Here is a 140,303-nt window from a genome sequence, read left to right on the forward strand (position 1 = left end):
TCCTTACGTCTTACTAAATACGGATTTCATCACAATCACAACTTTTTCTGTAACTCTTCATTTCTTCATCTATTTTTGTCTTTACCGCTTCATCTTCTCTGTCTTTTTCTTTCTCTTTATCGCTTCATCTTCTCCGTCTACTGAATATCAAAATCGAACGAGAACCGAATGATATAATCGAATTTAAACTGGATATAGTAATTGGATGTAGTAACTAGATAAGAACAAAATTGTAACCACATTCAAACCGAACCAACTAGGATTGGTTAGAGTATTCAATTCTAGAAACAATCTCAGACTTGGTTCGGATCTGGATCCCACTGTCATTGCTTGGAACCGTATGGGATCTGAACCCCGAATACTCGGTTCCGTACCCAATTGACACCCTTACTACCAGGGTCTCAAAACACGGAATCTGATCGAATCAATCTCAAGAACCCTAAAATCGGTGCTCAAATTGAAAACTCAGCAATTCTAAAGTTGCTTGACATGAATGGGCCATGTCGAATTGGCTGGAATTGCGATTGCGATCGATCATGATTAATTCCAATCTGAATCGGCTGATTCAAATCCCAAAATTTGAAATTGTGGTAACTACACTAATACCTCAAGTTTAGTATATTATGTTTGGGTGACTTGCTTTTCATAATTATTGTGTTGCGTTTTGGGTACTATACCTTCATATTATATTATGTTTGACAACACTCTATTTCCTCGAATAATTATCACCTCCAATTTGCGGGCACCTCCAATTCCTCCAATTCCTCTAATAGGGGGGAGTGAACCCTACCTTGGGCAGTGTTTTTGGGCAGGGGTAGAGTGATCATTCCCGCCCCATGTGAGGAATTGGAGGAATTGGAGGGGATAACGATTCCTATTTCCTCTACTATCTATGGGCAAAGTTGAAATTATGAAAAGAAAGGTACCCTAAACATAACATTTATCACCAAAAAAAACCTATAACATTTATGAAGCGTGAGGTATCTCAAACATAAGGTCGCTCAGGCTGTGTTTGTTGTGCATTATTAGAATGCATTCTATGATGATAAAAAACGTTGCGACTGTTTCTATCGCCTAAGAATGCAACTTGGAAGCATACCAAACACTGCCATAGTTTCTCTAAGAGATAGATACCCCATGTGTAATTTACCCATTAATTTTATGTCCTGGAAGCTGTTACAACCGTGTTTGATATGGAAACAGTAACTAGGGCAGCAGTTTAAAAGAAAAGTTGGCCCAAGAAGGTGCTTTGGTTGTGTCCACTAATGCACAGCCATATCTCAAAAACCAAGAGCAATGACAATGGCAGGAGTTCTGTGAAATAGCAATTGTGAGTAGGAAGAGAATTGTTTCCCTGATCTCCCATACTAGGTGAAGCCATGGCAGCATGCGAGTCTACAGTCTACAGTTCCATCAGAGATTTAAACAGATAATCGAAAATCCGAATTTGATTCGCATCCGTATCTATTTAGGAATATTCGTAATTGGACAGGGAATATCTGAGTCCGATCCGTATCTGATCCGTTTACATCCCTAATCAGAATGTCTCATTAGAGGATAAAAAAATTGATCATCTTGTCCATTAAAACACTTCTCCTGCCCCCTTCCTCTCTTTTTCCCTTCACTCCCTTTTCTGATTGTTTGAGTTTCTTTTCTTCTCTATGTGATGGTTAAGATTGAGTTCTAAGTGGGTTGGGCTGGGAATACCTTTCTATAGGATCAACCATGACCTGCCTGATTTTTGTTTGGGTTTAAGAATGCTGACCAGCCAGACAAAAGGAAAATACTAGGTGTTAGTTGGATTATTTAGTGAAACATTTGGTTGGGTTGATCCATGAGGGTTGAAGAAAACCAACTTGAACCCCGGAATTTAAAAATCGAATTCCCTCGTATCTTTTTTTTTGGTAACTAATTCCCTCGTATCTGACTCGGGTCAATTTAATACAGAAAACCCTAGATGCCTGAAATATAACAATTTCAGCGTCGATCCGAACAAGTCTAGGATCAGAATCGAATCGACAGGGATCTATCCAGATTCTGATTTTGGGTTTTTAAACCCTCTACTTGGAGAACCGTTTATTACCAAGGACAAATGAACAAAAATTAAGAGAAAAAGCATTAACAAAAGAGAAATATGTAGGGGATGATTAATGTTGATGGCCTGGTTTTAGGTATTAGTTTGGTATCAAACTAAAAAAAAATATGGCCAAATGATCTCTATGCTCCAGACACATGGGGTGGGAGAAATGGCCACCCTGTGCCTTTGAGTGACGGGCCCATGTGTTTGGGTGCAGGCTGCGTTACGGCACAAAGAACATCAACCCAAAATATATATATATATAAGTTCTCTGTGCGGGAGTGTGGTCTACGCCAGCACTCCCATGAATTTATCTCTCTTCTTCATATGAAAAGACACATTTGCCCCTTGTTTTGAGAAGAAAAGAGATAGACACAAGATCGAGAGTGCTGCTGTAGCCTACACTCCCGTACAGAAAACTATTTCATCTCATATCTTTGAGAATAAAACCACCCGACACGATAAATATCGACCTAATACCAATACATAAAACCATAATTGATGGGAATGGTGAAGAATGCATAGATGCCATGTGGTAGCAGCAGCAAGAGTGTGGAAGGAGAAGGTCAACTAGGTGGCATAGCTAGCCTTTTAGAAAGAAAGAAGAGGAGATATGATGCTATGAGAAGAAAGGGCTAATTATTATTTTGGGTCAGTGAGTCTTAGTTTGGTGTAGAACCATTACCTTTCTTTTTACTATCATTGCTGCTGAGGAGGTTTGCTTTTCATTCAACTACGAAAATCATTTTTGATTCCCACTACCCTAGTCTACTATATATACCTTCCCTAGCTCCACTTAGAGCTTCCTCTTTTGTTACAAAAACCTAGTGAATGAATAGGTAACTGTTGTTATGATTGTGATTTGAAATTGCACACCCAAATGCTAAGGGGCTTTGCTTAGCATGTGCACACACATGCAACTGTGTACAACACATGTGCATGACCGTCTAAGTACTACGTATACATGCCCTAATATGCATGGCTGTGATCATGGTTTTAGGGATTGATGTGGTATAACGGCACATTAATGGTTGTTGTGAAAAAGATATCATCTATTTAATTAGATCTACTTAATTAAAATAATAATTAAATTATATAAAAAGAAAATTGCACATTGATATCATAGAGAAGATTTTTCTATTCTTTTAATTACAACATAATTTGATTTTAGTTACAAGCATTATTAATCATTTAATCATTGTCGTCACCTATAAGTGAGTATTCAAGATGGTTGTATGATTCTTGTTCCATCATTCCATTCTTTCAAGAGTCATATCTTATGTTAGAAGTACGCAAGTTCAAATCTTCGCTTGCACTTTCAAGCTTCTGTCCCTTTCATTTATTTATTTTTTCTCTCCCTTGTGAACCTTCTATTTGTACCAAGTCACTCTTCACTGCTATTATCATTTAGTCTCTTTAATCTAAATGATCAAACCATCTTTATTATGTTACCCTTAGTTACCCAAAAATAAAAAAAGCTACCCTTACTTCATTAGTTAATTTTCATACCAACAAGACTATCCTGATTGCAGTCTTATGTTTGTGGTTTTATCTTTCTTAAGAGCAATGGTAAGGTTGCTCTATTGTGACCTAGTGGTCGCAGTTCAACTTAGGAAATAGCCTCTCTAGGAAGTAGGGGTATGGATGTACACATAGTACACTCCCAACTCAACGAGAAAACTATAAGCCCTTCCCTAGCGTTCCCTATTTTTAGAGCTTTCAACCACCACCAACACACTTTACCAACCCACCCTTGTTTTTGCTGTCATTTTGCAAGGTTGGACCCTCCAGCTCCCGCCACGGCTAGAGGAGAGCCAGATCCGATCACAATGCTCCCATCTTGCTGCGGCCCAAGACCTGGCCAATACCTCTGAGGCCCATCATATCTTCACTGATGCAACTCTTTCTTCTAACCCTAAGGCTATGAGGTTAGGGTGCTTTATTCTTAATGAGTAGGATCGGCTTCTACTGATAGATGGGACCCACCTGTGAAATGACTAATCCATCCTTGTTTTTATTGTTGTTTTGCGGGGCTGGACCCCCAACTCCCTCCACGGCTGGAGGAAATCCAAGTCAGAAGGGGGAATAATTTTAGTCATGTGATTCAACTTTATGTATGAAGTATTGGGGAGGGAGTATAATTAAAATGACGATCGTGATGTGAACATGATTCTTTGAGTGGAATCTAAGAGAAGGCATCAGTTGGTGAAAGAGATGAAACTAAGATGGCATGTCAAGATATAAAATCTTAGGAGATGCCTTTTGGTGGTGTGTGTGTGTGTGGGGGGGGGGGGGGGAGGGAGATTAATCTAATATATCAAGACTTAATTTATCTAAATCTTAGGTACCCTATGTGTGTAATTAACTCAAAAAAGTAACCTGATATATCAAAAGTGAGGTACCCTAGACATAATTTCTCTAACATTGGTTACCTTATGTATTATTAACTTAAAAAATATTAAAAAATATTAGGAGATCCAACATTAGGGCTACAACAGGGTCGGGTTGGGCTGGGCTTTATAGAACCCTAACACAACCTTGAATCCCTTTAGCTGGGCCAGGCCCGATCCGATCCTGACTCAGGGTCTAAAAAATCCAACCCTCACCTGCCCTCAGGGTCAGGCCAGGCTGACCCTAATTGGCCCTGATCATGGGGAGGATGAAGAAAATGCATGAGCTGAAATGGGCCGAGGAGAAAATTATCAATTTTACGAAAAATGACGCAATAATAAAATGTATTATATTAGTTATTATCTTCATATATAATATATTATATAATAAAATGTGGATGACGTTTAAAGTTTATTATATATATATATATATTATATCAATATATATTTTATAGTATAACTTAAAACAAGGTCGGGTTGGGCCAGGCTAGGCTTAGCCCGAGGTCTCAACCCTGGTCCTACCTGACCCTAACTCAGGGCCAGAAATTTTCAGCCCTGAACCGTCCTCAGGGCCAAATATCTCAATCCAAAACCTCTTCGGGCTCAGGGAGGGCCAAGACAGGTTCAGACCGACAGGACCAAACTTGCACCCCTAATATATGTATTATTGGGGAGGAATTATAATTAAAATGATGATCAATATGTGCACATGATTCTTTGAGTGGAATCTATGAATAGGGATCACTAGGTGAAAGAGATGCAACTAAGAAGAAGCCATGTCAAGAGATACATCTGAAGAGATGCTGTTTTTTAAAAAGAGAAAGGGGGAAGGGGGCGGGGGTGTTTAAGGATTCCTAGTGTTTCTCTCCTTTGTTATACTTTTCGTTACTTGACCTCAACTTAGGTAGGATGTATAAGCTGGTCCAAAAAATAACAGTTTCGGAAACATGGAGAGAAGATCCACCTGCCCATTTCAACTGGAAGATCTCTGGCTTTTCGCGACTCCTGTTAGATCTTGATATAGAGGAGCATTACTCTGGTTTCTTTATGGTTGGTGGCTACAAATGGTGTGTACATAGTGATTTGATTTCTTCGCAGCTCTCACACCTTAATTACAATAGATCGATGATCTAAATAACTCTTTGTGAATTAATCCCTTATCATCATCAGGAGACTGTGCTTGTATCCAAAGGGTGTTGAGAATCAAAATGGGGAAGGTCACATCTCTCTCTACTTGGAGATGAAGAAACCAACATCTTCAACCGGTTGGGAAGTTTATGCAAACTTCAAGTTATTCATTTTCGACCAGAACAACGGCTATTATCGTGCCCTCGAAGGTACTATTTATGCATTCTTTCTTTTTTTTGGTTGGAAATGAATTTATTCAGCAAGCCGGGAAACACTCCTGCCACCTGAGGCGACACACTCAGAAAAACAGGGATCGGAATTGGGTCAAACCATTCTTCCCGAAACGGATAGGGCCCTCCTGGCAAAGCTATCTGCTATTGAATTAGCAAACCTTGGAATAAAAGAAAAGATACAATCATCCAAATAAGGGTGTCAAAGTTAAGCTCGAAGTACTGGTGGCCTGACCAAAACTGATTAGTTTAGCATCGAATCAAACTGAACCTTTATCGGTTTGGTTTCAGGTTAGGGTTTTATAAATCAATATAAACCGAAATTAAATTGGATTGATCGAAGGCATCGATTGAAATAAAAATGCAAATCGATATAAAAAAACTGAGACCGAACTAATAGTAACACAATAAGAAACTGAAAACCTAAAGAACCAGAATTTTCTCATTGAGTTCCTTATGTATACATGTAAAACCGAAACTAGACTAGACTGAGCCGGTCTGAATCTGATAATAACTCAATTACAAGCCGATAACAAAAAATCGGATCAAACTGAAACTTCCTCAATGGTTTGGTTTTGGGTTGGCTTAGTACCAGACTGAAACTGATTCAGCCTGACCAAACTAGACTGAATCGATCGATTGACACCCTTAAATATAACCTTGTATTAATTTATTGAACCGGTTGTTGTACACTTTTATATACAGTTAGATGATAATATGTATCTTTTTGCTTTTATAAATATCCCTCCATACACTCTTAGTAGAAACAGTAAAAAAATTATTTATAGAGGCAAAATGATACATGTCATCTTCTAACCTAGGAGAAAGGTACACATACAACCCGTTTTTATTGAATTGACACGCTGTGTCTTGTCAGAACCTAACCGGCAGAGACTATTTCATGCAATGAAGCACAAATGGGGTTTCGGCCAATTCATGTCCTTGGCTAGTCTGAAAGAACCTTCAAATGGTTTCCTTGTCAAGGGGACGTGTGTATTTGGAGCGGAGGTAGTAATCCACAAAGAAAGAATAGCTCCCTTCACAGAATGTCTACAAGTACTGCACCAGAAAGAATATGGAGAATCGACAATACTAATTAGAGTTGCTTCAGATGCGAGTGGAAACTCTATTTCTGGCTCAACATTTTTTGTGGGTGGTTATCAATGGTAATCTTTCATCCTTCTCCCCTTGTAAATTTCATGGTTTATGGTTCAATTTGTCTGATGAAAAATGGGCAGCAATTGAAGTGCAAATTTTTTAGAATCCCGCCCCCCATTTTTTCCCCTTAGGGGAGGGGATCTATATACTACTTGCATGTATTGGATTCTTGTTAGGTACTTGACTGATATGACAAAAGCTCTAGAACTGATGGAATGTGTTAAATCAAACTCTAAACCTATCCCATACTAGGCTGGCCCATACATTAGAGTGGGTCCCATTAGGCACCTAATGGGTGCATGCGACAGAAAGTACCTCTCAATTGGTACACAGACGAGGCCCACATGGTGATCAAGGAAGGAGAGAGAGAGAGTAAGAAAGCAATATACATGCCTTCCCTTTCGCTTATTTATAAAATTTGTTTCCATGGAGAGTTATAAAGTTTTACCATGGGCATATAAAAAAAGGATTAAGTTTTCTTTCATCCATGGAGAAGGAAGAATTCTTTCGTCGCACAAGTGATATAACCTTATGATTGGACTCCTATGTCATCAACTCCCACCCTTACCATATAATTAAGGTCCAATACAATACCCCCTTCTTAATCTAATCATCGGCATTGATGAATGGATTTCTCCTTCACAATGGGTGAAAAATAAAACGGAGTTCAAACAAAACAAAACAAAAACAAATGCCTAAAAATTTATATTTGACACAGTTGTCATTTCAGCCATCAGATCTTAAGTGTGGAATGACAAAAATGCTGGCATTTTATGTACAAAGTAGAATGATTCTATTCTTTTTGGGAAAAAGAACGCTAACTGGGTCAGTAATCTTTGTGCCTAGATTCATGACCGTGCGAAATGATTGCCCCACCCCATAGAAATGGGAAAGCCTGCCCCCCATGATGCTTCCATGCATGCTCTCATTGGACATCATGCATGTGCAGGCCCTAGAGGCCCGGGTAGCATTCTCTTTCACATTCTTTTTGTTGGAGAGTGTTTGCTACAACGCCAAGATACAATATTGAACCAATGAGAGGGAAAAGTTACGAATCCTCCAATAGAATGCACATTTAATGAAGAGAGAGGATGTAGGATCCACGGATGGAGCGTGAGAGGGCATGTACAAGAATCTGTGCACGGGCATCGTGCTATTTCTTTTCCCTTTTATATAATAACGCTTTTTTGGGCTGGTTTAGGCGAATGATGGTCCAAGCTAAAGGAATTACCGCTGGCAAAGGTGGTTACCTCTCTGTATTTCTAGAATTGTGTGATGCTTCCTCTTTACCGTTAGATCGGAAGGTGTATACAAGCTACATACTACGGGTGGTGGATCAGAAGGCATCAGGGAATAGTGGCATACCACATAGAGGTAAGCTTTTCTGTGATCAAGTAGATTTTCTTGCCTCTTTTACGGATGTAGTCCATTCAATTAATACATCCTTTGAGAACTTAAAAAATTTTACTTTTGCAGGCGTGGAACAATTCTCTACTGAGTCTGGTAAATGGGGTAATGATGCTTTTGTCCCACTCTCCAATCTCAGGGACCCAACAAAAGGTTTCTTAGTCAATGAAATCTGCAAACTCAAAGCTGAAGTTACTGTCCTTGGCTTAGTGATAGAGTAATGGAGGTTTTGTGATTTTTATTGTTGGTTATTGGTTATGGCTTAATTGTAAATCCAGATTGTTCTGCCAGGGGATTCACAGTTTATCAAAATTAATAAAGAATGTAATATACAATCCACACATAAGAACTGTTGTATTTAAAAGTTTTAGAATCAAATTATACCGTTTATAGAATGCTTTTTGAATCACTAATAAATTGTATTGAGGAGGTTGGGGTTCTTGGGCTGTCTTGGGTTTTTGGGGGTCCCATGGCCGCTAGATGGGTCTATCCATCAAGGACTCTTAGGGTCTCCTCTTTGTTGGTAGAAAAAAAAAAAAAACAATAGAATTAATATTTCTTCACACCATATATAGCTTGGGACTCAGTGTGTAAACCCAAGTCAGAAGGGGGCCGGGCATGGAATCAGGCGTGTTAAGGATGTGTACAAAGTGGGCGTCATCAAATTCAGCTGGAAAATTGTCTCAAGGCATCAAGGTATTGTCCCAAGTCTGCATGGGAGTTAGCTCGCTCTAAACGCCCTATCAAGAAGAACATTCTGAGACACAATTTCATCACTTGGCAAGCCCTCTCACAAGTCCTGCTTCAGCTTCAGTCTAGATAGGTTTCAACCTCCTCATCTTGTATCCTTTGTTGCACCGGGGTAGAGACAGTGGAGCATCTATTCTTCTTCGAATGCCTCTTTCTCTCATTCCATTTGGAAAGGAGTAGTCCGTAGTTGTTGGCCTTTCTTGAGGTCAATTCGCAGCTTTGAGAAAGAGTTGCATAATGAGAGAAGATTCGATTGGCAAGCTAGATAGATTTATGTGCCTCTCTATCTACCATATTTGGTATAAGAAGAATCTAAGGAGGTGGTCCTCAAAGGTCCTCAAAAGTCCAGAACGAACCAGGTCATTTGGGATGTGATTGGTTTTGAGATCAGAAGCCCCTCGGTGCTATTAACCCTGCTGCCCCTGATTTTTCCAGGAATCAACATGTAGCATCTTGTTGGGGAAACTTGATTTCCATTTTGTAATTTCAGAGATATTTTAGTTTCCCCCTATTTTGTGGCAGCCTCTTTGTTGGACCCAGCCACTCTTCTTAATTTTGTCATATTTATAATAATCTCAACTATCGTGTGCTCATCTTAATGAAGTGACATTTTTTTAATGTATTTTTCATACTTGTATTCCTGTTCTAGCTTGGTTTGTACTATGTATCTTAATTTTAACTTGCTACATAGAATGTATACTCTTGTTTTCACCAACAAAAAATATATATCTATACACTCTCGTGACTGAAATTGATGTCAATTGTCCTTGGTATGGAATAAGATCTTCTTTAGCAACTCAATTATTGGTGTTAAACGTTGTATTCATATTCTAGCTAGGTTTCGTTTATAATGCCAAAGGTAGAAATTAAAACTGAAACATTTATTAAACGATTCCATATAATGAAACCAAAATCAAACCGCTTATTAAACAGTTATACAATTCCTAAACGTTTTCATAGAAAACGATGCACCTAAAAATCTACTCTCATAGGAAAATGGCATAAGTATTTACTTAATATAAACCTACTCTCATAGAAAAATACATAAGTATCAATTTATTATAAACATGTTTTTATAGAAAAAAGGCATAAACAATTATTAATATAAACCTAGTTCATCTTTTTGCATTTTAAATGAGTACTTTAGAAAATGCATAAGCAATTTCATCAATGTGGGAATGAAGCCATGAGAATGTCGAAGATTTGGAAAGGTGATATTTATTTATGGAAGAAATATTTTTGAGGGGGAGTATCCGCCCTATGCCCAGACCCGTGTTTGGGAGGGGAGGGGAGGGGAGGGGAGGAGAGGGGGGGAGGGCGGCGAAGTGACCGCCTGCCCCATGAATGGAGGTAATGACCGCCTTGTTATGCCGTTGCGCTAGGGGTGTCAACTGGTTTGGTTCTGGGCTATCGGTCTAGTTCTCTAACGGTTTCGGCTCTAAGGTGTCAAGACCAAATCTGGACCAATACGCTCAACGGTCCCAAATCTGAGATCCAGGACCATTAACTAATGGGTGTTCCGGTTCCGGTTCCTAATCGGGTCCAAACATGCCCTTGTTGAGTAGCCAAATGTAAAACATTTTTCCCTTTGGAAGTAAAAATCTCAAGCAAGCTAGAATCTTTCAAAAGCAATTCATTAACAACTGGTGTGTGTCCTCTATGTGCAACAGATATGAGAGGGGTACGTAGAATACTAGAATTTGAGGGGTCAAGTGTCTTGCTTAGTCTTGGGTCATGTTCTAATAGCAATTAGACAACAACCGTATAATAAAAGTCACTTTAACAGTATGTTAAAATAGCAAAGATCACCTTTTAACATTTTAAAACAGAAAAAATGGTGCAAGACAAGTTCAAGTGTATGCATTTCTTCCGGTTCCAATAGTTACTTAACAGTTCCGGGGACCAAACCAGATCCGGACCAATAAGCTATTGGGTGGGTCGATCCAGTTACTAGCGGGACAGTTTCGGTCCGGTTACCGGTTCCGGTCCAAAATTGACACCCTTATGTTTCGAGCTCTCCCATTGGTCCCCTCACGTACGCAGGAGCCACACTCCCCCACAAAGAACTCTTCCCCTTTATTTAATATTTAAATCAAAATATAATTGATTTTAATCGTTTAAATATAGTTCATTTTTAAAACTAAGACAGAACCATTTTTTATGCCTTAATCAGAGGTTTTCATTTCGTCAATGAAATGAGATTATCAGATATATGGATCGAATGTGACTCGGCCTCAGTTGTGCTGCTTATTCAAGCTAACAAACTCCCATGGTTTCTTTGGCAAGAATGGTTAAGTCTCCAACCCCGTCTTTCATCTATCAGAATGAGGATTACTCATTGTCTCAGAGAATACAATCCAGTAGCTGATTTTCCATTAAGGGAGGCTGCAACTTTAGGTGAATTAAGATTAGTCAATAGTTTTCCTGTTCATATTCAAGAAGAGATAGAAATTAAGGATATTTAGGGAATACCCTGATATCGATTTTGTTCATAGTTTCCTTTTGAGGTTGGCCAGCCCTGTTGATGGCATTGTCAAAGGTAGGGCTGTCATTTTTTTCTTCACTTGTAATCCTTGGGTATGCCCAAGTTCATTCTTTGTAACTTCCTCTTTTTAAAACATATTCTTTAACCTAAATAATTTATTAAATGGTTTCGTAGTTCTGGTGTAAACTGTTCAGTTTGATTTCGATAAACAATTTCATTGTGTTTTTTTTGGGAGAATGTTCTCTGTGCTGGGGCGTAAGCTGCGCCCAGACACATGGGGGTGAGCACAATGACCACCCTGCCCTTCTGAGTGGCAGACCCATGTGTTTGGGCGCAGCTTGCGCTGCGGCACAGAGAACATGAGCCCTTTTTTTTTTTTTTTTTTTATAGAAACTTTAACTTATATATAGGGGTGTCAAAATGGAGGCCGAACCAATTAAATTTGTGCTCAAAAAAGAAATCGATCATATAGAACTCCTTGTTGTATTGGTATTAATTTAATTAAAAAAATTTATTGATGTAGGCTATTCACAAATTTACATTTTCAGAATCAAAATCTTGATTACCAATTTCCTGACACCAAAGGCTTATGCGGTTTTGGGTGTTTACAAGAAGCGAAAAGAGGGGTGCCTTTCTTTATCTCAATCCTCAAGCCTCCGGGTACCATTAATAGAGAGCAAAAGATGATTCTAAACTTGTGGATTAAAAAAATAATAAAAAGATTATCGTGAACTTCATTAGTGATGAGAATCTTAGGAGGTGCTTTTCTTTCCGGGTGCTTCACTTGTGACAGAAAAATGCCTTTCTTCATTCTTGTCACTAACGAGGTAATTAATGGAATTGGACTAAATAAATATATAGTGATCTTAAATTCTACTTCTTTGAGAAAGTAAGGTTACAATTAATTTCTTTTCTTTTTTATCACCAATAACTTTGGTTTACACCAAGGCGATTTTCCCTATAGATATATAATGGTCATGACAGCTAGCCTAATAGGAGGTGGTGTAGATCGACTCCATCTTATCTCACTCAGAAACAACAACCAAACACATCAAAATCTGCACAAGATTGAGTTTTCTAAACGAATAATACCATGTATGGGAGGGTGCAAAGAACATCATTTTCGGAAACAAGCAGGGGAGAACCACCTGCCCATTTCAGCTGGAAGATCTCTGGCTTTTCACGACTTTCAGATCTTGATGTTGGGGAGCATTACTCTGGTTTCTTTACGGTCGGTGGCTACAAATGGTATGTATACGTACGAGTAGAAAAAATTATGGGAGAATGTTCTTTGTGCTACAACGCAGGCTGCACCCAGGCACATGGGCAGTCTTTGCAGGGGGGCAAGATGGTCATTGCATCCACCCCCATGTGCCTGGATGCAGACTGTGCTGTGCTGCGACACAGAGAACAGCGTCCAAAAAATTATATATATAGTGGTCGATCGATCTCTTGGCCGGCGGCTCTCATATATATATAGCTTAATTACTAATACAGAGATCGATAATCTTCTAATTAACTTGTGAATTAATATTACTATTATTATCAGGAGATTGTGCTTGTATCCAAAGGGTAACGAGGATGATAATGGCGGAGGTCACATCTCTCTCTACTTGGAGATGAAGAAACTAAAATCATCAACCGGTTGGGAAATTTATGCTGACTTCAAGTTATTCATATTTGACCAGAAGAACGGTTATTACCGCGTCCTTGAAGGTAGTATTTATGCATTTCAGCTAGCTTCATCCCTTAAAACATAATTAATTAACCATCTAATTGATGATCGAGGTGGTTTAATTTGACGACTCATTTAATTAGGCAGTGTTTCGTATGCATTTTTATAATGCATTTCAAGTCGATTTCGCATTCTTGGGTGATAAAAACAGCTGATTTTTAACGATAAAAAATGTGTAATCGACCTAGAATACATTCCAAGAATACATACCAAACACAGCCTTAGTTTCCACAATAACAAATATATACTTCCGAGTTCCGACGTACCTAGAATGCTCCTTTTTACAGTATCTTTGTCCCCTCCAGTTCTCTGTCTGGCCTAGTTCCCCCAGTGCCTATAATAAGGGAGGCCAGGGGCGGAGGCAGGGGTGGGGGCATTAACCACCCTACCCCTGCTTGAACACTCTGCCTGGGTGGGGTCACCCCTCCTTATTACAGGCATTGAGGGAACTTGGCCAGACAGGGAACTGGAGGAGATAATTTTCCCCTTTTTACATGTAAGTGGGTCGGAGAATGTTGTTGCCCATGTCATTTCTAAGTGGGCTTGCAGTCTCCTACCCTTATCAAGGATTTTGAATTTCCGCTTTTCATGAGGAATTTTAAAGCTTGTAAGCGTGTTTTTGCCCTCTGAGGCCTAATATGTTTTCCTTTGTGAGAAGGTGTTGTAGGTTCAATGAACCGGCCCTTTCCCATATATATAACTAAGGGGATCAATGTTTAACCCGATCGATATGGCTGGACCGATCAAAACAAACCAGTTCAACATCAAACCGAACTGAATTCTTTTCAGTTTGGTTTCGGGTTGGGATTTTATGAAATCAATAGAAATCGAAACCAAATCTGACTGACCGATTACATTCACTGTAATCGAAAAATAGACCAAACCTAATAAAAAACGGAGACCGAACTAATAGTAACCATAAAAGAAACCGAAAACCTAAAAAAACCCACATTGTCTCATTGATTTCATTATGTATACATGTAAAATCAAACCAAACCCAATAGTAGCCTTATTACAAGCATATAACAAAAAACCGATAAAACCTTACCAATTCGAACTGAAACTGAAACTTCCTAAACGATTTGTTTTCGGGTTTTGATTCAACCAAATCGAGCAACTGGATCAAACCGACCAATTGGCACCCTTAAATATAATCCTATTTTTATTGAACCCTTATCACTTACTCATACGTGTATGTTTTACATACAGTAGGTTAGTGGCAACATGAAAGGATATTTATAGATACATGTCATCATGAACCCGGATCCTCTCCAATGACATTTACCCACAAGAGTAGATCTCACACCATCCATGGGTAAGGGGACCCCACACCCCATGAATGGTGGGATTGGTGGTTAAATGTCATTGGAGAGGATCTAGATTCTGTCATCAACTTAACGTATGTACAATCAAGTAGGTGACCCTGACTGATTATATTCAATTGGCATGCTTTCTCTTGTTAGACTCCAGCAATTATAGACTATTTCATGCAATGAAGCACAAATGGGGTTTCGGCGAATTCATCTCCTTGTCTAGTCTCAAAGATCCTTCGTATGGATACATTGTCAACGGGACGTGTGTATTTGGAGCGGAGGTAGTAATCCGTAAAGAAAAAGTAGCTCCCCTCACACAGTGTCTACAAGTACTGCACCAGCCAGAATATGGAGAATCGACATGGCGAATTAGAAATTTTTCAGATTTGAGTGGAAACTCTTATACTTCCCCAACATTTTTTGTTGGAGGTTATCAATGGTAATGTTTCATCCTTCTCCCTTACTAATTTTAAATGTTACGCTTCAATTTCTTTGCTGAAAAATGCGCAGCAATTAAAGTGGATCTGTGGGATTGTAGAATTATACTCCCCATTTCCACTTATTAGTGGAGCGGATCTACACAAAGTTTGCATATACTAGAATCTCCCACACCAACTCAATGGGCCCACGGCCTGGCTTGCCCCAAACCCTAACCCAACCCTAGGAACTTCAATCTAAACCTCAATCCAGTTCGGCCCTACTAGGACCAAGCATTCCCTCAATCCAGCTCGACTCTATCAGGATTTTCTCAAGCCCGGTCCAGTCCTGATTGGCCCTGAATATCTTGACCCATTGAATCATAGAATTAACAAAGTCCAATCATAACCCACTTAACAAAACCTAGGTTTTATTGACCAGGTTTTTTTTTTGACATCCCTACGGGCACTTGCTTATAGAACTCTAGCTCCCCACCTATTTTTTTATAATAACAATTTGTTTGGATGGTTTAGGCGAATAATGCTTCAACCTAGAGGAGTTTACACTGTCAAAGGTTGCCTCTCTGTATTTCTAGAATTGTGTGATGCTTCCTCTCTTCCGTTAGATCAGAAGGTGTATGCCAACTACATACTACGGTTGGTCGATCAGAAGGCAGACAATGACATAGATCATAGAGGTAAACTTTTCATTTCTCTCTTTACTAATGTAGCTAGTCCATTAAAAAACATGATTTTTTTTTTTTGAGAAATTTTAATGAGTTTTACTGTTGCAGCCATAGAACAATTCTCTGCAGAATCTGGTAAATGGGGTAATGATACTTTTATACCACTCTCCAAACTCAAGGACCCAACAAAAGGTTTCTTAGTCGATGATATGTGCAAACTCAAAGCTGAAGTTGCTGTCCTTGGCTTAGTTGAAGAGTAATGGATCGAGGTTGTGTGATTTATATGATTTGTAAATAGTTTAATTGTAAATCCAAAGTGTTATGCCAAGGAGATTCACAATTAATCACCATAAATACAGTAAAATTTAAAAATACAATCCAGTCATACATATTGTTGAAGCCAGACGAAATTTCCCCAGAGTCTGCATTTTTTACTGTAAATTATGGAAGATTGAGTGAAATTCTCGGTTATTTGCATTAAGATTCACTGGTATATATACAAAGATACAAGTAGAAGAAATAGGGAAGGATTAGAGAAGGAAAGGATCCATCTCCATATCGTATATGATATATAGTTTCCATATAGAGAGGAATTCTATTATCACATGTGATATGAATGAGAATTACAAAGATGTCCAAAGACCAGAAATCATACCAAACACTGATACCGTGAACTAAATCCATGGTGACATGTTTCATATACACAATGACAAACATGGATGAGTCCATATGATAGAAGATCATAAGCATCTCATTGGTCATCTTTCAAGTCAAAACATGTCAAAGAACTTTTTTAAAATTAAAGTTCAAAATGGCAGTAAAATCATAAAAATACCACTAACTTTATAGCCAAATGGCCTCTGGGCGTAGGGGGCCATGCGACCTGGCAGCGATCCCCCACACAACTTTTTAACCCCTTTCTCATGCCCATTTTAGGCTGAAATGTGATGGATGATATGATTTGTTTTAGTTACTACTGTTGTAAAACTAATCTTCTTTTGTTTGGAGAGTTTGATTGTTTTTCTTTGTTAGATTCTATCTTATCCTCCTCTGATAAAGGTCAACCTCAAAATTCGAAGTCTTGCATTGTAATGGTTCCATACTTGGATCTACTCTGTGCTTTTAGATCTGGGAGTTGATTAGCTGAAATAAGAAATACAGAAATTTTATAACATGGCATCAAAGCTAGAAGCAGAAAACAAAAATATACATTATTCAAATTTCAAAAATTTTGAGTTAAAACCATAGCTGAATCTATAAAGGCTGACAAAATAGTTCTAGGAGGCTTCCCAGAACTGAAAACCTTAACCATCCAAATAAATTAGGTTTTGTATAATTGTTTGGTCAGCCTGTAGTGTGGCAGCATTGGGACTATGGTTCATATCACCCTTTCACCAAAAAAATAAAAATGGTTCATATCATCCATCCCCACTTCACCTGATTGAAATTGCTTGATCAGGTGGTGCTCTGTTTGAAGTTTAACTCTGAAATGGCCCATAAATAATTGGACTCCCTACTCCTTCCTGGAAACAACAAAACCTTCAAGGATGGATGGCCTTATATCCAAATTACTACCCTGTGACATTTATATCACTAACAACAAACACACAAAAAACAGAGACAGAGAGAGAGAGAAGCATTCCATTGTGCAATCAAATCTAAAGAGGATCAATTCTATGTCATGAAACACAATTAATTAAATTGACTCCTACAGAGTAGAAGAATAACTAGAGAGAATTTTGCCCCAACCCAAATACCCAATACCCACTAACACCACTGGTAGATAAATGATGATTCATGGGGAGAACCCAAATACTGTTACAAGTGAAAACTTCAAAAACACAGTTTAACCTTTTATGCATCAATCGATACTGATCAATTGGATGCACGGCACGCATTGATCCCATCTTTGCAGTCTTTTGTCAGGTCGTTGAAGGTTTCAATCTGCGTTTTGCCCCTCAAGAATACCTCAGTATCAATTGATACCCTCATGTAACCATCAAAGTCAACTGGAACTCCATTGTTAAGTTTTGTGGTCTCTGCATACCACTCGCTGTTCTCATCCCAAAGATCCTTATAGTCGTTGAGGAAATGAATCGAGTACTTGTCCTTCAAAGGGTCGAAAAAAGAAGTATTGGGCTCATTGGTGGCAATAAAAACATTTCTTCCATCTTGAATCTTGTCTTTTAGAGATGAAATAAGGGCTTCAGGTGAAGTATCGGCCTCTAGATTTGGCCAAAGTTCCTTATTCTTTGCCTTTTCACCTCTCACAACATGAATAGAGTCAAAATCCCAATCCAATTTTGAGGCGATCTCAGATGCTATGGCCATTAACCTTCTAGATTTCCAGACGAGGTCCCATGGACGTTGGATAACAGACTCTGTCTCTCCTTCGCAAACTCTGTACCAGTAATTATCTGGCTCTACATTTCCAAACTTCCTCATAATCACAGTATCCTTCATCTTGGCAAGCTTCATCGGTGTGACCCTAAAATCCTCCACAAGTAGAAGACGCAAACCATCTTTAAGCTGCCATTTCCCCCAATCTAACCAGAATTGATTCTTGTCCAGTACAGAAGTGGACTCCTTCAAATGCTCAAAATCAAAGTAAAACCTAAAATCCTTCCCCTCCTCGTCCTGATGAGATGAAGTGTGCATTGAATTTAAACAGATTGTTGAGTCCATAACCATTGTACGATTCAAATACCGAGCTTCACCCAAAGCACACAAAAAGCCCCAGAGGTAATGGCTCATGCTCTTGCACCTGTCTCCACCACCACTGTAAATCAAGTACTTGCCATGACTAAAGGAATTCTCGGATTCAACAATTGGAAGACTGTCATTAATTTCTTCTCCAACGACGGGCAAAGAAGTATGAATCTCTGCAACATTCTTTGGACTCTTCTCGAACACTTCTATCTGATTATTCTTCCTTCTCCTCGCATTCACACCAGAATGGTAATCTCCAATCCCAATCACAGTGTAATTGCAGTTTCGAGACCTTGAAATCACATACCTACGGTAGTCTTTGTAAAATGCAACAGTTTTTCCATGATTGGGTCTAAATCTCCATGCCATATCACACGAACTCTCATTCGATCCACGGACAGGTTTTCCAAAACGATAAAAATGGATATCCTTGAAATGTTGTATGGATGCTTTCATCAGAAGATTAAAGATATCTCTGTCTGTACAATCAATTGGTTTATCACTGTCAATACCCTCACAATCAGAATCAGAATCGTGTGGATTTTCAATGGCTACAGGAACATCGGTGATGTTGATGAAAGTTCCAAATGCAGTTTGGTCAGAAGCCATGAAATCTTCACCAGTCTTGACAACAGTTTCATCGGATTTGAAAGTGGCATTGGAAACTGATTCAAGGAAGTTGTTGATTTTGGTTGATGGATGGAACAGAGGATCCTCAGGTTGGTAAGTAGCAGCAATGATAGTGAATATTATGACCCCAAATACAAAGACACTAAAACAGAAGTTTCCAACCAGAGCAAGAGCATTTTGTCCCCAGTTCTCTGGTCTGAAATTCCAGGGTCTGGATAATAACGAGCTACCCAACATCATTTATTTTTAGACAAGAAAACCTCAGAGAAAGAACCTTAATTATACTCCACTGAAATGAAAGCTAAAAAATAATTGGACACGATGCAACAAACAAACAAACAATAAGCATGGAATTCAAATTACAATATGATTGTTGAGGATCAAAATCCAGACTTGCAGAAAGCTCAAGGAATTGTAGTTAACAAAAAGGTCAACGGATTAGGAGATGATGAAACAAGGGGAAAAAAATAAAATCTGAATAGAAAATCTAGTCATTCATGAAGAGAAGAAACAGATTTACATAGAAGGAAAATTGACTAAAAATTGGAATAAAATCTTGGAATAACCCACCCACAGCTGTTTCACTGAAGCTAGAAGTAAAGCAGGCAAGTATGTAATTGTAAGGTAGACAGAGATAAAGGAACAGAGATTCTGCCGAACCCCAGCAGAACTATGGATGCAGGTAAGATCTCGAAGGAAAACTGTATTCGATTTTCAAATATCTGAAGCTTTAATCAAAGAGAGATAAAAGGATATACTAACAGAGCAAAAGTCCGAACCTTTAATTCATAGATAGATCAAAAGCAAGCAAAGCAGCTGAAGGAGGTCAGGATCTTCTTCGTATTTCGAAAACTCAGTCACTCTGAGTCTCGTTTAGCATTGACCATCTCCATGGCTGCGTGAGCTTTGCTTTGCTTTGCCCGCCTTGTAAATTGGAACTCTATTTCAATTTTTCAACAAAAGAAGGGATTTTTTTCACAGGATTCCGTGAGTGACAGAAGATTAAATCTAAGCTGCTTTCTAATGAACGAAACGTGTGTGCGTACCTTGGGAGAAAGAGGGACCCCATAGTCAACGGAGGAATTGCGACACAAATTACAATGTCAACGATTTTTTTAGGTAAATTACAAATCACCTCCTGATTTTCAATCGAAATTCAGATCACCTCCTGATTTTTGAAAAAACTCAAATCACCCCTTGATTTAGACCTCAAAATATCAAATTAGTCCTTGTTAGTTTTATGCTGTTAAATGATGATATCACCCAGTTAAATAAATTTAAATCCTTAAACTACCCTTGACCAGTGTTGATTTATGTTTTTACCCTTGTAAATAAAAAACCCCAAATTCTATCTTCTTCCTCACATCATTCTATTCTTCCCCTGCAACTCAGTCTCAAACTGAACTTCACCGGAGAAAAGAAAGAGAGTAAATTTCGGAAGCGATCCCAGCAACTTCGAGTAAATTTCTGCCCTCGTCGGCATTGTTTCTAGGGCTTTGAAATCGGATGGTCCATAGAACTTTCCCTCAAACACCGCCCCAGTGAAGTCATTAGCATCCAATTTCGTCTCTTTCGAAATCTCTGTACGGCTTGAGAGCTCCAGGGATCACTGCAAAACCCAGAAAATTTTGAATAAATCCTAGTCCTTCAAGAAAAATCAACAGAGTAGAGGAGTGGTTACAGCACAAAACCGAAATTGAAATATAGAAAATGAATATTACGTTTTAATTTCTGTGGGTTTGGAAGTTCTGCGAGGCGAGGCTTTGGGGAGAAATTTTGCATGCATATAGACGAACGGACAACAGATTGAGGAATGCAATTCAAATAAAAAATAGATCTTTCCTTCCCCCAAAGGCGTCTCTTTGAAAAAGTAGGATTTGGGGGAAGAAAATCTGAAAGGGTGAAAAGAAAAAGGATTTAAAAATTGGAATAAAAGAAAAATAAACAAAGCCAGAAAATTTTGGCAGTTAGAGCATGTAAAAGAAGAGCCATGACAGGAAATTAGTTGGTCCGAGGTGGAATTTTCATGGAGATATTCTTGTTCGGAGTGAAGGTCTTGAACTCAGGCACTGTTTGGAACATGAGTTGCAGAAGTGGGGTTTGAATCAGGGTAGTTCAAATCACTGCAGAAGGGTTGACATCTAGGATGCTCGACCGTCGTGACCCCTCCATTAATGACCTCCGCCTTGAGCTCCTTCACATGTCCCTCTATCTTTTGTCGGACAATATGCTCGGGAAGCAGAGGTGGTGGCGGCGGCGGCGGTGGGGGCGGTGCTGCCATCGAAGTTGCAGGGAAGGGGTGGGGTATTTTAAGTTGAAGATGAAAGAAGGGTAGTATTGTAAATTAAATTCTAATGTTTTAATACAAGGGTAAAATAGTTTTTTCACATCAATAACTAACAGGAGACTAACATCATTACTGATTTAAGTTAAAAAAAAAAAACAGAGGGTGATCTATAATTTACCCCTTTTTTTGTCTCCCTTTAAGTAATTCACTGCTCAACCTTTGAGTAGACCGGGAAAACCCCCCATATAAGACCTGCAATCTCTTTGGGTAGTAGACCAGGAAAATCAGGCCCCGAGGATATGAGAACAGTTTGCAAATTTCCATACTTTATGTGCAAATGAGTGGGAGCTAGCTAGGGGTGTAAATGAATAGACGAAATCCGTTTCCGTATCCTTGTTCGTATTCGTTTAGCACTATCCGAATCCATCCGAAAGCTAAACGGATGCGGATACGGATAGGTTATAGCTATCCGAAAAGCTATATTTACATGTAAACGGATAAAATATTCAATCCGAATCCGTGTCCGTATCCGTTTAGCACTATCCGAATCCGTCCGATAGCTAATCGGATGTCGATGCGGATATAGCACTATTTGAGCAGAATCCGATCCGTTTACAGCCCTAGAGCTAGCCTCACACATCCCTTAGTTTTTTTTTTTATTATTTTTCTTGAGTGAGCGAGTGGCATATTGTCCTCGTCAATTTGTTTTAGGACTGAGTCCCTTTTTTAGCTTTACCTTTTTTTGCCTTTAGTCTGTTTTTAGGCTTGTTTGCCTCCTTTTTAATCTTTAATAAAAAATTTTAATAAAAAAAAAAAAAAAAAAGTGGAAGCCAGCCTGGAGTAAAATTACTTTGAGGCAACCTGCCAACGACAAAGATCTTACAATTGCATAAGACACGATGGGGTAATCAATTGATTTTGATTTTAATTTTGATTTTTCAATGGGATATATAATAAAAACAGATGGTTCGGTTTGGTGCAAATTTTTTTAAAGTAAAATTAAAATCGAACTGTTTAATAAATAGTTTCACATGTGGAAACCGAAATCATTTATAAAGTTTAATCGATTTTTTAACTTTTTTTATTCAACCCGCTACTTTTCATTACATGTCTTTTAAATTTTTTTCATTGAAATGGAAGTATAAATTGAATTCTTATATGTTTTTTTGTTTCAATTATTTGATTGCACTATACTATTTATATATTGTTAATATTAATGTCTAATTATTGTCATTACATATTATCAAAATCGAACTGTATAATAATTAGGTGGGAAGTAGCTTGAGGAATGGAGAGAGAAAGGGTAGCGGCCACTCCCATGCCATTTTTTGAATTTGTCCGATTTCTTTTGATAATGGTATTAGAGGCTAGAGCAATATGCTCATACTCCTGTGTGAGGAAGAGTATTGGGAATAATCTCACATCGGTTAATCTAGAACTTTGGGTTTATAAGGATGTGATTTGCAAACTAAAATTGATTATTGAAATTGAATTGAAACATTTAAATCGAACTGATCAATGTTAAATAATCGGTTTGGTTTTGATTTTAAAAAAATAAAATCGTTTATTAAATGCTGCAATTTCGATTGTTTAGAACAGGTACACTGTTGGAGAAATAATAAACACTAACCGATTTAAAAATTTGATTATTTTTTGCATTCCATATAAACAATCTCTAGTGTTTTGTAATGGATTTACACTATGTACATTAATTTAAACATTTTTATTTCCTCAGTCATAATTTAAGACTAGTTGTCGTGCTTCAAGCCCATCAACATTTGATTTTACTCATATGCCCTTTCACGTACGCGTAGGGTCTAGTTTGGCAGCTTATTGACGTATACGGTGCCTGAACGGGATGATGTTCAGCTCTACAAGTGGATACAAGGGTGGCCTGCCTTTACATCATATGGAAAGAAGGCTGCGAAAGAGACTATCATGCACGTTGGTTTCATTTCTGTTATGGTATTTATGGTCTACAAGGAATGATCTGTTGTTCGCAAGGAAGAAATGGCTACCGGAAGAGGTGATTGCAGTGGCTAACAAAGCTTGTTCGGAGTTTCTTGAGACTGCTAGAAGATCGCACTCCCCATCACCAGTTGCAAACTCAGGTATTCCTGTACGGTGGATACCTCCACCAGAAGGCGTCTTTGCTCTAAGCTGCGATGCTTCATATACAAAGAAACGAGATCATAGTGGAGTGGGATTTCTCATACGGGACCATACTGGACATTGTCGGGTGGTAGTTTCAGATCCACAGAGGTTCGAGGAGGTGTTGGTAGGTGAAGCGCTAACGGTGCATCAAGGCTTGTTAGAAGCCATCTCAAAGGGGTTTTTGAAGTTTAGAGTGGAGAATGATAGCCAAGAACTCATCTCAGCTCTTCAAAACCCGATTACTATCTCACACTTGGTTACTAAACCAGTGCTAGAAGATTCTTTTCCTTGTTCCATATTTTGAGGTTTGTAATTTCCAATACATCCCAAGGGCTACAAATGTTGTGACAGATTCCCTTACATGCTAGGAGGGCACAATTTATAACGGATAGGATTGTTTGGCCCAATATCAATTTCTGATTTGTTAACCCACAGATGATAGATAGTAGGAATGTAATCCGTTTTAATGAATAATTACTATCTATTCCTATCAAAACAAAAAAATTTTTATTTTTTTATTAGGATTCAAAAATAGACTATCTATTCCTACGAAAACAAAAATTTTTGATTTTTTTTATTAGGATTCAAAAATAGGTTAGTTCCTAATCTTGTTTAGATTCGGTAACACAAAAAAATAAAAAAAGAACTTTTCACGCTCCTAGCAAAAAAAAAATTGATTTTCTTATTGGGATTCAAAAATAGGTTCGTTCCTAATCGAGTTTAGATTCATTAATTCAAATTGGTAACTCAAATTCGGTAACACAAAAAAAAACCAATAAAAAAAAAATGAAAAACAGAAATTTTCACGCCCGGTGGGACTCGAACCCACAATCGCCTGATTAGAAGTCAGACGCCTTATCCATTAGGCCACGGGCGCTGGATATTACTAAATATAATAAAATATTTATATCTACAATATTACTAGATTGAGGGAAAGGCTAAACGACTAAATGTTGATCTTTTGAAATGTTGTAGATCTTCAACTTTGTTCTTCTCCTAGTTATGGTAGCTACAGGCCAATTCAAGACTCACCACACAGTACACTCGGTTGGAGTTTCTTTTAACTCTATAAAACACTGCGCTTGTGACTTGGATTACCTTGGAGCGAATCTGTTCATTTTTTATTCTAAGGCGAGTCTTTATGACTTTTGATCACCTAATTTTCTAACTAGAAACCGAATTAAAAAAAATTAGTAAACAAAGTGACCCAACATGTCTGACAAAGATGTTTTAATTGCACTTAAATGGTAGGTGAAGAATCATCAAGTGGAAGAGTTGAGTTTTCAATATTGTTAGAATTTTCAAGTAACTGAAAATGGTTTGTTGTTAAGATATTATGCAAGTTGAGTCTTAAGAATCTCTCTCAAAGAAGTATGAATGAATTTCTCAAGGAGAGAGAAAGTCATATCTTCTCCAACAAAATAGAATAGAAGATAGAGTCAATGAGTTTTCTCTAAAGAGAGAGCAAGTAAAGAAGAGAGTGCAGAAGAAAGAAAGTGAGAAGAAAAAGGTGTAGAGACACCAAGGGAGAAAGCGAGAAAGAGGAGAGTGAGTGATCAAGTGAAAAAAAAGGAAGAGAGAAAGGATGTACAAGGGACTTGGGTTTGGATATCAATTGCGAGGATTGTACATCTTGCACATACCGTTTTTGTGTATGACTCACATTGGGAAAAAAAAAAAAAAAGATTGTTTCTCAATCCCAACAGTTCGGGGTGGGATGTCGCCACGATAAGCGCGACATCCAACAATCTGAGCTCAATTCGGTTCGGGGAGGTCTCCTTGTCAATTAGAAACAATATTACCAAGTAGAATCCATTTTATAACAGAAGCTGTCATGATGAACTATAGCAATAAATTTTCAACTTTATTAGTACACGAGAAAAAAATAAAAAATTCAATAGAATTTACCAGGCAAGAGACTTTATAGATAAATTAACTCAATCGACTAACTGTACATGAGCCCAGATCTGTTGTCTATTGATAGTTACAAAACAAACGCCTTCAAATTTCAAAAGAAAAATGAATGAGGTAATTTACAGTCAATGCTTCACCTAAACTAGAAGACAGGCCTAACAGGCATACAACACAAACTCCAGTAAGGTCCTCACATTAAAATTGACCTAAAATGTAACAATATCCATCAGCTTCAAGTTTCCGGCCTCATAATTAGGGTTTCACTAAATTTACTCACTTACACTGTAGCTAGAGGCTCTAAGTTCTATTGATATTTAAAGACCAAGATATTAATATGCCCTCTGGGTGTTGCGCTTTCTAGTTTGGGGAGTTTCAGATGAAAGTATTCAGAAGCAAACTGTTGAGAAGAATATGGGCTGTCTCACATGAAGATCTTCTGAACTAATTTCTTCAGCTCTTCCCTCCTCTGGATGATCCCCAGAGTCAACGGCTCTCTAGCTTCCCTGATAAGAGTACCTTCTCTGATTAAATGGAATGCATCCAATACTGTTCTAATCCAGGAATACATATATCTCCTCTGGTTTTCTACAGCCGTTTGGGGGGGGGGGGAGGGAAAATTATACCATATCAGATATGATAACAAACAGGGAAACAGAATAATGGTAATGCATCAAATCTAATGACATACATCCATATACTGTGTCGATGGTCTATTGTGGGTACCCTAGTGCACATGCAGGGGACTAAGAAAACACCACCACCCCTTATTTCCACAGAACCTAAATAGGTCTTAAAAGTAAAAAAATAACAATAAGAAAAGATACCCTGCATATGCATTGGGCAACACGTATATGGTTTGACCTCATTTTCTGTCCAGTACTCGAAACCTGCATCAATTTCAAGTACTAAAATAAGATAAGATGGGGGGCGGGTGGAAGAAATTCATCGATATGGTACAACAGAATTTCCTCTCCCTCGCCCCCCCCCCCCCAAAAAAAAAACCAAAAAGAAAAAAAAAAGAACTTACAAGTCGGTATTTTGGTCTATAGTGAACAGAATAAATACATTACTGAGGATAATAGGAAGTGCCTACAAAATAATCAAAACATCCAGAAAACTCCAAATTAGTTTCTGTTTCATGCAATAGCCTTCATTGGCAACCTATAACAGGGGCAGTCAGATACATTTAAGGAACTATCATGGATTGTAATAGAGTTGTATTAATAAAGATAAATAGTTAGGAGCTACCCACGTACCCCAATGTACAATACCTGTTCATGCCACCCTCTCTTTGACCAAAGATCTGTGCATTTCAGCGGCAATGGAATGCAAATTAGATTCTCCCATGAAGTGCATGAAATCACCTCCAACCATCAGCTACACCTAACCCAAACAACACCTTTTAGGTTATTCAGGTTGCTAAGACAGCCATTCTCTTGGTTACATTACCAGGCATCAAACAACTAAATGGAAGGGAACCTTCTAAAGATTTTTGTTCCCTTGAGGAGCGGTCGCTTTTGAATTTCACACTTCGATATTGACCACCCTGAACACCTACAATGTGATGCTTCGGTATAAATAATTTGTAAAAACAAAAATATTGGCAGCCCACATACAATCCTTGTGCACATTGCCAGTTGATACCATAAGGTATAAGAAATGAGAAGGAAACTGTCTGAACCAACCTGCTATGCTGTCTTCAAAACCACTTCCAAGTGTATCACACTTATACTCAGTATAAGGGTCTGATAAATATTCACTATTAGTAGTCTACCGAGATGTTTCACTGTTGCTTATTGTTCTTCTATGTCAATTTCCTTGTCCATCAAAATAACTTCAGCATAGTTAGCTGCTCTCATTTCATTTACAGTGTTAGAACTACACTTATCTTCAAATTAGGACTAAAATCAATTTGACTGCAAGCAACACTGAGATAGGGCTTCTCTATTCCAATCAACATCTCCACATGCACTAAGAACTATTGCTATGACATAATCATCCACCAAAAGGCCTTCTGCTTGCATCTGATACATAAGCTTTAAAGCTTCCACACTGAGACCATTCCTTACGTACCCGAGAATCATTGCCTTCCAGGAAACCAAATTTCGATCAGGCATGTTATTAAAAACTTTGGTAGCCTCTGAAATAGACCTGCATTTCGAATACATGTCAATTAGAGCACTACCCACAAAAACATTGGACAAAGCATGGGTCTTGTTCACAGAGGAATGAATCCATTTCCCATGCAGAATAGCTTCTAGTCTGGAACATGCTTTCAAAGCTGATGAATAGGTAAAAGGGTTCGGCTCCACACCTTCCCATAACATATTTTTCAAGAACTCCAGAGCCTCTAAGCCATGTCCAAGACGAGCACATCCAGAGATGATTGCAGTCCATGAGACAACATCTCTTACAGTCATGGATTGAAGAACTTTCGAAGCATAAAAGTACTCCCCATATCTGCAGTAAAACCATACAAGGGTGCTCCCTATATAGATATTTGTATGGATGGAATTCCTCAAGACCTGTGCATGAACTTCTTTTCCAGTGGTTAAGGAACTAATTGAGCCACATGCTCTGATAATGCTGACAACAGTCAAGTTGTTCGCAATTATATGACGCCGTTTCATCAAGCGGAATAGGCTTATGGCTTCCTTGCCATACCCATTAAGTGCATAGCCGGAAATCATTGAAGTCCAAGTGACTGTATTTCTCTTTCTCATTCTATCAAACACGCTTCTGGAATCTAGAACTTCCCCACATTTTGCATACATAACCACTAGTGAAGTACCTATATAAACATCATCCTTAAACATCTTCTTTACTATAGTTCCATGCAATTGTTTACCAAATTTTAATGCCTTCTCCTCCCCACAAGCCTTTAGAACACCACATACCGTAAACTCATTTGAGGTAAGACCATCATCTTGCATCTTTGAGAACAAATGAAAGGCCTCCGCCACACATCCTTGTTGTGCACAAGCAGTGATCATAGCCGTTCAACAAACTACATCCCGTTCTAGCATCCGATCAAACGCTCGAAAAGCACCTGACAAATCACCACATTGTGCATAGTAGGAAACGATGGCACTGTCTACAATCAAGTTGTTCCAGTTCCCTTTTAAAATGCAAGCATGAATTTGTGTCCCAAGCTCAAAATCTAATCTCCGACGGCATAAATTCAATATACAAACATACGTCTTACCGTTAGCTTTAACTCCGTTTTTAATCAACTCATTAAATAAGAATAGAGCTTCATCATCCAACCCATTTCTCAAATATACACTAAGAATAGCAGTCCATGAAACAACATTTCTCTCCAGCATTCTGTCAAACACCTTACGAGCCTCCAATAACTTCCCAAATCTTGCATAAGCTGTTATCAAATTATTATCTACAAATGTCACAGAACTCTTTACATATTTAACGAGAATTGCATGTACTATTCTAACTTCTTTCACAGTATGGCATAACTGAAGCCAATAACCAAGCACAGCAGGTTCAATCAACAGAGAATCAAATAAATCAACATCTGCGTTTTCTCTAGGATTGGAAGAGCAGAGAGAATTCCATGATTGGGTTGAAAATATTGGATCTTTGCATGAGTAAGAATGAGATTGTGCATCTTTTAAGATGCATAGCTGTTCCTCGGTATCCTTCATTGTGAGAAGATTCTTAAGTATCCTAATCTCTTGTACCATAAGCCTCTGAAAATTGCCTTGAGTAGTCATGCACAAGTGGTACAATATGTCTTTGACCTGCACAAGAACTTATAAACCATAATAACACTCATGAAAACTACATCAACAATAATCAAAAAAATATATAATAAACATGCAGGCAAATGAAGCAAATTAATTCTCCAACATGAAGTTAAAAGCATATTATAATCTACTGACATATGTTTTGATGTACGCTAAGGCGTTGAGAACTTGAGACAAATAAAGGTAAAAGGAAATGATTTCAGGGTCAGGACATAGTACTTGATACCTTATTAAGTAATAATAAACAACGGGTACCCAATAGGTTAAACATATGCCATTACTAATAACTAAGCAAGCTTAAGGTACAAGAGATATTATATGAACTACTTTTTGATCCTCACATGTATGGGAAGGATGGAGTTGGTCAGATTCATGACCCATCCAGTTTGATCAATATCCCATTTAAGTTGTTTTGGTTTAAAACAATACCATTTTAAGGAATCAATTAACACTAAAGAAATAATCATCCATCATACTAATTTAACAATCAACCATCATATATTAAAATGTTTTGGTCTAAAAATGATAAAATTTGGTGCATTTTCTTGGTTAATTAAATTATTCCAGAAGATTATTAACATCAAAGAACAAGCTGGACGAATGGAGGACATGCAATGTCACGATCAGCAACAAGAGCATGGGAGAGAATTAGTAGCATAGTTGTCAAGGCGACCCAAGGCGGTGGAGGGGTGCCTAAGGGCTTAGGCGACAAGGTGTCCATGCGTCTTTTTATATTTCCCCTCTTTTTTGACATTATTTAGTATGCAAAAATAAACAACAACAACTCAGCCTTATCCCAACTGAATGGGGTGGGCTACATGGATCCTTACTAGGTCAAAAAAAAAAAAAAAACAATTATTAATAAGAATAAAGGAAAGGGAACACAATAACCACAGCTACGGAATTAGTCTAAAACAAACTAACTGGGGTCGGCTACGCGGATCCTTGCCCTCCAATCATCTCTATTCGACGTCAAACTAGAAACAAGACCTAAACTGTGCATGTCTTTCCTCACCACTTCTCCTACGGTCATTTTAGGCCTGCCCCTAGCTCTTTTAGCTGAAATCTGATTTATATTGAATGAGTTATGCAACAATATATAGCTTATATCATAAAAAATCAATATTAAGCCATATCAAGTCATAAAAAATCAACATTAAGTCACATCCAGTCATCAAATCAACATTAAACCTCATCAAACCATCAAAAATCAACATAGAACTAGAAGACAGAATTGAAGAAGCAAGCCATTGAAGTTTAAAACAATCAAAACATACATGTGGTTTATACAGTTCTTGGAATTGATCATTGTCCTGGTATATACCGAGTCTCACATTTGGTTTATGTTGTTCTTGGAAAATATGATCTTATCTATAAGTAATTAAACTGCTCACAGTTTAGACTTTAGAGAGATGTTCTTGTTCTATAATAAGTTTGACTGGTCAAATGGTTTTATTTTTACATGAGACTTTTTGTATCAGGTAGAATATAAAACCAACTTTCCAACAAATCCAAGATCGCTTAAATCTGGTTTATTTTGAAGGAGTTATGTTCCGCTGAAACCTTATTTGTTGTGAGTGAATGATGTTTAAAATCGTCCCTAATGGAAATAAATTTTTAGACATCAAAACAAATGATTATTTTACAGCTCTTTTGGTTTCTAGTGATGTTTTGGTATTATAATATTTATAGAATTTTTTGATTTGAGAAACAACCCAACCCAACATTTGAAAGTTGAAAATTTCAACTACCGCTGAAAATCCAGTTTTTTTTCTTGAACTGGGGGATTGACTTTTTATCCTTTTGAAATTTGATTTTTTTATTATTTTTATTAGATTCAAATAAGGGGCATTTGTTTATTTCTGAATAATATCTTAAATAAATGAATTTACTTAAATGATATTTGGCATAAATAAGTAACAAACCTGGTTTGATACCAATAAAACCAGTGGCTTGCACTAAGGCGACAGTCACCTAGACCTCAAATAAACCACCTGGACACCTTGACAACTATAGTTAGAATTGCATCAAAAACCATGTAAACACACTCATATGCACGCTGCAAAACTTTGGAAGACTGATCAAGAGTAAAACTATGATATCAGAAAATAAGTTTAACTTATGTCAGGAAGAGTGACACTAAAGCTACTTAATTCATCAATGGAAAAGTTCATAGGGAATATAGATCATAACAGTTTCTTTGTTGACTTGTATATCGTATAAGGGCCAAAATGGTTCAGCCATGCACAACGAACACCAGTGAATGCACGTGATGAGTAATATGGTGCAATTTGAAGCATTAAAAGGATGAAATTAAGAATGAAAATGACCTGGATGGAAGTGGTGAGTGCTCATGAGTTAACAAAAAAACATAGAGCTGCATGGTGCAACAGTCTTCGTATACAGAAGGATGGCCGGACCAAGGTTCAGCATTGGGTAAGTGGAGTCTTCCCCCGTATGGATTAAAAAGAAAACTATGTAACTCCATCTTCTGTCTATCTCTGAATTTCTTAGGGGGTGAGAGAGAGATTCTTGTCACAGTCATTTTCCTATGGGAACAAATTGTGAAAAGGAATCCTTGTTCACCATATATACGTCCTGTCATGTGTCATAACTCGTAAGATTATGTAATGGCAAATATAAGGTATTTTTTACTTTTCCATCTAGTGTTGGTGAAATAATCAACAAAAACAGGAAAGGACCACCCCAAATGAAAGAGGGGCAATAAACACAGGTATTAAGGCTTCTTCACTGTCTTGATTCTTTTAAATATCATAAGAGGTGTTCTGAGAGTTAGTTATTTTATTGTATAGGAGCTCTGTACAGGCACCAAGGCTCTCCACAACCATTTTCAAAATTTTATTCTAGAACCCTATGTTCTTACATCTTGATTTCTGGTTTGTAACGTGTGGTTTAACCATACGATAAAATGATTTACATCCCATTGTCCTGCTTTCAGACAATCAAACTTTGAAGGTGGCCAGCACAAGCAAAAAAATCAGTGGATAAAAACATTGTTGGGGGATGGGGGGGGGGGGGGACTACAGAAGGTGAAAATCAAGTAAGCGTATAGTCTACCTAAACATTATGGAGAAACAAGTTGTACAGAGCTTGTTTTTCGGCACACATCCATGAGGGTAGGTATTATTGGACAACACTACCCCCCCCCCCCCCAAATCTCCTTTCCATGTAGAGCCAGGAAAACAGATTGGTACCCCACAACATGATTTCTAAGTAAATAAGACAGCCCAACCCGATGACAATAGCCATTGATCAATCACATTTTCTAGATGACTATTGAGTGGTCCAGCCAAAAAGGAAGGAGCACATCAATGAAAAACATCCTTAGACCATTAAAACAGGAATCTTTGACCAACAAAATCCCTTCAGTGGACTTATTTAAGGGTTGGTACACCCCTCTATGTACCACATGCATCGCAGAGAGGGAGGCCAACTATTTCCTGTTCTCCTGTTTTTACATGATAATCCACACTACTGAAAAAATAAATAAAAGAACAAAAAGGTTAGAAATTCACTCAGTGAGACCACTAAGTCAGGCAGCTAAAAATTAATCTCAAACTCGCAACACATTAGCTTCTGCAATTAAACAAGCTTCAAAAAATGGGTATGAAAATTACCTCTTTCAGTTTTCTTTTAAGCCGAAGTAGCTTGTGCTTCATGGCAAGATTACTTTCATTATCTGCTCGCTTCTGACAATGCCTGTAGAGACAGGGCCAAATATTGCCCCATTCTTTGCTGAAAGCTAATAACCTTTTCCAATCAGTTGGAGTGGGTCCGTCAACCATGAAAACCTCAATAAGCTTGTCACAAACCCTGATCATTATGCTATCATCTATGCACTCTGGAGCATCTTTTCTGTCGCAACTTTCACCAGATAATTCTGTACGGTTTTCATGAATGTCTGCATGATCAGATGGATCAGAGACTGACAGCCGGTCCCTGGTACAACCATCCAGTACTGCACTGGTATCACTAATGACTGCTGTAAGAAAGGATTGCTGCAGCCTGAGCGATTCACAAAGCAAATTAAGGCCTGGCATTTCAGTCCACCGTGCGGATCAGTTTCAAGACACTGAAAGTGCTAATATGTCAGAAGTCAAAACCATTGAGCAGAACACAGAATAGGTCATATGGCATAGCACCCTCACAAAAGCCAATAGGGTGTGCTCTTTAACTGTTTACCAACTATGGAATGGCCTTAGTCTCAAGGCATTTACCGTGCAATTCTAATCATCTAAGTAATGAGTTAAACCGAGACACTAAATATTGTCCTTCCACAGTAAACCAACTGTTTGAACTTTGAATTGTTAAGACCAGTTGGATATTTATGTTATCTTGAGTTCAAGAGGTGCTCATTGAGGTAGCAAGAGTCTGCTTTGACCTCCGACAATAATCATACTAGAACTTTTCTTCAGAAAGAAAGTGTCCATACAAATGCAACAACATAGATCAAAGACTACAAAAATTATGAACATGCAACACCAAGGAACTAACCGTGTTTAAGTTATGAAGAACTTCTTTAGTGAAGATAGTACTCTGTCTAAAATGTACAATTTATTTTCAATATACCCACAGACTCAGAGAGACAAACACAAGGACCCCGAATCAACTATACCCAGAAAAGGCACAAAATTTCAGTCCAAGAAGTTCTATTTTGGAGCTGCAGACACCCCAAAAGTGTTGTTATGTAGAAAGACAAGAATGAAAAATCCAATCTTTTAGAGGTTACAAAAGTACAATTGGAGCTAATGAATTTCGAATTTTGAGCTGCTGAGAAGTCTAATCTTTTAGTGGTTACAACATCCAAGTATGACTTACATGAAGCTAAATCAAGGTTAAATTTCGCTATGTTGTACATTTCAACCAAAATCAAACACCATTTTGAGAATAAAGTAACAAACCTTGTATTCTGCGGGCACAAGAATAAGTCAACCAAAATCAAACACCATTTTGAGAATAAAGTAACAAACCTTGTATTCTGCGGGCACAAGTATAAGTTCTGCCGAAAGACAAAGAAACGCAAGAGTTTGTTAAGCCAGAGGATCCTCTAATCAGGCAACAGTGGTTCGAATTCGCAGAGGCGAACACCATGGATGAAGTACAGGAACGAACTTACAGGTCGGGACTGGGAACTCAGTAAATACGAGAGATTCCAAATCGTTTCGGTGTTTGCAGCAAGTGGAAACACAATTTCCTCATACCCTTTATCTTTTATTCTTTTATCAGCAAAAATAAAAAGGAAGAAAATGATTTTGTTTTAATTTGACATTTGAGGGAATTCCAAATACAAACCTCATTACCTCAGTTCAGAGTCCAAACAAAAGATTTTATTACAATTTTTTTTTCCCTCTTTTGAGTAATTTGAAATTTTGGGATAAGGTGGGTAATGTGGGATTTTATTACAATTAAATGGGGTCGGCTATATTAAGATGAAAGGTTTCGTGCATGGATATGCACAAGGCCATCGGATGGGAACAAGAAATCTGTCGAAATGACTAAAAACACCACCCCTTATTTACGCAATGTAGATGCCCCCTCTCTTTCTGGGAAAAAAATCCTCTGTAGCCCAAATCTTGTGGGCACTACAATGCGGGCCTGAGAGCTGGACATGTGGAAGTTGCCGCATCCAATGGTGTTGAGCTCGAGAAGGAAAAAAAAAAATGCTTTGCATTGAGCTCGCACCGTTGGATGAAGCTTCTTCCATGTGTCGAGCTCTTAGGCCTGCACTGCAATGCACCGCAAGATGCCTGCACTGCACAGTAATTTTTTTTTGGTAAAAGCACTGCACAGTAATTTAATCCCTCCTCCCATGCACTAATCCTTTCCTTTTTTTATAATTATATCTTGTCTAGGTATACATAAACATTAATCCTCTAATCATATTTTTTTAAGGGAAGCAGTTTTCTGTCCGGGAGTGTGGCACCACCCATGTGTCTTTCTCTCTCTTCCTTAAAACAAAGGGGGCAGAGCTGTCTTTTCATATGGGGAAGAGAGAGATAGACTCATGGCAGTGCTGGTGCAGGCCACACTCCCGGACAGAGTTCTTTTTCTCTTTTTTTTTATTATATTTTCTGTTGACCTTTAATTAAAAGGGAGAAAAAAAAAAAGGGTAATTTCAATTTTGATTTGTTTCAATTGATTCATGTGCCTTGGTTTAGATAAATGGCTCAACTTGAGCCATAAGCTACAAAAATATGGATGGTTTAACTTAAGAAAATACCTATCTTCTTTTACTTTTTGAACTTTACAACAAAAGAAATGAAAACACTAAATTCAAAGGACAGAAAACAACCCTCAATGCTTCTATTGTTCTGCCTTAAAAGAAAGAGAAAAAAAATCCTGGTGATGTACAAAGTTTTGCCTCCAACATTACTTTTCAGGTCACACTTATAGGCTCCAACATATATTGAGACATTGCATGCATGTCTGTGATTGTTTTTGATGATTCCTCACTTACGTTCAAAGGTGAAAAAGACTTATTCTTATTGGTATATCTAACTAGCTCCTCGCTTAAGTTTCTTAAGGTGCAATGGTTCTTGGTTGACCAAATCTCTCTCTCATGAGCTTGGCCTTCCCATATATGGCAACAAGTGACATTTAAGATATCACGAGCCATGTGTAAGTCCACCCTTGTGGCATGATGAAGGTGAAAGCTTCCATCAGTTAGTCCAAGTTGAATAAGATCATCCGAGCAACAATGGGTCAAGATTTTCAAGTGGATACTCTTTAAGAAGACTTCATCAATGGATGACTCTCTATATCTTAGGATTTATTTGTATATCTTGTAATCCTAATCATGCATGTAATGTGGTTTTCATATAGACCCTAAATCTTTAAGACATAAGTCTCTCTACAGTACCTAAACGTGACTTAATGGTTTAATGTTAGTTGGGTGACTTCGCCTTTGTCGTAAGGGTGCATTTAGACCTAAATTGGTGCACCTTAACTTAAACATTTTTGGGTAATCGGCATAGGACGTGAGATTGCTTTAATTTGGGAATACTTGAAAAATGGTTAAAATCAATTTTGTTAAAAACTAGTCAAAATCCCCTTGCACAACCCAAACTTGTTCTGTCGGTCTGAGGGTCTGTTTGACCTGTTCATCCATCTTGTGTAGCCTGAACCAAAATTCGCTTTGTTTTGATACCTTCTCACCCTTTTCACCCATTCTTTCACACTAAGGCTATGTTTGGTATGAATTCTAACTCTAAGAATGTACATTCCCATTCTCAAAATACAGAATGCATTCTTTTCGAAGAATGAGAACATTGTTTGGATACATGTTCCGGTAAAGTGCAGGCTTCTGCGGAGAGAAGGATCAGGACATTGGGGGAGAGGAGTCAGACATGAGAGGCACAGACTGAAAGCGATGTTGACAGCACTGGCTAACTGGTCCACGCTCCTGATCCCAAGTTGACATGATTGCCACAAGCAACCTAGCTTTGAAATCCTTTGCTTTCAACCGTTGATTTTGTCAAATGCTCGAGATGAAAGCCTTTGATTAGTAGGAGAGTAGGCGCCAACCCAATACGAATGCCAACAATCTGGTCTAGTCTGAATGCATTTGCACTGAGCAGTGATGGATCAGTACTCTTCTCTAGCACCATTGACCGCTCCATCTTGGTGTGGGAGGAGGAGGACAATGCCTAAGATATGACTGAAGAAGTTGAGGAAAAATCTGAGATGCTTAAATTTAGTGGGACGGGGGCAACAAGTTGCAGAAAGCATGAGAACCCAGAATGCTTAAAAATCGCATTTCAGAATTGGCCTCGTTCTTGAACGTATTCTTGTTTTTGAGAATGAGAATGCAAAAAAAAAAAAAAAAAAACCCAACGATTTTTATATTTAAGAATACATTCTAGCTGCAGAATGCGTACCAAACACAGCCTTAGATTGTGTTATGTATTTTCGAAATAGATTTTGGATATAGTGCACAACAAATAGAAAAGAAACGGATTTCAAATGTTATAGACGCAGAGTCTAGCTCTTCCAAGAATACATACCAAACACAGCTTAATACTTCTCAGTCGAGGCATGAAAAGTGGGGGTACAGGTCCTCTCCTATACCTAAGCTTTACTGCTCTTCGGCTGAGATTACAACACCCATAACCTTTATTTTTTTTGGGTACAAAGATGCAAACTTTATTAAGTTAAGATGTATTACACATGGAAAGAGTTGAACATAACCCCAAGATCCATGGATCGAAATTTGGCCAAACTGTTGTACATCTAACCAGCAGGGCCTTTCTTGTCAAAGAGTCTGCGACACTGTTACAGCACCCATAACCTTTGATTCTACCAAAACTAGAGAAGGATTTCTGAAAATATGTTATAATTTATGGGACGACATGTAAATAGAAAAGAAAAAAGGAAAAACCCTCTCTCTCTCTCTCTCTCTCTCAATCAAAACGAAATGGCATGTTCTCCCAAAGTTTGGTTTTCTCATTATAAACGACCGGACCTTCTTCAGTTATCAACCACCTGCATTCTGAGATGCACCTGCTTGAATCCCTGTAATGTGAGTAAGCGTCGAAGTGATAGCGCGTCCTTTGGTCCCACTCCACTTCGCAATAGAAAAGAGTTGTCCCGAACATATTAACGCCGAACTCCCACTGAATTTCTTCACCATATTGCAAAGAATGCTTGCCAATATCATCATCTCTAGATTGACAATGTATGGATATGCTTTTCTCATCGCTTAATACCCTATTTCTAATGCGCATATGAACTGTTGCTTGAGCAATAATGATAGGCCCAAACAATAAAAAGAAGAAGACAAAGAAAAAGATGTTATTCGAGAAAATCCTCATCATCATCATCATCATCATCTACGTAGTTTTTCATCAACTAGACAATGATCAATGCAAATTATGCAATGAACATTTGAATTCAACAAGTGATCTTCTTAATTTCTTCTTTGTTTTCCAGAGTTTTATTTATATTTATATCCATTATAATTGCATGATTTCCATCTAACAAACCAGCCAAAGAATGTGAATCAATAGCCACCTTTCTTTCCGTATAACCTATATTCTGTTTTGAGGTAACTCCAAATATTTAGTTACCTTCAAAGATGATGACTTGCTAACCCTTCTTTATTTATTTATCTCATTCTAATTTTTATAAGAGAAAATATTGTTGTGAAAAAATACGAAACCATACTCTTTTTTTTCCTTTTAAACGATAATTTTTTTCTTTCTCGCAAAGGTAAATCCTATGATTTCATAATAAATAATGCATTAAATAACTTTAAACTTTTGATAATCATTTTCTACCCCTACATTAAATACTGCATTAAATACTTTTAAGAATAAGATAATAGCCTAATAGGCACTAAAAAGAAAATTACAATTTCTTAGTCCACTGGGTTGGTGTCAAGAAGATGCACCTTTTATAAAAACTTCAACGAAAAGAAATAAAAAAGACAGTAATCGTTTTTTGTGGTATTTATCTATAAAGTTAATGATTTGCTCTATTTGTGTTTGCATTGAAACAATATTATTAGGGTCTTTCTAAGATTCACTATGCATAATAAAGCTTCAATATTACTACCACGTGGCAAAATATGAAGCATAAGACTTCAATAAGCATTGTAAAGTGTATATAGTTTCATATGGTCGTCTTAGACTTCATTATGCATGGTGAAGCATAACATTTCATCAGGTATCGTGAAGTATAGTTTTTGTACAAGGCCCTCCTTGGCTTCGTTATGCGTAGTGAAGTATACGCATAGTGATACGAATTTTTCCTATATTTTTGTTACACTTCCAAGAGATCCTATCAATTATGTGGTTGTAAATGCATGATTTACTTACATTTAGCTAAGTTTTTAATGTTAAAAAAAAAAAAATTTATTTTTTGAGAAAATATTGTTGATTCTCGCGAGGTTTCAACTAATTTGTAACCTCTCTGTTTTGTCCAAGCCATAACTTCCTCAATTCGACTCCTCTACTTGTGTATGATGGGCGAAAGAGTAAAACAACACATTGGCATAACAATAAGATCATCCCCATCAATACTTACTGTACTGAATCTACTCCAATCCCCCCCTTCAAAAACCAACCAAAATCGGTGGAATTTTGTGGAAAAGCTATGGAAACTTATAACGGTCATCTCTCTCTCTCTCTCTCTCTCTCTCTCTCTCTCTCTCTCTCCCCATATTCCCATCCATCCAAATGATCTAGAGTGGGATGCTATAGTGATTCTCCTTTTCTTCCCTTGTTATCGAGCCTACTACATGTGAGATCCACCGGCCCCTATGTTACGTAACTAATTATACGGTTATTTATATATATTAATTATTATTTTATATTTATTAATTATTATGTTTGTATTATGCGTGAGTTAGTTAGGATAACTATCGGTGTTAGTGGGTTAGTTATTTAGATGTGGAAGGAGCCATGAATTGTAAGTTATGTAACGACTATTTAGCCCTATTTAATAGCGATTATGAATGAAAATATTAACAGATTATTATCCTCTAAATTATCTCTTAAGAATTATCTTAAGAAGAGGATTGGCAGCCTCCCAATTGTGTCAGGACGTCCCGCGGCTTCGTCTGTAAAGTCCCAAATTTATCTCTCCCTCTCTTTCTCTCCTATTATTTCTCTTTTATTTTATTTTATCTTGCAAATTTTGCTGCTACTCTTGTAGCAGGAATGTTCCTGCTACAAGACTGGCAGCCAAGAAAATGTGGGAGTGGGAGTGGGAGTGGGAGGCTAATGCATCTAAGAATAGCGACACAGAGGGTCATTAAGCCATCACTAAAGTTTTAGAGGGTTTTAGAATTTGGACATATATAGTTACATGTTTCTTCAGACCCGACATGCTAACCAGATATGATGCAGTTGGATGAAGACAAATGCGGGATAAATCAAGGATGAGTATTCATATTTACTCATTGCCCATAAATTTAGTCTAAGTGAATGAGTTAGGTATGAATTTTTAAGAGTGGCATGTGAATGCTATGGAGAAGTAGGTTGGGCAATGAAGCAGGTGGTCATAGAATGGTGGCATATGTTAGGATGGGAATTCAGACTTGGTCCTCTAGAGACCTGTTGGCAAGGATCAGTATATCTCTCATAGGTGCAAAATAGGACTTTCTTAACATAGCAAAGGTAGATACAACCACCTACTATGGAGAACACAGCTAATACGAAGAAATTAACACAAACTTTTGTTTCAAGTGGAAGAATTTCAAAGGGGAGTTGGTATGAGGTGACCATTTTATAGAGATTATTTTACTTTGCTTTACTTGCAGAAACTCCCTTCCCCACCTCTCATACATCTATACTAGTTATTTGATCCTATAGTTCTTCAGTTATTTGCATGGAAAATGATCATTTGGCTTATGTATACTTTTCTTCGTTGAATAAGCTTAGTCTGATGTAAACTACCCTAAGCTTCTGATCTGTTTGTTTCAATGGAGAACTACTTCATGAATAATCAACTTTTCTTTTTTTTTCTTTTTTGGAGGGGGGGGTGGGCGGGGATGAGAGAGAAGAGGGTTGGGTTTGAACCATGGTTAAGTTTAAGAATCAATGTTGACCGTCGGATTAGAGCAAGACAGTTGTTGACATTCTAAGGGGGTACTTACAAGAACTTACAGATGAGAAAACCTGAGAGGAGAAAAATCCATTTTTGTCCTCATCTAAATGTGAGTTTTCATTTAAGTGATTAAATTACTCATTTCTCCCAATGAACTTTTGCATTATTCTTACTTGGAATGGAAAACTGAAATTGCATTACATAGTTTTTTGACAGCCCTGAGGATGCCATGAACATTTTGTCTAAAATTATATGGGAGGAGGTTTGCTGCCAGGCTGCGTGGCCCCTGTACCAGCATGGACATCCAAGGGGATGGGCAGGATGGTCATTAACTGCCCCATGTGAAAGGGTGCAGGGGATGTTGCCAGGTAGCATTTTATTCTCCAAATATGATAGGAGACAGTTTTTCTTCACCTGTATCCTTTGATTGAGAGCTTCAGAGGGTGTGTAGAGGGTAACGGAGAACAATGGAACAGTATTATCAATTTCTTACAGTAAATAAAGGGTCGAAACATTTATGACCCTAAATGGGTGTAAGAAAACTTTATCCTCTATGATATATCAAATTCAAATCTAAACCCTTTGGGCATTGATCCAAGTGGAACCACACCTCCTCAGAAAAAAACACAAAAGAAAGCAAACTCAAGGTTCCACCACACCGAAAGCAAATGAGGAAAGACACATGTGTGGTACCTCAACTTTCTTTCTCATATAGAATTGCTTCTCCTCCTCTCCTAATCAAAGAATCATAACTACAAACACCTCATATACATACCATGATACCCTTCACCTCTTTAATAGTACTCCGCAAAACATCCAAATAATTGTCCTCGCCTCTTCCTTGTTACATCCCTAGCTAGCCAGACAATGCCCTTAGCACTCGATGATAATGATGCAACCCGCAAAGTTCTAATCGAAGGTGGCAACAACAATGACTACGATGACTACACCAACCCAGAAATCGACGATGATGATGACGATGATAGTGTCGATGAGACTTCTTCTTTCCTCTATGTCATCAATACAATCCTAAGCGGCACCGCTCGCCTCAACGTTCTCTTGCCCACAGCAACCATCCTCGCATTCACCATCTTTGCTCCTCTCCTAACCAACGATGGCAAATGTGATAACTTTAACCGTTGGCTCATGGCTGTCTTCCTTGGAATATCAGCAGCTTCATGTGTTTTCTTCACATTTACAGATAGTTTTCGAACAGCTTCAGGGAGATTATATTATGGGATTGCAACAATTAATGGGATTTGGACGTTTAATTATGGAGGTAGAAAAAGACCATGTAGGCCAAGTGATTATAAGCTAAGGTGGGCTGATCTCTTCCATGCATCTCTTTCGTTGATTGCGTTTTTAACGTTTGCAGGTTCGAATTATGATGTTGTGTTGTGTTATTATCCTTCAATGCCAAGGATGGTGACCAACACGGTTCCTCTTGTGGTTGGATTTGTTATAAGTGTTTTGTTTGTAGTGTTTCCTTCCAAAAGAAGGGGTATTGGGTATCCTTTCTTGCTTAGGAGGGACGCTTTGTACTTTCGAAGCTAAGATAGATTTTTTTGGTTTTTTTTTTTTTGTTTTTCTTATACGTAAAGAGTTTGATAACGTTTCTAAAAAGAAGATATACTTTTTGGGATTAACGTATGGTTTGTATGATTACTAAATAATAAATAAATAAATAAAAAAAGATAGACGGTGGCGTGGGTTTTGATTAAAGTCGTGTTATAGCCTTAATAGGCCTAAACACGGTCTTGTTGACCGGAGAATCGTTGATGGTGGGTCTGTGTTCATATTTCGTCAACAACAACATGGTTTAAAAACCTGGTCTAGAGATTGGAGCGTCATAGGTTGGATCTGGTTGTAATGATAGTTTTAAGTGATTACTCAAGGTTATAAAGTACCGTAAGGTAACGCTAATGAGGACATCACCAATTCATTAACAAAGTTTACTACGAGATGATTGTTGCAAACTCGCAATGATATCTTAGAGTGATTACTAGACCCTATGTGCCTCCATGAGTATGGCAATCAATCTGAAATTCAAAAAAATAGCTCACTAAGGAGTCATAATATTTTAATGTGCTTAACCCTATTCTTAAGCATATCAGAACATTCTTAATCTCAGTATTTTACTCGGTTTCTATTTGGTTAATTGACAATTTTCCGATTTTGAATTGAATAAAACCGATAATAGAACTTATGAAATCAAAATTAAGTTATTTTATACGGTGCGGTTTGGTTCAATCGTAAACAATCGATTCCAATTCCAATTGGTTTTGATTCCATTTGATACCTTTAGAGAATTCCAATGCAATAAATATAAGTCAAATACTCAACAACTCATGTGACTCCTAACGCAATAAATGTGTGGCAAAACCCATCACTAATGGTAAGGTGCTCCTTATTTAGAAATCCTATTTGGACGGTTAAGATATACTCGAGACAAAATAAACAAAGAATTATCTCCGATTACAAGGAATTTCTGATTAACGTGATTGGTGCATAATATTTGGACATTTGGTTCCAGCCTATTGGTTACATTTTTTTTTTCCGGTAATAGCCTATTGGTTACATTTGGATTCTAACGGATACCATACCCTAGCATGTGTGCTTGTCACATCGTGGTGGGGCGGAGAAATGGCCATACCTTGGCCATGGTCCCCCCTTCTCTCTCTCTCTCTCTCTAAAAAACTCGTCTCTCGATTGTGAGTGCAGTGCGCATCGGACGGTTTGAGCGGTCTTAGGGGCATGTGTCAAACAGTTTCAACTGTTCAATGCACGCTGCACTCACTGGCACGTTGGAAAGGATCCAGACTCCTCTCTCTCTCTCTCTTTTCTATGAAGACTACTAGGCTGTATGGATGCTGCACTTAGACACAGAAAATACAAAATGACCACCCCAACCTAGTAAAATAAAAATCTCATTCCTATTGGATGCCCAAACATCCTCTCTTATTGGCCCCCACGTTACTACAGAGGCCACGCAGCTTGGTAGCAATCCCCCCCCTTTTTATGGGAAAAATAAATCTGTCCGAAAGCGTGGCCTATGACAATGCTCCCATGTGTCTATCTCTTTCCTCCCCCAATGAAATAACATCCCTGCCTTTATTTGGAGGAGACTTCCTTTTACTTATTTAGATGATTCTAGGTCACCTATCCGTGTATGAACGTTTCATATACTATGTTTCCACAAATGCCCCTCCATATTACCTCCAAAAATGTTTAAAGGATTATTTATGAAAGCAAAAAGGGCATTGGTCACCACAAAAACCGTACATGAAACATTCACAGGCAGATAATCCTGGTTTTTTTAAAGGAAAAAAAGGCTCTATCTATGAACATGATTCTTGCACCCAAACACATGATAAGGCAAAATGACCGCCCCAAACCCCTCCCCTCCCCATGATCCACAGAAATCTCATCTCCATTGATGCTTCAATGTACATTCCTAGCCACGCTCCCGGACAGAAACTCTCCCAATTTTTTTTAATAAACGCTCACATGGGTTTGGATTTCTATTATTTTCTCACCTTATTTTGTGGAGATTCTTGTTTCACGAAAACCAATCAGACCGGGTTTGGATTCTATTATTTTCTCACCTTATTTTGTCAAGGAGATTTCTATTTCACGATTCCTGTTTCACGAAAACCAATCAGACTCGGTCTGTTACGGCATGACACTTGGTACTTGGTAGTTGGTGGTGAACACGTTTTAGAAGAAGGTTCAACCAAAAAAATAAAATAAAAGTCTACCTTTAGGAAGGTTCCTTTGTATTTCTTTTTCTAAGTATTAAGTTTTCCATTCTCTCTGAAGTCTGAACCAGTCTCGTCCCCATATTCTATTGATATCCACTATTCAATAACTTGACGCATTAGAAAACCCAAGATAAATTTACATCTCACATCTCTTATTTAATTAGCAATTAAGATTTCAGATCCACCTTCATCTCAATTATCATATCTATAAGCTCCAATCTTTATTTACCTATCTGCACAACAATCTACAATACATCTCTTGCGTTCTGAGTTCTTACCTTCCCTCAAATCAGAGTTCACTCCCGACAATCACAATCTCTCTTTCTCAACTTCCCTCTTCAGAATGGAAACAGAAATGTCTCTCAGGAGTAGAAGCAAAAAAGACACTGCTGGATCGCCAGCAACAGATCCAACCAGCTCAACAGATGATGAAAAGGAACCTCTGATTCCAAGTGCTTCCTCAGAGTCATCCTCTTCATCGCAACGAGCCATCTCTGCAACTCTAGCGAGCGCTGCAAACTTGGCAAACCTCCTCCCCACAGGCACTCTGATGGCCTTTCAACTCCTTGTCCCAGTCTTCACCAACAACGGCAGCTGCGACTCTGTGACACGCTCTTTGACATTGCTGCTGTTAATGGTACTCTCTGTGTCTTGCTTCCTTATATGCTTTACAGACAGCTTCAAGTTAGATGGGCAAGTTTATCACGGCATCGCCACCCCAAAGGGCATGTGGCTCTTCGACTACTCAGGAACCACAGGTTCAAGTCTTCCTGATCTCAGCAAGTATAAGCTCAAGCCCCTAGACTTTGTCCATGGGACCTTAACAGTCTTGGTATTCTGTTCTGTCGCCTTACGAGATAGGAATGTGGTGAGTTGCTTCTACCCCCACCCGGAACACGAGACGCAAGAAGTTCTGGACATTGTCCCTGTTGGATTAGGGTTCATCTGCAGCATGCTGTTCATGGTTTTCCCCACCACCCGACATGGTATAGGGTTCTCTGTTACTCCTGGGAAGTGATTGAAAGCTTATCCCTGCATGGATCAAGATAGGATTTCTTGTAGCATTTAAAAGAAAAAAAAAGTGTATTTCTTGTTTCTTATTTGTATTTTTGTTTTTCTTGCTAAATAATACAGACAGTCAACAGAATTAGAGTACATTCCCTTCATTGAACTAACACCACAAAGAAGAAATTCAATCAATCAAGACATTAGTGTATGATATCATTACAGGAAAGAATATTGAACACTTAGAAGCTCAAGATTGGATTGTTTTACCGAACCATATGACCTAAAGATACATCCAAAGCAGTTTGTCATTCAACTTTTTCATTAGAAGAGAATAAAAACAGAGGTACATTAGACGTAAAGATTCATGTACAATGACACCGAAGGGGAACTAATGCATCTTTTGGTTTTCTCTTTTCTCTAATAATTGCTTCCTTAATCATGGGTAATTTTTGGTGAACCTTTTTCCAAATGTGGTTCACCGCACCATCTGGAGAAACTGGTCCAATACCACCTGGATAGCCATTATCATACTCCAAAATTGGCTGAATACGAGCCATATTTTGGCGGAATGCATTCTTCTGCTCTTTGGAGAACATCTTTAGACGGTGCACAAGCCATTTTGGTTGTAATGCATCATTCACTGATACAAAAACTGAAAAATTCATGTAGTCCACCATCCCTTCAAATGGAAGCTCAATATTTTCGCTAACAACCACAGGTATACAAAGACTCTGAATGGCATCAAAAAGTCGGCATGAAGTGGGTGTATCACCAGCTGGGTGCAAGCAGAATTCTGATGTCCTCATCCCCTTTATTGACTGCTCCCTGCCAGTGGCATTGGGGAAACCTTCTTCCATGACAACACCAGGTTCATTAGCCAACAAGTCCCACAATTTTTCACGAACCAGGCCTCCCTGTAAAAAGAGCAGTTATTATTAGAGAATTGTCAAGGAAATAAGAAGACATGATCTGAACGGTTCAGAGCTGAGCCTGTGTTGCAGCCGATCTGATCTTTGATTCCTAATCTGAAATCTAGGTTGGCTGGCTGCATCAATACCTTCAACCACTATTCACCCCCCCCCCCAAAAAAAAACACCTTTAACCACTGATCATGATCTCAATGAAACAGTTGCATGTATGATTTATGAAAACTAAAATAGTATGTACAATTGCCAAGTGTAATCGGAAATCAGCCCCTCCGTGATGCGGGGTTAAGGCTGCATACATTATGACCCTCCCCAGACCCGCAGTGGCAGGAACCTCGTGCACTGGGTACGCCCTTTTTTACAATTGCTAACTGCAATATAGAGACTTCTCATTAGGTGTCCCCTTTTAATTTTTTTTTTTCTCGTAACAAATTCTGTTATCTTAAAGATTAGGTCAAGTTCAAATCAGGTTCCAGAGGGCTCTCAGAACTTTGATAAAAAGAAAATAACTGATTGGATAAGGATGTAAGCAGATCTGCAAATAAAATAGTGTGGCGGTATTTTACTTCACAAAATTATGCCATTACTCAAAAAAAAAAAAAAAAATGGAAACATTTGCATATGAAATTAATCAATAACAGGTACGGAAAACTAATGCTGAAATTATATGGGTTGCTCTAACAGAAATACACTCCTCAAATACAAACTTCTTGATTTTCATTTGATCAATTTTGGTTTATGTCAAAATTAAGATCAAAATTGATCAAATGAAAATCAAGAAGTTTGTATTCAAATCGATTTGCCTCCCTTTCTACCCTGGAAGCTAGTGCGGAGGGAGACAACACTTTTTCTGATGTTCATGATGTCCCTATGTCTGGGCCTATAACCTGTGATGTTACTGACCAGCAGCAGGTAGTTTTTACCTGTGACAAGTCCCTTCCTTCTTTTAGCAAGAAGACTACTGACGCAGGTTATGCACAGAATGGAATACTACCTCTTGCATTTAAAAGTTTTGGACCTATGGGTAATGAACACCTTCTAACGGTTAATAGACTCATTACATCATGCAGGGTTGATCAAGGTCTCAGTGGAGTGGGGTCTCAGCACTTTTTGTCCGCTGGGGATTGCAGAAGTATCAGACGTATCCATAAGCCGACTCATCTAAGAGGGGTCCACATGTCAGCTGAGGTAGCTCGTCAAGTAACGTTTGTGTCCGAGGCAAGCAGTCATAAAGGGTTGGAAGTTGAAGTCCAACCTACAATGGAGGGGAACCAGATTGATAGTTTCACAGAAGATGGAGCTGAGAAGAGTGGTTTTGACGAAGATTATTCTGATTGTGGATCACCGGTAGGTGAACTGTGGTACAACCATGTTAAAGAAATTTTGAATTGTGACCCTTGTGTGAAGCTGAGGGTTTTCGAGCCATTCAACCATTTATTCAAGAAGAAGGTATTACAACAGCTTTGACTGTCAATGGTCAGACTTCTACTAAGAGAAAGGAAAGAAAGGGAAAAAACAAGTACCGTTGAGGAAGGACCAGGTGGCAATTCGTTGGCTTCTAGAGGAGGCGTGGTAGTAGGCAACACTACCTCTTCATCCCTTGTGGTCCCCATGGATGGAGGTATTTATAATACGTGTTCTATGGGGAATGAATTGGTGGATAAAGATGGGTTCATGGTAGAGGGAGGCACCATCTATATTGATCTTAATGGGCACCATGTTGTGTTGGATGAAGTCAAATCGATGGATGCTGAGATGGCTGTGTTGGGAGGTCCATTGCAAGCTTCGCTGACTCATCTGGATCTCCAACCCAAGTAGGCTCAGGATGTTCCAATTGATAATCCGAATGGGGACATGGTGACCACTCCACCTACTGCAGATGATGGTGCTTTTGACATCAATGGTAGGGAAGTTTTTGGATCTAATGGTGCCTTTTTGGACCGGGAGTCTTTCCTCAGCCTATAAGAATCAAAGCGGGAGCTGGGTGATTCCTCCCATTCCTCCCTATAATCCTAATGGGAAGAAGGTCAACTTTATATACAAGTGATTGTTTGTTTGGGTCTGATTATGTCCTTTGTTGCTTTTTGCGTGGTTTCCCTTCAGCTTGATTAAGTTGTAGGTTAGTCCGTTGTTTTGTTTTGTTGTTGAGTTTTCTCCTTGTATTCTTTCTTGTTCTTTCCCTTCTTTTTTTTCTTTTTTTTTGGGGGGGTGGGGGAGGGGGGAAAGATTCTCTGTGCTTCATTAATGAATTTTTCATTCTTTCAAAAAAATAAAAAAGATCAAGCACAACATGTAATTGAAAACCAAAATAGCTGAAATGGAAGGACGCTAACCCGGTGCCTATGTTTGGCTCCTTTAAAGTAAAGAAGAGTCTGGCGATCCTGATTTTCCGACAAGTGCAGTATAGGTAGTAGGTGAGTGTACGGCACGATCACATCTTTGAGCAGCGAAACTTGGGTATGTTGTATCATATTGGAGTCACTGGATGTGTTTGAGTCAAGCCCATACCAGCCACCAAAATCGACCACCAGAAGAACTGCTGGAGCTATCTCAGCTCTAACATGCCACATTGCAACTGGGTCTGTCAAAGAATGCTTCAAGTTTAACACAACCTGACAATCCAGAGACTGAAACATAAGCTACTACGACTTGCTTGATTTTTGGCAGATAGATAATGCAATAATATTTTTGCATTCATTAATTGTAGAACAAATTTAAGATGCCTCTAAAAAAAAAAGAAGAGAATAGACCATGATTAAAACAATATCCAGTATTTATTTTAGCCATTGAAGAATAATAGAATAAGAGCTCAAGACCTCGTGTGCATGCAATGGATGTGTATCTTACTATTTTTATATAAAAAAAAGGGAAGAAGGAGAAGTTACCTCTCAGAAAAGAAGTTAGTGAGATGTTGTATGTCTTTAATAGATGGAAATGTAATTGACTGCAAAGAGATGAAAGCCTCTTCTAAAGGATGTACAGATTAAACAAAAAATGAAAACCTTTTTACAGGAAAAGTTTTTTTTTTTAAAAAAAACACACTAAAATACATAATATAAGAGGCAGCACATTTATGGTAAACAGGAGATGTAGAAAAAATGAGCACCCAACCAGAATCCTTTCTAAGAAATGAGACTACATCATTGATGAAACAAATAATAGAATATTCATTTCACACAAATTTAAACTACCATAAAATAACTTTGTTCATCATGAGACAGGTGGGAACAAGAGCTAGTTTGGATGAACAAAAAACTGCCTGCCAAACACCGTCATCCACGAAGATGTGAATCACACACAAAGGTGCAAGACTGATTCAGAACGAACATAATGGAATCTCATCTTGAATTAAGTTTCCCTCCCATGGTCACCTTCAACTGCCTCCAAAACCTTGACCACAGGCACCACAAGAAAACACTCAGACATCAATGACAAAGCAAACATCTCTAAAGTTCTTGAAGAGAAAAGCAAGAATAGTTCTCTATACAACCCTACTCTTTGGGTTGATAATCACCAAAGCGGCATTTACTGCTTTTTTACTTTTCCCTCCCACTGTTTTTCAAAATATCATGATGAGGCGATCAATCTGGTCGCCTCAGCACATAACCAACATCAAGCGACTTGGGCAGCTGAGGGGGGCTCAGAAGTCCGGTAAATATGATATAAAGATATCAATTCCAATTTCCTTTTCAAACATCTTTTTCCCTTCTGGAGATAAGATGAGATTTTATAATGAAAAGAAAAAGACAGATCAGATAGAAGAGAAGTGATTAGTTAAATTACAAGTAAGGTTACTGCTCATCAGAAGATCAAACTAAATCAAGTTCAACAGGAAAGCTGTATGAGAAAAGCATTGGATGGAAGCCCAATAAGGTGGGTAAAAGAAGAATTTTCAGAACCCTTCTACAGCCAGAGATTTGACACCGAATTCTCCTGTTTCTCTCCCTTCCAGAGACACCAGATGATAGCAAAACAAAGCAGATCTCATAAAACCTGCTTCTTCAACTAAACCCTCTTCCACCAACTAAAAATCAATTAGGGCTTTCCACAGTAGGGGAAATGATCCAACTCTGCCAATATCTATTCAGAAAATAGAAGCAGGCTTCTAAAGCATAAGCAAAAGAATAAGAAGGTGACGCATCGATCTAGACAGGAGCATAGGGAACAATTACACAAGTGCAATCCTCTTCAAATTGGTAAATTGTGAAGTTGTAATTTTATAAGCAGGCCATAAGAAGGAGATTGCAAAGGAAATCCAAGTGGTCCAGATGAATTGTTTCTGAAAGGAGGATCACTTAGATTAACCAAAAAATGCAAAAGAATAACTTCACTCAAAAAGCTCGAGCCTTGTTATGATGCAGATAAAACACAAAATTGGGCTTATTTTAGTGGAAAGAACCCTTGGGTTGGGTTAAATATGTGTTGGGCCCTGACCAGGCCCTTCAAGCTACTGGGCTGGTTTACCCTGCTGCGCCCCCCCCCCCCCCACATTGGCCCTCCTTCAAGCCCCTCATCCCCTGCGAGCATGGTCTCAGGCTCTTCCGATCTGATAACCCAGCCAATTTTGCCATCTCCTTTGCCCAACAGCGCTCCCCTCGCTCCCGTTGTTGGAACTTGGCAGGGACCTTCCTCATCTCTTGCCACTTCCAACTTTAAAACCCATTCTACCACCGTCATGCTGCACATCTAACCCCCTGGTTCCATTGCCGACCATTGTTCCCCTATCTGGCAATACTGGCGGCGCCATAAGATCAACCCAACCATGTCCCGCCTTCACTTTCTTAGCCCCAGCCCTGTGAGGCTCTTTTGCTGCAACCTCCCCACCCTTTCTAATGAATCAGGGGCATTTGGAATATCAGAGGTCTAAACTCCTCTTCCAAGCATGCTGAAGTGCACTCTCGCATCAATTCCCATCGGGCTGCCTTCTGCTGCCACATCGAAACCAGAGTCAAAGAGGTTCATGCTTCTCGTATTGCTTCCCTCCTTGCCCCCTCCTGGTCTCTCTGCTCAAATTACTCTCACCATCCTAACGGTGATTTGACACTATGATTAGACTCTTGGAATAGTTAACGCCGTCATTAGCTCCCACCCCTTATTTATGAAGGTCTGAAATACCCTCTCTCAGTCCATTCGGAGGATCAGATCACCTGGATGAAGAGGTTCTCTCTTCACCATGGATGAAAAGAAACTTAGTCCTTAATATAATTAAACAAACAATTTCCGTCCTCAATATAATTAAACAAACAATTTCGGTCCTTTATATAATTAAAAAACAATTACTTATTATAGACCTAAACAATGGCCAAGAACATAGCCACCTTGGCAATCACTGGTTGGGTGCACTGCTGCCTGAAAAAACTATGCAATGGCCTCTTCTTTATTGATACATTTTGAATACCAAAGATCCCAGGCAATTGGCAATTGCAAAAATTACTTGAGGGTCTGGTAAAGGGCATGAAAGGTCATTGTTAAAGGCCATCTTCTTCATTGAATTAGTACTTGCGATCAAGGTCCAAAGAAAGAAAGGAGCATTCCTTCACTGAGAACGAAAAAAATGAGTTCCTAGACAGAATCTTGTGCCTTCAAATTAAAGGAATCAATGCAGTCAAGGAAAATACATACATTTACTTCTATCTTGAATAAGATTAGTTATGTAAGTGTAACTGAGAGTTGTATCACGCAAAAGAATATGTTCTTTCCGTTTCTCTTTTTCTTGTTTCCCCTTTTTTCTCAAGTGTAATTGGCAGAGAGAAACATGAGTTTTTCTGACCTGGGTTTTACAACAGTTACCATTAGCCACTATCCTTCCACGTTTCTTAGGGCTGACTTTACAGCTTACATGTAAGTGGCGCCTTCTGAAGGTAAAAATTATGGGGTGAACTTTAGTTGGGAGATGCATAGAGATGAAGAAATAACAATGGCAAACAAATATAGAGACAAGGAATGAAAAATATGAGTCCCATGGAACTACAAAGCGGCTAGCAGGTGAAAGAAAGTCTCTTTCTTCAAAAAATCATTGAGACACATAAAACCCAGATATAACCCACTGACTCACATAATACAAATCAGGCATCAGTGATACAAAGCAAGCTAAAATAAACACAAAAGCAGGAAAATGCACATCTGAGGAACCATGGAATGGCTCCAGTGGCCGAAAGACAGTTCCTTTGTCAACAAAGCTTTCAAAAACAGGAACCCAAATAAAAGATACAAAAGCCACCATACAAGCTTTTTTCCAAAACCAACTAATAAATTGTCATAGGCATAACTAACACAGAGAAAGAGATCACAACATTCAGAACACAACGACCATGTCAACCATTTGTAATCATTAAAAGAGATAAATTAATTAAAAACCAGAATAGAAAAGAATGAGATACCCGTCAACACAAAGACATGATCCCTGCCACCAGAACGTTTCCAAGCATCAGTACCATGAATCAAGTCCACCACCTGCTTCTGCCTCTCATAATCCTCATTGCCAATTTTCCTTCTGAACGCCCCCTTCGCCATACCCAATTGCATTTCTGCACTAAGGGTCGCAAAGAACGGCACAAATATAACATCAGCTTCCTCAACCTTAAAAACCCTCCTCGCAAAAGACCGTTCTCTAAATTCCTCGGTAGTCATCAGATCACCCAAGATCCAGTACTCCGCACTGTACTGCTTGATCAATGGGTTCTCCGGATATAAAGGGAATTCGAGCTTCCCTTTCGAAGAAAGCTCAGAGCGTAGTTCATTGTCGACATCGCTGCCGAGTCTGGAATCACCTTTCATGGTCCAATATTTGTCTAACAAACCGTAATTGAGTGATCTGGGGAGCTCTGCAACGTAGACTCTGATGCATTGGTTGGGATTTTGGGGGATTTTGCTAGAGGAAATGAGAGGTGCAGGGGGAGTAAAGTATTGTTTATGTGTTGCGAAGAAGAGGAAGAAGAGAGAGACTGATAGAACACAGAGAATGGAGAATGAGAGTAAGAGAGAAGGCATAGCACAGGGGAGAGTGTTGCTCTTTGCAGCCTTGGTTCTCTGTATGCCTTCAATGGCAGATGTTGGAACTAGAAGTATCAGGTCGAATGAACACAAAGGGGTTACGGTTCTGATTCATTTTAAAGTGGGTAGAAATTAGAAACGAATCATTTATATTAAACAGTTCTTATATGCTAATCCTAAATCGAAATCTGGTAAAATGGTTTTTACCAAATTAGGAATGAAGCTATTTTGAAACCCAATAAAAAAAACATCTGATGTTGTGAGTTAGGCTTGAACCACGATATCAGCCCAAATTATGATTTAAAATAATAAAAATAATTTTAAATTAATTTAAATAACTAAAAAGTAGTTACTGTAATAGAATATCAGGAGTCAGGACTAACTGTTTTTTATTTTGCATTTTCAGCAATTGGTCTGTTTGGTAAGGTTTTCTGTTTCTGTTTTTATTATACTCTAGGGTGTCAAGTCCTAGCCCCAACCGTTAAGACTGACTGAAATCGATCGAAAAAATCCGAGACAGAACCGAACCAATCGTTATTGGATTGGTTTTGGGCTGGGGTATGATGGGATCGGTTGAAAACCAGACCACATTGGACCTATCGATAACAAACCAAAAACCGAATCAAATGAAACCGATAAAAAAATTTGAATATAAGGTTATGAATAATTGAATTGAATTGATTTCAATATTAGTGAGCAAATTTATGGTTATAAGGAAAATTGTTACAAATCAATGAGTATGAGGTTATGAAAATAGGGAAATGATTTGTAACAATACTTGTTCCATTGATCTCCTTTTTAAGTGTGAGGTTAATGAAATATTTTATGTAGTTGAAAAGAGAAAGAGAAGAAGATAGGCACAAACCGAACCCAACTTGTTTAAAAAAATTTGATACCTAACCGAATCCAAACCGCTATCAACCCGTTATCATAAACCAAAACCAAACCATACCAAAACTGAGCTGAAACCAAAAAATCCTTATTGGTTCTGTTTCAGTTTCCCTAAAACCCAAACCGACGGATGGACACCCCTTACTCCATTGTAGATTCTTAACTTTGGTGCTGCTAATCATATTTGTCTTTTCTTCTAATGTGGTTTATAGACCTTACACTGATAGTTGAAAAAGTAATTATTCCTGTCAATGATGATAACCTAGCCATTTTTGGTATTAATAATCTTTCTTCGTCTACTTCTTCTTCTTATCCTCTTGAGTTAATAAATGTATTCCTGGTTCCTAAGCGTACTTTTATTTCAATTTCTCAACGGGTTGATGACAGTTATGTTAATAATTTTCTCTAATGGATGTGTGATTTAGGACTGCATGCATGAGCACCAGGATAGTGATGACGAAGGGGCAATGGAGTTTGAACAACAAAAGAGATTATCTTCTCTTTCTTCTTCTAGTTCAACTTGTTCTTCTTATCTGGTTTTATCCTATTCGGATTTTATTTTTCTCAAATAATTTGTAGACTGGCATCGTTGGTTAGGCCAGCTACATTCTGATAGACTGGAACCTTTGATTCAAACCGGTAGCTCACATAATTTCTCCTTTTCGTTTTGTGGGAAATCTTGTTTAACTTGCTCTTTATGCAAAAGCGCGTGCTTATTTATCTTTTTATTCTCTCTCTCCCTTCTTTTAGTCGATCCAAATAGATATCCAACTAATAATAAAAATTTAAATAACTAATGATCTTGAGGGTTTTTGAAATTTCAATAAGTTCTTAAAAGATGAGGGAATGAGAACCATGAGACTACAACAATTGAAAGACATGGATTGAGAGTGAATCATATCTGTCGTGGGAAAGAAGGTCAAGTCAGGGATGTAAATGGATAATCAAAAATCCGAATTCGATTCACATCCATATCCTTTTAAGGATGGGAGAAGACAGGGAATGTGAGGAGACGTCTATTAGGCTATCGCGTGCCGGCCTCTATCCCACAAGGAAAATAATGGGAGTATGAGTTAAAACTATGAAAAACAATTCCTGCCCTGTAATTTTTCAACAGTCCCCATGGCCTCAAGAAGCTTAGTAAAATGTGGCACGGTTCTGAGCACAAAGAATAAAGATTCAAGAACTAAAGGGAGAAATTAAAATTAAGAGAGAGACAGAGAGAGAAAACATGAAACAAGCTAAGCTACTCCAGCCATCAGTACCTGTACAGTTTTGAGGAGATAATAGTCTCTGCCCATGCATTGCACAAATATGGACCAGGGTACACAAATGCAATAAATATGCACAAAATGCTCAAATTACCAAAGAAAAAAGTGAGTTCTAACTTCTATTTCAATCTAACTAAGAAAGCTCTACCATTCTACTCTGGCAATGATGTAGATTAACGCTCCATCACTATTTCATCAAAGTTCCAGTCTCTCACAATGTCCCTCCTGACAGCACGGCTCCGCACTAGCCTTGGGGTTCCTGTGACTCCCTGACTGTTGGTCATAATTGGGTGTGGGGCTACCTTGGATGATGTGATCATGCTACTTGGTGCCTCTGGTCCAAGAGATGACTTCCTGTTCAAGCAATTGACAATTAAAGAACATCGGCCCTCATTATCTGAACTTGAAACAGAGTAACTCCTAAAAGAATGGGAGGGACTTTCGACACTATGGCAAACAAGACAAGCAAGACTCATCGTAGATCTTGGAGCACCACGAACTGTAAACTAGCTTTGCTGGAATCAACATGCATAGAAAAAGAAAACAAATTATCAGAAACAAGAGTATAAATTTCTTTTTCTGGGCAATGTGGAAATCAGATAGAAAGCATATTTACATTCCTTACAGAGGACAATGGAACAAGTCATAGAACAAAATAAACCAGCCATGAAAAAAGAATACAACCGTGTGCTGCACAACACTGTTATGTACTTTGGTTGTAGGTTTTGTAGAAAGCAAGTCATACCATTGTCACAAGATATATCCAACAAACAATCTCCCTTGAGAAACCGTAATTAAAAGAATGTGAAACATAAAGTAGTGACCTGCCTTGCAAACACAACAGTAATGCATCCAAGTCTCGATGAACAAGAGGAAAAAGAAAAGCAGCACTACATAACATGCTTTCACACAAGGGGAAGACAAAAGAAATAGTTATTTTTTTAATATTCATTATTTTCTATTCTTGAATTAATGAAATTAAATAAGTTCAAATGGAGGGGGGAGGGGAAGAAACCTCTCCAACATGCCAGCTTGATTGTTAAAATCAATTTAAGCATAAGCAGTCATCAGGCATGCACTGCAGAAAAGATTATGATTCTGTCCAAAAGCAAATTTTCAGATTAAAAGGGAATTCTCGCATTGACAATGCATAAAATGTCAGTGAGTACAAGAACCACATTCCCAGCTTCACTCATCTTTGCATGGTGGCTTGCTCACACAAATATAAGAAGATCAACAATAGTGGTTGCAGTCTTGATCTTGTGCATGTGATTGCCCATTTAGAGAAAGATACTGGGTGGCTTTTAATTAATTTCTTAGCCACTATCATACATTTCAATTTTCATTGGGTTTGAACCAGTTTTGTAAAACCTGGACTGACCCCAATGGCTCAGACTGGCAAATAATCCCCCAGATATGCTTTCAGGGTAGTCTAGCTATTATACCAAAATGGGCCAAATCCAGACAACCATTTGTGTCATCCAGCTTTTTGGGAGACATAAAAAACTGGATGGTTAACCCATCCAGTAGGAATTAATGGAGGATGACAGATATTTATTCATTTTTTTTTAAGATAATATTCATTAATCCATGATTGAAGGGCATATCAATTAGGCCCTCAGTCAGTGGGCATGTTAATTAGCCTCTTAGTAACAAGGAAATGCATTTTAAATGTCTTGAAAACTTACCTCAGGCTGTGTTTGTCAGGCAGGAAATGATTACAAAAGAAAAAAAGAATCAAGAAAAGAAAAGTCAAAAAATAAAATTTTAAAATCTTCAATTTTGGAAAGAAACTTTGTGAAAAGAAAGAAACAAATTCACCATTCCCAAGAGGATTTCAAATTAGAAAGAAGAATATTCCTTTTCTTTTTCACTGACAAACAAACAACTAGAGAAGCAGAATATTCGTACTTTTCTTTTTTATTCATTTTTTGCCAAACAATAATGGCCCCAAATTGTGTGAGATAATCAAAAACTGATATTTTCATGAATAACAAAATTTTATTAATAGGAAAGAAAAGGAGCTACACATACTAAGGGCATATTTGGCTGAGCTTCCAGACATGCCACACATGTTTGGATTCTAGCGCTTCTGTTTCTAGGGATTCTCAGAATTTAGCTTATGGCATACACAGAAAAATATATTTGGTTTGGAATATTTTGTGCCAGAGGCACCATAGCTTCTAGAAGCCGGGGGGAGAGGTGCATCTTCAGCTTAAAGATTCAACAACCATAACAAATCAGCCTTATCCAACAAAATGGGGTCCGCTACTTGGATCCTTACCCTCCATCAGCTCTATTTAAAGCCATACATCATACAAGGCCTAAGCTATGCTTGTCTTTCCTCACCACTCCCAAAGTCATTTTATGTCTGCCCCTAGCTCTTTTAGCTCCTTCAATTTGAATCAAATCACTCCCCCGTACTGGAGCATCTAAAGATCTCCGTTGTACATGGTCATGCCATCTCAAACGACTTTCTCGCAGTTTGTCATTTATCGGAGCAAGAGAGAGAGAGGGGGTGGAGATATCATTGAGAATAAAGAAGGATTTTTTGGCAAGAAACGTGGAAAAGTTAAGGAGATATAGTTTGACAATAAAGATAAGGAATTTTTGAAGAGAGATAATTATCTACCCCATTTAAACAGCAAGGATCATGGAAGAATTTGGAAGGATTTTGAAGAAGATGTTTTCCTTGTATTGACCAATGCTACTACCTTATCTACTACCTTTCTCTCTCTCTCTCTTGTCCAGTTTCTAAACAAGAGAGAGAGAGAGAGAGAGAGAGTTTTTTATTGCCTTATATCTAGCTACCTTATTTAATTGAATTGATTTTTTTTTATTTGCCTTAATTTTATGGGAGAGAATCTTGACATAATTAAATCAGTTTTTATGGTAAACCTTAATTCCATGACAATCGGTTACCTATACAAGTAATTTTCATATACAAATTGATCAATTATTTAATTGAATTGGTCTTTTTTTATTCCCTTCATTATATCAAGGGTCTTAAATGGATAGACCTAATCCAACGGTAAAAAGAACGCCTGCGTGGAAAATGCCCCCCTACAAGACCAAGTAGAGTTCTTTCTCCCTGTATATATATATATATAAAATATGACATGTGTTGTTTTGATGAGTAGTACAACCTTCCGGGACACTACTACTCGAAGTGTCTTCATTTAGTAAGCTGAAGAAATAATTTTTTAATCTCTCCTAATGTCCTCATCACTTACTAGTACTTTATCATCCTCACTTCTAATGCATCTAACATGGTCAAAATCTCCAATCTTCCTTTCCCTCATTTTGGATACCTTATAAATAGTTTTTCCGCTTCCTTTGTACTCAAATTGTTATAGAGATCCTCATATTTCTTCGCCCTTGCTTTTCCCATAATCTTCTTAGCTTCATTTCTGGAAATTTTATACCTTTTTAAATACTCTACATCCTTAGTACTTCCCCATGTCTAAAAACTAGCTTTATTAGCCCTAATGGCTGTGAACATCATCTTTCCACCACCAACTCTCCTTACATGAATAACGTTTTCCTTTCGATTCACCGAGGACATCTTTAGCAACCTTCTTAATACAAAGTAGTCATCTCGTTCCACATCGTATTAGTTTCTCCATCAAAGTCCCACCTTCCTTGTTTGACCAATTTATCAGTAAATGATTCCAGATTTTCTCCTCTTAAGTTCCACCACTTTACCCTAGGGCAAATAATCTCACCTTTTTTACAGTTCAGTGTAATGAGACACATATCCAAGAACTATAATCTATGTTGAGTGGTTAGGCCCTCCTCCGGTATAACCTTACAATCCTTACATAACAACCTATCGGTCCTCCTAGTTAGAAAGAACCTATTTGGCTACTATGATGCCCACTTTTGAATGTAACTAAATGACCCTTTCTCTTTTCAAAGTATGTGTTTACTATGGATAAATCATAAGCCACAGAAAAATCTAAAACTGAAGTCCCCTCCTCCATTCCTCTCTCCAAAACCATACCCTCCTTTACTCCTTCATAGCCTCTACGGTCTCTCCCAACATGTCCATTCAGATCTTCCCCTATAATAATCTTTTCTCCTTGACTAAAACCTTACACTAAACCATCATATAGTCCCAAAATTGTTTCTTACTACTTTCATCCAATCCAACTTCGGGTACATAAGTGCTAATTATATTGACAACCTCTTTCTCCAACACAAGCTTGATGGATATAATTCTATCCCCAAATATTTTAACATCCACCAGATCATTTTTTAAATCTTTATTCACTACTATGCCCACTCTACTTCAATTACTTTTATTCCCCTGCATACCAAAGTTTGAAGTCACCCAACTCCTTATTTTTTTTACCCTTCCATCTAATCTCTTAAATACAAACCATGTTAATCATTCTTCTCCTCATAACATCTATCAATTCCAGATTCTTACCCATCAAAGATCCTATGTTCCAAGATGCTAATTTAATCCTATGCTTTTGAACTAGCTTATTTACCCGCACTCGTCCATGGTGTGAGAACCCTTGCCTACTTGTCGAAGTGGCACGTTGCTTGCGGCGGACACCCTAGCTACTGTTGCTCACTATTCACTACATCCGGGTCAAACTATAGAAGATCTCTTCCAGGGGATGCCCTAGGTAGCATGTTGCTTCCGGGGGACGCCCTAATGTAGCGCATCAGCTTAAAGATTCAAAATTCGTAATAATCTTGTCAGGCTTGACCTTTTTAACCCCCATCACCACCATCAGTTGTCCTCCATAAGCAAAAAGTTGAAGCCCAAGAAGCTTTAGCCAAACAAGCACTAATAGTACAACATCAACAACAGGAAGAAGTACAAAAGACCGTAGAACCTGACTATAGAATAGTATTAGTGTTACAACCGTTTATTCCTAAAGCTAAAGCTTTAGGAATAAACGGTTATAACATGGTATTGCAAAGAGGTCGAGTGTTCAATCCCTGGGAAGTGTAATAGGATGTAGGATCGTGTGCGTACATGTTGCACGACACTTTCTCCTTGGTGCCACGTGATGTTGTTTCTGCATGAGTGCATGTCACGTGCACTACCGTGTATACACACTACACATGCGGGGGTGTTGATATATATTGTTGTTGCCCTTATTTAATAGCTCGAGCTTATAGAATAAGCAATTGTAATATGGTATCAAAGCAGGGAGGTCGAGTGTTCAATCCCTGGGAGTGTAATAAGGTTCAGGACCATGTGTGTACATGCTACACGACACTTTCTCCCTTCGGTGCCACGTGATGGTGTTTCCATGTGAGTGCAGGACCATGTGTGCACACGCTACACGTGCAGGGGGATGGGGATTGATATACATTGTCGTTGTCCCTTACTTAACAGCTCGAGATTTTGGGATAAGCAGTTGTAACAATTAGTCCCTATATACAATTGCTGCAAAGACACCCTAACATTAATGTCTTCTTCTACCATGATTGTGCTGCAATTGGGATTTCTAGGAATTTAGATTGAAGGGACTGAGTCAATAGTTCAGCTTGTGTAGGTCATAGCCTCATAGGTACACCCCTTAACTTGTGGTTGGCCACTAATTCTACTATTCCCTAAGAAATTATGTTCTATGCCGGTCTGGAAATTCAGACTGCAAGAAACAAGGTTATCCGTGTGCTAACATTATTTCCAAAGCTTCCCAACTATACCAAGGCAGACGATCTCTTCGGGCAGGGAAAATGCTCAATCTCAGTATCAATCTCCAGCAGGCTCTCTTTGATCTTGGACTGGATATGGATATGTATTCTAATATGCAGCATCTCTAGTGGCGACCCTTGCTCCTTCCTTTGTTGGCATTTGTATGTGCTTCATGGAGGCCACTTAGCATGAAATAGTTTAGTATGATTAAAGGCCTTTTTTTTACCTTATGAGTGATTCCCCCCCCCCCCCCCCAAAAGACAACTCAAAGTAAGAATTTTACAGAGAACCAGCGGTGCACTTTGGGTTCAATCATAACCAGAAAAAGTTCAAGGGTTGTAAAGTAATACCCACACTGCCTTGAAAATATAATCTTGCATAAACTTGTAACTTGAGATCCACGGAAATATCCATTTGAAAGCATGGAAGTGGCACATGGTTTTAGATGGAAATTGTAGCAATCATGCCAGTTCCACAATTACAGCCTTTTCTTTGGGTCTTCCACTATTAGAAAATGATTAATTTTCCAACTCATTACTGATCTTTTAACTGCAAAATCTAAGTCTGATGTCAAGAAATTACTATCTTGCCCGACCAACTATTCATACTTCAATTATAAATTAAAATGTCTCTGATATTAGAAAGACAGCTCCTAAATGCTTTCGAGAAATTGTTCTAGGTCTGAGATTTAAACACATTAAAGGACCAGTCACAACATTTAGAGATTCAGCATCAGACAATACACCTACTTGCCAACTTCAAACAAAAGTTTTACATTGATGACCAAAGTGGAGGATCTATAGACTATAGTGACATGGAATGGCCAGCCTCTTTGGCTAATTCAACACCCCTAAGTGTGCCGAGGTTCACTGGCATGCACATGCTTGTAGTAGCATTAGCAAGCTACCAACAGGCTACTACAGGGGACCATGCCTATATATCAGTGAGCAATACGGGGAAGAATATCAACAAGCATTCCAGAAACAAAATAACAATAGATAGTTTCTAGTACACATTGATAAAATTCATATCAATATTATCAAGAGTTATTAGCTTCTAATTTAAAGACAAGAAACACAAGCATCTAAGGGGTGAAGTACCAATACAATGGGAAAACTGTAACGACCATGCACCCATCTTCTCCATTTAGTAGAAGCATATAAACCAAGGAAACCTAGACTAGAAGAAAACCGTGAACAGTGGAGAGCACCACCCTGCTACAAAGACATTTATCTTGAAATAAAAATTGTCTCTAACAAGAATGCCCCAGCCAATTACCCAGCAACAACCCTTTTAGAGACCTCATCTAGAATGCATCCACTAAAACACACAACTAAAAATAATGACCTTTGACTATGTCCCTCTATTACATTACAGGTTATAATGATCTAAGTTAATACATGGTTACTTGTGGCCTCACCCTGAAATTGATTGTTGAAAATCCATCACAACTTTCCCTGCAATTTTTTCTATTGCAGATCTCCAACAACTCAACCCACCATATAACTATTACCCGCAAGCATATATCCAATTACAGCTTATAATGATCTAAGTTAATACATGGTTACTTGTGGCGTCACCCTGAAATTGATTGTTGAAAATCCATCACAACTTTCCCTGCAATTTTTTCTATTGCAGATCTCCAACAACTTAACCCACCATATAACTATTACCCGCAAGCATATATCCAACACTCGCTCGTCTCATACTCTCACAAGATCAATACATCAGTTCCAAAACCTGCACCAAGCATTAGAGAAAATCTCCCAACTAATTCCAAACACATCATTTGACAATCATATAGGGCTTAGTCCCATCTCCCAACTGTCTATGAATCTTCAAAAGGTGAAATCTCAAGCATAAATAAAAAACAAAAAAACTACAGAATAAACAGAGAATTCAGCCAAAAAGAAATTTTCTTTCGTTAAACTAGAATAACCAAATATTAAGCACATACGAACTCGACAATAAACTACAAGATTCAGGAACCCATCAAAATATTACATTGAACAGAAGTAACTCAAGAAAAGATAAAAAACAAAAGATTTCCCCTCATTTAAGCAGATCTCGCGACAACATAAGACCCAGAAAATTCACACTCAATTCAATCACAGTAACCACCCACAAAAGGAAAGTTGTCATATCGATGTTGAAGACGTAGTAGCTCGTTAATAGGAAGAAGAAAAGAATCACTAATCTTCTTCAAATAATTCAAGCAATAAAGATTCAGAGGGAAAAGGAAGAGAGGGATCTGAGAACGAACCTCACTGTTCTGCAGCCGTTTTCGAGTCTGCGGGAGTTGAGAGAGGAGTCAATGGAGGAAGTAAGATGTATATGTATCGTATAAGATTCGTATATAAGATTTGACGTACGATGCTTCTATAATAAATAATAGGTGACGTATTTGTATAAGATTCGAACGATTCTGTTGTTAGTGATGTCACTCATCGGAAATTAAATCTTTAATTTATCTCTTAGAGATAAGGTAGGCTTCCTCACCCAAACCACACACCATTGCTTCATTTGTAAAACATATTCTCTTTTTCTCTCTTCCTCTTTTTTTCCCTATTATTTCTCACTTTTATTTTATTTTATTTCTAGATTATCTTGCACGTAACACACTACTTCCTAAGGATTGACGAACACTAATTTGTAAGCATGAGGAAGTTCACCTATTAATAGATGTGATCTCCTTGGATCCAGATCTTCTACGGTGCGTTACCCTGTCCTGCCTATGCTGTGCAGACACAAGGCGTGCCGCATTGACTGCTTTACCCCCGCTCGGGCAAGGCGCCAAAGTGAATAGTGGTTGGACTCTGAAGGGCAGAATTAAAGCGACCTATAAAGATTACAAAGTTCGTGTTGTAAACTTCTAATGACCAAGATTAGTTTCTTTTTTTTTTTAAATACTAAAAGTAATTAGAAAATTTACTGAAATAAAAAATAAATATTTGTAACATAGTCGAAAAACTGGGTTTTGACTCGGCTGAGTCACTCGGGTCGAGTCAAACTTTTGGAAAACCAGGTCAAGAGTCATGTAGACTCGGCCATGGTGAAAAATGACACAATTCGGTGATGGATCGTCCGAGTTAAGTAAGACTCAATTTTTATAACCGAGTCACTCATAACTACACGAGTCTTGTCAAATTTTAAAATACATAAATGACTTAATGACCACATAAGTAATAACTATTGATAAATCATGATCTAAGAGATCAATATGGATTGAGAGTGAATTGTATCCGCTAGGGAGAGGAAGGTCCAGGTTACATAAGGTAAAGATGTAAACGGATGGTCGAAAATCCGAATTCGATCCGCATCCAATTGCATTCGAATCCGTTTAAAGGTATCCGTATTTGGCTAGGGAATATTCAGATCCAATCCGTATCCGAGCCTAATTCATTTCAGTGGTGTTGTGACAAAAATTATATTAATGGCCTAGGCTTCACAACCAACATGACCTTGAATAGAGTTAATGGCTAGACACAGTAGGGCACAAAATTACCACCCAATTCCTCTTAAAATTAAAATTTTCATCCATGTTGATGCCCTTGTGTGCGTTATCATTTGTCCCCATGCTAGTGCAAGAGCTACATGACCAAGCACTGATCTCTCTGCAGATGATATTGTTTTGGCAGATGAGACTCAAGCAGGGATTAACGCCAAAGTGGAACTATGGAGATCAACCTTGGTGTGTAACTTTAGCAACACTGAAACTGATAATGAGGCGGTGAATATTGGTGAGAGGGAAATTCCACAAAGTGAGTATTTTATATATTTAGGATCAATTGTAAATAAGAAGGGCAACATAGAAGACGACATTAGCCAGATGATTAAAATAGGGTGGATTAAGTGGAGAAGTGCGTTTCGAAGTTTTGTGTGATCGGCGTTGCCTTTTAAAACTTAAAAAAAAAATTTATAGGGCTATCATTAGACCAACTATGATGTACGATGCGAAATGGTAAACTGTGAAGAAGTATCATATAAATAAACTTGGCGTTGCAAAGATGAGGATGTTGAGATGTATGTGTGGGAAAATGAGGAAGGATAAAATAAGGAATAACTATATTAGAACTGGAAATGGGAGTAGCCCTGATTCATGATAAACTTAGAGAGTATTGTTTGAAGGCATGGCCCTGTCCAACGAAGGCCATTGGATGCCTCAGTTCAAAGGAGCGACTTGATTCAGATTGAGGGAACCAAAAGGAATAAAGGCAGGCTTAACATAACCATAGGAGAACTGGTGAAGAATGACAAGCTTAGTTTAGGCCTCGCTCCTTGTATGACTTCAAATAGAGCTGAGTGGAGAGCGAATATCCACGTGGTTGACCCCATTTAGTTGGACTATGATATTGTGACATTGTTGTCGTAATACACTACTTTCTCAAGGTCTGAGGCTCATTGTTGAGTAGTTATGATGCGGTTTATAGTTAAGTCGGATCGATGCCCCTAGAGTTTGTCATTGTTGTGTGCTCTTTCCCTCTATTTTTCTATTATTAATTGATGTTTCTTCTAAGAAACATGTAACCAACCCCATTTAATTGGGATAAATTTGAAACCCAGCAATCAGGTCCCAACCTTATAATCGGCCGCTCCAAAATTGGGATTGGTCACAGCTGATTTTGATCTAAATCAATCGATTTCATTTTTTTTAAAACCATATTTGGATTGCGAGCAATATATTTGACCCATTGCCTCTTTTTAAAGGAGAGAAAAATAATAATAATAATAATTTTAACCAGATATAAACAAATCAGGAGAAAATTTATCTCCACCCACAGAAAAAGAAAATCAAGGATCGTAATTACCACTCCCTATTTGTACAAAGTCTGCCTTGCCCCTAGGTTTCTCATCCAACGGCAATAAAGATCAGAAATCTCCTCACCGTGTGTGTAGAGAAACCTGGTCCAACAAAGTACATAGTTCAGATTCTATTAGGACAAGACCAAGCCTAGCAGTTAGTGCTTTCCCTGCCAAGCAGTGAACTAATAAAACATCAGTTCTTGTCTTCCTCAGCACTTACACAATTAAACAGAGAAACTAAAGAACAAATGTCATAAAGCAAAGGAAAGATATCCCAAGGCCAGGGGGGGCTGTTTTTCTCCTTTTCAAGAGCTTGCAGAACATGCTAAGGAAATGTACAAGAGCGGGCACCATCCGTTCGGAACCCAAATACACCTTGTGGAAGTGAAGCGAGATGACTTGGTAAATACATTAAAGCTTCAAGGGAGCATTACAGGTTGAAGGTAATCTTGAAGAACTCATCGATAGAATTTGAGGAATTCTTAACAATGGAAGCAACATGGCTGATAATCTGGTAGTTGGGCCCTTTCCCTATCAAGAACTTCTCTTTGAAAACAGCAACTCAGATATGTAGCAGTCCACCTCATGAGAACCCAAGAAAGCCTAGTAACACTAGAGAAGACAATCTCATCAATCACAGATGTCCCTGTAACACTAGAGAAGCCAATCTCACTTGCTTGACTGTTGAAAGAGAGCAAATCAAAATTGGTGGAAGGTAACATGAATATAAAGTTAATTTATAATTTAGTTTTGATTTGAGAAATTTGGATCAATCATTAATAAACCTTTTTTTTTTTTTCTTCTTTTGGAAAACATGAAATGTATTTATATAAATAGATATAACATGATCTATAAAGTTTGCATAGATAACTGGCTGGGTGGTTCAATATTCCATATTGGAGCTGTCTTATTCGACAAACTCCAGGCCACAAGGGAGTGAGCATGGTATTAGAAAACAAAGAAGGAAGTACTATGCCCTCTGTGACAACTACAAGAATGGGCACCCCCTCTAGTAGACATACAGAAATGCTTCACTAAATCCTGTTCAACAAATCTTTTATATAGTAGAAGGAGAAGAATAAAAGAAAACAAAGGATTATATTGGAACAACTTCTCTTATGCGATTCAAAACAAAAATAACTGTTCTTTCTCCATGTCTGTCTCTGGTAGTCTATCCTTACCAATAAAGGTAATGTTTTGCAGAGGGGGGGGGTGTAACAGAGAAAGGAAAACTGGCTTTAGATCCAGATTTCTTTCTCCTCGGACTTCTCCAAATTGATCACTAATATAATATAATAGATTCATTGATCACCAAAGAAGAGGAAAAAAAGAATAAAAAGTAAAGATTACAATTATATATAAGAAGTTGGAGGTGCCCCTTTCCTTTCTCTATAGATCACGTTGTCATCGCTCTGCGGAACAGAGTATGGGCTGCCCATCATCATCAATTTCAGGAGTGATATTCCATAACCAATTACAAATATGGGATCAAGGAATTGATCAACCTTTTGAACATTTGATCATTGGTTGTCTTCCATGTTTTCTAACAATGGTTGAAAGTACCACAGATTTCCAAACATCAGTGGATGTAATAATCCAAACTCCTGGATAATATAGAGAGAACAAGAGCAATCACCTCACCTGTTATCCTCTGCACCCTTTGGTAATTTGAAGGCATTCAATCCAAAGAAAGTCAATTACTCTTGAAACTGATCATATATCCATAGCTTATTGTTCTTCTCATGTCTTGATGCTGACCATACATCCATAGCTTATTGTGATCACCATTTACAAGAGACTTCAAGATGAGAACTTCAATTCCAATTGAAATAAAGTACCTTCCATACAGAAATCTCAATTTCTTTATTCATTCCAATATAAATGTGCAATATCCAGAAACATGGTTTTCCAATTGCATGTTAGTCCATCATAACTTATCTTTAACTTCTTTTGAACATTATCAGGCAAAATTCCTATAACTTCTTACAACAATCTTTTCCACTCTTCAGTTGATTTCTTATCAAATAGAAATGAACCTAACACCTCTAAATCAAGAGCAATCCTTGAGCAAAATGTACCATATCATGTGAAAGTTGCATACAACTTTTGGAAGCTAAACTCTTAAAGAAGCAAACACTTGAAGTGATTGGTCTTCATCCAACATTGAACCTACAAATTTCACTTTGCTCAATTTTACATTCTATAAAAATATGTTCATCTCTAGTTGTTATGATTATCCTACTTCCAGGACCACCAATTACAAATTATTTGCAAATGCATATATAATTTAGTAATTGTCCACATCATCAAGAATAATGAAGACAATATTTGCTCTTCAGGATATCATAGATAAGGTTGTCGATTATAGACAGCCTTTGCATTAGTTATCTTGCCGAGTCCACCCAATCCAAAAAAGCCCACCAAGAAATGGAGATGTACAGGATTCAAATTCAACAAACGCAATAGTTGATCTACTATCAATTCAAGTCCAATATTGTACTCAACTTCAATCAAGGAGGCATCTTTCAATTTACTCCAATCCCTTTCAACAACAAATTCAACTTGTTTCAATTGATCCCTACAAAAGTGAAGCATATTGGAAGGAAATCAAACCAATAGTAATGAAGTGCAATTCCAAGATTCTACCAAAAACAAATTTGAAAGTAGATATGGTAATCAGACTAACATTCAAGTGTAAGAAACCAATCCCCCCCCCCCCCATCATTAAGTGCTACATAAAACAAGTAGTACTAAAAATCAGCAATTTTGAGTGAACAACTGATTTTTACCATCTGATAGAAAAATCCTTCTTATAAACAACTTCAATCATGGTTTGGATTCCAGATCGAAGGCCCAAATAAGGAAAAACAATTCACTGATCTCAATAAGCCCGTAGTTATCTCATTGCACAATTTCTCCTTTAGAAAGAACGCAAATAAGCTACAAGAGAAATCTCCGATCTATGGTAAACATTTAACAGGATGAAAATTAAAATTAAAATGTTGAAAAAAGTAACCTATCCTATGCGATGAATCAAAAAATAATAACATAAATATGGTTCCATAAGGACTTAAAATATGACATAGGTATTTCAAATGATTAAAACACTTGAAAAATAATGAAAAAAAAACCTTAAATCTACCGTCCTGAATCACAGCATTATAAAGTATATTATAGTCTACTAAATGTGACTCATAATATGCAAGAAAAGAAAGAAAATCAAAGCAACCAAGAGCAACCATTCAAGTAGGGACTAGGGAAATCACTTAGTACAATGATGAAAGCTTGGGCTGCCAAAGTGAAGATGTAGGGTTCAAGTTCTGAGAACAGCTACGTCAACCAAAAGATGCAGTGGATTAGGACCATCCCCAATATACCCCTTGTGGGACCTTATAAATCCAAGGCTGTGTACCAGACTACCAGTTCCCCACTCCCTTTTAAAAATACCCAAGTGGTCATTTTAAAGAAATCAAAACAAAATGAAAAACATATCTAAATAAAACATAAAAAAAAAAACTAAAACCACCGATATTTAAAATAAAGAAATAAAGAAAGAAAGAAAGAAAAGAATACCTAAAACGAAGCACAAGTCTTGCTTAAACTAAAGCATGCATGCAACACTTCTCCTCTGATAGTTATTGCAATTATCTCCACCATTTCTTTTTTCCTTCCTGTCTCTTTGTTTGGCATGTATCACTAATTTTTTTTTATTTTTCTAGAGTGCCTATGTATCTTCTCAAGCCACAGGTTTGATGAGTTTAATTTATATAATATGTGGGTTAGGGTTTTCTAGTTTTGAAAAGCTATGGATGAAGGACCAGAGGACATTAGAAAAACAATCATATAGCCCAAATTTCTATAAGAATGGTTTGAAAAACAAGTAATCAGCCTCCAACTCCGCCGATCCTTGTTAGGAAAATTTGTGGCCTATTCCTCCCAATTCCGAGCCAGATCATGATTCCAATTGGATTTATGGTAAAAGGATAGCTTCGGTCGGAGTCTTCCATAGAAGGTAGTTTTAATCATTCGACTTCACACACACACAAACACACCAAATCAAGGAATAGGCCGTGACTGATCCCATTTCCGGCCTTTGTAAAGTTTTTAGGATTTTTGGGAATTGACCGCTGGGCTGGGTTTAAGATCTGAGGGACTGATCCCATTTCCGGCCTTTTCAAAGCGGCCGATTCTAGGGTTTTTGGGACCTGATCGCTGGGTTTCAGATCTGACGCACTGATCCATTTCCGCCTTTCCAAAGCAACCGATTCTAGGGTTTTTGGGGTCAGGATTCTATGGTTTTTGGGACCTGACCGCTGGGTTTCAGATCTGACGCACTGATTCTAGGAATTTTGAGACCAATCCAGGATCAATTTGATTCCCCGATTCTGACTTTAAAATCTTTGGCCATGATGCAAGAGATCAAGGAGCAAAAGGACATGCAGATCCTTTTTGTGTTCCAAGTTTCTATGGTATTTGACCATATTGAAATAAAAGCTCTAAATTATAAATATAAAAAAAGCCCCAAAATCAGTTTTTTGGATCTCATGAGCAAGAATATTTTAGACTTAAATAGTTAAATCCCTCCTAATAAATCCAACCGGGAAATTATCGAACCCATGTGTACGTTTCCTAATATCATTAATCAATTAGCAAATCTCTACCACACAACACTACGTACCCACGAAAGATTTCTTCCTTACAAATATGATGAAACAAAAAAAAAAAGAAACAATGCCTTTTTACCTGTCTGCAACTTCCTCTGGAAACAAAGGACTCTCTTGCTTTGCCGGCCATGATTCCATAGATCCAGGGGAGGCACAGGCAAGAGGCCGAGGAAGAGGCCTCGGTATGTCCGTCTGCCAAAGCCGCTAAAATCTTGCGCCGCTCTTCTTTGGGCAAAAAATTGGATTCTCGTCTTCTCTTCTGTTCTGGTGGTTCAGAACTTCAGATCAGGGGGAAACTCGAATCCACCGCCATTGGTTTGCACATGGAGCTGCAGAGATTCTCAATCCTGCAAGCCTTTTTATCTTTTTTTTTTGGGGGGGGCAAGAGATTCTTCGGCGCTGCTGCTGTGGTGGTCCTTTGAAGACTTTGTTGGCATCATGCATGCCACTTACTTCACGTTCGTCATCTCCCACTAACTGCCACTAACAAAAGACCATTGTTTGTTGTTGACGACTGACAATTGACAAGACACCTATAACTGAGTCCAGATTCTGTAAGAAAGTAAGAATGCAAGCCCGGCCAACGCGAATCCGAGCCTGCGCCCTAAGCCCAAAGGTCAGAGGTGAGATTTTCAGGTCCGAGATAGATCTGGCATGGGCTGAGGTCTTGGGCTGAGTCCAGCTGATTCGAGGAAGTCCTCTACATATAAATAGAGCAAAAGAACGCTAATCGGTGCCACAGTGTGGCGTGTACCTGCGCCTAGTCACAGCCACGCCAAAATGACCGGCACACCCCTGAAAGGCGGAAAGGACCAAGGGTGCGTCAATCATTTCGTGCACGGTTGTGCCTAGACGCAAGTACATGCTGCGTTGCAACACCAGTTAACATTCCTTTTTCCATATAAATATGTAATATTTAAGGCCAAGAGATCGTTGTCTAAGCGTGTAGTCCCTACATCAGCACATGAGCCAGTGAGAGTGCACACAACAACATCAAACATGGGTGGGATATTTGATTTCATGGAGGGTGGGGTGTTAAATTAACCCACTCCTTGTTAAGGCATAGGGGCCACACGACCAAGTAACATTCTTTTTCTTACTATTATATAATATATAATAGAAAGAAAAAGACGAATATGCCATCAGAGTGCATATTCTAACAGAGGTACTCTCACAATATGAGTTATGGCACCATATCGCCAAACCGATAGATCACCATATCACTACATCGTTGCCATATCACCCTATCTCCAAATTTCCTTCATGATGCTAAATCGCCAAAATATGACCGGTATGGCATTATATGGTGATTTTACGCCATGACAGCAAATTTTTTTTATAAATTGGTATAATTCGATATTGGTCACGACCATAGCGTCGTAGCACCATTGTGCTATTTGATGACGATACTGATCCGATATCGATATTTACCTCTATTTTATAATTTAATATGTTAAAATTATATTCCCCTCCCATGCATATTGACTAATGACAACCGGCTCCCCTGAAATTTTGAAATTCAATCTCTTTCGCTATTCTAAGATTCATTCAGGATGTAAAACGTATTTGGGGAATTGACATGTACCTTCCCTGAGGTAAGGCTAATTATAGGATCCCCTTGAGTTTTGGATATTTATGCATATCTCCCCTGTTTTCAAAAACAATTAATAAGTAAACCCATTCCGTTAACCTGTTGGGACTGAAAATGTTAGAATTGTTCATTTGTTGACTAAATTGCCCTTCATGCTAAAATAAACCTATTTCTTCCATTACTTGCTCTGTGGAGCAATAACAAACCAAAAGGAGAAGCCTTTTATTTGTCGCTGCTATACACCTTCGGTAAGGTTTTTGATGATTTGATCTAGTTCGGATCGAATTAGCTTAAGCGAATTTGATAGCCTAGAACTGGACTGATTGACACCCCTAGAATTTAATCTCATGTAAAGAACAACTATGTTATACTAAAAGAGCAAATAAAGTTGTAATTGATACATTCAAGGGTGTCAATAAGAAAATCTCATTCATAATATATGGATTTAAAAATCCAGTAGAAAAAATAAAAATGATCAAAAAGAAATGAATGGCTAACGATATAAGGCAGAATTGCCAATATAATTCTGCCAACCCCATAGCTCTGGTGGGGGTAATACGCATCTGGTCCGCCTTTCACTCAAACTCTATTTTTAATGCCATTGGTGGATGGATAAAAATCCTCTACAATACCGGCGGGGCGGCAGTGCACATCCGACGGTACAACAAAGGCCATGTGTGCCATGTGTGCCACTTGGCCTCTGCTATGTCGTCGGATGTGCACTGCCGCCCCGCCGGGATTGTAGAGATTCCTTTATTGGCAACCTTCGTAGTGACAGGGGTAAGGCGAACATTACGTGCAGCGATGTGTCCGCATAGGCTGCTACGGGGAACGTGCCGTAGAGGATCTAAATACCCAGCCACAACTTGTTCCTTTCAACTTGTCCATCCATTCAAGGCCATTTTCCCTAACTATGTAAAACTCTCCTCGGACTTAGTCGCCATGGCCATAAAAGGTGGATGGTGAAATCCAGAAGAAAACCAGTTTCGCCAGCCTTTTTGGAGAGTGAAGGGGAGAGGAAGATAGAAGGAATGATGTGGGGAAGTAAAATTACCAAAATGACCTCATTTATAAAAATGTGTAAGTGATGTGGTTAAGGGCATAAAAAAGAGGTTACAAAAAACTATTGTAACTGGCTTGATTACAATCAGATTAACGAAAATGTCAAATCATTTAGACAATATCCCATATATAAATAATACCTATAACAACTTTGAGGCAACTTGACTGTACACAACTGGTTAACCATTATATCCCTAACCCAAGGTTAAATAAACAAATCATATCCAATTATCCATATATATTAATCTCATTCATAATCAATTCTATCCATAATTCAAGGTTAAATAAACAAACCATATCTATATTAAATTCAATTTATAGACTCCAAGAGTCTTATAGTAAAAATCAATTAATTAAGTACTTCTTAAAGCTTAATAGCTAGGATACATCTATCTGAGTCATCAAAAGAGATAAATATGAGATATAGAGGAATTTGTATCATTATTATACTGTTTTAGGTTTATAAGATCGATGTTACGTTGGAAATTGGAATTGTTTCTCAAGTTCACTGGTGAGGACTTGTATTGAATTTATAGAATGCTAACAGTAAGTGGTTACATAGGGGAGCTAGAGAGGTTACTTTGAAAACCAGGAGACGTTACATTGGAAAGGATGGGAGTAAATGAGATTATTATTCATTCTGTTGGAGACTGGGCCGTGGTCATGGGAGATTGACGTACGACTCTATGTCTTCCATGTTTCTGACGATTCCTCTCCAAATTGATTTGTAATTTTAAGTGTTTATAAAATTATTGAATGATGCTATATATATATATATATATATATATATATATACGAAGATTGAGGGGTAGCCTTCATCCTGTTTTCAAGTTTGTAAAAAATTTCCTCTACCGATTTGTGTGAGTTGTTTTATTTCATCAGTAAGAAATATGAGCCAGTATTGGTCCAAGAATGATAATTTATTTGTGGACGAGAAGTTAGAGGTCTTTTGGTTCAACATATATTCGGCGTCATACCCTTATGAACCATTGTTAATGGAACGGAGATCAGGTGTCGTCTATGATGGGGGATTTGGCTCCTGTCCTGCAATAGCATTTCACATGTAGGGCCCAGCTCATGGAAATCACTTAAAAACAGAGGGTGGGGTGGTCATTTCACATGTAGGGCCCAAGTGGGATCAACCTGTGAAATGATCATCCCACCCCTGTTTTTGCTATCGTTTAACTTGGACTGGACGCTCCAGCTCCCACCATTGTAGGACAGGAGCCAAATTCCTATGATGGGCCAAAAGGTGCTGATTTCAAAAGTTTCTTGTCTACAAGGGGTTTTCGAATCAATCGTAAAGGAAAAGTTATCGTTGGCGTCCAACAGCACGACGTTAAAGTTTTTAATCACTTCCTTTTGGACAAGGTGGTATCATTGGTTCCTTTTGGTTTCCAAAACGTAGACAACGATGAAGGTGAAGCATCCCGGTACTTATGCAAGTTAGAAAATGATAGGTTTGCTGTTAACATGTCGGATTTTATGCCTAGGATGAATCGAACCTACGTTAACAAGGAGGGAAGATATCTCAAATTTGACTTCACTGGTACCACCAACTTTAACTTTGTTGATTATAAGAACAATGTTGTTCGCTATTATGATAAGTATTTGCACTTGGATCGTCAAATTTTTAAAAAGGTGCAATTTGATGCGAATGAGCGAGCACAAGAACTTGTACATCGACAAGCTTCAGTATCTACCGATGTCACACGTTTGTCTGAAGATCCGGTTGATGTCAATACTGTACGTTGTGAATCAATCTGAAGGTAACCAGTGTGCTTTGGTGTTCAAGAACTATTGTTTCATTGGGAAAATAACTCAAGTCTCGGATACTTTCCCCAATAATGCTCTGGTCACCGAGTTCTTTAACCAAGCCCTACACGGCAAGAATTGTTATGTGGATTCTCTAGCGAAAACTTTCTTTGTTTTCAATGACAATGCAAGAAAGCATAAGAACAACAGAGAGGTCATACCCAGTTTTATTTAATATTCTGCATAGCTAGAAAAAGAAGAAGCAGTGCAGTGGCGATGAAGTCTCAGTTAATATTCTACATAGCTAGAAAAAGAAGAAGCAGTGCAATGGCGATTGGCTTTAGTTTGTTTCCTTTTTTAATGTTTTACTCTTTAAATATGTAATGGCAGAATAGCTTTAAGTTTTCTTTTTGATTAATGATTTGGATTGATCTTCTTGTGTCATTGTGTTATTTTAAAGCCTTTTTGAAGAAGATCTCACACTATCCATCCTTGTTTTCTTCCTAATCTGTTCAGTTGGTATTTAGTTTTTGATTGCCATTGATTAGACAACACATTTCTTATCAGGTAAACCTAACATATATTGCATATAAAGAACTGATCATTCCGAACAAAGTACGTATATTTGTCTGAATTTCTCAACATTTTCCTTACCCAGTTTTCAATTCATTACAAATTTCCGGACCTTTATCCGCTGCTGTGCACTGCAGTGCTGCTGTGCCATCGTGTGGCGTAGCAGCGACCATGTGTGCACAGTGGGGCCTGCTGTGCACACATATGGCGCAGCAGCGGATTAAAATTCCAAATTTCCTCATCAAAACCTGATGATACTCTTACACTAATGTTCTTGTTGTATTTTTATCCTCTCGAGTGCATTGCACTGCCTAGTGCACCACACTTGAGCATCTGACCGTGGCCATGAGACTGAAAGGATGATCTTTAAAGGTGCACTGGGCAGTCGAATGCACAAATGAGAAGATAAGTTAGATCCGTTCTTTGTTAGGACTCAGTCGGACGGGTCTGCCAAAATTTAGCATCTGCAGAAAACAATTTCTAATTACTAAATGGAAACACCCAACTGCCGCGTAATTTGACAAATGAAAATCCAGCTACTATATGAGTAGAACGTTGAAAAGTTGGTCCTCTATAAATGGAAACTATGATTCATAAATACTCTAACAAATGAGTAGAAAATATTCAAACACAGGTTTGATACACAGTAACAGATATAAGCCAGACATTATAGACCTACTGCAAGTATTTGAATGACGAAGAACCCATATGGCAAGAAAAGAGAACAAGAATTATAGGAAGATCAAAACCTTTATGTCTAACTTTATTTATGTGATGTATAAAAATTGTCAAAAAGCTTATTCTCCAAGAAATTTATTCGTTGGTTCAAAAAGACATGCTAAGAAATCAATTTAAGCATAAATTTGCAAACAATTCAAGAGTTATTTTTGATTTATCACCACTAACTGTTAATATTTGTTTATGTGGGTGTCATTCTCTCTGCCCTCCCATGTATGATACTGCTTTATTGCATCTCATCGATTTGTTTCTTTGTTCTGTTTGCTCAGTGGACCCTCTCCCATAATATATAATATTTATAAATATAATATTGTATGTAGTATTATATACATATATATGGGCTGTTCTCTGTCCCGCAGCGCAGCCTATGCCCAGGCACATGGGCAGCCTGTGCAGAGGGGGCAGGGTGGTCATTGCACCCACCTCTATGTGCCTGGGCGCAAGCTGCGGTGCGGCACAGAGAACAGCACCCCATATATATATATTAAACAATCGTTGTGCTTTCACGTTGAACGAGTTTTGTTTCATAAGGAAAATAAGAAAGCCTATTGACGAAACTTTCCGCAATAATGCTCTGGTCACTGTGTTTTTTGAACAAACCGACCATGGGTCGGGAAGAATTGTTATGTGGATTCTCGAGCAACAATTTTCTGTGTTCTATCTTAGAGTTCATCAATGTGGAAGAATGCTGAGGAGGTGGTACCCAAACTTATTTAATATCATCATCCATAGCTTATCATGTATTGTCTTCTCTATCTTATTGAATATTTTGTTTGTGATTGTAGTTGTGTCAAATAGTTAGTTAGATCACTGTGGTTGAATGCAGCTAGCTAGCCCACCCAATCGATTGGCTTCAATTTGTTTCTTATTTCAGTGCTTAGTGTAGAGTTAACGGAAGAGAAACTTCAAGAATCTTTATTGAAAAAGGAAACAAGTACAATACAAACTCTCTATAGCTATGTAACTACTACAACTGGGATGCAAAATACAGAAAGATTGGTTCCCTTTTATAAGAATTTTCATCTTCATTTTTCCACGAAGGAGTTAAGGCAATCTTGACAATCTTGCCATGGTTAGGGGAAAGTCTTGGACGGTGGCCATTCTTTGGTGGTCTTGGACGGTGATGGACTGTGGTGGACGGTAGCCGTCGATGTTTATTTTCAATTCTCCCCCTCAACATCGACTCTCGTTCCAAGCCTGCTTGTCATGCCTAGTTCTTCTCTGTACTTGACAAGCTTGGTAAAACTAAGTCCTTTTGTGAACATGTCAGCAATTCATCTGTTTTGACTGGCTGAAGTATAATTTCTCCTTGCAGGGCTTTTTCTCGAATGAAGTGATGGTGTACTTCCACATGTTTGGTCCTTGCATGAAAAATAGGGTTTTCTGCCAACCGTATGGCAGATAAGTTATCACAAAATAGTGATACCGAATAATTCATTAGTTGTTGTAGATCATTCATTAATTGCATCAACCATGTGCTTTCCTGTGCCGCCATTGCTGCTGATCTGTCCTCTGCCTCTGTGGTTGATAAAGATACTGTTGGTTGTCCCTTGCTGCACCAAGAGACTGGTCCTGATCCAAGACTAAATGTATATCTAGTCATTGACCTTCTCATGCTTGAATCACCTGCATAATCAGCATCACAATAACCAAATAGCTCACACGCTTCTCCTTTTCTATATAGGAGACCAAAATCAGTAGTTCCCTTCACATATCGCAAAATATGGAGAGCTGCTTCCAAGTGAGGCTTCTTGGGCTTCTGCATGAAACAACTTACCAAGCCAACTACATAACCGATATCAGGTCGAGTCATTGTTAGGTAAATCAGACTACCTATTAGTTGCCTGTACATGGTCGAGTCTTCCAAATCATCTTCCCCTTCAACACTTAGTTTTGTGATTACTTCTACTGGTGTAGAGATGGGCTTGCAACTATCCATGCCATACTTTTGTAAGAGATTTCTTGTGTATTTTTGTTGACACAAGAACAACCCTTCTTTGACTCGATCAATCTCAAGTCCAAGAAAATGCCTGAGCTCCCCGAGCTCCTTCATCTGAAATCGTACAGATAGATTCTCCCTAATCTGACGATTTTCATTTTCATCATCTCCTGTTCTACATAAACAAGTATGATTGATATCTTACCATTTTGAGCTTTTACGAACAAGCTTGACTCTGCAGGTGTAACTGAATATCCACTTTGAACTAAGAATTCAGCTATCTTTCCGTACCATGCACGAGGTGCCTACTTCAATCCATACAAAGCCTTTCGTAATTTGCACAGGTAGCTTTGTCGGTCTTGACATTCGAACCCTTGAAGCTGCTCCATGTAAATTTCACGGTCAATCTCCCCATGAAGAAAGGCATTCTGTACATCCATCTGCCATAGTGTCCATGACTTACTTGTTACAAGTGCCAATAACACTCGTACAGTTGTAATTTTGGCAACCAGACTGAATGTCTCGTCATAATCCAGCCCACACTGTTGTGAGAAACCTCGAGCAACCAATCGAGCTTTGTACCTTTCTACCGATCCATCAGCATGTGTCTATACTTTGTAAACCCAACGACATGAGATGGGTTTGACTTCCTTGGGCTTTAGAACCAAGTCCCAAGTTTGATTCTGCTTTAGTGCCAGAATGTCTTCTTCCATTGCCTTTTGCCACTCCCTGCTTTGGCATGCTTCCTCATATGTAGTTGGTTCCTGTATATAGATTTCTTCAGCAAAAGCAGCATCAACATACTTTGGGTTTGGCTTTCTTGGTCTAGCAGACCGTCGAAGTTCTTGGCTAACTTCTTCTTCAGACTGACTTGGCCGAAGTTCTTCTGGTGTTCTCAGCTAATGGACACCGGTTCGCCATGAGTTTGGCGATCTCTCTTGTGCTCTTGATGAGATGGATTGAGATCCATGATCATTTGCTTTTGGTGAATTTTCAACAACTTCTTGATGAGTCTGATGCTCATCCACTTGAGCATCCTAATTTAGCATTTCTTGGAGATTGGTCTCCAAGTCCTTTGAATCTGGTAGTACGACTGCTTGCGGTGACTGCCAGGATGATGCTTCGTTAAACACAACATTTCGAGTTGTATGACATTTGTTTGTGATAGGATCACAACACCTCCACCCTTTTCGTTCAGTGTCATATCCAACAAATATACACCGAAGCGCTTTCTTGTCAAACTTGTTGCGTAGATGGTTAGGTACAAATACATAGCACACACAACCAAATACACGAAACTGACTTACATTGGGTTTGTATTTTCACAATTTTTCAAATGGTGATACAAACCCCAGCTTAGGTTGCGGCAACCGATTGATCACATGTGCCACCGTCTTCATGCATTCAGCCCAAAAACTACTAGGTGCATTTTTGGAATGCATCATGCTTCGACATATCTCGCCAAGATGCCGGTTCTTTCTTTCTACTACTCCATTCTGTTGTGGTGTATTCGGACAGGTCAACTGCCGTCGAATTCCATGTCTTTTTAGATAAACAGTGAATTCCTCAGACGTGTACTCTCCGCCATTATCGGTGCGTAAGCACCGAATCTTCTATCCAATTTCTTTTTCCATATTTTCTTGAAATTCTACAAATTTTGAAAATACTTCTGATTTTTCTTTTAAGAAAAGTACCCACACATACCTTGAGAAGTCATCTATGATAAGTCAGCATGTAATGCATCCCGCTGATCGAAGATTGCTTCACTCTACCAAGCACGTCAGAGTGAACAAGCTCTAAGGGATTCTTGGCTCTGTACTTGGACTCAGAGTAGGGTAATAGATGTGCTTTGCCAAATTGACAACCAGTACAGATTGTATCAGTTCGGACTTCAAGTTCTGGAAGACCTTTCACTATAGACTTGGCCATCATCACTTTGAGTTTGTGGTAGCCGACGTGTCCTAATCGTGCATGCCATAAATCTACAGTCTCACTTCATCTGGTCTTCTCTACATATGTTGATTCTGCTGACATCACATAGATAGATTCTAATCGCCGCCCTTGCATGATTGGTGCTTCAGATGTCTCAATGTTCCGGAAGACTTTCACATCTTTTGGTCCAAATACAACATAGTTGCCAGAAGTCGTTAATTGTGACACAGATAATAGATTTTTCTTCATACCTGGCACATGATAGACATTCTGCAGTTGAGCTTCATCAGGGCTGAAGTGAGGAATGCAAGTGGCCTTGCCAATATGGGTGATTGGCAACTTCGCATTGTTAGCAGTCACGACGACTCGATTGCCTTTGTACTCTGACATGGAGAAGAACTTTTCCTTATCTCCTGTCATGTGGTTTGAACATCCAGAATCTACAATCCAATCCTGACTGCAGTCGATTCCTCTAGCACTTGCCATAAGAGCTACCTCTTCTTCGGATAAGGTTTGGGTGACAGGTATGATGGTACAACAGGCAGCATGTACATCCCACTCATCTTCACTCCTATCAACCTGGCAAGTGGTTGATGTTGCAGAATTGCTTTCCACCGACTTCCTCTTGGAGCGGCAATCTCGAGCATAGTGGCCTTTCTTACCACAGTTATAGCATTCAACGTTTATGCGCGTTGAATTTCCAGATTGCCGATTGGATCCATATCGACTGTAACGAGCTCCCCCTTGTTGATAACTTCTCTCCTTTTGTCTGTCTGATGAAGTGGCTTCTCTCTTTGGCTTACCTCTCCACTGATTGCTAAAGAGTGCTTCCTCCGATCTTGATCTTTTGTTGAAACTCCTGCCATTTGTCTGGCTAGAGTTTCTTGGTTTGATAACAAACTCTCTAACTCCAAGAGAGCTGGTTGAGTCGGCCAACCACGGACTGCTGTCCTGAAACCACTATATTCGGGTTTGAGCCCCCGAACTATAATACGTCTTACCCTTGGCTCACTAATCTTGGAGTCAGGATCCAACTGTGAAATCTCATGACATAGTGATTTCACTTTCATGAAATATTGGCATACTGTCATCGTACCTTGAACAACGGACCCCAGCTCATTCTCCAGAAGTTGAAGGCGTGCATCGTTTGTTCATGAAAACAATGTAGCAAATGAATCCCAAGCCTCTTTGGGTGACTTGGCTTCTCTAATATGCTCCAATAACTCCTTCTGAACGATCGTCTTCAACACGTATATGGCCTTTTCAGCCTTTACACGCCATTTCTTTATGGCTACATCATTTTCTGGAGGTGCAGTCTCACTGCCATCAACGACTTCCCATAGATCCTGTCCTTGTAGATATGACTCAAGACAGGACCTCCAATAGTCGTAATTGTTGTTGTTGAGCTTTTCGATCCCAGCTGCACTTGCCAAATCTGCCATTTGTGACTTAGTATGGTAAGCTGATTTCCACTACTAAGCAAGCTTGATCCTCGACCAATCGGCTTCATAGTCCCAGATCGTGCGTGAGCAAAATAACGATCCCTGACCGTTTGGCTACAAAATTGGTTCACTTAAAGTGAAACTAGTTGAACCAAAAAAGTGAATGGTTCAAATACTTCTCCCCAATTTCTCCTCTTTTTTTAAATTTTTTCCTCTCTTCTCAATTTCTCATCATCTTCTCTTTTTCTTTTTTCTCTCCCCAATTTCTCCTTTTTTTTTTTTAAGACAAAAAAAAGAACTTACAAAGAAATAGTGCACACATGTCACACACCTTCACCCTTTTGATGAAAAACGTAAGACAAAGGTAAAGTCTCTCACAAGTCACTTTCACCCTTTTAAATGCAAACCCTTTTGATGAAATAGTAAGAAGAAGACAAAGTCTCTCACCTCTTTAAATGCAAACCCATTTTTTTTTTAAAGAAAAAAAAGACTTAAATGCAAACTTGACTCAATACAACACTCAATCCCACTCAATCGTCACCCTCTCTTATCAGTCACCTACTCAACTAACTCAAATCAACTAACTCCTTTAGTATCCCCTCTCTTCTTGTCCCCCTACTCCAACTTCCATTTTAGAAGTAGAAATAACGATGGAACTGGGTGTGCAAAGACCAAATAAAAAACACAGAAGAACTTGAAGAACAAAGGACTCAAGATGGCATTACTGCAGCTCACTTACATAGAAGCTTCTAACTTGAAGCTTATCAACTCTGAGAGAGATGCAAAGTTGGAGACATGGTGGAAGAGGAGGAGGCCAAGCTCTGATACCAGATTTGTAGAGTTAACGGAAGAGAAACTTCAAGAATCTTTATTGAAAAGGAAACAGGTACAATACAAACTCTTTATAGCTATGTAACTACTACAACTGGGATGCAAAATACAGAAAGATTGGTTCCCTTTTATAGGAATTTTCATCTTCATTTTTCCACGAAGGAGTTAAGGCAATCTTGACAATCTTGCCATGGTTAGGGGAAAGTCTTGGACGGTGGCCGTTCTTTGTTACAGAGCTGTAAAGAACCTACTCGATTCTTCTCTTCTTGAGTTCATATTTTTATTTTTTATGGAACATTAAGATTTTTGTCCTCTCAAGTGCAGATCTCCCAGTGTACATCTGAGAGAACTCCACTTAGCCGGTTTTAATTGAATGGTTGGGGTTGAATCCAATAGATTCACCCTCCTAAACCTAACCTAACCCGATTGACTCTCATTCATCTCTCTCGCTGCCGTATTTCAAGCTTCACGGTAACCCTCTCCTCTCATCTCTCGTTATCAGAGTTCACCACTTTCGCAGATCTCAACAAATGAAGCTGTGTTATCTCTCTCGATCGAGCAAAGACTTCCTTCCTTTACAACTTAGCAATGGCACATATCATTAGTACTTCTACCATGGCGATCATGCTTCTTTATATCTTTTCCATCTTCTCTGTTGTTGCGCCCGAGGTCTCAACTCTGACCTGGCCCAACTCTGACTCAGGGCCAGAAATCTTTAGCCCAAGCCTTGTTCGGGGTTAGGGTGGGTTCGGGCCGATAGGGCCAAACTTGCAACCCTAGCCCAGTCTAACCCGACCCTGAGACCTTGATTGGAAAGGGCTGGGTCGAGCTGGACCTGATTGACCTTGGTTTTTACCAAGGGTTGGGTTGGCCCTGATTAACCTTGATTTTTGGTAGGGCTTGGTTGAGTGGTTGGCTCTGACTTGCCCTATTTTTTTGCCATTTACGTTGTCTTATGCATCAGAAAAATGAGACACATGCTATTGGATATTGATTTGTTTCATACTCAATTGACTATTAGACTTTTCTTCTGGTTAAAAAACTTACCTTAATCTTAAATTGTAAATATATTCGTTCAATAGATAAATTAGCATTGTTTTGACAAACTAATAGATAATTAGATACTAAAAAAATTTGCAAAATGTAAACAATAAATTGTAAAGCATAATCTAACTTAGGGTCAGGCTGGGCTGGGCTTAGCTCGAGGTGTCAACCTTGGCCCAGTCCGATCCTGACACAGGGTCTGAAAATTTTAACCCTAACTCGTCCTTAGGATTGAAAATCCAACCCAGACCCCGTTCGCTAAGGCCGACAGGGCCAAACTTACAAGCCTATGACCCTATATTGAGAGAGATCATTGTTTGGACGTGTAGTGCCTGCGCCATCGCCAGTGGAGGGACCAATGTGAAACTAATTGTTTTTCGGGTAATTTACACATACCACCCCTGAGGTTTAATGAAAGTATAATTTTACCCCCCCAATTTTGGATAATTCTATGTACCTGCTTGAGGTTTATAAATGTTAACAAATAAACCCATTCCGTCAGTTCATGACTAACAACGTTAAAGTCAAGGGGTAAAGTTACAAAAATGCCCCTTCAAGAAAAAAAAAGAAAAAAAAAAAACTGCAACTCATCTTCCACAAATCGATTGGGGAAGATGAGTTGCAAGTATCCTTGAGTCTTGGATATGCTAGTGGAGCTTTGTCCCTTCATCTTCGTCGGATCAAGATTGTCATCGTCGGCCCAATTTTTTCTTCATCTTCTTCTTCTTACGACACGAGGATACCTGCAACTCATCTTCCCCAATCGATTTGTGGAAGATGAGTTGTAGATTTTTTTTTCTTTCTTGAAGGGCATTTTTGTAACTTTACCCCTTGATTTTAACACTGTTGGTCATGAACTAATGGAATAGATTTATTTGTTAACATTTGTAAACCTCAGGGAGTATGCAGAATTATCCAAAACTGGGGGGTAAAATTATACTTTCGTTAAACCTCAGGGGTGGTATGTGTAGATTACCCGTGTTTTTCTTATCATAAGACACGTGCCAACGCATCAGGGGCCTATATATCGCTCGCCACGATATAAGACCCGTCTTTGAAAAAACACAAAAAAAAAGAGAAATTTACACATACCACCCCTGAGGTTTGACGAAAGGATATTTTCACCCCCCAGTTTTGGAAAATTCTGTGTACCCTCCTGAGTTTTGCAAACGGTAACAAATAAGCCCATTCCGTCAGTTCATGACTAACACTGTTAAAAATCAGACTTGAACTGACGGAATTGCCCTTCTAAGAACCCAAAAAAAAAAAACCTGCAACTCATCTTCCCCAAAATCAATTGGGGAAGATGAGTTGCAACCATCCCAACTTACCATTGATTCGTTAAAATGTTTGCCACTCAATCACTCCTCTTCAACCTCTTTGCCTGAACGATTTCCCTAATATCGTAGGAAGTCCACTAGAAAATGACGAACAGGGTTTCGGATAAACAGAAACAGAGAGAACATAGCAGTAGAAGAACAGATACAGCAACAGATCATGATTTTGAAAGGAAAAAAGAAAATCATGAAAAGAAAGTAAAAAAGGTAATTTGAAGCTAAAGTATTCTACTGGTATTCCTGGTATTGCTGAAGTATTTGGGTACATCTAGAGGGGGGAATCCTTCAGTGACGGATGTTGGAGATGATGCCATTGTTGGTGGTAAGGATGACATGGGACCCGTCACGCCCTGGGCTCTTGGCCGTGCAGTCGCTCTATGGGCTGCTGACGAGCACCATCTCACAAAGCTCATCCTCGTGGTCATCTAGGACTGTGATCTTGTATGTCCCTGTAGCATCTGTGACACCGTCGACGTTTGTAAACCACCTGAAGTGAGTCTCTGTCCTTGCATTGAACCCTAACATTTGCACCTGCCAATGTTAAAAGAAATTACTAAACCAAGTAACCAAAGCCATTCAAGCAGGAAAACCCTCTAAAAGAGGAGAGGAAAACTGTAGATTCATGGTATTCGTAGCATAGATCTATGGAAAGGGTACTTCTAACTCTCAGATCTGAGCCCTAAAAATAACTAACAAATGCATTTAGGAAACCCTAACGCGATGAGTACCTTTTCTCACAGAACGAAACAGACATTAGTTGAGAGAGAGAGAGAGAGAGAGAGTTACCATGAATGTAAGTAGGGGCGGGGGTTTCGAAACCACAGCGGCAGGTATCACAGTAGACCTTACCACAACGATGAAGGGTTTCTTGACTGTGTGGGACGAGTTGACGAGGGCCGGAAGGACACAGAGAGCGAACAAAGCTATCTTCCAATTTTAGGTTTATAAGATCCCACTTGATATGATCAGAACTGCACTATTTCCTCCCAAAAAAATGGAAAATCAATGGTGTTCTGAATCCAAATTACAAGTGTGGTGGTCCAATTAGAGTTGACTCAATCGATTGGTGAATTGGTAGATGATGTTTCCTGCAATTCATCTTCCCTTTCTTTCAAACCCAAAAAATTTGGGGAAGATGAGTTGCAGGTTAGGGTTTAGAGTTTCAGTTTTGATTTTTGTTTTGGGGCGCATGATTTTCCAACTACGGGGATCTTCGAAGGGGAATCGAAGCAATGTCCTGGATTCACTTTCAGGAAATCGATCCTAATTGGGAGAACAGATTTAGGTCCAAAAGAATATCACCTATATTTCCATTATGTTCCAGATACTAAGAACAACAGCCTCTTCTATGTGGTTCAAGCCACAGAACTCTCCAATGGCCCGTGACCATTCTACTTCCGGAATAGCAAGTTTCTCACGCATTTCCACTCTGATTTGAAACCCAATTGCTTAGGGTTTTCCAGTTTAAAATCCACTCCTTTTATTTCTCTTAATCATAATTACAGAAACAAAAGAAAAATCCTTATAATTTTGAAACCTGCGAATTGGGGAAGATGAGGTGCAGGTTTTTTTTTTTTCTTCTTCGTCTTTTGTAAAGGTAATTTTGTCCATTCACTTCTTCTTTTTTTTGGGTTCTTCTTAGAAGGGCAATTCCGTCAGTTCAAGTCTAATTTTTAACAGTGTTAGTCATGAACGGACGGAATAGACTTATTTGTTACCATTTGCAAACCTCAGGGGGGTACACAGAATTTTCCAAAACTGGGGGGTGAAAATATCCTTTCGTCAAACCTCAGGGGTGATATGTGTAAATTTCCCAAAAAAAAAAGAAGGTAATTTACACGTCACCCCTGAGGTTTAACGAAAGTATAATTTTACCCCCTAGTTTTGGATATTTCTACGTACTCTCCGAGGTTTACAAACATTAACAAATACACTCATTCCGTCAGTTCATGACTAACAGTGTTAAAATTAAGAGAGAAATTGACCAAATTGTCCTCATCTTCCCCAAATCTGAAACCCTCTTCACCCCTTCACTTCCTCTTCTCCTTCTTCTTCTTCTAAAACCTAATTGTTTCCATTTCTCACTTTCTATGGGAGACTGACCCTTTAATTTACTTGGTGATTTGCTTCTCTTCTGAAACGTGTGTGGTAGATCACCCAATTAAGAAGGTAGGTGTAGTGTAACTCTCCATTTCTGGTTTTGTTTCTAAGATTCAAGGGAAGACAAGCTACTTTAGAGATGATACACATGGGCGATGGTGGGGTTGAAATTAAAAGAGACAAAAACCCAAACAAAAATATTGATGCTTGGTGCATTCTGTAGGTCTCAAGTACTTGTCAAAATGTCTAGTACAGAGGTTGGAATACAAACACATACTCTGTCTTCTTCAGAGCAAAACCAAGGATCATCCACAGCAAAATCTGGTTCTTAGTCAAAGACGTCAAAAATGAAAATCTGTTATGCTTGCCCTAACACCAAGACAGGTAAGAGATGAGTGCATTGTGGAGCATGGTGAAGTAGCTTGCACAAAATGGATTAAGCTCATCTTTAGTGCCTTCGCGCAGAGGGCTTCAGTTTTTAAAATTGATGAATATAATTGAGCTGATATTAGAACAGAAATGAAACAGATTTTGTTATATTGGTTTTTGGTAGATGCGGCTTAAGTTCTGTGTGAGACTTGGACTTGGACTTGTCTGGTGTCAAATCTACTACAGAGATACTGGAAAAACTAGACATGAGAGAGAAGAAAAACGGTATTCAAAATGCTTAGAACGTGTTTGGTTGCTTACATCTCTAGTTGTTACATCTTTAGACTCATGAATCTTGATTTTTTTTACCGTTTGGTTACTTACATCCGATTTACATCCTAAGATGCATCAAATCTAAAGATGCAGCATTTTACACTAAATATCTGAATCTTAAGATTTCACCTCTTGAGATTAAGTAATTTTACCCTATCATATAAAAAGGGTAACATCTTCAGATGCAAGAAAAAATCGTGAAAAAAGAGGTTTATCGTTGAACAAGGCAGAGATGAACGAAGGAGAACGAAGGAGACAGTGCTGCTAGGAGAAGTTGAAGGAGAACGAAGGAGGGAACTGCGGTGAGTTCATGGCTGTAGACATTGCACAAACATCGTATCTCTTTCTCTCTCTCTCAGTCTTGCTCTCTCTGTTTTTAGGGTATCTGGTGTTCGATCGAAGGAGAACGAAGGTGGAACATTCTGCTGTTCAAACTTTCTCTGTTTTTAAGTTTCTGGTGTTCGATCGAAGGAGAACGAAGGTGCAGGAGTTTCTGGTGCCCTTTCTCTCCCCCATCTCCTACCTGCATTTTTTTTTTATTCTTTCTCATCTTCCTTCCCTTCTCTGTTGGCTGCATTTTTTTTGAAAGATCTTGAAATGGTTTTGTCATGAATAGAATGGACAACCCAAAACTCCGAAGAATCAATAGCCCCTCTGGTTCAGATTCAGTCTTGATCTGAAAATCCCTAATCACAGAGACGAACGCAGAATCGAAACACCGAAAGAAAAAGAAAACGACAAAGAAAGGAGGGAATTTTCTCTTTTCTTTGCCTTTTCTCTTCCTCTCTTCCTCTCCCTTCCGGGGTTCTTTTTCCATTTCAATAGTCCACAAAGTAGTACCTTGGTAACCCCTCCTTCAGACGATGGGAATGTGTTGTTTGGTATGTCGTTTGTCCACTCCAAAAGGTTGCCATTAGTAACAGATTGTATCTGCTGCCCAGCCAGGAAACTCTTCTCAGCGAGAAGTGTATTTTCTGAACGCACAAATGAATTCAGGTCCATTTCTTTGACTTTCTTTACTTTCCGTTCCTTAAGCTGACATCCACAGCAGATATAGAAAAAGAAAAATGTTATATGGTGCACAAGAACTGCTTTATACCACACTATTTGAAACAAATGACTCAAATGATCAGTTTCCTGCATCCCAATAGAAGTGCCCCTTCGAGCCCTTGTTTGAGTCTTCTGAATTCTGTTTCCTGTGCATTTGCTGCAATTCCAAAGTTCATTGAGCCTCCAATAAGCTGTTTATTTGAGACACCCTCCTTTCATAGATGTTGGGTCAAAGCTACCATCTGAGATGAGTAGTTGAGAGTCCTGTGTATCCAATTGAAGGAAGAAGGAAGGTAGCTGTGAAGAGACTAGACAAAGTGTTGGATGAAAGAGAGAGAGAATTTCAGACTGAGATGAGAATAATTGCCAAAATCCATCACAAAAACCTAGTTCAATTGCTTGGTTATTGTTGTGATGGCCCAACCAAATAGGCTTCTGGTGTACCAATATATGACAAAATAAAGCTTTCCATTCAGTCCCTACTCAGATAACAAGCTTCATCTTACCAAAAAAAAAACAGCAAGTTTCAATTCCAATGTATATTTTCATGTGACAAAATCAAGTTTTTTCAAAAAAAAAATAAGTATAACTTCAAATAACAGGAAAATAAAAATAAAATAAATCTTTATATAATCTTTATAGTTGAAATAAAACATACATTATGACCCTCCCAGACCCCCTGCAGTGACAGGAGCCTCATGCACTGAATACGCTCTTTATAACCTTTATATCTCAAATGGGTACAACTTAGATAACAGAATCAGAACAATCCATGGAGTGACTGTCCCATCCGATCCAACAGTCAAAGAGAGGCCTGATGCCTAATCAGCCATTACTTGCGATAAATATGCATTGGGCAAGGAATTGGTTCTTCCAAAGTTCATAGTATTTAGCTGGTTTTGAGGCCTTGATGTGCACACTTCCTTTCTTTGCTTACCATGTGTTTTTGATGGAATTCAAAGATTTATGAGGCCTTATGAATGGCTTTGATCTCTATAACTGACAAGACAAGAACTTTCATTGATTTGGAAATGTATACTCAAAAGACTATTTTTGGAATCAGGACCTTAGATAATTTTCAATGTCACTAAAAAAAACATACATAAAATCCGATTTCAAGCTAGGGAGCCACATTATCTTGGCATATTGAAACCACAGAATACTAATAGGAAGAAGGTTAAACAAGCATGCCATTAATAACAAAGAGGCACATGTTATAACCCTCCCCGGGTCGTTATCATTTCTCTGCAAATCTGAGGTTACTGATATTTCAACTGTTTCTTGAGGATTAATGGAATGGGACCTCTTAGCTACTTATTGTTTCTTAATTTAATAATTTATCAATGCTTGTATTGGTATATTTTTATGATCGAATATCATCTCTTTTTGTGTCATATGTGTGTCATAGATGTGGAGCTGAATTTAATCATTTATCAATGCTCATATTGGGAATGGTTTTGGATTCTTATGTGTCATAAATGTGTAATATTTTTGTTCTCTTATCATCCTCCAACCAAGTCCAAAATCGGTCCATCTTTTACAATCAATTGTGTTCTTGGTTGTTAATATATTAGAATGTTAGTTCTGAGTTCTAGTGTCTTTACATTTTGATTTGTAGATATACATATACATGGATACTGTACATGAGACTGATAAGGCCTACTAAGAGCGCAAGAAAAAGCATTGGGTGACCTACAGAAGCAGAGTGGGTTGGGTTGGAACTCAGTGGACAACAAGTTCGATGCACCCCAACATGTCTGGAATGAATTTAAGGTAATGCATACTTTCCTATGCATGATTCAGAGGTCATAACTACTATATTATATTATATTAACATTGTCTCCCAATTGTCTCTTGGCAGAAAAGGACGAGATTTTTGATGTTGCCCACTATCCACCCCGGTATGACTACGCTTACCATAATGTATAATTTGTTTACATCCCATTGAATTAATTACAAAGTATTGATTTATTTGTTTGTAGGAAAAAAAAGAAGGTTGTGGATATTTCAAATTTATAGATGAAGGAGAATCTTTAACTTCAAACCAGCAAACAAGGAATACCGCCGAAGATCTTACAATTGTCACATCAACACCAAGTCTTGACACAAACTATCTGCAAGGCATTGTTGAAGGAAAAATAATCAGCTTCCCAAAAACATACAAAGGATTTGGAGGATATCCTGGACGTTATAACTAAACATTAACAAGTAGGACGAGATCTTGGGAGGAAGGAAGAGAATGTGACAAAATCACGTTGCGTTGTCAGACCCTCTTTTTTTGTTTTATGTACTTGAATCAAGTGACACAAAAATGTGAACCAACTTGTTTGACTGAATTCTATTTAACTCTTCTGTTGTTGGAAAAAATATTCAACCAAGGCATCATATAATTAAAATCATTCTACCAACGCATCATATAATTAAAATTTCATATAATTAATTAAAGAGGTTGCATGGAAGGACATGTGCACACATAATAAAATTATTAAGTAATTTACCAAAAATTAAATTATCAAGTAGAAATATTAAAATATTAAAATATTTATATTCTAATTTCAAGTATATTTTATTATTACTAAATTATAAAATAATAAGTATAAATAATCTATTTCATATTGCATTTTATCACATTTTGGGTAGATTCAGGTTTCAGAATCAGGGTAACCAAACACTTATTCTGGTAGATTCAGGTTTCAGAATCAGGGTAACCAAACAGTTATTCTGGTAGATTTAAGTTTCAGAATCAGGGTAACCAAACAGTTATTCTATCAGATTCGTTCATCCATAGATACTTTGATCTATAGATGTTACATCTGAAGGTGTGGGTACATCCAAAAATTTACACAACCAAACGCATTAGGTATCCATGGGTCCACGAAGAAGAAGAGACATTGTTCGTGGATGGAAGGAATTTTTTTATAGGAAATTCTCTCCAAAGAATCACTGCTCCTCTGGCGTATGCTCTAATACACAATAACACAATGACTAGTAGTAAATTATAAAATTTACAATCTGGGTTACACAAGCTCCAATGTAGTTAAAACTATTCTTTGTGGAGCAGGGACAAGGGAGGGTCAATGGCTGCGTAACAGGACACTTGAAACGGAACCCATTAAAGGCCCTAAGAACACTACAGTAGTTCATTAATTCTCAGTTCAGGATTTTTGAGGAAGGAAGCTCTTGATGTCTGCCCTGAAATTCGTTTAGGTTTTAGAAGAAGAAGGAGAAGAAGTAGTGAAGGGGTGAAAAAGGTTTCAGTTGCACGTTAGGGTTCTTCAACAATAAAAATAAGGGAAATGATTTGGGGAAGATGAGGGCAATTTGATCAATTTTTCTCTTTATTTTAGCACTGTTAGTCATGAACTGACGGAATAGATGTATTTGTTAACATTTATAAAACTCAGAGGATACGCATAATTATCCAAAACTAGGGGTTAAAATTATTCTTTCATTAAACCTCAAGGGTGGCATGTGTGAATTACCCAACAAAAAAGGCGCCAGAACCACCGCACCTGAAAACCCCCCTCCCTTCCCAAATAACCAGCTCTAAACAGGCAGACGCATGGATTCTGCAACGGAGCTCGGAGAATGGATTAATGGCGACGAGAGCGCGAAAGAAATGCTTGAAAGGATCTTAACAGAGCGCCCTCTATTGCTTCTCCCTCCTCTCCATCGTGTTCCTCTCCGTGTCGGTAACGTGGTTGAGATCGTCGGTCCTTCTCCTTCCGCCAAAACCCAGATCCTCGTCCAGGTATTCCCTTATTTCTTCTATATATCAATTAAATGCATAGAATAGATATGTTATCTAATGTTTTTTGTTGAGGTTTTGTTGAAGTAATCTTAATATTTTCACTCTGTTTGTATTACATGTAGGCTGCAATCAGTTGTGTTCTTCCCAGAGAGTGGAATGGAGTGTATTATGGTGGCTTAGAGCGTTTAGTAATCTACTTTGATTTGGATTGTCGCTTTGACATTCTACGTCTCTCGGAATCACTAAAGTTGCACATAATGGAAGCTAATAGTAAGTCTTTTTCTTACTTCACTGGCATGCTTCTTTTTGTGCAATTCTAACTATAATACTAGTAGTATGATGAACTGTCTTTTATTTGGATTTAATGTTTTATTTTCATTTAAAGGCAATCAAATAATCTTAACAAAAAAACCAAAAAAAAAATAAAAAATAAAAATAAAAAATAAAGGCAATCAAATAATCTATATTTGTTGTAACCTTACCCTTTTGCTGCTGAATTTGTGTTGTCACTAGGTGGTATTTCATTCATGAACTCCACTACTGTATATAATAGTATACATAATCTATAGTGCACTTGCTAGAATAAAATGCTGCATTGTTAGGGACTTTTCAATGCTATTGAATGGTTCATTTATTGTTTTATGGATTTTCTTATAGATCCTTCTCCCTCTCTTTTTAGTAGTCTTAACTTTCTTCCTTGCCACGTTTGTTTGAATATTTCCTACTCCCTTTGCAACTTGTTCTTTATTTTACTAAATTACTAAAAGGTTCTATGTGAAAACTAAGATAATTGGACTTATTAGCAAAATAAAAAAGAAACTGAAACCATAGGTAATGGCATCTCACAACGAATTTGTGGTCTTTATGAAACATGCTCGACTAAGTAAGTCATTCACTAACTCATTTGCTGATATTTTCTGCCACTGAAGTAGGTTAAAATGGTAGACTCTGAAGACCTGGCTTATCTAATAAGTTGTGACAAGCACCAGGGATGATCTTTCCCCTTCCCATTCCTTACTGGACCTCCACCCTCTTAGAGTCCCCTTCCCCCACTGGACTTCAGTAGATCCAATGACTGTGCCTTCCCATTACCAAAATGCACTATTGATACTTGAAGTTCCTAGGTTACACCCCCTGCAGTTTTTCCTACTGGACCAAATCTTTATTCATTTTAGCAACAACAACAACAACTCAGCCTTATCCCAACTAAATGGGGTCGGCTACATGGATCCTTACAAACAAAGTAGGGAAAACAGAGGTCCTCACAAAGTGTCCGACTACATGGATTCTTTTTAGCATCGTTATGTCCTATTGTCCATATCATTTATATGTGTCCGACTGTCTGGTTTGAACTTTTTTACTCTTGATATGCTTTAGGTGCTAATTTAAATTCCGAACACAGTTCTCATACATTTGACTTACTGATGTCAGGAGTATAATGTTGAATGACTTGTCAATTTTATTTCTCATGTATACATTTGAGCAAATGACCTCATTTATTTATTAAAGTTGGTTTCAAATTTCTCTAGGATCAAGCAATGTGAACAATCAAGGCCCAAACGAGGATTTCAATTTCAATGAGGAACTATTTGTATCTTGCATGAAGCGTTTCTTGTATGTCCGTTGTTACAACAGTTTTGAATTTTTAGCTTCTCTTAAGGTAAGGAGTTCTACTTGGTGTAACTGTTACAATGGTTTATCTATTGGATGGTGCTATCCATTCCATGGTATCAAGTATAGTTTGAAATTTTGGTTCGGTTAGACTGAAATTTCGACGAAATATTTCAGTTTCTACACTGGTTGAAACAAAATGGCATGCAAATTGAGGGGTCTTCACTGTTTTGGGTTTTTCACCAAAATGGGCTAGATTTGGTGCCATTTCTGTGGCATATTTCGACCTTTTCAATAGTATATTTCGGTTTCGACTAGGGTCAAAATCCTAGTCAACACCGAAATCTTGAAACTTGCCGCATGAACTGAAGTGGCCTTGAACAATACTGGGTGAACATTTTCATTGAAATATGAATGCAATATTTCCTTGTAGTCGCAATAGATTATGTTCATGTATGACTGTGTCGATAAGGAAGTAATCACTAATTATATTAAAGACTTGTTTTATTTGCATTGGATTTATAGACATTGCATTGTCAACTTCAAAAGGAATGTGAAGCACATGGTGTTGGTGTTCATATCCTTATGATTGACAGGTCTGTCTTATAGTCCTTAAACTCTGATTCTTTGTTATTTTTACTACCATTTGATTTTTGCGAGGTTAGTTGTTCTATTCTGTGCTTATTTTGTAAATTATATTTTAATTTCCTGTTCCCACACTTTTCTTAGTAGTTACTTTATGTGGTTTGTTATTCATGTGCTAACTTCATGACAGCGACACTAACATGTTTCTTGGTTTTTCGTCTCTGACATGGCAACCCTAATAAACTTGACATGTAGACATGTCCTTATAAGAGGCCCGTCAAGGAAGCATTACCATTTTGACAATTTTTTTTTACTGCAACATTAAGAGGTTTAGAAACCGAAATGTAAATATATTGGCAATGTATATTTCTCGTATCATTGACTGTAACTTATACAATCAATGAATGAAGGAGAAGCATTGTGGTCCCGATTTAGAAAAATAAAGACGATATCCAGAGTTGCAATAACTATACAGGCATAAAACTGATGAGTCATACTATAAAATTATGGGAGAGGGTTATTGAAATAAACCTGAGCAAAGAGACCACTATCTTGGAGAACCAATTTGGTTTAATGCCAGGAAGATCCACAAAAGAAGCTATCCACCTACTTAAGAGACTCATGGAAAGATTTAGAGAGTGAAAGGATCTCCATATGGTCTTCATTGACTTAGAAAAAGCTTATGACAAAGTCCCTATAATAGCATGTGCTTAGGAAGAGAAGGGTTTCAAGTAAATATGTGGACATAATTAAAGATATGTATGTATGTGTGGAGTGGTGACTAGTCTAAGTGCCATGGGGTTAAAGTAGTGAATTCCCAATTACAATTGGGTTACATCAGGGATCAGCTTTAAACCCTTATTTGTTTGCATTTTGTTGAGGTTTTGTTGTCTTGACTTCTAATGATGGACTGCTGTGTGGAGCCTCCGGTCTGCGGCCCCACAGGTTCTTGCGTGATTCACTTGTTGGACCCGATTCGGACTATCGTTTGGTAAATTTCCTGTATAGGGTTTCGCTATAAATCTGTAGCGAGAGTTCTTTCTCTGTAATTGAAAATCTGAGAGGGGTGTGAGGAGCGAGCGACTGTAGCCCTATTCTCCATTGATAGTGAAACAGATCTCATCTCACCGTGGACGTAAATCTTTGTGCGCATTGTGTGATTGTGTTTGCGATTTCCATTCTTCTCTGCATCGTGTTAGGTTTTACAAATTGGTATTAGAGCTGAGGCGTGGGAATTCCTGTTTGGCCGAGGGTTCTCGGGGTTTGATCTCAGGCTCCACTTCAGCTCCAGTGTGGAGGGGGTGATCGGGATCTCAGGCTCCACGTGTTTGCCATCCGCGTAGAGGGGGAGATTGTTGGGATATCCACGCATAAGGCAAAAAGAATAGTCCTCCATCGGATATGAAAGGGGATGTGGGTGGGTTAATAGGTACTTGGGTACCCTCTCCTTAACGGCTAACTTTTGAGGATGAGACCCAAGTCCCTAACAACTGTGTCTTATGATTTCCTCTCTCCTTCCTATCACGCATTTGTATCTTCCTTGTCTTCTGTTTCTATTCCCTAATCTTGGCAGGATGCAATGGCAGATTCGAGATGGAAAGGTGCTATGATAGAAGAGATGAGGGCCCTTGGCAAAAATAATACATGGGAACTAGTCTCTCTTCCTCCTGGCAAGAAACTAGTGGGCTACAAATGGGTTTATGTAGTGAAACAGTGAGTGGATGGAACAGTGGACTGATACAAAACCGGACTTGTTGCAAAGGGGTTCACCCAAATGTATGGGATTGACTATTAGGAGACATTTGCACTTGTTGTAAAGCTGAACACCATTCGAGTTATCCTTTTTTGCGCTGTTAACTCAACTGGGTACTATAACAACTTGATGTTAAAAATGCCTTCCTACATGACGAACTTTATGAGGAGGTAGATATGGAAGTTCCCCAGGGATTCACAAGTAAAGAAACTCAAGGGAATGTGTGCAAACTGAAGCGTACATTATATGGACTGAAGTAGTTACCTATAGCATGGTTCAGACATTTTCATAAGGCTATGATCACAGCCGGATACACTCAAAAGTAATGTTGATCACACCTTGTTCATTAAGTGGTTTGGTGATTACATTACTGTTCTTATTTGTCTATGTTGATGACATTGTCATCACTGGAAGTGACTCGGCTGAAATAACCAAATTGAAAGCCTATATGGGACAAGAGTTTGAGATTAAAGACTTGTGGCAATTGCGGTACTTCCTTGGAATTGAAGTTGCTTGATCTTCTAGTGGTATCTTCCTCTCTCAAAGGATATACCTTGGATCTTTAATCCGAGAGTGGGATGCTTGGTTGTCGTCTTGTTGATATTCCTCTTGAAGCAAACATACATCTGAAGGCCAATAATGGTGAGCTAGTTGATAAAAGAGGATACTAATGACTAGTTTGAAGGTTGATATATCTCTCTCATACTCGACCAAACATTACTCATGCTGTAAGTTTGGTGATTCAATATATGCATGACCCCTATTCAACCCACTTGGACGCTGTGTCTCATATTCTAAGATACTTGAAGTCAGCTCAAGGAAAACGGGTTCTTTTTTCTCCTCATAGCCACATGCGTATAGAAGCCTTTACTGATGCCGATTGGGCAGGTTTTCTAGATGATCGAAGGTCTACATCTGGCTATTGTTCCTTCGTAGGAGGTAACCTTGTGACTTGGCGTTGTAAAAAGAAAGCTGTGGTTTCTCGGTCTAGTGCAGAGGCAGAGTTCCGTGCTATGACACATGGCATATGTGAGTTGTGGCTTAAGGTTCTTCTTCAGGACCTGGGTGTTAGTTCTCATTCACCATTGACGCTGTACTATGATAGCAAATATGCTATTAGTATTGCCCATAATCCAGTTCAACATGATAAAACAAAGCATGTGGAGATAGACGCCATTTAATCAAGGAGAAGTTATACGTATCTCATTTTTTCAATCTGGTGATCAGTTGATACTCCTACATGTACCTGGATGAAGTTCTCCCTGTGCTCGCTGGCATCTACCACTACTGTTTATGCTCAAGACTGATGCAACTTTTAATATTTGTTCTTGTTGTTCCAAGCTGGAGCCTTTGATATGTATACTCCAGCTTGAGGGTGAGTTTTAAGATATGTATCACTCGTGGTTAGCTGTTATGTTGATCTTGGTTTTATTGTTTTCTAGTTAGGGTAGACTTAGGCTAGCTTAGGCTTAGACTTCTATTCCTATTGTAACTCTATTTTACTTTTAATATATAGGAACATTGCTGGTACGATAGAACACACAGATTCTATCGCCCAACCTTCTCTTCTTCTCCCTCAACCTCTTTCTCTCTTCTCTCCTCTCTTCTATTGCAGTTACTGGTTAATCAGCCCCAGGCAAAGGAGTCATTTTCTCTCCACATAGCCATATGAAAGTTGAAGCTTTCACTGATGCTGATTGGGCTGGTTCGCCTGATGATCGCAGGTCTACAACTAGCTACTGCACGTTTTTTGGAGGTAACCTTGTGACATGGCGAAGCAAGAAGCAGACTGTGGTTGCAAGATCAAGTGTAGAGGTTGAATTTCGAGCCATGGTGCATGGTATTTGTGAGTTGCTCTAGCTTAAAGGCCTTCTACAGGATCTTGGTGTTCCTCCACAGCCTCCTATGATGCTGAATTGTGATAGTAAGTCAGCAATTAGCATTGCTCACAATCCAGTACAACACGATAGTACCAAGAACGTGGAGATCGACCGGCACTTTATCAAGGAGAAAATTGACCAAGGACTTATTTGTATACCCTTTGTTAAATCTGTAGATCAATTGGCAAATGTATTTACCAAGGGTCTTAGTAGTAAAGTTTTTCAATCTTTTGTTTCCAAGTTGGGCATGGGTGACATCCATGCACCAACTTGAGGGGGAGTATTGTAATACGGGATTCAAGGGTAGAGTTGTCCTAGGGAAATCTTGTAATTGTTCCTGTTCTAGATCTTTCTATTCTCTATAATAAATAAAGCTGGCCTGTGTCACATTGACACAAGTCATTATTCTCTCCCAAGGATTTCGTCAATACTGTTATTAAAGTCTGAAATCAGTACCTATTTTGTACTACAATTGTGATCTTGTCTGGGGTTAGGATAGTTGTGTCCTAGCTTGACATTAAAAGCCGTATAGAAGAAATCCTTCTAATTCACACTTGCTATTTTGTCCCCCCCTCCCCCCGGTGGTAGGGCCATCAGTAGAAATCAAAATCTTGCTATGACGTGTAAAAGCTACGAGGAACAGATTTCTAAGCGGAGTAGATCTCCTAGGGAAATGAAAAAAAAACAAGAACAGAACAGCATAGGAAATGAAACAACCTCTATTCCTACTGAGGCACTGACTTTCCTTACTCCTAATCGATTTAAACGATTCCTTCCAGAAAGTGCCGAAACAGAAAGCACCCTAAGGCAGTATATTTAAGGCATTGACTATGGAAGAAAACATGTTTGCTAACTACCAGTTTTATGATTGTATTAACTTATTTCTCACATACGTGGTGATACTGTTTGCGTGTTTATATACTGTCTGGAATTTAAGAAATTCTCGTGGATTGCTTACCCTGTTGTGTAGTGAAACACATGCTAGTTCCAGCACATATGAAATTGCTATATCTGGAAGATGGCTAATGTAATTTTATGTTATAATCTTACTGTTCGGTTCTGTTTTTTCACAGCATTAGTGCATTCTATTGGGTGGATCGAGCTTCTGCAATGCTGTCAATTGGAGGTGATAAAAGGTAATTAACTGATTAGGATAATCTTCTGTTTGAATGGATATAGCGTTGAAACATGTGATTTTTAGATCCTGCAAAAATTGTTATATGACAAGGTAATTATTTGCTTAGAATTATCGTCCCCTTCAGTATTCTTAATTAGAGTCATCGTTGGATACTGCTTTTTTGTTGCTATCACATTCCCTCATTGCTTAGTTCTTGTTTCTTTTCTATTATAATGGGGCTTTCACTTCAGGCTAAAAAGTTGAAGTTCTTTTTTATAATCTTTTATCAATTGTTTTTGGCGAATTATTATTGTTACAAAGGTCTGTTAAAAAAGGGGCGTACCCAGTGCATGAGGCTCCCGCTATTGTGGGGTCTGGGGAGGGTCATAATGTATGCAGCCTTACCCCTGCTTTCGTAAATAGGCTATTTCCAGACTCGAACCCGTGATCACTTAGTCACAATGGAGCAACCTTACCGTTGTACCAAGGGCCGCCCTCATTGTCACAAAGGTCTGTTATTTTTCCAAATGTCACAAAGTATCTATTCTACCACGAGGACCTCTATTCTAATCGTTGGATAGAGAAGACATGACTTGATTAGCCACGTGTCAAATTTCAGTCTCTAATTCAATCAAATACCTCCTTTTGGATTGACACACATCCCCTGTATATCCATGCATGTGTACCAGTACTCTAGACATTGTTGTGCACTCTCCCAATTTTGAGTGGAAATAGATGGTTTAGATTAAAAAAAAAAAAGTAGATTTGCCTTGTGATTTTCTAAAAATCACCTTCCATTGTTATATGGATAAACTACCCTTTTTATTTTCTATCCTGTCTCATTTTGTTAATCAGTTTCAATAAGACGATGAAAATATTATTTTGGCATTTGGTCAACTAGGAGATTCTTGGAAGGTCTTTAACCAAGGTTCAGAATTTTGATTGTAACCCTGGTTGAAACCGAAATATTCGCAAATACCAAAATTTTGGTCGAAACATTGCACATTTCGATAAAAAAAAATCAAAATGTGCATTTTGGTGGTCAAACAGTTGAAATTTTCCTTAAAACTTCAGGGAAAGCCTATTTAACCATGGTTACATATATTCAAACGATAAGATTTGAAAAAATCACACAAAAAATGGTAGTTTGGCTTCGGACCGTAGGTTGCTGCTCTGCGTTGTACCCTATTGTATCCTTCCTTTCATATAACCTATTCTACACATAATTTAGTACTACAAAACACAACATTCAAAGAAAGCAATTAAAATATGTATTGAAAATGAAGAAAATCATTTAATGGTACATCAATATAAAAATTTTTCATCACAGACCAGTACAAATGTTGACACCCTACGATTGGAGTTTTTTGGCAAAAATCTGGATCTCTAGGGTTTCACAGAGGTTTTGGTCGAAAAGCAGGTAAGAGTCAAAATTTCGAACAGATTTAAATGTCGTATATATAATAGGAATGTAAAGTTTCGCCGAAACGACTGATATGTTTCGTTCATTTCGGCATTTCGACTGAAATTTTGTTCGAAACTTTGTAATCTTTTTGATGCGCATTGTGTTTCGTTCCGAGCCACAGCTCAAAATCAAAATGTTTCATGAAATTTCGCTCATTTCAACTGAAATTTCAAACATTGTCACTAACAACTTTATAATCTGCAATTTGGCAAATCTTAGTATAAGAATAGGGGTTGCTCTATCAGTCCACTTTAACTTATGGCTGGTAGTATAAAACAAAGAGAGTTAAGAATTGCTCTTCAAAGAGTAAACTACCTAATGGCTTGTTCAGGTTTTAGTGTAATGGATTGGGAGGTCTGAAGAAAAACTGCAAAAAGATAAAAGTTTTAATCTGGAAAACATACAAGAAGACATTATTATTTAAATTTTATAAACTAATCAACGTATCTAATCATACGTGACAATTTTTTATTCTGAATCCCATCTTGTAAGTATTTATTTTTACTTTTTGCGGATCAATTTGAATTTTCATCTCCTTGATTACATTCCACAGATATCATTTTCTTCCTTGTTGTTTTGGTTCTGCAGGAAAAGTATCTCTCTTCAAAGTGTGGCAGAAACTGTTGTTCAGGAAATTCAGAAGCTTCTAGAGGTGCAACCAATGCTTGTTTTAGCTTCAAAAGCTACCATATTTGGGGATGGATCTCTCTCAAGTGAGGCCAAAAGGTTAGTGCCTGAGGCTCCTACATACACACATACATATGTTCATAGTATGTATGGGCATGTTCACACATATGTGATTCTTTGACTGAGTAACCTTAGTTTGTTTCTTTTCTCATATGAAACAATTCAGTTTGTCTCTTTGGCCCTGGTGATCTCTGATATCTCATAACTTGTAACCTACTATTCTTGACAAGCTTTTTTGTTTGCACAATAAGTGCATTTCTTTGTACTAGCATGAGTATTATATCTGTAAGAGCATTGGAATAGGGTGTTCACCATTAACATATTGTGGATTTGGTAGTTAGGGACTCCATTATAGTATGTATTATTAGGTTGTAGGATGCGTCAACTTTGGTGTTTAGCACACCCAAAAGGGATTTTATCGAAGGGTGGTAAATTTTCAAATTGGAGTTTTTATCCTTAGTGATTAAAATGACTTAAGAATTGGCGAAAGCCTTGGTTGTAGGATGCATATTCTATATTGAATTTTTTCTTATAGGGTACCAAAATTACTTAAGAATTGGAGAAGGGATTCAAAACCTAGGTTGTAAAATCGAACTGGGAGAATTTATTATCAAGTTGACTAGTATATGGTTTAAGGCTTTATGAGGTAGATGGATTCTTTAGAAATATGAAGATGGACATGACATGTATATTTTTGGAGTCTTTCTCAATTATCATAAATGGATCACTAAAGGAATGGTGAATAATTATCGTATGTATTAATAGGGTGGTAACCGTTAACATATTGTGGATTTAGTAGTTAGGGACTCCATTATAGTATGTATTAATAAGTTGTGGGATGCGTCAACTTTGGTGTTTAGCACACCCAAAAGGGATTTTATCGAAGGGAGGTACATTTTAAAATTGGAGTTTTTATCCAAAGTGTTATGTATGTCTTGAATTCTTGGACCCGTTTCGAAGAATGACCCGCTCTGACATTTTTGGTGGCGACCCGAATGGAACTTTTTTTTGAGATCTGTGATGGTAGCGGAGGCCTATCCCGGAGTCCTTCACTGATCTCGTTGGGGGTGCGGGGGCGAAGCCCTCGCGGTACGGTTCGACCAGACCCGATGGATCGACCCGGATCCGATGGAGGAGTATTTATGTTCTTTACCCGCTTTATTGTAAAGACGAGTAAGATTTGGGGTTTTTCGTTTTAGGGTTTCTGGGAAAGAGCAGCAACGCCGTTTCGGATGTTCTTGAGAGATCTCCATTGTAATTTTTCTCCGATTTGTATAGTGAATCATTTTCGCCTTCGCCCATGGATATAGCACACCATACTGGTGTGTGAACCACGTTATATCTCTGTGTCCTCTTGCTCTGTTCTTGTTTCTTTTTGTGTTTTTGGTTGGTATTTGCAATAACACTAAGTGATTAAAATGACTTAAGAATTGGAGAAAGCCTTGGTTGTAGGATGCATATTCTATATTGGATTTTTTATTATAGGGTAGCAAAATTACTTAAGAATTGGAGAAGGGATTCAAAACCTAGGTTGTAAAATCGATCTGGGAGAATTTATTATCAAGTTGACTGGTATATGGTGTAAGGCTTTATGAGATAGATGGATTCTGTAGAAATATGAAGATGGACATGACGTGTACATTTTTGGAGTCTTTCTCAATTATCATAAATGGATCACTAAGGAATGGTGAATAATTGACATATAAAACATATATAATATGGCTTATTTTTTGCTGATGGCTTGAGCTTGGAGATTCTAATACAACTTACTTCCACCAATCTATGAAAGTCTGTAATAACTCCAATTCCATCCTTATGCTTCTCAATCGAGAAGGCAACCCTCTAACTGCTGATCATGACATATCTCCTTCTTTTCCTCTCTTTAGTCCTCCTCCTCCCGCCCTCCCCTATCCCCCCGGACCTCATCAACAAGTTTGTCCACTCCTCCCTCTTTGACTCTCCAATCTATCCCCTTTGAGGATGAAATCCTCAAAGCGGTTTTTTCTCACAAATCCAATCGGGCGCCTGGCCTTGATGGATTTAGTATGGGATTTTTCTCAGCCAGCTGGGTCATCATCAAGGATGATCTTATTAAAGCTAACCGTAGCTTCTTTTTCAATCCCAATCAGCTCCCTAAAAGCAACCAAACTTTCGTTCGCGTCATTCCCAAGAATGGGGGTGCCTCCTCCTTGTTTGACTTCAGACCTATCTCCCCTCTGCAACCTCCTCTACAAATTCATTGCCAAAATTCTAGCTAATAGGCTCCAGCTGATGGTCCCCTCCTTATTTAGCCCTAATCAATTTGCTTTCATCTCCGGCAGAAGCATAACTGATAATATCCTCCTTTGTTCGGAAATTGTCAGGGGCTTTGATCATAAATCTCACTCCCCTGCTGCCCTCATGAAAATCGACATCCACAAAGCATTTGACTCCATGCGGTGGGACTTCATTTGTGATGTCATGATTCAATTGTCCTTCCTCTCCTTCTTTGTCCATGGATCCAGTCTTGCATCTCCTCACCTTTCTTCTCGGTCCTCATTAATGGCTCCCCTACTGGGTTCTTCCCTTCCAAAGTTGGAATCCGCCAAGGATGCCCTCTATCCCCTTTCCTCTTCTCCCTTGCCCTTGAGGTCCTCTCTAGGATATCCAGTCAAAAACTGATCAACTCCTCATGTCACCCATTCCTAAGTGTAAGGCCCCTCAAGCTTACCCATCTTGCCTTTGCTAACGATCTCATGATCTTCTCCAAGGCCTCCCCTTCGTCTATTTCCTCCAGTATGTCCTCTCTTCAGCTTTTTGAAAGACTCTCGGATCTTCGTATCAACCTTTTGAAATCCCATATCTTCCTCTCGTGCGTCTTTGAAGCTGATAAGGACACTCTCCTTTGCCTAACGGGGATTCTCCCTAGGTTCCCTTCCTGTCAAATACCTTGGTCTTCCTCTCATTCCTGCCAGGCTGACTGGTCATCACTGCACCCCTTATGTTGGACCTTATCCGTAAAAGGCTTCAGCTCTGGAAAGGCAAATTCCTTTCCTATGCTGGCTGGATTGAGTTGATTAGATCTGTTCTTCAATCCTCTTACATCTACTGTTGTGGCATCTATGGGATCCCTAAACTGATCCCTAAACCCATCATCAAATCCATGGAATATCTCTTTTCTGCGCCTTTCTTTGGGAAGGAAGAAAAATCTTCCAAATTCCTCCATCCAATCAGTTGGGCAACCATCTGTTTGCCCAAATCTGAAGGAGGTCTTGGTCTTTGTAGGATCCACGATTATAACATTGTGGGAATCCTCAAACTAATTTGGAAAATCTCTACTAAGCATGATTCCATCTGGATCAATTGGATCTACTCCTACAGTCCCACCTTCTCAAAAAAGACTCCATTTGGACAGCTCCTCCTCTTGCTGACCCATCTTGACTCTGGCACAAAATCCTCCTTCTCTGCCCCTCAGCCCTCAGAGCTACCACCTCTTTGATCGCTACTGGGACCTCCACCTCCCTCTGGCTCGATCTCTGGCACCCCTTAGGAATCCTATTCACAGTATTAGGTCCCTGCTCGGTCTACCCTATAGGTTTATTAATTCTCTTTTTTATTTCTATTTATGCTTAAAGTAACAATCCCTGAAGTTTATAGTAAAAATCCTAGAAAAAACCATGATTTCCATGATTTACATAAATTAGGTTATTTTGTTAGTTTTTGGTGATTTTAGTTGAAATATTTTGGTCTCAGCATGACCGTGGTCACCCTTAGTGTTAATATTTGATTCCTTGGTTTCAGTTTAAGCATTCCTGTTGAAATTGATGAGTCCAACAGAAGTACTGCACACTCGTACCTTCTACTTCATGTCTTGGGCTTTTCCTTATTAAATGAAAATGCAAACTTTTGGTTGGGTTAGAATGGTTAGTCATACAGTGTCTATGATGTGCCCCGTGTAGCAAATGTCTTGTGCTTGTATGCTCCATCTACTTGGCAAAAAGTGTAGGGGTGGGTTGCAGGTATGATATCAGCGCATGGTTCTGAAGCCAAGTACTTCAATTTGCCTTTTTCCTCATAGAATATCATAAAATAAATCAACTAATTTCACAATGTAATTGGTTCAACCTTTCTTTATATCTTCTCGGATCAACATGGGATGATGAGAACCAATGGAACCCTTGATTAGAAAATAAGCCATCTAAATGAGAAATTGTACAGAGTGATTGAAAAACAAGGATCAAAGGAAGTACTTGGGGAAAGGATCACAATCATATCCTCCCCAAGGGAAACCTCCTAGATTGTTAGCTAGAAAATTGTATGAAACAGTTTCCTGTTGTATGCTACTTCTATGATATTTGGAGGCTTGTCTTTTGGGTTGTTAGACTGGTTCCTGGCTTTCAAGGAGATGGCTGCTGTGTTATCTCCAGAAAATGTGTTGGCAGGAAATGGAACTGTGCTCATTATGTCATGGCCCTTGGAGGAGGGATAGGTTTCTGTGGAGAGTATGGTCATGTTGGGTTGGGTACAGCTTGCCCTGGCATAAAGAGGAAGATGCTGGCCTTGCACAGTAGAATGCAAAAGGCTGTGCTAAAAAGAGGTGGTATAAAAGATATAATTTTCTTTTGTGTGTACATACATAATTATTAACATTTGGAAAAAGAACGCTACCTGGTTGCGTGGCCAGCGTGACTCCTGCGCCTAGACACAGTACCTCCCTACCCTCATGGAAAGTACCGTTCTGCCCCCATGGAAAGTCAGAAATCCCACCCAGGTTGATGCGTATGCGCGCGCTCCCATTGGCCAAAGCGCACGTGCAGGGTCTAGAGGCCCAGGCAGTGTTCTCTTACCCTAAACATTTAATATACATTGCCAATACTTTTCTCTGCTTTGGTTTATATGATTATCCGTTAAAATACATACTGTTATGGAACTAGTTTTCTTTTGTAAATGTTCAGAAAGAATAAAAAAAAAAAAAAACGAAAGATTAATGGTTTGGATGTCTCTGAAGAATGCTTTTGCACCATATCCCACTAGAGTTGATCATTAAGATATGTGGTTCCTTCATTGCTTTCATTGATTTGAAAATCTTAAATTTTGTTATCACATCATTCTTGGTTGGTTTCTCTTGTTATGTACCTTCTTGTAAATTCTTCCTATAAAAGGTTGAAGGAATATTCCATAAGGTACTCCCAGGTTAGAGGAGACTAATCATCCATGGAAGATGTTAAGTACTAAAAGCATTGTTCACTCTACGTAACATTTCTACGAATAACTTTAGACTTGTTAAGTTCTTAAAATTCTTTATGCTGTGGAAAGGAATGCTTGCAATTATTTTGCAGATGGATGGACCATTACCTGTCATTGCTTTATTTGGAATATGTAATCTGGTATTCTAGTTTGAATTATGTGCTGAAACATTCTAAAACATGACTTTCAGAAAATGGTCTTCCCAAGATACCTCAGATTTAAAAACCTCCAGAATGGATCCGCAGAAATATTCTTATCGTGATTATATGCCTTCAGTGTGGCAGGTATTTGATCTCTCGGTGGTTTAACTGTCAAGTATCTTGTATAAAGTCACTTTTTGAGTGTGATGGGTCTGATTGGTTATCACCTTCATGTATCATGGTTATCTGGAATTTTTTTTTGCTGTTGCCAATGGTTTGATCTTGTATTTCTTGTTGATGAAAGGCCATTTTACCCCAAGTTAAGTCACAGTTTGTCATCTTGCTTTGATTGGTATAATCTATGGTTTTTAATGCACTTCATAGAGTTTTTTTTTTTCCATTTTATACAATTGGCAAAAAGTGAGAATCTTTTAAGAAGAAAAGGGGACAACATAAAGAGCAAGGCCAAGGAATACAGGCCCACACCTTCTCAACCCCAAAAAAATAGCAACAGGGTTCCACTCTAAATGACAGAGTTAAATACTTATTATTTATTGTTTGAAATCAAAGTATTTTGGTTCTTAAAAGAAAGAATGATGAAATTAATGCTCAGTAGTTACCTGTTGCTTTAAATTACATGCTGTGGAATGAATCATGCTACTAGCATACAAATGCAGTAGTAACAGTACGCTCGGAGATTGTAACTTATATGCTGATCAACTGGTTCAGAGGACAACTTTAATCGGAAGTGTTGTAAGATGGCAAGAAACTGTCCTTTTGGAAACATAATGTCGTAGCCCAAAGGCTTGGAAGTTAGATTTTTCTTTACTCCTAGAGTTAACAGTAAAGCTTGGTTATGGAAAGTGACTAGGATGGAATTATGATTAATACAGGATTAAGACAGAAAATAAGGACAACAGAAATAATATAAAAAAGGAAGATAGATACATTAGATTTTTAAAAACCTTACCACTTCAAGAGCATGTGTCAGTGGAACGACACCAGCAAGGATGGAATCAGTTTGAATTGGCTGTTCGTGATCAATACCCAACAACTTGATCTCAGCAGACAAATAAAATCTCTGCTAGTTTTGGAGCCTTTATGTCGCAAAAGAATTCAACAGGACCTGTCTCACATGAGGTTCCAAACTTTTCTTAGTTTTGGATTTGAATCACAGTACTGGTGGGCTCCACTGCTCTTTTCAGTCTGACTTAAAATCCGTATAGTTGGAATCTATTCCTTTCAAGTTCAGATTGTTTATTTTATTGATCCTTACTTTTTCTTGCTTCTAAGGTTTAAAGTATCCTTCCTTATCCGCCGATACTAACCAATACGTATTGTATCTTTAAGGTACCGATATGATACCTAAAAAAGTTTTATTACATGTAAGAAATCTCATCCTGTATATATAATCAATTGAATGCCCTTGTTTCGTTGTACTTTATTCTCCTTTGTATACATAAAATTTTACATATTACTTATTTATAGTGTTTTATGCTTCAAAACTGTATTTTGTATATATCCTAAGCATTTCCATTGTTTTCTTGACTATTTCCATATGTATTTAATGTATCTTCCGTCTCTCTGATATGATACAATACGTCTCTTAAAATCACCCTTCCGATACGATACCCGATACCGATACTTTAAACATTGCTTGCTTCTTCTTGCAGTCATTTATTACACACAGGGTACTTGTAAGAGTCTCAGGTACAGTGCTTTTCATTTGCTGAAATGTATTACCTGCTCTTGTTCATAAGAAATGTTCTGTGTTGTATGAAAACTTGTTCTACAGATTTTGCAGATGAAGATCTTGCTAACAGCAAACATCAAATTACGCCAATCTATGAGACTGAGTGGTTGCTGCCACCTCTGAGTTTCTTGGACAAATTTACTGTGAAAGATGTAAGAATATGCATCATGCAAATTCCAACAGCTATAATATTTTTCTGTTGTTGGAATTCCTCTATTTTATGGTCACACATATGCTGCAGGCTGGCATCTTCATGATTGCATGAAGGTGCATTTGCAGTAGCAAGGAATTGGGTTTTGCGGCTTGCCAGCTGATCTCTCCCATTATATCAGGTTTTCAAATACTCTTTGTTTCTTTACTAGATCCTATATCATTCTGTTTGTGTGTTTACATGTTCTGACTGAGTAGTTTCGAACTTTCAATGCAGCTAGTGTTAGAGTATGTAAGGGTAATTCTGTCATTGTCATATTATAAGACATGACTTAGTTGTTATTTACGCTTTCTTTTATTTCTTCTTTCCTCCCTAGGGAAGCTTATGTTATTTCCAAAAGTTAATTATTGAAGTTATTATGTGTGTTGAGAATCACTCAACACACATAATCGATAATTCTCCCAATCTCTCTTCTCTTCTCCTCTTCTTCTCCTTCCTTGTTGCTGTAAACTACTTCTCCCTTACTAGAATTGATCCCCTTTTAAGTTTAAACTTGGTATCAGAGCCAGCTTCTCTGGTTTGAGAGTCAGCTACTTAGTTTTATCTTTCACCTCTCTTTGGAACCCTAAAAGGATAGAGGGTTCCATTAGAGGCTGTGCAATGTGAAGTAATACATCTCTTAGAGTTCCATTCTTGGACCAACGTATGAAGTTTGAAGCTGGAGATGCTGCTGCAGAAGTTTGAAGCCCTAAACTTTGCTCCTCAAGTCACCGCCAGCACCTCCACATTTCTCTTGATTTCTTCCTCCTCCCTCAACCATTTGGGATGAGGTTTGCTGCATTTGGATCGCTTAAGGGTATCCTTTCATACCCCCTAGCACTCGGTTGAAGCAGGTCATGGTTTTGAGGAACATAGCTCGATTTTCTGCTGCTCCAACAGTACCGTCTGCTCTGCTGCTTGTTTGCTCTCTTCGGTGTTGGCAGCCAATACATGGGGTGGTTATGAAGTGCTATAATGGAAGGTTTGCATTGTTTACACCTTGTTGCATTTGAAGGTTGTTAGTTGAAGCTTTTTTTGGAAGTTCTTTTTATGATTATGTGATGGATGACTGCTGGGATGATGTTGAGATGCACCCAAGGTGTTTGATTTAAGTTCTCCTTAAGGTCTCTGTAATTTTGCTTACAAGATTATTGCCAAGATCTTTGCTTCCAGGCTGGCAGGTATCCTGCCTTCATTAATCGCAGAGGAGCAAGGAGTGTTTGTGCAAGGAAGAAGTATTCATGACTCCATATCCATTGTGCAAGAAGTGGCCCAGGACATCAACAGGAAAGCCAGGGGGGCAATGTTATCCTTAAGCTGGATATGGCGAAGGCCTATGATCGCCTGGAGTGGGTCTTTCTCTGGCAGGTCCCCGCCAAATTTGGTTTTAGTGACGCCTGGGTCACTTTGATTAAGATGGTTGTCAACTGTTGGTTCTCTACAATGCTTGGGGGCAAACAATCCGATTTTTTCAAATCTTCTAGAGGGGTGTGGCAAGGTGACCACCTCTCTCCAGCTCTTTTTATCATCGTTGAGGAGGTTCTTAGCAGGGGAATTAAACACTTGTTTGTGGAAGGGCATGCTTCCTTTTACAAGCTCCCAAGAGGATGCCCGGGGATTTCTCATTGCCTCTTTGCAGATGACACAATCATCTTCTCTAGGGCGCTCAAGGGCTCACTTAAACAAATCATGGGTTTCCTCAGCAGGTATGAAGGCTTCTCGGGTCAGCTGGTCAATAGACAGAAGAGCTGCTTTGTGTTGAGTGGTTTGGCCACATCAGCTAGAGCCCGCTTGGTTGGAGAGATTACTGGTTTTCCTAGGAAATGTCTCCCTATCACTTACCTAGGAGCACCCCTCCATTCGGGGAGGATGAAGATTTGCTTGTTTGATGGGTTGATTGAGAAGATTAGATGCAAGGTGGCAGGGTGGCAAGGGAGGCTGCTTTCTGCAGGAGGCAGGATCACTCTTATAAAGCATGTTCTGTCCTTAATTCCAATTTATGTTCTTGCGACACTGGCACCACCCAAGGCGGTGTCTAGGCTTGTCTACGGTATTTTTGCTGATTTTCTTTGGGGCAGCTCAGAGTGGGGGAAGAGAAAACATTGGGTTGGATGGCATAAAGTGTGTAGGCCAGTTGAGGAGGGAGGGCTGGGGATCAGACTGCTGGAGGACGTTGGACTCTCGCTTAGGCTCAAAGGCCTGTGGAGGGTGCTAGGGGAGCGCTCTATTTGGAGTGATTTTTTCAAAGCTAAGTTCTTTAAAAATCAGCATGTCGTTCTATCAGAGGCAATTAAAACAGGCTCGAAGTCTTGGAAGCACACTTTGGAGCACAAGGAGGTCCTTTTATCTAATTCTAGGTGGCTGCTAGGGGCAGGTAATATTCTCTTCTGGCTGGACAACTGGACGGGTTTTGGTCCGCTAATTGACACTGTAGACAATGGTTTGGGGGTTGATGTGGGGTTGTGGGTGAAGGATGCCTTTTGCGAGGACGGTACCTGGAAGCAGGAAGTGTTGGACAGCATTGATTCTGAGGCCATTACAGAGTATATTTCGTCAGGTTCTTTTTTCTTGTCGGATTGTGAAGATGTGCTGGTTTGGACTCTCTCTAGTAATGGCTTATTCTCTACCAAGGCGGTTTGGAATGTTGTGCGGGGTCAGTCACCAACAGTTTCCTATGTGAAGTGGATGTGGAATAGCACGCTCCTGGTGAAGATGGGCTTCTTTTCTTGGCAGCTTCTGAATGGAAGGATACCTACAGATGACTCTTTGATGGCGCTAGGTATTCTACTAGCCTCGAAATGTTGTTGCTGTGGTAGGCCCTAGAGGGAGACGACGGACCACTGTCTTATTTCCGGAGGCACGACGGCTAGAGTTTGGGACCACTTCTCCAGATTGTTTGACATCACCCATCTTCCCACCCAGGATGCGAGGAGCAGGGTCTTATTTTGGCAGGGATTGGCAGGTGGACATGGCCTTAGTGCTTTTATTACTGGGATTCTGCCATCCCTGATCATTTAGGAGCTCTGGAGGAGAGAAACTTCAGAAGACATGATGACAGGAGGCGGACAGCCAACTCCATTATTGACTACATCAAAGCCTGGGTGAGGGAGCTGCCCTATAGGGCCAAGGTAGGCCCCCACGGTTCTGTAAGGGAAATCTTGATTTTACAGTGTCTTGGTCTTGCTGTTCCCACCATGAAGAGCAAACGGCCCATCCCAGTTTACTGGTGCCCCCCCTTCTCCTCGGTAAAGTTAAACATTGATGGCGCTTGTTTTGGTAACCCTGGCCTGAGTGGAGGAGGTGGGATCATTAGAGACCGGAATGGGAAAGCGTTGGCAGCCTTCTCAAATTTTTGGGGACCTTGTACCAACTCACTGGCGGAACTCAGGGCGCTGAGGGATGGCCTAAGGTTGTGTAAGGAGTTGGGATTCATAGATGTTGTGATTAACTGTGACTCAGAGGCAACGGTTAGAGCAGTTAATCAGCTGAGGTGTAACTTATGGGAAGGATGGTACTACTACAAGGAGATTTAAGAATTATTAGCTGGTACTTGGGCCAACATCACTTTTGCCTACCGGGAGAGCAACAGAGCGGCTGATTGGTTAGCCAAGCACTCCTGTCATACGAAGACTTCTTTTATTTATCGGCCGGAGAGCATGCCGATGGGTCCTTTTCAGGCCATTCTCCGTGAGGACAAGGCTGGTCTTCCTGTCCTACGAAGCTAATGGCTTGCTTTTTTTTTCTTATTTTTTTTTATTTTTTACACTTGTATGGGGTGGTTAAGTGTTCTTGAGTGGTGTGTTCTTGTCTTGGGTAGGGGTAAGGCGGAATGTCCCCCCCTGTATTCTTTATTATTTGCTCATGATTTTAATAAAAGCTTAGGGGCCAGCCCGGGTCCCAGGTAATATTCGGGATTAAAAAAAAAAAAAAAAGTTTTCCTTAAGGATTTACCTTCTTTTTGCTGTTGGAACTGCTTGGGCAGTGTATCGTTCTCTTTGTTTGCTGGATTTCTTGCTTGTGTGTGGGTAAAGGTTACTCCCCAGTTGTGCAAGACACCAATCTGTTTTGTTAAGTATTTTGGTACCATGTCTACTATGTCTGGGGCTGATTCTGAGGTCAGTGGACCAATTTCAGCTAGTGGTCTCCCCACTATGGCTTCTTTTGACAATCCCAACACCTAAATATCTGTTGTGAAATTGGACAATACCAACTACTTGGATTGGTTCCGTTTTATAAAGTTGTCCCTACGCAATAGGGGAAAGTTGGGATACATTACTGGGTCTATCAAGGCTCCTGCTACAACTGATTCAGGCTATGTCAAGTGGGAGACTGAGAACTCCACTGTTATGACTTGGCTGATATTCTCCATGAAACCTGAGATAGGTAGGAGGTTTATGAGTAAGGAGACTGCGAAAGATATCTGGGACAGTGCCTCCAAGGTTTATGATAGAGTTGGTAATGAAACTAAAGTGTATCAAATCCTTCAAAAAATCATCCATATGAAACAGGGTGATAGGAGCATATCTGATTATTGCAACACTGTTATTAGCTTGTGGGAGGAGTATGATCACTATAACAATCTCCAACTGTCCAATTCTGAGGATGAGGCAATGATCTACAAGAGCCGTGAAAAGGAAAGGGTCCTTATTTTGCTGGGTGGTCTTAACCCAGCATATGAGCCTCTTCGCTTGCAAATCTTAGGGAGATCTCCCTTTCCATCTCTGGATGACGTGTGCAGCTACTTGCAAAGTGAGGAAACCAGGAGAACTACTATGGATATTACACCATCCATAGAGAGATCTGCTCTTGTTTCTAGTTCCCACAAAGACTGAAAAAGTGGGGGGAAAGGCCAAGGGCCAACTTGTGGAGATTACCGTGAAAGATTAAATGTGATCACTGTGGAAAACTTGGACACACTAAGGATAGGTGTTGGGATCTTCATGGGCAGCCCCCTGGTATGCGTGGTGGTTTATCTAGTGCCCGTGGAGGCAAGCGAGGGGGAGCTAGGGCTCACTCTGTGACATCTGGGCCTGAGCCATCTGGATCCCAGTCGGCTCTTGATTTCCTCTCATAGGATGATATTGCAGCCCTTCGTCGGCTGATGTCTCACCTTGGAGGGTCAGCTACTGGTTCTACCTTTGGAGGGTTTATTACTTCTGCCTCAGCTCTGCAGGTTTCGTCTGCTCCTCCTACTGCACCCACCTGGATTATTGACTCTGGAGCCTTTGATCACATGACTGGTATGCCAGAGTATTATGATTCCTACTCCATTTGCTCTGGCCGGGACATGGTAAGGGTTGTTGATGGTTCCCTTTCTTCTGTCTCTGGTAAGGGTAATGTGCGAGTTACTCCCTCTATTTCCCTTGAGTCTGTCCTTCATGTTCTTGATTTTGCTACTAACCTATTATCGGTGAGTCACCTTACCAAATCCTTAAATTGTTGTGTCACTTTCTTTCCTTCCTGTTGTGTTTTTCAGGATTTGGAGACAAAGAGGGTTATTGGCAGTGGGACTGAAAAAGGAGGACTCTTCCTTCTTGAACCACGGTTACCTGCTCAATCTACTACTGCAGCTTATGTTTGTGGTCGGAGTGACCGTAGTACTTTGGAGTCTGTAATGCTTTGGCATCAACGTTTAGGTCATTCCTCTTTTGTTGTTATGAGGAGACAGTTACCCCACTTGTTTATTTCTTTTCCTTTCACTTATGTTTTTCAGTGTGAATCTTGTATTTTTGCTAAACATTGTCGCACATCTTATCCTTATCGTGGTAATAGATCTATTGCACCTTTTTCTCTTATTCATACTGATGTTTTGGGGCCTTCTCCTACTACTTCTTTATCTGGATTTCGTTACTTTGTTTCATTTGTGGATGACTATTCTAGGTCTACTTAGATTGTTTTGTTGAAACAAAAGAGTGATGTTTGTGATGCTTTTAAGGATTTCTATCAACTTATCCGTACTCAGTTTGGTACTCGAATCCAAATTGTTAGGTCTGATAAGGGGGTGAGTACATGTATGGGGGGCTTCAACAATTCTTTACTGATAATGACATCATCCATCAACTGGCTTGTGTTGACACCCCCCCAGCAAAATGGGGTGGCCGAGCGAAAAAACTGCCATTTGCTGGAAATCACCAGGGGTCTTCTCTTTGGTATGCATATGCCTAAGACTTTCTGGTTTGATGCACTTCTTACCGCTGCCTTTCTTATTAACCGGATGCCAACTCCACTTCTTGGCTCCAAATCCCCCTGGCTCTTCTTTCTCCTCCATCCTCAGTTTTCTCCTTGCCTCCAAAAGTCTTTGGTTGTGTTTGTTATGTTCATGTCAACAAATCAGCCCGCACCAAGCTTGATCCCAAAGCTCTCAAGTGCATCTTCTTGGGCTACTCTGATTCAACCAAAGGGTATAAGTGCATCTTCAGAGTTCTTCTGCAGCTTGAATTCAGTTTTACCTTTTCAGATGGGTTGTTAAGTCAAGTTTACTGATAACTGCCATGTTTATGTCTTAGTGGTATAACTGCAATTTGTTATCAGTTATGGACGTACATTATGATTCATATTTCCTCTCCCAACCTTGATCTTAGGGAAAAACAAAGAATGAATTCTTGATATTCAACATATGCATTGTCTTGACTCTTGAGTACTTTGCACTTCTGTATTCGTCTCTAAGGCACAATAACAGGATATCCTGAAGACTGATGGTAGCTACTAAATATCTTCATTTGGGGTTCGGATTACCTGTTGCTTTTCAGCATATGACTTTGCCCTTATCTGAAGTGATAGTACTTAAAAAATGGCTCTTGAATCTTTTGTCAAATTTTAATATAGAACACTCACATAAGAACTGTCTATGACAGAAACAACTTACATGAATTGGAAACTTGCTCCTTCAATATTAATGGTCATGATGAACTTATGCTGCTAACAAACCTATTTTAACATGATTTGCCTTTGGTTTGTGGTTGCTTAGGACAAAACAGTTGCATCAAAACCCATGACATAAGTTACTAGCTTGAAGTTCTCAGTACCTGTATCCCTTGACAAACATCCCCTTCTTAGCCTCCTCTGACTCGCCCTCACTTGTATACTTTCCAAGTTGTGCAAGAGAGTTGGCCTTTGCTTGTATCGGGAGCATGGTACTAAATCTCGTTTCGTTTCGGTGTTTCGGTCTGACCGAAATTTCCAAGATACCGAAATTTCGTCGAAATCTTGGTCGAAATATGGTATTTTTCTGTGGGTGTAAAATGCCAAAAATGTCCGAGATTTCCGAAATTTTCGAAACGAGATGACCGAAATTACCGAGATTTCCAAAACGAGATGACCGAAATTTCCGAAATTTCCGAAATATTGCATTTTTTCATTTCGGACTTGCGTTTCATTTCGGACAGGTTGAGATACTCGAAATATTCGATATCTCGACCGAAATTTCGCGAGTTTTAGTACTATGATCGGGAGAGCTTCTTGTGCAGCCTTCACCTTCTCTGGCCTTCCACCCATGTCTTCAGGCATGTGTTCTGAAGTGCTCTTGCATAAAAAAATGAAACATGCCATGGGTTTGCTCCTTGATTCATAGCATTCAAGTTCAAGGTTGCTTCAACATCAAATTGTCCTCCTGACAGAAACTGTTTACCAAAGAAAACAAAAAGGCACAAGGTAAACTTTCCAAAGTGGACATTTTTTTTTGGTTTTCTTTTTCCTATCTTTTCTCTTTTCAAAGCAATTGAAATATGTAGACTTGTAAAGTAATCATACCATAATCCGTGGGACAGCAGGGGGAATCCTTCTGTGGAGGAGTTTCAGAGTGTATTCAGCAACTTGCTCCGGTGTGGCTTTTTTCTTGCATTCAGCACCAGGTGTCACCATACTGGGCTCGAGCAGAATTCCTTCAAACATAACATTGTTCTCTGACATGTAGAAGAAAACCTTTGCCCATACTTTTTGTGCCACATCAAAGGTCCACTCAATTTCTTGGTCTCCATCCAACAAAATCTCAGGTTCAACTATGGGAACCAAACCATTGTCCTACAGAAACAAAACAAGGAACATGCCAGTCCTTCAGCTTTCTCTAACATAAAACACTTGATGTAGATCATAGGGAAGAGATTTGGAGGATATTCTAGAAGATCTAGAGGAGATTAGAAACATATTCTAGAAGATCTAAAGGAGATTTGAGTGGGGAATATTCTATTAAAGATATTCCTCCTATGACCCCGCAGTGGTGGGACCCTCGTGCACTGGGTACGCCCTTTTATATTCCTCCTACTATGGGGATTATGAGTTTCACTTTGTGGCTTCTAACTTTCTATTTTGTAGGGTTGGATATATGCTACAATCCAACCATAGGTTTTTATTTGTAATGTTATAGATATTTTCTATTTTGAAGGAAGACTTAGGTTGTAAGGACCCTCCTTTCATACTAGAGGTTTCCTATTTTGTTGGTTTCTATGAAGTTATAAATAAAGGAGAAAGGGCTTAGACCCTCTTAACAACTGAAAAAAAAGGGAGTTTTGGCACCAGCCTTGTTGGTTCAATGGTGATGCTATCCTTCTGGACTGTGGTGATGTAGTTCCAGTCCTCTTGGTGGTGATTCCAATCAGACCCTACTGTGGTGGTTCAGTAGACTGGGTATGGTGACGATTCCATTCCTGCAAGCCAGGTGGTGAAGCCTTGGTCAGATTCCTTTTATTTCTTGTTTTATATGTATAAAAATAGTATTAAAATTTTTGTTATCAATATTGGTGTGTCCCTATATGCGATCCTGTTGCAATTGATCTCTTGCTGGCTTTACTGGTTCGAGATCGATTCTGCATTAGCACTTCTATGCATGCTTCTCCTGAATCCGTTCTTCTGATATTGTTTAGTTCAGAAGTTAACCTACTTCGAACTTTAAATTGCTTGATTTTGTTAGTTCTTAAAAGTTATATATATTTTTATTCATGTAAACTCAGTGGTACAATTCACCATTCTTTATGTCATCATCTGCCTTTGGCTTCTGAAGCCAATTGGGCGTTTTAGATTGAAGAAACTATCAGCTTCTCTTGGGTTTTACCAAAATATGCTGCCTTTTGCTGGACTAAATTTGCCAATAGGGATTATGTGTACACTTTTTGCTGTTAAGGCCCCTTCATTGTTTCTGAAATTCTGATAAATTTAGGTATCAGCCAAGCAAGGCCTGATAAACTTGTGCATCCTCCCATCCCTGTTTTGCATTTAATCGGCTACATGGATCCGTTCATTTCTCTTTTCGCACTAACCATCTCTTGTGTCTTCATTTTTTCATTTCTCTTACTTTAATTTGCAAGGATCCATGTAGCCGACCCCATTTAGATGGGAGAAGGCTTAGTTTGTTGTTGTTGTTAATGCTGATGCAACTATGTGGATGGTAGTGGTCATCTTGAACATGTGAGTGTTGGAAGTTCACAACATCTAGTTATGTGGACCAGTGACTAAACAAAAGCTGAGGGTAGTTCAGTGGCTCAATGTGGTGCTGTGGTGTCGGTTCTCCTATTCTAATTTCCCTGTCTACCTACCTTGGACATCAGATAATGAAAAACAGAAGAGAATTGGTGAATATTTGAGTTACTTGTGCGATGGCAGCATATTGTGCCAATCCCCAAGCAGCTTCCTTCACTGCAAGTGCTGATGGCCCATTTGGAATACTGAAAACCGTAAACCTAGCATATGATCAACAACAAAGGTAGAATCAGCATTTGCACACAGAATTTTATATGCATATAGTTGGATATAATTCCTAGAAGCTTTTTATGGGGAATTTACCATTTGGCAAAGCACGCCCCTTGCTGTTAGTAAGCTGCACAGCGAGATGCCAGACCATCCAGTCCTTGGCACCATGATTCTTCATTTGATCCAGTCAGTGGCACCAGTCCCTACAAATGAACGTACTGTGTCATTGTAATATGAAGTTGTACGCATCTATTTTCCATTCACACAAACCATGCAGAGTTTAACTGAAAATGTTCAGAATGGCTAAACATGACAAAGGGCCAACAAGTTTGACTTGCAAAGATGGATGTCAATGTAAAAACTATGATGCATGTATATATGCATGCCTATTGTGGAAATTATGCTACTTATGATTCATTCTCATTTATTCATTCTCATTTTGCAGTTGTCATGTAGTCATTCTTATGAACATTCGTTACCTTTTCAACCTTAATTCCTGGCATTATATTCTGCTCCTTGAGAACATCCACCATTTTCTACCATCTATTGTAGACTGATAGAGTGTTTCCTCAAACAGGATTGCTCCAGAGATGTACTGGCCCAAACTCGGAGCAGAGACAAGGAGGGTTCTGTAATCTTGGGGGTTGGCCTCTGTTTTCCAGCCCAATGGAGGCCAATCGCTTTCCACAAGTTGCATTAGATTCATCCATGGCTAACATACCTCTATCTGATGATGCGATGCTTTTCTGCGAACACAACATGTAAGTCAGGCCCCAGTTTTTTATTATAAAATGATATATCCAATCACAAACTTTAATCGGTAGCATGCTATAGTCAGCCATAACTAAGGCAGCTGTCCCTTTGATAGAACTTCTGGGTCTAAATAAGTCAAGGATATTCCTAGTGCCTGCGCAGCTGAAGCAGGAGAGAATGAAAGGAACATGTTTGCCCCCCGGGGGTAGAATATTGTTTCTGTAACTTCATAGAATTATGTCTGGTTGACCTGAGTAGTTGGGACAAATATTTAATAACAAAGATGATGACTATCCTGAATCACTTTCAATGGTTTTGTGAGTAATATGAACAAAATTGCAACGCTACAATGTATTATTCTAGTGCAGAGATTCTGAAAATGTGGCAGGGCCATGTTCAGAAACGTTGGTGCTGCATTTTGGGATACTCTAATTAAGCTTCATTAATTCCATTTCATTAGTTGGTCAGCTTTGTTTTCATCCAGTAAGAAACTACCTGTCTTACCCAAGTCAACTTTAGCTCATGTTAACTCAAGTTATTTGACTCTTTTAAGAGAACTACGAGGAGAAAATATTTTATCTGAGATAGAAAGTATATAATGGGGTAAGAAGCAACAGTACCACAGTTTTAACGAGCTCATCGGAGTAAGCACCAGCACGGAGAGTGAGGGCCATGGAAGTTGGCTGCAAGTGGGAGGCTGATTCATCCGAGTTGGCTGCAAACCATTCTGATATTTTAGCAGAGGCCATTGCGGAGGATAGAGATTGAGGCCTCTTTCTCAAGACTCCAAATGCAGTCTAGTTTAGAGTGACCTTACAACCTGAGATTGCATATTTAAGGGGAAGGGTAGATAGTGCATGTGAGGTGGAGATTATTCCTTGGTTTTTGAATGGTCAAGATGGTTCACAGAATGAGAAGTGATTTGGGCTGCTGACATAACTGCCTCTCCTTTAATTTTATTGTTCCTTTTAATGACCTTTTCATTGTACCAAAAAATTATATTTTGATTGTTGAGGTTGTGGCCTTTGGGTGAGTAGACTGAAGTTTCTAAATATCTATCTGAGAAGGGGAAAGAAACAAAATATATTTGTTTGATCTTCTTGGCATTGGTTTAAAAACACCAATTTTGATTTGTTGACAATAGACAGCTGATTTGAGAAAAGATCTCTACTGGCAGTGGCTGACCCTCCAACCCGGGTTAAAAAAACTACAGATACACAAACAATTCAAACAGCTAGATACTCAGTTAAGACCAGACATGAATTTGAGAACCAAAACTCATGTGGTTCAGCATTTTCAGGTTATGAGATACTTGGACCGAGTCTGCAAGTTCTCATGTTTTGTGAGGTGTACGTTCAGCAAGGGTTGGGTCCAGACTCATACGTAGAGTACAATTGGGACAAGTTGGAGCTACCATTTGGCACCAAATGACAACATCGCATTGCCAATGTGCATGGAACATTTGTCTGTCATGCATGCACTGTCTTTTAGTTTGATGAAACCAACACTGGTTGTTGCAAAGGGACTTTTGATCAATACATGAGGTTCATGGAGGTAAATAAGCATATACTCCTCTGATATGGAAATAATTATGCATCGTTCACATACTTGTGGCAGCTTCAAATATATCTAATCCGAGTAGCATGAATTAGTACTGTGAGGGTAAGGTGAAAAAACCCATCAGGGGTGAAATAGATCCAATGGCTTTTATGCGGCTAACACTACATCTAAGGAGGACAATTAACATCCATCCCTTAAAATACAAAAAATAACACAAGTGCATGTTTTGAACAATTTTAGGCTGTGTTTGGTATGCATTCCCATTCTTAGAATTTGTGTTGTCATTCTCAAAATGCAAAATGAACATTCTTAACTTAGATTGTGAACACTGTTTTTTGGATACATGTTTGATCAAAATGTATACTTTTACTCATCAATAAAAGTTAGCCATTAAGGAGATGATGCCTAAGTCCTTATATGCCTTCTCAACAGGCTACTCCCATTTGATGTGAGATCGGTTGGTTTTGCGTGGAACCCCAACAATCTAGAAGCAATTGTTAGGATCCTACTCACATTATAAGGGAGCCTACTCACTTATTTGCTTTCACACGGTGAGAGGTGTGATGTATGAATAAAACCTTTTTTATTTCTCTCTGGTTTTCGTGGAGGGTACAATCTTATATCGGTTTGTTTCCTTGAGAATAAGTGTGGAAAAGAAAAGGGAAGAAGGAAAAGGTTTCTCTTTTGTGTTCCTCTTTTGGGTTATGGCTTGACTCTGTTTTCTTTGTCACTGTAAGAAAGGAAAGTATTACAACTTATGATGTATTTGTCATGTTGGGTTTGGAGATGAGGATACTATGATCTTGTGAATCCACCTTTGTTATTGAAATAGTTGGGAAACACTGGTGGTATCTGTTAGCAATTTTATGTCCGATGGGGTGCTCTATGTGAGTTAGCGATAGAAAGTTTATTAAATGAAGAGAAAAAAAGGAAATCTTTGGGTTCACTTTAACAAGAAGCACTTGTCAGAGAAAAAAAATGGAGGGAGAAGTAAAAACAAATCAAGGAAAGAAATCACATACATGAACTAAGGATGCGTAGGGTGAAGAATGAAGTACGAAAGTCATTTGCAAAGTTAAATCACAATGTAGGATTGACAACAATGGACACTCCTACAATGTGAGAAGTTGGTGTTCGTCATGGTGAAAATGTTTGCGTTGCAGGGATACATAGATGTTGACATGACAGATTTGAGAGGTCCTTATTCGTGAGTCGAAGGGGGATTTGTTGGAATCCTCCTCACATTATGAAAGGGCCTACATGGTTGCGGTAATGAGAAAAGTTCTACTCTTCTCATGTCACCTCACTTATTTTCTTTCACACATTCTCTTTTCCTTTGTTTATAAAAACGGGAGAGTAAGAAGTGTGATGTACAAAGATAACCTTTTTTCTTTCTCTTTTTTTTTTTTTTCTTTTTCCATGGATGGTATGTTGTATCGAATTGTTTCCATGGAAGTGAACTGGGAGAAGAAAAGGGAAGGAGAAGGTTTCTCTCTTCTGTACCTCGTATTAGGTTGCGATGTGACTGTATTTTCTGTTAATAAAAGAAAAGAAGGTATTACAATTTATCTTGTATTTGTTACATCGGGTTTTGAAGCGAGGATACTATATTCTTGTGAATTCACCTTATTTAGTGAGTTGCTTTTTATGCGAGAGGGGATTTTTTTCTTGATCCTTGTTAGCTTTTCACATTACCTAGAGAGGAGATTTTTAATCTCATTGTAATGGAAATTTTTACCTGGATGAGGTCCCACGTTATTACCGGAAAAAAAAAGGTCCCATGTTTTTTTTTCCTTTTGTCTTGAAAGGGTTCGCCATGCTAAAATTGGTGCGTGCTTTTGTAGTTTGTTTAATTTGTTTTAATGAGTTATTAATTTGTGGATAATTAGTTATCATTGTGTATTTCCATTAACTTGCACATAATTAAGAAATGGTTTATTTTTCCCAACAAAAAGGAAATTAATAAATTAATAGTACAAAACTTAAGATGCCACTTCTGGAACAAAAATATCTCAATCAACATTTGGATCAAACATCTTTATCAAAAAAAAAAAAAAACATTTGGATCAAACAATAGTTCATATTTACAAAGTTGTTTCTTAGAATGAAAACTTAATTAATGTGGATACAAACAATGATGAAAATATGTTGAAATAAGAGAATAATAGCATTCAATAACTCACAAAAAACATATGAATTGAGAATCAATTGGTATTTAAAATTAGGGTAATTATTGGTGTCACAACTATTGTGACATTTCTGAAAGTCACAAGACAGACTGAATTGTCCATTGTGATACTTTTTCCTCTCTAAACCGTTTGTTCTTGTTCAAAGTTGAGAGAATGCACGATAATGATGATTAAAATATTAATACACATGCATGGACATACACGAGATGTATGCCAATGTATGAATATTTGATTGAATTCTAATGGATTGGATGGAATTACTAAGAGTGTTATCTGCACAAGACTGACCCGATTGACCAAAGTTTAACCCATGGAGCATTTGCTTGCAAAATCCAAAAAGACTTGGGTTTGGATAGTAGATTTATATTCCAAGGGTTATAATTTGCAGTATTTCCTCTTCTATTGAGTGGTTTTGAATGGCTACTTCATTGTGAGTTCAAGTTTTGAGCAAGAGGCAGTCCCCTATAAATTTAAGAACCAGCAATTCGTTCATATTCTCATGAGTTTTCTCTTCTTACCTCAGCCATGACTCATCATGATAAACGACGCCGAGCATACATGTGTTGTCAGAGGATTAAATTTAAAAGAATAAAAAGTGAGGCCTCACAAGTAAAACCTTATTGTAAGCGCCAACTCCACTCTTCAATCGAGAAGAAGAAGAAGCAATGTGAAATAGCCCAACCAATTGCACGAAATGAGCTGCGGCCAATCCTAGTTGGAAGCACAGCTGCAAGATGCCTGAAATCATCCCAAAAATCTATTAAACCATTGTTAATCCATGTCTTTTTCTTTTCTTTTTTTAAATAAATAGGTCTCAATATCCTGACTCCCCAATAAGAGTTGAACTCATTATCTTATAATTGTAAGGCATTGGTCCTTGTCAACTAAGCTACCTTAGTAGTGTATGCGAAACCATTTATTAATAGATTAATCATATATTGGTTTTGGTTGCAAGTAAAGGGCAAGGAAAGAAAGTAAATTTTTTTAAAAAAAAAAAATAAATTATAATTATCACCTATATGATTGTGTAACGTACTTAAAATTCTTACCATATTTAGTAATTAAACTCTGGAAGAAGGTTCCCCATGGTGTTGGAGTTGAGTAATTGAAAGGGCTTTCCATGCCATATCAATGGGTGATCAAGATTGATCGATTTTGTCGGTAAGGTCAAAGAATAGAGAACGTCGGAGATTGTCAAGGCATTGTGAGAAAACTTTTCTATTAGATATTTTAGATGATCCCCACAAAAAAAGATATTTTAGATGTTTAAAATTGAAAAATTGTTTCTAAAGTAAAGTAAATTTAATAACAAAAAGTAATTTCACTCCAATACCCCTATCTCTTTCCTCCTCAAAAAAAGGGGCTGAGGTGTCTTTTAATAACTTAGTTTGTGATAGAAAAATCTGAAATCATCATGTTAGTAATGGTTACAATTATTTATTTATTTTAGTTTAACTTAATTTCACTTTCCTTATATCTCCCTTGCAAAAATACTCTTAGAGTTTTAGGGTTTGTTGTCGTGTTGACATATAACCCCTTCAGTGATGACTTTAAGATGCCATCAACATGATTTTGATCAGAATATATATAGCTCTTTTGTAAAACCAACATCGATCAAGAAGTTGGGAACTGGCAGGCTTAAGGGATGAGCTAGAAGCAGTAAAGATTCCAAACCAATGAATCTTATTAGATCTGCTGTTTCTTCTGCAAACCAATAAGCTAACCTCATAAGCTATCCCAAACATGCACTTAATTAGCATTCAATATGACATTAGTTATGAATTTACATGAGAAATCATTTACTAAGTACTAAACCTTGCGGGTATGCGAGTGTGGTGTGTGTTGTGTGTTGTGTATATCCGTCATTCCACGGTCCTAAAAGTAGATTAACCTTTTAGGATTGGTGTGTGATTTGTGTGATTACACTTTCATCCAAAAAAAAAAAAAAAATACTAAACCTTACTCTTTATGGGATTTTATGGTCATCTCACTAGATACTTTGAAGGTAAAATTTACGAAAGTTTGAAATGTTTCACCAAAAAAAACAACAAAGTTTGAAATGAATTGCTTTGAATGATAATCTAAACATTTAAAAAAACCAAGAACCAAGAGAAAGAAGTGAAATTTGTTTTGACAAGAGAATAAAAAAATAAGATTTTTTTATAAAAGAGTTTTATAGAAATTTTCTAAGAATTTAAGTTCCGATTTGGATCCCGGTCCCACTGTCCGACACTCTCTGTACTATAATAACAAAAAGTGACCGGATGCAACTACCAATACTCCAATAGGGACAGAATAACTTCTCTTTGTTCTCACCTGATTTTATCGGCGGTGGGATTCCATTAATTGCCATAAAATATTCATAAGATTCTCCCCTTCACCCACTATTCACTCCAACCCCTTTTTTGGTTAATTTCTCACACTCTCCTCTCCCAAAAATAATATTTCAGGATCTCAACCGTTGATCTCACAATCAACGGTCCACCCAAACTCAACCTCATTTAATGCTATAGCGTCCAAAATTAAAACACCTTTACAGACACACATCTATAATCTCTTGAGTCTCTTTATAAAATCTCCTGAGTTCTCTTCATTTTGCCTTCTCTTCTTTATAGACCTCTCTACTTCAGCTTCAACCATGGCGAGCGTTGTTCCTGTAGCCTACCTGAATAGTAACACTTCACTATCGACGCCGGAGTGGCTCAACAAAGGTGACAACGCATGGCAGATGGTATCAGCCACCTTCGTCGGACTTCAAGGCGTGCCGGGTCTAGTTATCCTTTATGGTTCTATTGTCAAGAAGAAATGGGCAGTTAACTCTGCTTTCATGGCTCTATACGCCTTTCCTGCGGTTCTCATCTGTTGGGTCACTTGGGCTTACAATATGTCTTTTGGAAATTATCTTCTACCCTTTTGGGGCAAAGCTGGTGTGGCTCTTGGCCAAAATTTTCTGATCCAGCAAAATATTTTGCCGGCATCGGCGGTGTATTACGGCGATGGCACCCTCGAGACGCCGATGGTGGCGCCGTTTTTTCCGATGGCAACGATGGTTTACTTTCAGTATGCCTTTGCTGCAATTACATTGATTCTCCTCGCTGGTTCTCTCCTGGGGAGAATGAACTTCATGGCTTGGATGGTGTTTGTTCCCTTGTGGCTCACCTTTTCCTACACCGTCGGTGCTTTCAGTCTCTGGGGTGGTGGTTTCTTGTTCCAGTGGGGTGTCATGGACTACTCCGGTGGATATGTGATCCACCTTTCATCTGGAATCGCCGGCTTCACTGCCGCTTACTGGGTTAGTTTTCTGAGTTTTGAGCTTTTTTTTTTTTTAAACTGCAGGTGTCCGGCCTTTGGCAGACTAATTCCCCGAGGGCTTGTGTACGACCCTGCAACACACATGAACCAGAATCGTTATCTTCTCCTGTTACAGCACGGTGTTGTACTGCATCATGAGACGCTGTAGAGACCCTGTGGTACAACGGGCCCCACATGGTGCACATGGCCTCTGTAGCCGTCGCACGATACATTACAGCACCGTGCTATAATAGAAAAGGATAAAAATTCCGCAAACCGTGGGATACTTGACCCCCATGTTCACCAGGAAATTTCCTCTCAAACAAATGGTCCCAAGGGGGGAGACGGAACTGAACTCAAGACCTTCAGCTTCCTTCCTTAAGTTTCGTTGCTTGCTAACTTTGCTGCCCCTTGGGATTCTGAGCTTTGACTATTGATCTAACTGGTCTGGAATTCTGGATCGTTGATGAATCTGTTTTTTTAAATAAAAGGTGGGACCAAGGTTGACTAAGGACAGGGAGACATTTCCACCGAACAACGTGTTGCTGATGTTGGCGGGTGCTGGGCTTCTGTGGATGGGCTGGACCGGGTTCAATGGTGGAGACCCGTATGCGGCAAACACCGGTTCGTCAATGGCCGTGTTGAACACCAATATCTGTGCGGCAACGAGCTTGCTGGTGTGGACGGTTCTTGATGTGCTCGTGTTCAAAAAGCCATCGGTGATTGGTGCTGTTCAGGGTATGATCACGGGGCTTGTTTGCATCACTCCTGCTGCAGGTAAGAATTTGGCATTTTCTCCGCACAAGCTTATTGTTCACGATTGGATGCATTTCAATCAATTGTGGGTCCTATTACTCTCTGGGACCCATGATTGATGGACACATATTAAAACAGATAGTTCATGATGCATCCAATCGCTTGAGCAGTCATGAAATGAAATAGATAATGGTGTCTAACCTGGATCGTGATCTTCTACGGCGTGTTGCCCATAGTGGTCTGTGCGGTTTAGATAGAGCATCACGTGCAATGTTCACCTTTTTCTTGTTCGAAAGTCTTATCCGAACAGGAGTAAAACAGACATTGCACGCAGTGCTCTGTCTGAACCGCACAGACCGCTAAGGGCAATGCGTTGTAGAGGATCTGTATTGGTCTAACCTAAAGCAAACAAGTTAAATAAGGTGTGAAAAACTGGTTAGAAGACCTTAGATGTGATTGGAGTGATGAATCCAAGTGATAGGTGGGGCGTTGGGGGTTGTTCCTATGGACCCAACATCGAGTCTTGCACAAAGCCTTTTACCTTAATTAATAAAATTCCTTGGTGGAAAATGATTCAATATTGTCAACATGGCCCTACGTCAACACGAGGGCAATCCCTATATAGTACAACTGTTGCGTACGCCTCAGGCACAGCAAGGTGGCAAAAAGACCGTCCTATCCCTGCCCGAGCACCTTGCCCCGAGCGGGGGTAAAGCGATCTTTATTGCCTTGCTGTGTGTGGGGCATACGAAAGTAGGGGCAGCTCGCAAGTAGAGGATCCGGATCCCCTTTTTCCATGGAATTCAAACTTCACTTTAGGTGGGTTCTTGAAAACGTTATTAGTCAAAGTAAGAATTAGAGTGTAAACATTAAAGATGCAAATTCCTTCTTATTTCTACACTATATAAAATAAGGGAGAAAGAATGGTAACAGGAACTGTGCCTGTGCGTGTACCTGCGCCCAGATACAGTCCAACGTGAAAAGACCGGCACTATCCCTCGAAAGACAGAAAGGACCAAGGGCAGCGTTAGTCTTTTCACGCTAGGTTGTGTCTGAGCGCAGGTACCTAATTGATTCTAATTGGTTTAGTCTGGTTCTAAAAATTAAACAAGAAAAACTCTGGTGTTATTTTTAGGTCTTGTTCAAGGTTGGGCTGCAATTGTTATGGGAGTAGTATCAGGCAGTATTCCTTGGTTCACGATGATGGTGATCCAAAAGAGATGGAGTTTGCTTCAGAAGGTGGACGACACACTTGGTGTATTCCACACTCACGCCGTGGCAGGCACTCTAGGGGGTATTCTCACGGGCGTCTTCGCGGAGCCAGTGCTGTGTTCGATGTACTTGCCGGTCACCAACAGTAGAGGTGCAATCTATGGAGGGTCCGGTGGAGTCCAAGTTGGAAAACAGATCGTCGGAGCCCTTTTCGTTATCGGTTGGAATTTAGTTGTAACATCTATCATTTGTTTGGTGATAAGGTTGGTTATACCTTTGCGGATGTCAGAAGATCAACTATTGATTGGAGATGATGCGGTTCATGGAGAAGAAGCTTATGCTTTGTGGGGAGATGGTGAGAAATATGATTCCAGTAGGCATGGCTGGTCCAAAGATACTGAACATCCTACTACATTGGAAATGGCAACTGGTGTCACTCAGGTAGTGTGACTTGAGTTGTGTGAGATAGAGAGAAGGAGAAGGTAAATGGATCGAGTTTTCTTGTGCAAGGAACAACGGATTGTTGTTCATATATAGAATGGTGATTCTAATTGTGTGATTTGATCGATCTGAGGGAGATGATGATCGAAGATGTTCTCATTCATATCTGCATCTGTATATAAAGAATGCATCAATTCTTTGAAAGGGTTTCCCATTGTCAGTAAGGGCAAAGAATATCAACACAGATCTTCTACGGCGCATTGTCTTGTCTTACCTGTGCTGTGCAGACACAGAGCCACGTGCAATGACCGCCTTACCCCCGCCCGAGCGAAGATAAGACGGTCAATGCACGCCGCCTTGTATCTGCGCAGCACGACAGGACGAGCAGCCTGCGCCTTAGAAGATCTGGATCTATGGAGTTGTCAGAGGCATTGCGAGAAAACTTTTCTATTAGGGTTTTAGATGTAATATATATTTTAAGGTTTAAAATTGAATAATTGATTATAAAGTAAAGTAAAATTTAATTATTTAGTTTGTAATAGAAAGATTTGGAAAAATAATCCTAGAGTTTTAGGGTTTGTTGTCGTGTTGACATGTAACCACTTCAGTGATGAATTTAAGATGCCATCAACAATATTTTGACCAGAATATACAACTCTTTTGTAAATCCAAGTATGCAATTCTATGAGAGAATCAAATGAGATTTATTTTATCCTATTTTATTTTATTTTATTGGTAATACAGATTTAGGGGTTTAATTTAAGACTCAACAACCTATTTATTAGGTGTCATCCATAAGTCATCTCTGTTTAACTAGATCATGGCAATCCATTAGACAAATAATTTTTGACCATACAAGTAACTCAAGTTAAGAGAAATCAATAATTTAATTATGCAATTAACAAGAAAGGATGAAATTTGTGAGATTCAAGGGGCCAGAGAGATTTTAAGCCATGGAATTGGTATGATTTGGATCACTGCCCATCATCGGCCTGGATGTTACATGACACAATCTGATTAGTTAAAGCTATAACTAAATTTAAAGTTTTTGATAATTAAAGATGGGGACCACAAGCTTGAGCATGAAACATACTTTTGATTTAATTATTTTCAGCCAAATCTTTACTTAAATGGGGAAAAGAACACTATCTGGTTGCATGGTAAGCGTGGCTCTTGTGCCTAGACACAAATCAATGCTTTTATGTGCGAAAAGACCATTTAGTCCCTAGTAAAATAAAAAATCGCATCCAAACAAATGCCTCTATGCGTACTCTCATTGACTATCATGTTGGTGCATGGGCTATCCGACCAATTAGCGTTCTCTTGCCCTTACTTATTTTAGAGTTTGTGAGAGAAAGTAGGAGAGATAGAGAGAGACTATCTTGGTCAAAACTATAAACAGGACTCAACCTAAAGGCCCATGGGCCTGTGAGAGAGAGAGAGAGAGTATCTTGGTCAAAACTATATGGGCCTCACGGTTTTAAAAGGCCCCATACTAGGTTGGGGTTCTTAAGGTTATCAATTGTCCGATAACTTTCCTCCTAGACGATGTGAGACTAAATTTTGCACTCCCTCAATGATTTCCCAAACCCCCTTATGGGCACAACGTCCCCACTATGGCCCCACAAGCTATTGAGGTCCCCATTGATACCATTTGTAACCCCCCAGAACTACACCACTAGCATGATATTGTTCGCTTTGGCCCATGGGTCTCACGATTTAAAAGTCTTCAAACATCTATGGAGTGCTTGAGGTTATCAATTGTCCAGTAACTTTCTCCCTAGGCAATGTGGAACTAAAGTTTGCACTCCCTCAACGATCTTCCAAATCGCCTGGTACCATGTCGTTTCTTGGTGAGGACTCCTCAGCGATCTCCCAGGTTGGCCGGTATTATACCATCTCTGAAGTTTCACATTTTGAATACCAACAATGTCAGCGCCATTTAAAAGTTAAAAAATCTTCCACAAGGGACTTGAAGAGCCGTATTGAGGAATATCTATAAACTTAATCATACTCTATAAGCTTATAACTAGATGTTACAGTAATTCCCTTTATATCTAATAATCATGCTACAATCATATTGGATGAATAACCATTTCAGCCTTGGCGGTGCACTGTATTTCCAAGAAGCACTATCATGTGTGGATGAAAGCTGATCAATTTTTTTTTATTCTTATTTTAAGAAAAGCGATAAATAATGCATGTTTCTAGGTTGGAGAATTTGCTTACATTCTTCACCAAATTAAAATTGCACTCCAACTATTATTATCAAATATCAGTCCATGCATTGGATGACATTTGATAATTTTTTGTTAATATAAGTATTTTAATCTAATTACATATCATTCAATCCGTGTAACTAAACATTATTATCCTATTTCTTTGATAAATATCTATGCATATAATGGCAATCTTATGAGACATATTTTGGAAAGTTCTAGTTACCAACACAATGTAAATAGAACCTTCGAAGCCATTTTTTTCCCCCTTAGCATGCTTCTGGGTAACGATCATAATATTTTTTAAATTAGCTAGTGAATGAATAATCCTCTCATTGATGAGAACCATCTGGAAGGATATTTGTGATTATGATAATAATGTGTGGGAGTTAATGATGAACCAAAAGTCTAAACATAAGGTGACATCACTAGTGGAGGGATTCTTCTTTCCCTGGTGGTGAAAGAAAACTTTTGCCTTAAAGTTATAAAACTTGGATTCGTAATCATTTACTTAGAAATAGTAAAATATTTTGTATAATACAAGGATGATTATGAATTGACTTCCACATTGCATAATTAAAATATGGGAAATAGTTTTCTGTCTAGGAGTATGGCCTATGCTTGCACTTCCATATGTCTATCTCTCTCCTCCTCAAAACAAGAGGCAAATGTGTCTTTTCATATGGGAAAGAGAGAGATAGACTCATGGGAGTGTTGGTGTAGGCCACACTCCCGGACAGAGATTTTTTTCTCTTGGGAATATATATGTGTATGTTTATCCCAGTTTTCCTGAGGGAGCAACCCTATCTTAGGGTTTGTTGTTGTGTTGACATTTGATACCATCACTGATTACATTAAGATGCTATCACCATGATTTTTTACCTTAATATACAACTCTTTGTAAACCCAATTAAGCAAGCGATTCTATGGGAGAATCAAATGATTTATTTTAGGGAAAATCTCACGGACACCCCCTGTAAGTATTCAAAATGACACGGATTTACCAAACTTTGGAAAAATATCACAGAGTATCCTTATTTTATGTTTGGATAAATTATAGATCACCCCCTGATTTTCAATCGAAACTCAGATCATCGCTTAGTTTTTGAAAAAACTCAAATGTCCCTCTCTACAGTAATGGTGCTAACTTAAAACAATCCAAAAATTGAAAAGACAATTTTAACTTCAGTCAAAATAAGATAAACAATGACAATTGAGATACCCAATGCTTGCAGAAAATACATTTTAGGTATCCAAACCCTTTGAAGGCCAACGTCGACCGAGAACCTTCTAGTATCGCCCCGCTGCCGCCGCCGCTACAAGAATCTCTGCTGGTGAGCTCTTACACTTTAGCCCTGAACTCAGAGGCAGTGGTCTTTACCTTTATAGGGTTTGAGATGTACACAACCTTGATGGGTTTTGATTTGTTCTTTGGTTTGGCCCTTTTGCAGCTCTTGCTGCTTTGATGAACATTGATTTTGAAAGTCTAAGAAGTTCTCGCTCGAGTGTTGTAGCACCGTTGCCTAACTTCCATCTACACCCTATGCTCTTTCATCTATTGTGCCTTCTATGGAGATTTACCTACAGGAATCAAGTTTTATGGCTAGTGTTATCAAGTTCTGAAACTGTATTCTAGCATCATCAATTTTTTAAATTAATTTCAATCCAGCCAGCAGATCTCTTTCTATCTTTCAAGGACTTATTCATCTACTTGGTAAGGCTACTCGATCAAGATTTGAAGCTGGTCTGAGCACCTGATTATGTACTATTAGAAATCTCCAAACAAGATTTGCAATACTCTGTTTTCAAGGTTTTTTTTTCCCAGATTGATATCCTCTATCATTTATGACCTGACCAGAAGATCTATCTTACTTTTTAGGGGATTATTACCCCTTTCTTGAAGGCCACTCGAACCTGGTTTGGTGTCCATCTGAACCCCAGATCTTATTTCATTACAAAATCACCAAATTCTGGGTTTATTTAGTTCAGATTTGTAGTTTTTGGGCTGCGGTTTATATCAGTTCTCTCTATATCATTGAACGTTTGTGGGGTTTGTATTCCCTACTACTGGTCTTCATATTTCCAGCCTTGAGATCGACAAGTTGCTAGGGAAGATGCTTCGCCCTTTCTGGCCGAAATGTTCTCTGTCGGAATTTGTACACGAAGGTTGAAGAAGAATGTTGAAGAAGAATGCTGAAGATGAAGGGAATTTGTGTAAGGTGTAAAATGTCAGAAGGGTTCCGTGTGTATCTCGACAAGCATCTCCATGTTGAAGAAGGGAATGTTGACGAAGAAGAAGGGAAGTTCAGCTTGAAATGAGTTGCAGGTGTGAGGGATCGACTGCTGTGAGGAAGACGATAGATGGGATTTGGGGTTTTTGGTTGCAAGGGTAAAATTGTACATTAACACTGCTAAAGGGTAGTTTAGGGATTTAAATTTATTTAATTAGGTGACATCATCCCTTAACAGTAAAAAACTAACCTTAGGGACTAATTTGGTATTTTGGGATTTAAATCAGGAGGTGATTCGAGTTTTTTAAAAAACCAGAGGGTGATCCGAGTTTCGATTGAAAATCAGGGGGTGATCAGTAATTTACCCTTTATGTTTTTATTTCAACTTAATCCACTTCGTTAGTCTGTGTAGTTAAGTTGCTGTTAATTTTTTTTAAATGACGAAATTGCATTTTTTTTAAATGACGAAATTGCGATTACCGCAGTGTGAACTCCCCATAATACCCTTAAGGTAAAATCCGTTATTCTATCTTTATCGTCTTCGTTGGGCGGAAGGAAGAGGCGTTTCAGGATTGTGGAATTCACCGGTGTTTGCAGGCCAGTCTCCTCCTGCAACTCCTCTTTGAATCGTCGAACTCAGATACTACATGAAACCTCCAATCCAATCCCCCAAAGCTATTAGAGACGAAGATGAAGAAGAGTATACAGGGAAAACAAAAACCCAGAACAAATTGTGATTTCTTCTGATTTGTTAGTAGAAGAAAGAAATTGAACCTGCTGCACTGCTGGCAGAGCCGTTGCTCCATACCAAGAACCACCACCTTGGGCGCCTTGGAGTGCATCTCACACACCTTATGCCGGCGGTGATAATCCTTGGAGTTCACCAGCGCCGCGTGGCAGCCCTCCACCTGGCACCTCGGCACCACCACCGACGACGACGACGGGGAGGATGAGGAGGAGGGCCGAGCACCAATGAGTCCATAAGGCTTCCCCAAGTCTTCCTTGAATTGTTCCTACACCCAACGTGATCTCCTCTTTCCTTTTCCCTTTATCTCTCTCTCTCCTAAGATGGGCCACAATGTCTGATTCCACTTTCCAATCCACAAATTCCACAGAAAACGATTTTGCTGAAGCTTATGATTTTAAATTCTCAGATTACCTTGTCTTAGATGAATGGCTAGAAGGAAGTACCCCTGCATCCATGGCAGAAACACCAATTGGTTCATTTTGATCAAATTGCAGCTCTTCTTCGTCCGGCAACGGAGGAACACAGGAACCGAAATAAATGGAATCGGAGCTGCAGAGGAAGTAATTGGGGTTCTGTGAGATCACATCCCCAACTTTCCCCCTTCTCACTGAGTGAGAGATAAGAGGAGCGGTGAAGGGCTGCCGGCAAGGCAGGCGTGAGATTGAAAATGCCGATCGAGTTAGGGTTTGGGGAGGGGATAGATTGTTGGAATAGGGAAGAAGAGGGAAGAAGAGGGAAGAAGGTTGATATTTTAGGGTTAAAATGGACATTTCAATTTTGGAGTTAAAATGGATATTTCATTTTGTTTTTTTTCAATAACTAATGGGGTTAAAATCGACATTTTAACTTTGGATGATAATTTTGCTTAACGTTAGGGGGAAGATTGATATTTTGATCAAGTTTGATATGTTTATGAGATATTGGATACTTTTAGGGGGTGTTGTGAAATTTTCCCTTTATTTTATTTTTAAAACAGATTTAGGGGGTTAAGTAATGCTCATGATCGATCAACAACCTATTAGGTGTATCGATAAGCCATGTATTTAACTAGATCATGGCTATCCATTAAAACAAATAAATCTTGATCAATAATTTTATGTAAAAATCACGATTAACAAGTTACTCAAGTTAAGATAAATAATTAGTTTAATGATGCAATTAATAAGAAAAGAAGAAACTTGTGAGACTCAAAGGGGAAAAGGGATTTTAAGCCATGAAATTGGTATGATTCGGGCAATTGGTCATTATCAGCGTGGATGTTGCATGAACATTTTAATTAATTAAAACTATAACTAAATTTAGAAGTTCTAATAAATAAAGATGGGGACCATAAGCTTGAGCATGAAACATACTTTTTATTTAACCATTTTCAGCCAAATATTTACTTAATTTGGAGTTTGCGAGAGAATCTAGTCAGTGAGGTGTCTAATCTTGATGTTACAGCAAATGCCTTTATATCTAATAGTCATGCCACAAAATGAACATAAAAATTTTAGTGTAATAAACTATTAATATAAAATGAACATAAAAATTTTAGTGTAATAACATCTCTTGCCGAATAGATAAACTTATTATTATTATTTTTAGTCAATTTTGGTAAAATTCAATACCATGTATGGATGAAATTATCAGGAGGTTTCGAGTTCGAGTCTCGTGGCTAGTACCTTCCCCCCCTAAAAAAATAAGATATATATAAAAGCTCTCAATCCCAAAAAAGAAATACAATAAGATTTTACTTATCCAAAAAAAAATGTATGAATGAAATCTGATTAGCTTTGTTTTTTTTTTTTTTAAAATTTTTTTTTTAAAAACAACAATAAATAATGCGTGTTCCCATGTTGGTGCATTTGCTTACATTCTTCACCAAAAATTGTAATCCAACTATTATGATGAAATATCAATCTATGCGTTGGAAGACACTTTGATATATTATTTTGTTAATTTAATAGCAACTATAATAAGTGTCTAGTTACATGTTCTGCGGCTCTTGCCTTTGTTGGTGCATTTTTTTTTTCTTTCTATTCACTAGACATTCTTATCCTACTGGTTTGATGAGATATATATCTATTAAAATCTGGTGACATTTAATAATTTTTTAGGAATAAATATAATTTAAAAAAAAATTAATTACATATTATCCAATCCGTGTAAGGTGAATTTACATATTCAACCTAAGATTATTATCCTATTTCTTTTATAAATATAAATGCATATATTGGATGAGATGGGAATCTTAAGAGAGATATTTTGGAAAGTTCAAGTTAGGTTTCTGTTTTTAAGGAAAAAAATTAGGCTAAAAGAGGTATAACTTACAAGTTGGTTGTAGGACATATCGTAAAACAAATACCAATTGACTACATATATACAAGGTTTTCTTTTGACATGTTATGCCTTTTATAAAGGATGTACCTAGTGCATGAGGCTTCCACCACTACGGAGTCGGGAGAGGGTCATAATGTATGCAGCCTTACCCCTGCCTTTTATATCAATTTACCATACGAGATTAAGACTAGGTTGTTGAATCGATTGAGATTGAGCCATCAATCCAACACAATCCCACTAGAACCTTTTAGGCCATTTCTCTCCCCCTCCCCCTCTCCTCTGTTTAGTATCTAGGTAATGGTTGCAATATTTTTAAAATTAGTTGGTGAATGAATAATCCTCCCACTACCATAGATATCTAAATCGTCTCATTGAACCAGGTACTATATTTGTGACCATAAACAATAGGATGTAGGAGCTAATGATAAACCCAAAATCTAATCATGGGGCCACATCACTAGTGGAGGACTTCTTCCTTCTCTACTGGAGAAGGAAAACTTTTGCATAAAACAAGCTAGAATATTTATGAATTGACTTTCATAGATGGATTACATAATTGGAATTGACTTCCATAGATGGATTACATAATTGGAATATGTGCATATGACAATTTCTCATGTCTCTCTCACATCAAGGTGCCAATCTTCTTCAAAGTGACAAATAAATTAGTATGGGTGAACCTCACATTCTTTTGAGGTTTAATTCAAATTTAAAACATTGTGGGTATATCTTCATGGTTGAAGGAAAACTAATCAAATCAATTAAACCAAATAAAATAAAATAAAAAAACACGGAGAGAGTTCTTTGAACAAGCAAGGTACTCTACATTCTCTCACATTAATTTTTAATTATTAATTTTTTCAAAGGAAGAAGATCTCTACTTGGTGGCGTTTCCTACCTTCTCACAGGGAACCAAGAAAAGACACTACCCCTTAATTGGTAGATATCCAGTCATGCTCCCCCATTGGCCCAGGCGCTTGTGAAGAGACCTTGGTCTACCTAGTCTCTCCAAACCAGATAACTTACCTAATCTATACACCTAATTGTGCCATGTTGTAAATTCTGGCTATGTGATATTGAGAATATGCTATTAATTAGTTATGCGCCACATTTTAGTCTCAAATTTTTTTTTGATAAAGTTTTAGTATCAAATTCAATCACTTACATTCCCATGTATGTCTATGCATCCTTTTGATAACCTATATACCCTTATTCTAATCTAGAATTTTTTTTTTTACACTTTATTCTAACATGTAGAAACACAAACTTGATATATAAGAAGGGCCTGAAGGGGACTTGAGGGGTTTACCTATCCACTGAATTTCCTCTTTTGACATGCCACGTGATAGAAAATAAGTGTAGACCAAGGAGGTTTACATGTTTTACACAAACCAAAATCCTCACCCAAATAAGAAAAGCAATAATTAATCAAATTAATTCAAAACAATATATATATATATATATATATATATTTTTGGTCAAAACATACATATTATGTGTGTATCAAGATAGTACGGATGGTATAAAGTACGCTTTCATACCCAATAACAGCTTATACATTGATTACGTTCCCTAGAAAATTCTAAAAAAATACGGTTTCATACCCAATAACAGCTATACATTCCCTAAAAAATTATAGAAAGTATGATTTCATACCCAAAAATAGATACATTCTCCCTAAATAATTATCAATTGAGAAATAATTAAGATACACTAGTGATATAACCAACTTACCTCCTGCAATATTATTAATATATAAATGAAATTATTAATCAATTAAGACAAAAGGTTTTGTGCACGTCTGTGCATGGTGAACGATCGTGCCTCAACTGTTGGATGGGGATAAGGGGGCATGTGTAGTTTATGATCATACCCATCCGGCAATGGAAAGCACAACCATACACCATACACTACTGTGCATGAAACCTCTACAGTTAATTAAATACTTATCATAAGGAAGCTACGGTTGTTTTCAATCTCGTATGCATGCTCTTCGTGTTGACTCTCCATCCGTGGGTGAATGAAGGAAAACTTTCACCAAGAAGTGAAAGACCTTGACAGATAAAAAATCAAAAGGGAAGAAGAACACTGCCCGGTTGCGTAGCCCTTGCTCCAACACTGGCGAATGGAGGCGCACACAGGGGCATTGATTAGAGAAGGATTTTTCATTTTGTAAGGGGTAAGGCAGTCATTTCAGGGAACTGTGTGACTAATTAAACTCTACAATTCAGATCCTCTACGGCCTGAGTGGTGCAGACTGAGCCGCGTACGCAAAGACCACCTTACCCCTTCCCAAACACCTTACCCTAACAGGGGTAAGGTGGTCATTGCACGCGTAGCCCAATCTGCATCGTACAGGCCGTTACGGGCAGCTGCGCCATAGAAGATCTGGATCCTTAAACACTATCTTATTCAAGAAAGACATTTATGATTATGAACGATAATAGAATGGGAAAGTTCGTGTGAAAGTCCAAATCAGAGAGACAATTAATTTGTTCAAAATCAAATGTTCACAGCCGTAAATAAGAAGAGGCGTTAGCTGTTACTGAGCTGGAAAAAATTTCTGAATTCTTATTTTTGATTCCACACGCAATGACGGTAAAGGCCCCTCGGATTTTCAAAAAACTAAATTGGAACCTCAGCAACAAAAGAATGTAAGAAACGGTGTGTGGCATGAACATATGAGAGTCAAAAGAGATAAGAGTGTACGTGGGAAATGGGAATTCCATGCCGGTTAAGATTCAACAGTTGCTTTTAAGATTTGAAGTCCTGAAGTCATGCCTTACGCCCATCCACCAACCAACTAACCATCACTGGTGAGGTCGAAGACCTGAAACTGAAACTCAGATCATTGTCTTGCCTCCTGTGTTCCACCAAAATGAAAGTCGAGCGATGAAGAAAATTAAGACTGTATTTGATATGTATTCTTGGAATGCAATCTAGGTCGATTTTACATTTCTGGACAATAGAAACAATTTATTTTTTATCATCCGAGAATGCAATATATCAAAAGCTGGCCTTTTCACAAAATAATAAGGGCAATTTCGTCCAAAAAAGAGAATTCGTTGCATCTAGTCAATATAATGAATACCAATATTCCAATGGGGACAGAATATCTTCTCTTGTTCTCACTTGGTTTATCGGCTCTGGGATTCCATTACCTTAAAATATTCATAACATTCACCCCTTCACCCAGTATTCACTCCAACCCTTTTTTAGTTAACTTCTCACGTACACTCTCCTCTCCCAAAAATAATATTTCAGGATCTCAACCGTTGATCCCACAATCAACGGTCCACCCAAACTCAACCTCATCTAATGCTATAGCGTCCAAAATTCAAACACCTGCACACAACTATCTCATCTTTAATCTCTTGAGTCTCTTTATAAAATCTGCTGAGCTCTCCATTTGCCTTCTCTTCTTTATAGACCTCTCTTCTTCAGCTCTTCTACAGCTGTAGATCACAGAGAGTAGTGATCTATCTTCTCAAGCTTCAACCATGGCGAGCGTTGTTCCTGTAGCTTACCTGAACAGCAACACTTCATTATCGACGCCGGAGTGGCTCAACAAAGGTGACAACGCATGGCAGATGGTAGCAGCCACCCTCGTGGGCCTTCAAAGCGTGCCGGGTCTAGTTATCCTCTATGGTTCTATTGTCAAGAAGAAATGGGCAGTTAACTCTGCTTTCATGGCTCTATACGCCTTTGCTGCGGTTCTCATCTGTTGGGTAACTTGGGCTTATAATATGTCTTTTGGACCTCAGCTTCTACCCTTTTGGGGCAAAGCTGGTGTGGCTCTTGGACAAAATTTTCTGATCCAGCAAGCAACTTTGCCGGCATCGGCTGTGTATAACAGCGATGGCACC

General features: G+C 38.6%; 9 protein-coding genes, 2 long non-coding RNA genes, 1 other non-coding gene and 2 pseudogenes across 12 annotated transcripts in view; 7 read left to right on the plus strand and 7 right to left on the minus strand.

Moving 5' to 3' along the window:
* The first annotated feature begins 5,322 nt into the window (after window positions 1-5,322).
* LOC122662303 (protein RESTRICTED TEV MOVEMENT 3-like) lies at window positions 5,323-16,089 on the plus strand. Its single transcript, XM_043857892.1, has 7 exons — window positions 5,323-5,326; window positions 5,386-5,534; window positions 5,638-5,804; window positions 6,703-6,991; window positions 8,185-8,334; window positions 15,768-15,787; window positions 15,884-16,089. Exons 2-7 carry the CDS (start codon window positions 5,515-5,517, stop codon window positions 16,033-16,035), a joined length of 798 nt encoding a protein of 265 aa, XP_043713827.1. The 5' UTR covers window positions 5,323-5,326; window positions 5,386-5,514; the 3' UTR covers window positions 16,036-16,089.
* Window positions 16,090-17,452: 1,363 nt separating this feature from the next.
* On the minus strand, window positions 17,453-19,403 carry LOC122660788. Its single transcript, XM_043856019.1, has one exon. The coding sequence runs from the start codon at window positions 19,352-19,354 to the stop codon at window positions 17,651-17,653; it is 1,704 nt and encodes a 567-aa protein (XP_043711954.1). The 5' UTR covers window positions 19,355-19,403; the 3' UTR covers window positions 17,453-17,650.
* A 4,956-nt stretch (window positions 19,404-24,359) lies between these two features.
* TRNAR-UCU lies at window positions 24,360-24,432 on the minus strand. The gene has a single exon. It is a non-coding gene; the product is annotated as a tRNA-Arg (tRNA).
* Window positions 24,433-25,589: 1,157 nt separating this feature from the next.
* On the plus strand, window positions 25,590-44,613 carry LOC122660794. Its single transcript, XR_006332789.1, has 4 exons — window positions 25,590-25,726; window positions 31,664-31,673; window positions 44,502-44,507; window positions 44,602-44,613. It is a non-coding gene; the product is annotated as an uncharacterized LOC122660794 (long non-coding RNA).
* On the minus strand, window positions 26,489-34,354 carry LOC122660787 (annotated as a pseudogene).
* LOC122660790 (protein DMP4-like) lies at window positions 41,664-42,361 on the plus strand. The gene has a single exon (XM_043856022.1). The coding sequence runs from the start codon at window positions 41,669-41,671 to the stop codon at window positions 42,353-42,355; it is 687 nt and encodes a 228-aa protein (XP_043711957.1). The 5' UTR covers window positions 41,664-41,668; the 3' UTR covers window positions 42,356-42,361.
* Window positions 44,614-44,738: 125 nt separating the features above from the next.
* Window positions 44,739-45,710, plus strand: LOC122660791 (protein DMP3-like). Its single transcript, XM_043856023.1, has 2 exons — window positions 44,739-45,613; window positions 45,648-45,710. The coding sequence occupies exon 1, from the start codon at window positions 44,906-44,908 to the stop codon at window positions 45,578-45,580; it is 675 nt and encodes a 224-aa protein (XP_043711958.1). The 5' UTR covers window positions 44,739-44,905; the 3' UTR covers window positions 45,581-45,613; window positions 45,648-45,710.
* Window positions 45,711-45,857: 147 nt separating this feature from the next.
* Window positions 45,858-53,525, minus strand: LOC122660789 (probable arabinosyltransferase ARAD1). The gene is made up of 3 exons (XM_043856020.1): window positions 52,877-53,525; window positions 48,830-49,077; window positions 45,858-46,484 (listed from the first exon to the last, which is right to left on the minus strand). Exons 1-3 carry the CDS (start codon window positions 53,484-53,486, stop codon window positions 45,933-45,935), a joined length of 1,410 nt encoding a protein of 469 aa, XP_043711955.1. The 5' UTR covers window positions 53,487-53,525; the 3' UTR covers window positions 45,858-45,932.
* Window positions 53,526-55,612: 2,087 nt separating this feature from the next.
* Window positions 55,613-63,637, minus strand: LOC122660792. Its single transcript, XM_043856024.1, has 2 exons — window positions 63,577-63,637; window positions 55,613-56,166 (listed from the first exon to the last, which is right to left on the minus strand). Exon 2 carries the CDS (start codon window positions 56,125-56,127, stop codon window positions 55,825-55,827), a length of 303 nt encoding a protein of 100 aa, XP_043711959.1. The 5' UTR covers window positions 56,128-56,166; window positions 63,577-63,637; the 3' UTR covers window positions 55,613-55,824.
* Window positions 63,638-68,552: 4,915 nt separating this feature from the next.
* Window positions 68,553-70,904, minus strand: LOC122660793. Its single transcript, XR_006332788.1, has 2 exons — window positions 70,860-70,904; window positions 68,553-68,694 (listed from the first exon to the last, which is right to left on the minus strand). It is a non-coding gene; the product is annotated as an uncharacterized LOC122660793 (long non-coding RNA).
* Window positions 70,905-92,399: 21,495 nt separating this feature from the next.
* LOC122661892 (DNA repair protein XRCC2 homolog) lies at window positions 92,400-119,425 on the plus strand. The gene is made up of 11 exons (XM_043857406.1): window positions 92,400-92,627; window positions 92,750-92,897; window positions 94,157-94,287; window positions 94,764-94,834; window positions 99,530-99,592; window positions 101,627-101,764; window positions 107,142-107,235; window positions 108,765-108,801; window positions 108,896-108,996; window positions 109,086-109,176; window positions 119,293-119,425. The coding sequence occupies exons 1-10, from the start codon at window positions 92,439-92,441 to the stop codon at window positions 109,107-109,109; spliced, it is 996 nt and encodes a 331-aa protein (XP_043713341.1). The 5' UTR covers window positions 92,400-92,438; the 3' UTR covers window positions 109,110-109,176; window positions 119,293-119,425.
* Window positions 115,842-120,182, minus strand: LOC122661891 (annotated as a pseudogene).
* A 5,658-nt stretch (window positions 120,183-125,840) lies between these two features.
* On the plus strand, window positions 125,841-128,926 carry LOC122661890 (ammonium transporter 3 member 1-like). Its single transcript, XM_043857405.1, has 3 exons — window positions 125,841-126,509; window positions 127,000-127,285; window positions 128,400-128,926. Exons 1-3 carry the CDS (start codon window positions 125,856-125,858, stop codon window positions 128,924-128,926), a joined length of 1,467 nt encoding a protein of 488 aa, XP_043713340.1. The 5' UTR covers window positions 125,841-125,855.
* Window positions 128,927-139,887: 10,961 nt separating this feature from the next.
* The window catches only part of LOC122661179 (ammonium transporter 3 member 1-like), a 2,244-nt gene continuing 1,828 nt past the window's right edge, over window positions 139,888-140,303 (plus strand). The window contains exon 1 of the mRNA XM_043856518.1: window positions 139,888-140,303. This exon is cut by the window's right edge and continues 288 nt beyond it. Coding sequence (XP_043712453.1) covers window positions 139,938-140,303 — 366 coding nt within the window. The 5' untranslated portion in view covers window positions 139,888-139,937.

This window comes from Telopea speciosissima, chromosome 5 (genome assembly GCF_018873765.1).
Source record: "Telopea speciosissima isolate NSW1024214 ecotype Mountain lineage chromosome 5, Tspe_v1, whole genome shotgun sequence".
NCBI lineage: Eukaryota > Viridiplantae > Streptophyta > Magnoliopsida > Proteales > Proteaceae > Telopea > Telopea speciosissima.

Excerpts from the sequence above, each read along its gene's own strand:
- LOC122662303 (XM_043857892.1), top strand. The coding sequence starts at position 5,515 with ATGGTTGGTGGCTACAAATG. Across the intron at positions 5,805-6,702 it reads CTATTATCGTGCCCTCGAAG|AACCTAACCGGCAGAGACTA; the intron begins GTACTATTTATG and ends GTGTCTTGTCAG. Across the intron at positions 8,335-15,767 it reads GTGGATCAGAAGGCATCAGG|CAATGACATAGATCATAGAG; the intron begins GAATAGTGGCAT and ends TCAGAAGGCAGA.
- LOC122660788 (XM_043856019.1), bottom strand. The coding sequence starts at position 19,354 with ATGATGTTGGGTAGCTCGTTATTATCCAGACCCTGGAATTTCAGACCA.
- LOC122660790 (XM_043856022.1), top strand. The coding sequence starts at position 41,669 with ATGCCCTTAGCACTCGATGATAATGATGCAACCCGCAAAGTTCTAATC.
- LOC122660791 (XM_043856023.1), top strand. The coding sequence starts at position 44,906 with ATGGAAACAGAAATGTCTCTCAGGAGTAGAAGCAAAAAAGACACTGCT.
- LOC122660789 (XM_043856020.1), bottom strand. The coding sequence starts at position 53,486 with ATGCCTTCTCTCTTACTCTCATTCTCCATTCTCTGTGTTCTATCAGTC. Across the intron at positions 49,078-52,876 it reads TCATGTCTTTGTGTTGACGG|ACCCAGTTGCAATGTGGCAT; the intron begins GTATCTCATTCT and ends ATTCTTTGACAG. Across the intron at positions 46,485-48,829 it reads GAGCCAAACATAGGCACCGG|GGAGGCCTGGTTCGTGAAAA; the intron begins GTTAGCGTCCTT and ends CTCTTTTTACAG.
- LOC122660792 (XM_043856024.1), bottom strand. The coding sequence starts at position 56,127 with ATGAGTCTTGCTTGTCTTGTTTGCCATAGTGTCGAAAGTCCCTCCCAT.
- LOC122661892 (XM_043857406.1), top strand. The coding sequence starts at position 92,439 with ATGGATTCTGCAACGGAGCTCGGAGAATGGATTAATGGCGACGAGAGC. Across the intron at positions 92,898-94,156 it reads GCACATAATGGAAGCTAATA|GATCAAGCAATGTGAACAAT; the intron begins GTAAGTCTTTTT and ends AAATTTCTCTAG. Across the intron at positions 101,765-107,141 it reads CTCTCAAGTGAGGCCAAAAG|AAAATGGTCTTCCCAAGATA; the intron begins GTTAGTGCCTGA and ends CATGACTTTCAG.
- LOC122661890 (XM_043857405.1), top strand. The coding sequence starts at position 125,856 with ATGGCGAGCGTTGTTCCTGTAGCCTACCTGAATAGTAACACTTCACTA. Across the intron at positions 126,510-126,999 it reads GCTTCACTGCCGCTTACTGG|GTGGGACCAAGGTTGACTAA; the intron begins GTTAGTTTTCTG and ends TTTAAATAAAAG. Across the intron at positions 127,286-128,399 it reads TTGCATCACTCCTGCTGCAG|GTCTTGTTCAAGGTTGGGCT; the intron begins GTAAGAATTTGG and ends TGTTATTTTTAG.